The sequence below is a fragment of the Sciurus carolinensis genome, chromosome 4 (genome assembly GCF_902686445.1).
Source record: "Sciurus carolinensis chromosome 4, mSciCar1.2, whole genome shotgun sequence".
NCBI classification, from domain to species: Eukaryota; Metazoa; Chordata; class Mammalia; order Rodentia; family Sciuridae; genus Sciurus; species Sciurus carolinensis.
In genome coordinates, this window is record NC_062216.1 from 36,476,032 (window position 1) to 36,620,210 (window position 144,179).

The following is a 144,179-nucleotide window of genomic DNA, read 5'->3' on the forward strand; positions in this document are numbered from 1 at the left end:
TCCATTAATTTGGGCCTGAGGTGAGGCAGAACATCATGGTGGAAGGGCATTGTGGAGGAAAGCTTTCCAGCGCCCAGCAGCCATGAAGCAGAGAGAGAGAGAGAGAGAAAGAGGGAGAGAGGAGGAGGCTGCAGACAAGAAATACCCTTCCAGGAATGCCCCCAGCAACCTGCTTCCTTCAACCAGGTCCCTAGTTTCTACCACTTCCCAGGAGTCCATTCAGCTATCAATGGACTAATTCCGTTAGAGCCTTTGTGATCTAATTACTTCCCCAACCCCAACTTCTTTTTTTTTTAAGTTTTTTAAAAAATATATTTTTAGTTGTCGATGGACGTTTATTTTATTTATTTATTTATATATGGTGCTGAAGATCAAACCCAGGGGTTCCCACATGCCAGGCAACCGCTCTACCACTGAGCCACAACCCCAGCCTCAAACCCTACTTCCGAACATGGGTATACTGGGAACCAAGCCTTCAACTCTTAAGACTTGGGGGACATTCCAGATCTAAACCTTAAAAACATACATATTGAACACAATTATCAAGAAAGATACAACATTATTTAGCAAACTTCAGGCAATTTTTCCATTAGGGCCAGGAAAAGGGGCCTTCTTCTTTTTTTTTTTTTGGTGGTGGTGCTGGGGATTTGAACCCGGGGCCTTGTGCTTGCAAGGCAAGCACTCTGCCAGGTGAGGTCTATCTTCAGCCCAAGGGGCCTTCTTAAATCAATTTCATCATCAATGAACTCAACTCTGCCCAGAAGTCCCAACTTACTTCTCTGGTTTGTGTACTTTCTCTCATTATTGAATGACCTCTTTTCCTCAAACCTCAATTCCTTTCCTATCTCTTCTCACCTAAGCTTCTTAGAGTAAATTGAAGCCACTAGCCAAGAACTCTCTCAATGTCCTATAAATCCATCACCTGGCCCCTGCATCCGGCATGTCTGTGCTTTCTGTTATGTCAGGTATTCTTTCCTCCTGACATCCACACCTGCCACTTGTGCAATGATCTCTTCAATCTTCTGTGGCTTCAACCTGACGTTTCATCTGGATTTTTTACATGTCATGCTCTGTCTCTTTCACCTGAAAACAAAGCAAAGCCCCAAAAAAACTATGCCCTGGTTTGCACTACTCTAACAACCAACCGTGTTTTCTCTTCCTACCGTTATAACCAAATCTACTGAGTGATGTCTTTCAGCTGATGATTTCTGCTCCTCACCTCTCGTGGCTCAATTCATTCCCATCACACCTGTGTAACTTATGTCAGTATCACCCACTCCCTCAATATCACTCCATGTTCATTTTACCTGATTTCTAAACAGCATTTAGCACGATCGCAATTTACTTTCCTTCTTAAAATTCTCATCCTTTGGCCATTAACTATCAGGATTCCTTGATTCTGTGTCCTAAGCTCTATTCTCATTCTATACTCTACAAATCTCCGTTCTGCCAATAGGTTCAATCAATATCTATTGACTTCTTTTTTCTTTTTCTTTTTTGGTTCCAGGGATTGAACTCAGGGGCACTTAACCACTGAGTCACATTCCCAGCCCGTTTTTGTATTTTATTTAGAGACAGGGTCTCACTGAGTTTTTGAGGCTGGCTTTGAACTCTTGATCCTCCCTAACTGCTGGAATGACAGGTGAGTGCCACCACACCCAGCTCCATTGATGTCTAAATTAATGTTGCCAGCTCAAGTTTCTGTTCTCAAATCCAGACTTGCCTACTTTACTCTACTTGGATATCTTAAAAGTTTCTCAAGTTTAATGTCCAGGGCTGAATTTATTCTCTTCCTGCTTAGAGCTGATCCTTGTCTACTGCTTGCTATCTCAGAGAATGGAACCACCACGCAGGTGCCCAAGCAGAAACCCAGGTGTTGTCTCCAACAATTTCACGCCTTCTTCACCTTCCAAAATCAGCACAGCATACTTCTGCTGGTTTAGCCTTCTAAGTAGGTCTTGAATTTCCTTCCACTGTCACACAACTTCTAAGGATCTTCAGTGAAACCAGGTAGCACTCAAATTTTTTTCCCTTCCCTTCTACCTTTAGATTTAACTAGTACCAATGGTCATGGATTTCCACAGAATCTCAAAATGAACCATGGGTAATAACAAAGTGAGTTTATATTATGAGCAAAATGAAAACTTACAAAACTTCAGTATTTAAATTCTCAGATTATTTATTGATTACTTTTTGCTTAAATTATATCCTAAATAAAGACTGATACTTAAAAATTTCAGTGTGCAATTGACAACAATTATTTAATGGTAAGTAAGCCTGGAAAGAGATTAAAATGATCTGAAAATAGTACACAGAGCAGACTTTTTAAAAAGGTGTGCAGCAATAAACAAAAATTGATTGCAAAATCCTATTTTATGTAAACTCAATTTAAAGCTTAAGGAAAAATACATACTAAATGAAAACATTTCAGATGAAAACCTAATACAAATGAGATTCAAATGAGGAATTACATGTTTTCAAAGGCTCCTCACCGGGCAATATAATTATAATATGAAAAATGGCGCATACAATTAAATAGTCCTTGCCTATCTCAAAGCACTCTCTTGGAGAGAGGCAACCCATTGTGTAGGAGTAGTTTTAGCACACACACACAGAGAACCCCCTTCTTTTCAGCAGTACAGCCTGGCCAGCCAAAAGCTCTTCACTGTCACAATCGGCAGCCGCCCATGAGTAACCATGACAACAGCCTCTTCAAAAATGATATAGTTCAAGGTCAAGCTCTGTATTTGCAAAAAGGCCCCTCCTCTTCCTCTGCACAAATGTGTCATTGAATGGCAGCCAAATTTTGAGGCTCCCTCAACCTTGAGACTGTTGACCAAATGGCCATACTAGTTTCCCCGCATAGGCCCTTCCAGGACTTCCTGTTTCTGTCCTTTTCTACCATGGGCCCCATGGGTTCCTTTACTTCCTGGAAATCATTCTGCTAGGACCTGAGTTGAACTGGATAGCCAAGGAATCCTTCCACTTAGTAGCTCTGTCTACAGTGCCTATTGGCTCCTTCTGTAGTCCTCAGTCATGAACTCGGCCTTGGATAGAGGCCTTACTCTATCTTCCTTGGAACTTGATGAGTATTTTTTTATGACTCCATTTTATCTCCTTTGTTGGTTTAGTTTTAACTCTCTTTTATTTAACTGATTGGTTTAGAGATTATGGCATATACCATGAATTGGTGAACAATAGTCTTAGATATGGAAAATGAAAAATAAAACAAACAAACAAACAAAAAAACAAACCCAAACAGTAAGACCTGAGAAAAGGGAATGAAAAAGAAAGCCATACATTGCTAGCTTTCTCAGTGCATTCTTTCCCAATGACAGAACAAGCCCTCAAAAGGAAGCCAAAGCATTGATCCTTCCCCAAATAAATCCTTTCCCAGTACAATTGGATCCCAAAGGGAAAGAAGTAAACACTGAATGCTGACCCTAGACCCTCCATTCTTCTCCAAGTAAAAGTATTGTCTAGTAAAAACAAATTTTCAAATTGTCACAAACCTGTTTCCTGAGTGCCTAAACTGATATACTCACTGCCCCCCCCCTCAAAAATAACCTGTACAAACCCAGTCCCTTTCTTTGTTCAGTGGCTCATTTTCCCCCAAGAAAGTGGGTTCACCGACGCCATTTCAGCCCTGCAGCCCCATTTCTGTGTGACACTTCGTTCCTGAATAAACAGTTGAGGTAATTTGTGAGTGTTGCATCCTGCCCCATCTTTTTGTGCTAAAGAATAGCCCATAAGTCAAATGTGGCTTGCCACCTGTTTTTATAAATAAAGTTTTATTGGAATACAGCCATACTCACTAGTAAATTTATTGTCTGTTTGCTTTTTCACTACAAGAGTAGACTTAAGTAACTGTGGTAAAACCATATGGTCTGCAGAACCTAAAATCTTTTCTCACTAACCCTTTACAGAAAAAGTTTGCCAAACCTTGAAAAGCATTTTAACTAATCAAAATCAATCTTTAAGTAATGTATGCTACTTCACATGTACTTGCAACAATACACTCTCAATAGCCTGACTTGAAATGTGTGCTATTGTTACAGGTTGTACTTCAATTTATAAACGCCACAGTCCATCATTGTTATTTTCCTTTACAAAAAATGATCTGTCAAAGAGTTTTTAAAATTAATAAAAGTATTTTATATCATCCCCCACATGATTAACATTTCTGGTGTTCTTTATTCCTTGGAATAAATCTAGATTTCCATATTAAACTTTTGCCTAAGGGAGTTCCTTTAACATTTCTTGTGGCATAAACCTACTGGTGGTAAATTCTTTCAGTTTTTATATATATGAAAAAATTGTAATTTTGCTTTTCCTTTTTTTTTTTTTTTTTTTTTTGGGTATGGGGGATTGAACCCAAGGGTGCTTAACCACAGAGCTGCATCCCCACCCCTTTTTATTTTTTATTTTGAGACAGGGTCTTGCTAAGTTGCTTAGGGCCCTGCTAAGTTGCTGAGGTTTACCTTGAACTTGGAGATCCTCCTGCCTCAGTCTCCCAAGTTGCTAGGATTATAGGCATGTGCCACCATGCCCAGCTACTTGCTTTTGCTTTTGAAGATGTTTCCACTAGATAGAGCATTCTAGGTTGAAATATTTTCTTCTTTTTGTTTGTTTTGGGAGTTATGTTTATTTTTATTTATTTATTTTTTAAGTTTTGCTTTTTAGTACTTTAAGGGTATTGCTGCATTATCTTCTGGTTTTCATTATTTCCAATAAGAAGTTTGCTGTCGTTTTCATTTTGTTCCTCTGTACTTGTATCTTCTTTTTCTTATTGCTTCCCCCCCCCACAACACTGAATTTCATTTTAATGTGCTTTGTGGTAGCATCTTGTAGGCTATGTTGAAGTTTCTTAAACCTGTGGATTTACTTTATACTAAATTTGGGCATTTTCAACTATCTTTTCTTCAAATACTTTTTTTGAGTCCCTGGTTCCCCTTTCACTAGATTCCAGTCACACACATATTAGCCTGACTGAGTTGTTGCAAAGCTTAGTTACATTCTGTTCTTTCTTTTTTTAAGTCTTTTCCTCCCTCTGCATGTTAGTTGGAATAATTCTTATTGCTACATCTTCACATTTACTAGTCTTTTTTTTCTGTACTTTCTAATCTTATATTAATCTTGTTTAGTGTACTTTTTATTTTGGATATTAATTTTTCATCTCTAGAAGTTTCAATTGAATCTTCTCTGTCTCCCATGGCTCTTTTTAGCATGATCATGCTTTTCTTTCCCTTCTTGAACTTATGGACTTTGGTTATATTTACTGTCTAAATATCCTTGTCTGCTAATTCTGCCATCTATCTCATCACTGGGTCTGTTTATATAAATTGATTTCTCTGTTCATTATGGGCTGTGTTTTTCTCCCCCATTGCCATAACTAGTAATTTTTTTATTGGATTCTATGTATTATAGATTTTACTCTGTTGAGTGATATGTATATGTGTAAAAATATATATATGTATGTGTATGTATATACAATATTTATATATATATATATATATATATATACACAATATTTCAAGATATATGTGGTTAAGTTACTTAGAAATGGTTTGATCTTTTCAAGGCTTATTTTTGCACTAACAGGTGGAACTAAGGCAATCTCCAAGTAAGCTAGATTGTCCCAGTTTCTAAGTCCATACCGTATGAGCAGGCTGAGTGCTTTTCTCAGTGCCCTGTGTTTTACAAGGGTTTTCCACTCTGAGTGGGGAATTCTTCCCTGCTTTGTGTCAGCTTTGGGGTTTATTCTTCCTCTTCCCTTATCAGTGGTTCTTTCTCCAGCTATAGTCTTTTCATACACATAAACTGAAGGCTACACAGCTGAAGGTTTGAGTGATTGTCCTTTGCAGATCTTAAGTTCTAATTCTCTCTCTGTACAACCTTTTCCTTTCCATGTAGCTCTCTCATCCATGACATTGCAACCTCCAAATTCTAGCCATCTTGATCTTAAATTCTCAACTGTCTCTTCAACTCAAAAGGATCACTAGGCTCTGTTTGAATCCCACCTCCCCAATTCCCCGATTCTGTAGCTAGGAAACTCTCCAAGTCATAAATTGTGGCAATCCTAGGGTGAAAGTTTATTTTACTATTTAACTTTTTATTATAGAATATTTCAAACATACACAACAGTAAAGAGAATAGTGTAATGAGTTCCCATCTTCTCATCATGCAGTTTCAACAATTGTCAAAATTTCTTACATCATCTCTTTCCAATATAATTACTTATTCTTTAGCATTTTGAGGTGAATCCCAGATGATGTGCCTTATAAACACTTCAGTGTGCATGTCTAATAGATAGTGAGAACTTTTTAAAAAATATAACTACTTTGCCATCTATCCCTTGAGAAAATATTTCTTAATATAATCTAATATCCAGATCATATCTGAATTGCCCTACCTAATCTTCAAAATGCCTTTCTAAAAAACAGGTAATCTGTTTGAATCAAAATCCAAATAAGTTACAAATTGTATATGGTTGCTGCCTCTTAAATTTCTCTTATTCTCTTATTCTCTAATCCCATAATCTATATTAAATTTCTCTTATTCTCTAATCCCGTAATCTATATTTACTGACTATTTCCATGTTTTATCATTTAACTTGTTATTGTCATTTAACTTTTTTACTTTATCTCCTATAAATTGATAGTTAGACATAGAGGTCTAAACGTAGGCTCAACTTTAATTTTATATAAAAGAATTTTTTTCTTGGTGCTGAGGATTGAATTTATGGTCTCATAGATACTAGACAAGTACTCTCACATGGAGCTACCCCCCAGCCATGCAAGAGTCTTTCATGTGAGGTACTGTGTATTTCTTTTGGCATCACATCTTGTGGTATATCATGGTTTATTGTCTCACTTTTATTGAGACCCAAATTGATCAGTCTATACCAGATAAATCAGACCGATCTTCCAATAAGGTGTTTCCCACCAACATTTCATCTAACAGCTTAACCTTCTTCAAAGAAGGACAATTTTATACTCAGATTATGATAGGCAGGGCTACTATTTTTAAGAATGGAGTTGCTTGAAATAATTTAGAGGTGGCCAAGGGAAAATTCTTGGCTCAAACTTAGGTGGCACACCTTCTCCATTGCATCTGTGATCTTTACTCACTGGCATGCCCTTTAGGGTGTATATTTGTCAGAGGGGACCATTGGCCTATTGGAGTATCAATAACATTCCAAAATCAGCTCTCACTGGAGGTTTTGTGGGAACTCAGTTTTAGGAAAGACTATATCTTTTAGCTTGAAATAGTCTTTGACTTTTTTGAAAATTAACCATCCTTTCCTTGGTGAAATCATGTTTATTGTAGTTGGCAAATGGCCAAATGCAAATTTGTCAACCTTGTTTTACTGATCTGCAAAATCAGAATGTCTCAGATAACAGATCAAAATGATTATCAACCTAGGAGTTTATGAGAACCTTGGGGTGGCTTGAGCTTTTAATATTTTCTGGAGATAGCATTGGGTAGGAAAAAGAAAAGAATAAGAAATACTGTTCTCGAAGATAATGGAATTAGCTTTTTTAGATGACAAAGTGGCCACAATTGAGTCTTCTTTTCTTTTTGTTTATAATGGTTTACTAACCTTCAATGTCCCTTAAAAAAATAGCCACAATGAGATATCACTTCATATCCATGAGGATGGGTATAATGAAAAGGAGAAATAATAAGTCTTGGCAATGATGTAAAGAAATTGGAACCCTCATGTACTGCTTGGAGGGACTGTAAAATGGTGCAGCTACTTTGAGAAACAGTCTGGCAGTTCCTTAAATGTAAACAGGGGATTACCATATGGACCAGAAATTCCATCCCTAGGCACATACTCAAGAGAACTGAAACTTGTGCACGCAAAATATGCACATGAGTGTTTATAGAAGCATTTTAATAAGAGCTAAAAAGTTTTAATAACTGAAATGTCCATTAACTGAATAATGGATAAATAAAATACGGTATCTTCATACAATGGTATATTTTTTGCCAATAAGAAAAATCAATGACTTATACATGCTACAACATGGATGAACCTTCAAAATGTGCTCAGTGAAAGAAGCCAGTCACAAAGGAACACATGTGATGTGATTCCACTTATATGAAATGTCCAGAATAAACAAATCCATAGAGACACAAAGTAGATGGTTGGTTATCTAGAGCTTAAGGGGAAGGGTAACCTGGAGGGTCACTGCTCATGTGTGTGGGGTTGTTGGAGAGGATGAGAGTCTAAAATTATTTCATGATTGTTGTGCAACTCTATTCATGTATTAAAAATCACAGAATTTAACAATTTAAATGGTTGAATTATATGTTATGTGAAGTGTGTGTGTGTGTGCGTGTTTGTGTGGGGGGGTGTTGGGATGGAAGCAAGTGATCTATCACTGAGCTCCAGTTCCAGCCCTGAAACATATCTTAATAAGTAACAACCAGCCCTTTGAATAAATATTGCTTTAAAGATATGGTTTGTCTAGTGGTAGAACATTTTCTTAGCATACATGAGGTCCTGGGTTCAATCCCCAACAATGCAAAATTAAATGAATAAATGTTCTACCATGTAGAACCTCAGGGACTAGAAAATTTCAAAGGTAGAATTGACTTTTTGATCATCTGGTCTTTTTATCTCCTTATTCTCATCTTCTTTCTCCATTTTAAGATTATCCATTTACTAACAATGAAAGTGAAATCTACCAATGAAACTGGTATGAATAAATCTACTAAAGACATCAAACTCATTAGTAGATTATTTAATGAATAAAGGTTTAGAACAAATGATGTTGGATCAATCATTTCCTGAATTAAGAGTAGGGAACATAAACTCTCCTAGGGCATATGGAGAATAGTGAGCTACATGTTTAATTTTATGATCAGTTTTTTAAAACAAGTGTAAGAGGAGAATTAGAGTTATGGACAGGAAGATGAGAAAGCAGGGTTGTTTGAATCTTGGGGCTTACAGTGTAAATCAACCTGAAAATACCCCTCAAGATAAAATCAATCAAAGTGGAAGGAACTTGAGTCTGTGAAAAACAGCCTCTTCAGTTTTTTTTCTCCTTTTCTTTCTTTTTGAGGTGCTAGGGATTCAACCCAGGTCCTTTACCATTCTAGGCAAGTGCTGTACAACTGAGTTACATCCCCAGCCCTGCCCTCTTCAATTGCTAATGAGAAATAGAATATACAAAAGTAAACTAAATAGCTCAATCTAGTGATTGATGGCCTGAGAACATCAACATTTTAAGATATGTAAAAGTAGATTTGAAATGCAGAATATCAAATACTGTGTCTGAACTAGAAGGGCTGAGGGACCACATTAACAAATATAGACCACGGATCATTATTTAAAAAACCAGAAGTTTCAGGGGGAAAATGAACTAGGTAAAAGTTTCCATGGAAGCTCTTTCTGACTTAGGCAGAGCTGCTATACATGTGGCTCATGACTGTTACTATGATTTGATATGGTATGTCCCCCAGAGATTCAAATGTTGGAGCTTAGTCCCCAGTGAGGTAGTGTTTGGGGGATGGTGTCTTTAACAGATGATTAGATTAAGAGGGATAATGCTGTTCTCTTGGAGAGAGTGCTTGCTTCTGTGGGACTGGACTGGTACCAAGAGAGCAAGTTGTCATAATGTGAATATGACTACCTAGGTTGACTCTCTCAATTCATCGCTCATCAGGTGCATTTTTCTCTTGCACATGTTCCTGCCATGGGATGCCATCCACATGTTGTGACACAGCCCAGAATTCCTCACCAGACAACAGTGTTATACTCTTGGAACTCCAGAAGCGTGAGCTAAGTAAGCCTCTCTTCTTTATTTTCAAAATATCTTTCTCAGGTATTTTGTTATAGCAACAGAAAACATACTATGATAATATCCAGGAAAGCTGAACAGCATGATGAGATACAAAGACACTGTACAGAAAGAATAAAATCCCCTTGAAAGTGAGTCATGAGGGGAAAAAAGAACAGAAGATGTTGGTTCTTAAATAATCTTGAATGACTCATTGCACAGAAATCTCAGGCCCTACTGACATATGAATTGAAGGCAAAATGTGCTCATAAAATGGAGATTCTGAAAAGACAGTTGGACCCCCAATTATTTCAAGAAGTCATTTCAAACCACTGCAATTTCCAATAAAGACACAAAGAAACAAAAAGAATGATAAAGACAGTCATGAAGCAATATTCTCAATTCATGACCTTTTTAAAATTCTTCTCAAAAGATTTTAAAGCCAGTTTGTGTTCTCATAAGTAAAGTAATATTGTTTCTTTGTATTTGTTTTAAAGGATTAAGTGGAGTTAAATTTAAGGGCAAAAATCCCCTGGCTTTATTGTGGGCTCCATGATAATTAATATTTTAATAATCAGTTAAAATAATTATTTAGTAATTAACTTTTCCAAATCTCTTCCACTGTTCTTCCTGAAGGCATGTTGGAGAACTTCTTTCATCTCTTCTATAAGCTTCTCACGGATCATTTTGGACCATCTTAGAAAGGGTTCTGTTACATCGCAGGAGACTCCGTTTACATTTAACACCACATTTCAATTCATCTCCTCAAAGAATGTCTGACAGTATAAACAGTGCTATTTAAAATTTGGAGTTCAATGTAGTTGTGTATCAATTTACAGTTGTGTTATCATATTTTCACGTGAGCAATAAATCTTACAGTTTCACCAACTTTCAGCTAGATTTGCAAGTTTCTGTTTCTAGGAGCATGTCACACTCCCCAAGTGGCACCTTCCCCCAGTGTTGTAACAGCTTTCTTTAGATCCTCACTTCAGAATTTGACAAGATGACAGGGAAGAACAGTAGTCATGTTACAGAGCAGAGGAGTATAAAAGCCAGACTATTTATAACTTTGCCCTTTTTAATTGCAGTGTTTGGCACTATAGACCTTAACCTAGAGCTATTGACCTAAATGGTTCCATTCTGAACTGAGATACTTCTGATATTTAAATTATAATTTTAGTAAGTCATTACTACTTTAAAACCCTGATATAAAATATTTATAGCCTTATTGAAATATAAATCACATAGCAGACAATCCACCCACTTAAAGTGTACAATTCATTGTTTTCATGTCATATATTCACCAGTTGTGAAACCAGCAATCACTTTCTATCTGTATAGAGTTGCCTATTGGACAATTCATAGAAATGCATCCCACAGTATGTGGTCTGTTGTGATAAGCTTATTTCACTTAGCATAATGTTTTCAATATTCTTCTATGCTGCAGCATGCAATCCTTCATTACTTTTTATTGACAAATAATATTCCAGCACATGTATGTACCACAATTTATTGACCTATTCATCAGCTAAGAGACACCCAAGCTTTTTTTCTAAGAAAAAATAGTGACTCATATATATAATCTTGGCATTTATCTTGGCTGTCTATTACATATGCTCTGCAATAATTTAAAAATTCTAGTAGAAGTATAATTTACCTGGAAGTCTGGGTATGAATTATGACATAGAATATGAATTATAGAGTATGTGTATTTTATTCAGGCTTCTCCGGATTAGTGGAGACTTTCCTCTGACATTTGCCACACATCACACGTTTGACAATGTTATGGTGCTACTTCCGCAGGGGAAGGAGTGTGTCCTCAAAAGTCTATTGGTGATACTTTCAGTCGGTGCAGCATATACCTGGTAATGCTTCCACAGAGGATGTCCTAAATATCCAGGACTTCCAGACTGCCCTAAACTAAATCCACTCCCTAGATTCAAGCCTTTCAAATGGCTGCTTAGCTCTGACTATTGTGGGGAGATATTTACCCCAAGCCTCAGTACACAGAGAGATGGAGGGTCTGAAGGAGACCCATCCAGAAGTGATGATCTGCTGTCTATAAAGGACATCATTTGAAAACATAAGATCAGTGAATTTTTCCTTAGCTGTGTAGCTTGCCTGCTGATAGTCATTTTCATAAATGGTGCTAATTTGTTGCCTAAAGATTAGTACTTATAACGTTGGCTGTAGTAGCCACAGAAGCAGCTGAATAGCCTCCATTATAATCTGTAGATGCACAACATCAATTATTGTATCAAAAAAAATGGCACCCTCAAAGCAATTTCAGGCTGGTTGGACTAATGTGAAAGATTTATGAATAAAACATTGTAGCTCAGGCTGTAGAAGCAATCAGGGGTGGGGGGTAGAGGGAACACAGCCACTCTGACTCAGGCAACGAATGTCCTAGAAATGCCAAGTGCTGGGTTTCCATGCTTGTTCAACAAATGTAACACCAACTATCATGCTTGTTTATGCCACTGTAAATGCACAGAGTATAATAATTGTCAGAATGGTGAACTAAAACGGTGTAAGAAAGAGTGCCTAAAACATGGCAGGCACTCTATACATTGTTACCCAACGCTGAGAAAAGTCAGGTGATTCTGATTTGGCTTATATCAAATACCAGTATAGAAATCTCTGTTTTACAAAGTAATTTCCAAGTTCTAATTATTGCAATAGTTTTCAAACAATTTATTTGTAACAATCATTTAGAGAGGTCTATAGATTTCACTGGAAGTTGATATATACAAAACAAGCAGTTCAGTTGAGTATGGTATTAAGGACTATTGTGTATAAAACAGATACAGTCCCTGCCTTCAAAAAGTGGACAGTATCGGGGGGAGGTCAGAGTTACCCCCACCATGTGCATATGTGAGTTCTGTCTATAAACAATTGGAACAGAAACTTTGGATATGGACGCCTCATATCCAAACTATAACATTCTGCTCCTGGCCCCAAAAGCTCACATCCACCTCACAGTGCTATATGCATTTAGTTCATCTCCAAGAGTTTCCATAGTGTGATGGGCTGACAGATCTGGCTCCATGAGAATGTAATAGGCCAGACTATAAGGGAAATGACTAAACAGACTCCATTTTACTCTGAGACTCCATGTTATGTAGGGAATGAGCTTCTCCCATGGGAACACCCCGCCTCTGTACCCATCAACAATTGCTTAGCTTCTCCCATGGGAATACCCTGCCTCTGCACCCATCATCAGTTACTTAGAGTGACATGTTTAGCAATATAAAATGACAATTCTTATGTAATGAAAAATCGCTCTTTTGATTCCTATTGCTCCTAAACAACGTACCATGTGAATGGTGACTGAGTGGATGTTAGTGACCATTCTTTAGTTTGTACCTAGGTAAGGGTCATTTTGACCCACTTCCCCCTCTGTTGATGATCTCATGATGTTAGTTTGTAATTTCGAATCATAGCAACAGACACTTATGATTGATGTGATTTTTGGTATAAGAACTCCTGCAACCCTATGGTCGGGGCTGTTCTCCCAATAGCCGTTTTTTGGGGCATTGTGTGAAACAGTCAGCTTGCCGGCTTAATAAAGACTCTCAAATTTGGACTTCTCAGTGGTGATCAGTCTGTTCTTTGGTTGTGCCCCATAGCAATAGTCTTAACAGTTCCAGCATTGCCCAAAAGTCCAAGTCCAAAGGCTTGGACAGTCCCACCCTTTTGGCCAGTTGCAGTGCATGTGCTTTTAGCCTGGCTCTTCCTGAAATTTTTTTCAAGTGATAGTCCACATTACTGGCATCACTTAATTTCTTGGGTCTCCTTTACAGCTTTGGCTTCGTCTTCACAGCTTCATGCATCACCGGGGCAACCTGCAGGAATCCTGACCCTGTTATACTCTGCCTGGCTGCCTATGACCAAAATACCTGACAAGAACACCTTGGAGGAGGAAAGCTTTATTTTGGCTCACAGTTTCAGGACATGGTCACTTGACTCCATTGCTGTGGACCTGAAATGGGGCAGAACATCATGCTAGAAAAGTGTTATGGAGAAAATTTCTCAGCTCCTGGCAGCCAGGAAGCAGAGAGAGAGCAAGGAGCCAGGGACAAAATATATGATCCTCAAGCCATCCACCAGTGACCTACTTCTAGCCATGTGCCCACCTGCCTATAGTTAGTTACTACCCAGTAATCTATTCAGATCATTAATCCATAAGTATTAATCCATCAAGCGGATTAATCCACTAAGTGATAGCTCTCATAATCTAATCATTTCATCTTCTGCATTAACACAGGAGCTTCTGGGGTATACCTCATACCCAAACTATAATAATATACATTACAGTTAATTCCAATTTCTTACTAAGTTACATGCTAATGTGTACTTCTTTTATACATCTCTTTCATTGTACATATGTACACATTTTTTAATTAGAAGTGAAATTACTGTGTCAAAAAAGACACATTTTAGGACTAGGAATGCAGTTCAGTAGTAGAGTACTTACCTAGAATGTGTGTACCCAGCACTTGAAAAACAAAAGGAAAAACACCCTTTAGTGAGTACTTCCAGATAGTTCCAGCCCTTCTTACTTCCTAATATCTGTAATTAAGGGTCTAAGTTAAGTTATACACATGACTTTTGCCTGCAATTCCACAAGTTTTGAATTTCTGTATTTTCTTTATGATTCAATTCCCAAATATTTTCTTTATGATTTCTCATGAAAGTTTATTGTTTAATTTTCACACAACTAGAAATTTTCTTTTATTACTGATTTCAGCTTTATTCTAATATTTTTTCAGCATACAAATTTGTTTGATTATTTTTGGTTTTTGGTTTCTAGTTACTACTACACATTGGTGTGAAAAAAATTTTTTTGACCAAAATAATCACAGTATTTTAAACTTTTATGTCTTGATTAATACAATATGTAGATTCCCTATATGTTGAATTCTTGGGCTGGTCTGCTTTTTTCTGTTGGTTTTTGGTTAATGTTTGACTCTTACAGTTGCTTACTTTTTATTAAGAGCCGTACAGTATATGGAAAAGTCTTAATTTGAGGCTTTGGATGATCTTGTCATTCCCCAGAGGGCATTTAGTTTTGTTTCTCGTAGGCAGTTGTGTCAGGGACACATAATTTTAATCCAGTCATGTTAGTACTGACTAAAATCTGGACTTCAGTCTTCTTCTAAGAGCACGTCTGCTTGTAGTTTACCTTTTCTCTTCAAAATCCCAACTGAACTCTTTGAGGAAACTTTTTCAGGGTGCCTTCTGCTTGATTGAGGCTAAACTGCCAATCCCTCCCCTCCTCCTTCTCAGCTCTGTGGGACTGCCAGTAGCTCTCGGTATCTCAGTCCTCCTCAGTCACTGCATTGTCCCAGCTTCCAGTTTATTTCATAGGTAAATACCTCAAAAGGAAGAACAGTACAGCATTTGGATCATGATTCTGAACTTCCATTATCTTTTGGATCTTTAACATAAGTTCTTGCAGTCTTAGTTGTTCTCTAGTGCTTTCAAACAATGTGTATTGTTTAGTTAGTTTAGTTTTTCCTCACAGTTTTTCTAATTGTTCTCAGAGAAAGAGCCTGGAAAAAGTTTATGTATGGACTGGAGGTATAGTTCAATTGTAGAGGGTGTGCTTAGTATGTGCAAGGCCCTGGTTTCATCCCCAGCACCCAAACAAACCAGCAAAATGCAAAAGAAATTATAAATAGTTACTGGAAGTAAAACCTCTTTTCTGTTTGGATTTCTTAATTCATGAAGTCACTTATAGAAGTGATCTATGTCATTCTATAAATGACCTTTATGGTATCAATTCATTAATATTTCTCTGGACATTTCTCAAGAATGTTATTTATTGGTTTGTCAAGTGCTTTGATACTATGTTTCTATACTGTGTCTGTATTTCTGTGATCTGTTAGGCTAAATACCTTATCTTAAAAAAAAGGAACTGAAGACATTTTTGTAAAAACTCGCTCTTAATAAACTCTGCTACTCACTTGAGCTGTGCACTTCTCAAGAAGTTATTACTTATTATTAATACTCTTTGAAATGTTAACAATTTTTTATAGTTTTTATCTTCATAAGACACATTGTAAATGGAATAACCACAATAGGCTATTGTAGTCTGTCCATTTAAATCCCTTGTAAGAAATATGCAAACTGAGGGAGGGAATTAAAAATAAAAACATATTATGGTATCTCATACAAATAACCAGAAATTTCTGTGCCATGTTTCACTTCATCCTAAATATGTTTTTATTTTTTATTTTTTTTGCTACCAGAGATTGAATTCAGGGTTGTGTTACTATTAAGCCCCATCCCCAGCCCTTTTTATTTTCTATTTTGAGACAGGGTCTCAAAAAGATTCTTCTTAGAGAAATTTTTCCTTTTACACCTTTAAGCCTGAAATGGGGTGTCCTCTTGCAAATTCCTGGAATATCCTCAAGGCATCTTTCTTGTCTGTCCAAAGTACTTAGCTTCTCTTTTGTTACCTTAATCTCTTTAAAGACCTCATTTTTTTGGCTCCAGTCTTACACGTACTTTTTTGGTCAAACTTCAAGTTTTTAAAATTCTTCTACTCTGCTCTCTGCTCCCAATTCTCATTGCAAACCTGGCTAAAAGCTGCCAGCAAAATCCAGGCCACTTCCCGAATGCTGCACTGCCTTAATTTATCCTCCACCAGATTAATTAGTCCATCACCTTTAAATTTAGCCTCACACAAAATATCAGGACATGCAAAACTTAGATAAGTTCTTTGCCAGAAAGCAAACTGAATGGCCTCTAGTTCAATTCCCAATAGAATTTTCTTTCCCCTATGAAACCTCTTAAGCACCGCCTGCATTCTGGGTTTTTGAACTCCCACCAAAATTGCTGATTAAGCTCCACTTACAATGTTCTCCACCTTCTCCACTGCACCTCCAAGTGTTTCTGAACTCTTCCTTCAAAACAGCTCCAAAGATTTCTGAACCACATGGTCACATTATTCACAGCCACAACCATACTTGGGATACCAATTTCTGTGTTAGCAAAATTTTCATAACTATGACCAGGAACAACTTAGAAGAGGAAAAGTTTATTTGGGTTCACAGTTCCAGAGGTTTAGTCCATGGTCATCTGAATCCATTGCTGTGAGCCCAGGTTGAGGCAGAACATAGCAGAAGAGTGTGATGCAGGAGTGCTACTCTATTAATGGCAGCGCAGAAACAGAGAGAGCGGAGGGGGAAGGGGCCACGGGGAAGATGAACCCTTCCAGGGCATTCCCCCAGTGACCCACTTTCTCCAGCCATAGCCCACATGTCTATAGTTACCACCCAATCAGTTCATTCAAACTAGGATGGATTGATTGGGTTATAGCTCTCATACTCTAATCATCTCACCTCTGAATATTCCTGCATTAACACAGGAGATTTGGGGGGACACCTCGTATCCAAAGTATAACAGGGATATAGTTCAGTGGTATAGTGCACCCCTGAGTCCAATTCCCAGTACTGAAAAACAAAAGAGGTTTACCTAGCCCACAGTTCCAGCAGTCCAAGAGCATGGTGCCAGCATCTACTTGGTTCTGGGGAGAGCTTCACAGCAGATGGCATCACAATGACAGTAGTATATGCAGGAGAGATCACATGGTGAGATTGGAAGCCAGAGTGGCTCAGGGGTGAGGCTCACTTTTTTTTTTTTTTTTTTTTTTTGGTAACAACCTATTCTCATGGAAACTCACTCCATGGGACCAGCATTAATCTGTTTTGAGGGCAATACACCCAATGACCTCATTACTTTGCACTAAGCTCCATGTCTCAAAGGTTCCACCATCTCCCAACCCAACCAGACTGGGGACCAAACTTCCAGCACAAAGAACTTTGGAGGACAAACCCCATCCAAACGATAGCTACAAGTACAAGTTTTACCCAGAATATGAAGGAATATGTGAACCATGATTTGTTTTCTTGTCAGCTTGACGTTTTTGTTTGAAGTATTACAGCTTACCCACAGGAACAACATATCATCCAAACATGTCTTCTCTTGCACTCTTTAGACTGTAATCCCTACGTTGTTAGAGTATGATCTCTTTGATGTTGTCTGCACCACTGCCTTTCAGCAATTGCTACCAGCAGAATGGACAGATAAGGGTCCTGAGTAGGGGAAGAAAGGTGATTTCATTCATGTAAGGATGTCAGTTTTTTATCTGGGAATAAAGGCAGTGTACTACAGGAAGTCAGAGGATATTAATTGAAAGAGTCCCTTGGATTGGAAGTGACCATTGGTATTGAGGAGCAATGGTCTAAAAAACCCATGGAAGACATGGTCATGATCTCCTTTGGAGGACATGTAGAGGAGTCTATAGGGAGGTGGGGGTGACTGCCCTGTGAGAGCAATGAGGGTTCACAATGTAAAAGAAGCCCGTTACCATCTCCTATGCCCCTCAGGTAGGTAGCACCACCGGTGGGAAATGGGCAAGTGAAAGCCAGGACTGGTTTCATGAATAAGTGACTTGGTCTCACATAAGTGGAATCATATATATGGTGTTTGTGACTGGCTTCCTTCACTTAGCATAGTAATAGGTTTGACTTCATCTTCAAATTCTTTAATAATTTTATCTTTGAATTTGTTTTGTAAGTGAAATCTGATGGGACAATGGAATGTGCATATGAGCAGTAGAGATATGCCAGGGACCCAGGACCTGAGTATGGTCAAGCACCCAGGTGCACTGTGGAGTCCCAAAGTGGCCAGATCAGGACAGGGTGTGACAGTGTTGGCCAGAGCTGAAGTGGATCCATGCGGGGCAGCACCAGGACCTGGTAGGGGCAGCTTGCCCCTCTGTTACAGCAGCCCATCTCTGCAGGCTGCACAAATGTTAACTCTCTGGCTTGAATGCAGACAGGAATTGCAGATGATCTGGCAGTAAATGTTGTCAGAAAGTTATTACATAAGGAAACCTCACACATGGGCATTGCTATGAAGCATATCAGGAAGTTATTAGAATTTCCAAAGAGTGTGAAATCTCTGTCTCTTCTCTCTCTCAACTACTGGAACATTGCAAAGTAAATATTCACAGGCTTAGAAATTAAATTTAAAGGTCATTACATCCAATGGAAAAGGACATTATTTTCATAAGAAGTGTTCAGTAAACTAATTAGTAATAAGAAAGACAATTTAAAACTAAATGTCCTTTGTAATTGAAGATACAATTACTGGATGCACAAACAAGCATTTTAAATTATATAAATATCATGAAACCAATGTCAAATGACCTCTACGAGTTAGAGGAAATGTCACAGAAATCTTGAAAGGTCAATGTGGAAATTTACACTTAAAATCAAATTCAGTTTTACATAAAACTGATTTGTATGAAGAGTTAAATCTTTTTTAGAAAAATCATTCTGTGAGAATCTTTATTTCTATGTTGCCAAAATTTATATTTCAAAATAGTTTCAGATATTTATCCCAGTGTTGTCATAGCCTATAAATGCTCTTGCCTGGCCAAAAATATCTAGTCCAATTAATCTTACTTAACACTGTTCTGAAGGTTCTAGTCAGTGTAACCAAGAAAGAAAAAGAAATAAAACATACAAACTGGACAAGAAAAAATAAAACAATCTTAATCATAGAATAATTGTCTACACATATAATACTTTAAAATCTACAAAACATATATTAGAACTAATAAATAAATTTAGCAAGCCTACTAAATATAATATCAATATAGCAAATGAATCATACTTCAGAATGTAGCATGAACAAATAGAACTTGAAATTTTAAAAATATTTGATACACAATGCTTAAGAACAAATTTAAGATTTTTACTAAGAGAAATGATTAGATATGCTCACAAGAAGACCTGTATGTAAATGTTTATAACGGCTTTGTGTATAATACCTCCAAACTGAAAAAAACATAAATGACCACTAACTGGGATGGTAGACACAGTGTATGTCCAAACAATGGAATACAACTTGGTAATCAAAAGGAACAAATTACTACTACATGCAACCAGTGTACTAAGTGAAAGGAGCCAGACATGAAGCTTTACATATTGCATGAGTTCATTCCTAAGACCATTCTGGAAAAGCCAAAACAATAGGGCAGCAATCAGAATAGTAGTTACCAGGGCCTGGGGGCTGGGAGAAGGGGGTTAACTATAAAGGAATTTTGGAAGGTGATTTAAATGTCTTATATTTTGATGATAATGATGGTTACATAGCTGCATAATGTTTATCAAAACTGTTATTTTCACAAAGTTGTGAATTTTGGCTCAAAAAATATTACTTTTTGAAAAGTCTATAATTCTAGAAACATAACAAGAGCAAATAGTCTTAAGGAAAAAAGGAACAATCATAGCACAAACACTTCATATTTCACATCAGGAAAGTAGGAGAAGTACAAAGCATCATGGAGAAAATGACACTCAAGGAAGAATTTTATGTTTGGCATTTTTAAAATGTGATCTGATGTATTATACTCTTTTTGGATTTGAAATTTTGTTCCCCAAAGGGCATCCTAAAACTGTCAAATGTTTTAAAGTAAGTAAATTGTACTTATTGTAATCTAAAATATAGACTATTTTAGGAGAAACAAGAATTTCTGCATGTTTGGATGGTCTCCAAAATCTCATGGATAAAACACAGGGTTGTAGAAGGAACCACAGGGTTGTATATAAATAACATTACCTTATCAGTAATTACATTAAATGTAAATGGTGAAGTCTAATGACTTTGTCATTTTATTTATTTTCATTTTCAACTCCATGTTTCTATTTCATTCTTTTTAAAAAAGCCATTGCCATCTCTTTATTGATATTCTCTACTTGGTGAGATATCACACTTCTTTTTTTACAGTGCTAGGGATTGAACCCAGGGCCTTGGGCATGACAGGCAAGCACTCTTTGAACTGAGTTATATCCCCAGTCCCAAGACATCACACTTAAAGGATGCTTTTAGTCCTTTTGAAATGATTTCCTTTAGGCTTTGAACATATTTTGAAAGGCCAGCTTAAAGTCTTTCATTTTTGTAAGTTCAACATCTGGGCCTCATAAAAGACCGTTTCTATTGATTGCTTCTTTCCTGCATTTTGATTCATATGTTCTTGTTTCTTGGCATGTCTCATAATTCTTTGTTGAGGAACTGAAGCTGTAGCTCAGTGGCAGAGCTCTTGCCGAGCATATGCAAGGTCCTGGGTTCAAGCTCCAGCATTGCCAAAACCAAAACAAACAAACAAAAAGCCCCATGACTTTTTTGTTGTAAACAATATATTTATAATCATACGCAACTCTGGAAATGAAATTATTCTCCTCACTCCTTGGAGTTTGTTGTTAGTCCTGTTGTGTTTATTTTTATTATTGTCTGTTTAGTGATTTTTATGAACTAATTCTGTAGTTTGTATTCTTTCTTATGTGTGGACACTGAAATTTCTGCTTAATTATCTTAGTGGTTAGTTAATGATTAGAGAGAGACTTCCTTAAACTCCTGGAACCAAAACCCTACTAGTCTTTGGCAGTGAAAAATCTGTATGTGTTGGACACACTTTGAAAACTCTGTGAGACGGTTGAAAACTCAACTTAGCCAATGCTTCCTTCTTGTGCAAAGCCTCAAGTTTGCCAGAGGCAAGAATTTAGGGCCTCCTCCGGTCTTTCTGGATTATGCACATGCAGGCAGGTACACAGCCTTACTTGTGTATGTGGACTCGAAACATCCCAAGACTAGCTGCTTCTCAAAGTCTATGGACAATTAAGCATGGGGTGCATGCCTGTAATCCCTGGAAGGCTGAGACAGGAGGATTGCAAGTTCAAGGTCAGTCTCAGCAATGTAGCAAAACTCCATCTTAAAATAAAAAAATAAAAAGGACTGGGGTAGAGTTTGTTGGTAAAGCAACCCTGGGTTCAATTTCTGGTAACAAAAAAAACAAAGTCTATAGACATTTGTTTTCCATTTTTTTCTTTAAATTTTTTTAGTTAGCCTATTATTTGTCCCAACAGTTACCTACTGCACTGGGCAGTTGTGAAGGTAAGCTATTGCTTTTGAATGTTTTTGACAAATATCTCTGCAGAAGGTGTGGGGACCACGTAAGCTCAGATTCAGGTCAAATAAAGACAGTCTTGAAGCCGGGGGTCTCCCAGAATCAACTAATAGGGGAAATAATGACTATTTTCTAGGAAAGAGACTTTAAAGAACTTCAGCCCATTTTACCCCCTCTGCTGGTCACTAGGCTGCTGGTTTTCACTGTGATTAGAAGATGCTTGGTTTTCAAGATTTTCTCCATAGAACTGGAGAGAGAGGGATAGGACTAGGACAAATTAAAGATGATTTTTCTTCCCAAGATTCAGCCATCTTTCTCCAATAAGCACTCTCTGAATTACTGTAAATCTTTAGTTCATTTCCAGAGTCTTGAAAATGTTGATTCTGACCATTTTTGTCATTTTCTCATTGATTTTAGTGAAAAAGAATTTTCGGAGGTACATCCGGTTTTTGCTTAGATCAGTTCATACTAAGAAAATACTGGCCTACACTGACCTTCCTATCCACCTCTGTAATTCATGTTCATGTCAATCCTTTTAACATTTTGTAGGAGGATCGTTCTGTTTTTCTGAAGGTCCTGATGAGACTTTAAGCCGTGTGCCACTGGCAATGTACCCAGACACATTTACCATACATATTTGTAAGCATGCTTTCCAGATATCCTTCTGAATGATAATCCAGTGTTGTAAAGCATCTTGGGACAGACTATCCTTAATGGACCAAGACAAATAAATGTAAAACAAAATTATTGCTCAGTAGCTATAATTAATTTTACTTCATTAATTTTGCACTTCTCACACTCCTGTCATAATTATGTATAAATTATATTTACAACTGTTTCTTAATTTGTAGTTATTTCATCACTCTGAGGATAATTGTTAATTATTTTTCCCTATGATTATCATGGAAGAAAAGCAAGCCTTTTAAAAACTGTGAAATGAGATTGGAAGGGAATTTCAAGCAGTACCATTCGCCTTTACCCTGACATCCCAGATGGTGCCAATGGTTTGTGTTCATAGCTATGCAAAAATGACAGATGTCGGGAAGCAAATATTTTCAGCATATTAATAAGAGCAAATGCACTGCCACTTTCTGTATTAGTGGCTGTGACACTGATAAAGAATGTTGATGAGTACTCTCTCCACTGGAGCAGGAAAAAAAGGCTCATGTATTCTCTTCAGTTGGTTTAGTGTCTGGATCAGTACAGGAACAATCAGAAACCTGAGGTTCTCCCACCTGCTCCACTGGGCACTCGCTGCTGCGTGACTTTGGCTGGTTTCCTCTTGGAATATGTCAACATATGAGCTAATAAGTAGACTAATAAGCAGACAGAAACAATTTATTTGTTCAGCACCATAATCAGGGACTGAGGGATGCACACAGTTTTCCAACTATCTGAAGCTTATTTTAAGCTCTGAAATATTAAGATTTCAATTTTGAGGGAAATGCCTCTAAAATTTATCACATTGTTAACTTCTTTCTTAATGTGAATGACATAGAACACAATCTCAACCTCATCTTTATACTTTAGTTTTATCAGCAGGAAAGCTGAGTAGCTGATTTTATTGTGTGACATAGCATAGCAGCCACAGGCTCTGCAGTAAAGTCACCTGAGGTTGATGGTCAGTGCTGGGAATTTTGCAAACTAATGAAGACCTCAATTCCTGGACTTATGATGATCAATATATCTATAGTAAGATAACAGAAAAAAAAAGAAAAGATAAAAAAGGAATTTATCCCAGACATTTTTATAGTCCAGATGAAAAAAATCAAGAATGTATGGGAAGAATTCAGAGAAAATAAAACATATCTCTTTAAGAGGAGACGTTTAATTACTGGCATGGTTTGAATATGAGGTGTCCCCCTCAAAGCTCCAGTGTCAATGTAGGAATGTGCAAAAGTGAAATGATTGACTTATGAGAAATATCACTTAAGCAGTCCATCCTTGTTTGAGCAGGCGGACTGGGTAGTAACTGTGGGCATGTAGGGTGTGGCTGGAGGAGGTGGGTCACTGGAGGCATTGTCCTGGATGGGTTCATCTTCCCTGTGGTCCCTTCCCGCCTCCCTCTCTCGGCTTCCTAGATGCCACGAGGTGAGAAGCTTCCTTCCATCATGCCCTTTCACCATGATGTCCCGCCTCGCCTTGGGCCCAGAACAATGGAGCCAGCCAACCATGGACTAAATCTCTGTAACTGTGAGCCAAAATAAACTTTCCTTCCCCTACGTTGTTCTTGTCAGGTATTTTGGTCACAACAATGAAAAACTGACTAACAATTACTCAGCATCAACACCATAAGGTAGTGCAATGATATCTTCAATCTGATGAAAGAAAATAGCAATCAACGTAGAATTCTATATCTGGTGAAGGCATTTTTAAATAATGAGAGCAAATCAAATCATCCTTAGAAAATGAAACCAGCGCATCCACACTAAAGGAAAGGATTTAAAAGGATATATTTTCAGGAGAAGTGAAATTAAAGCAGATGGAAGGGCTGGGATGTAAGATGGAATGAAAAGCAAAGAAAATGGTAAAACTCAGTCATCTTAGGCTGTAACATAAGAAAGCAGCATAAAAAAGGACCCCAATATTCAGTGCCTTGAAAGAACGAAGTTTTACTTCACTTCCACCACAGATGCCTCTGTATGTTGGCTGGAGGCTCTGCTGCACATGGACTCCTTCCGGGGTTACAGGCTGATGGAGCCGCTTCCTGCTGGGATGTTGCCTCCAGCTTTTGGAATTGTGCTGGTTGCCAGAGCAGAGAGGAAAGGAAACATGGCAAAATGCAGAGTGACCTAATGGCTTCCACTCAGAAGTGACATAGTGTACCAAGTCGCCCGTTTCCTTCATCAAAGCAAGTCGCACAAGGCACATCTAGCTTCGGGAGGAGTGAGGAAGGGCGATTTTATCGTGTGCTGGGAAGAAGGCACATTAGAACTTCCACCCCTATCGGAAAGCCTAAAGGAACATTGGCTACTTGGAAGAGGAATAACAACTTGAGAAGTTGAAACAACAATAACAGTATAGCATTTTTTTTTTTTTTTTTTTTTGGTGGTGCTGGGGATCGAACCCAGGGCTTTGTGCTTGCAAGGCAAGCACCCTACCAACTGAGCTATCTCCCCAGCCCCAGTATAGTGTTTTTTAAAAGCACAACAATACTACTATCATGTATAACTAATTAAAACAAATTTTAAAAAAATTTTAAAATCACAACAGTAACAATACAAGTAGACAAGGGACAAATATGATTTTAACCATTAAAATGTATCACCTGGGAAAGGATAAAGGTGATAAGCTTTAGCCTTTGATACATATGAATTTTGTCATTTCTGGGATAATTACTAAAATAACAGAAACTATTTCTAGACAGAGGGAGAAAAGGAGGGAGTGGAAATGATAAACAATGAAATATGTATTAGGGTTCCAGATAAAGAGAATCAATAGGATGCACATGGCTTATAGAAAGAGACTTATTATGAGAAATTGGTTCTGCAACTATGGAGACTGGGAATTCTGGCTCAAGACCCAGGAGAGCTGATGGTGCGTTCTATTCTAAAGGTGGGTGGTCTGGACACTCAGAAAGCTGATGGTGCAGATGAAGTCTGACAACAGTCTGCTGGAGAATTCTCTCTTCCTTGGGGAAGTGTTGGTCTTTCGTTCCATTCAGACTTTCAACTGATTGGACAAGTACTGCCCACATTATGGAGAGCAAATTTCTTCACCCAACTGATTAAAATGTTGACCCTATATAAAAACGCTGTCACAGAGAGAGCCTGAATGAGGACATATCTAATTTTATGTCCATCTTAAGTGTCAGTTGAACTATGAACTCTCTCCAGCTTAACAATTTCCAAGGAGAACTGTAATGTTGGCGGTGACACATTGCTCCATAGAGGACCCTGGGTCTAACTTCTCTCCCAGAGGAGTGATACTTGGGTTTGTATTTGTCCACATTATTAGATTGGCACTTGGGACTGACTTGACCTCTGAGTGGTAGACTGTGGCAGCCTTCTGAAGTGTGTTCTTGGATAAGTTAGACTTTCTTAACATGTGATTGCCATGTTTTAGTTCTATCACCCGATTTTAATCACTGACTCGATCACATTTCCCAGTGCAATCCCTGTTCAAACCCTGTTTCTAGTGAAGTGCAAAACAGACATGACTGGTTTTCAAATATTTGTTCTTTGGAAGCATTGATGATGGTGGCCACAACCTCAGTTTATTAATTTTAGCTCCCTCTGCTGTTTCAGAAACACAGATTATCTTTTAAAAAATGAAGACATCAAGAAAACAGCACATGCCTGTAATTCCAGTGACTCAGACTGAGGCAGGAGGATGGCAAATTTGAGGCCAGCCTGGGCAACTTAGTCGGACTCAAGTCTCAAAATAGATAAAAAGGACTGGGGGTGTGGTACAGTAGTAGAGTGAGCGCCCCTGGGTTCAATCGCCAGTGCCAAGAACAAACCAAAACAAAAACAAACAAAAATTTTAAAATCCCAAGAACTCTGAAGGAGAGGAAAGAATAGAAACGGATTTTAGGCAATATAACTTAGATTTAGTTTTTGGAAAGAAGCAATCTTCATATGAAAAAAGAATCAAGAATATATGGAATATTTTCTTTCTCTTTGGTACCAGGGATTGAAATCAGGGTACTTAACCACCAAGTCACATCCCCAACCCTTTTTAAAATATATTTTATTTTGATTTGTATCTCTGCGCCTTCTTCAATCCCAATAATTCTTAAATTTGGTCTTTTCATGATGTCCCATAGTTCTTGGAGATTCTGTTCATGATTTCTTACCATCTTCTCTGCTTGGGCAACTTTATTTTCAAGATTAAATATTTTGTCTTCATTGTCTGAGGTTCTGTCTTCCAAGTGGTCTAGTCTGTTGGTGATGCTTTCCTTTGAGTTTTTTATTTGGTTTATTGTCTCCTTCATTTCAAGGATTTCCATTTGTTTTTGTTTTTTTTTTTGAGAATCTCTATCTCTTTGTTGAAATGATATTTTGCTTCCTGCAGGTGCTCTTTCAGCTTATTGGTATTATCATTCATTGCCTGCATTTGCTCTCTTATCTCATCCTTTGCTTTGCGAATCATCTTAATCATGTATAATCTGAAGTCCTTTTCTAACATTTCTTCTAACATACTGTCATTGGATTCTATTACTATAGAATCTAGATTTGTTTGGATCATTTTCTTCCCTTGTTTTTTCATGTTGTTCATGTATCTTCCCCTCTAGCAGTGCAGATCTGGGGTATTGCAGATTTCCCCCTATAGGCTTATAGTGGCCCTTTAGGTTTCCAAAACCTTTTCTTTAAGGGGAGATCAATATTAGCAGTGCCCAATTCAGACACTGTGCAATCCTAGACCAAATAGCCCCGAGGCCTAAATAAGTGCTTGTACAAAGCCCTAGGTTCAATTCACAATATCATAAGAGAGGGAAGTATAGATCGGTCACTCTTGATTCCAAGAGCGGAGGCAAGGAAGCTGGTGAGGAAGCGGTTGCAGTAACTCAGGCAGGAGAGGAGGGTCACCTTGTGTTGCCAGTACTTGGCTCAGTCTTGAAGTTTCTTCTGTCCCAGAACTTCTTTCCCCCACCACTAGACTCTATATTTTATTTTGAGACAAGGTCTTGCTAAGTTGCTTAGGGTCTTCCTAAGTTGCCAAGGCTGGTTTTGAACTTGAGGGATTATAGGCATGTGCCACCACACCCAACTAGAATATACTACTACTCTTTTCTTTCCCTACATCTTCTTTTTTTATCATTGTTATTGTTAAACATCAATAAATATTACCGATCTGATCATAATTATTTATGGACTAACAAGTGTTTGTGGAACAAATACTTATGGAATCCCATTATGTGCAGTGCATTATGCTGGGTACTGAGTAGACAGAGGTGGGGAAGAGTTGTTTTAACAATGTTCTTGTACCTTGCACACCTGCATGGCTTCCTTTCTCACTTCTTTCATGGTCATTCCCATTCCCTGGATATTAGATAAAATCATTAATGAAGATTGATTGAGTTACCATTCATTTAAAAAAAAATAAGACCTTCTAAAAGTCTTGGTTCAGGTCTTCAAATCTATTGATATTGAAGACTTGGTCCTTGTCCCCAGTCTGATCCAATAATGTGGACAAGGATTTGAGAAAAAGAAAAAAGAAGTTTTATTGCTTTGCTAGGAAAGGAAAAGGGCAACAGACTCACATTGTAGAGGCTGCTGTTCTAACTGCCAGGGCGAACAGAGGGCTTTGAGTAGGGGAACACAAGGGCTGTTTTCCAGATATTATCAGTAGATGTAATTAATCTTCAACTTCATCCTTAAGAGAGCTGTTTTCCCATTTCCAGGTTCAGAGTCTGTTAGTACAGGTGTGCAGTAAACAGAGAGACAGATAACTTGGCTTAGGACAGGAAGAATGTTCATCTTGCTTTCCCATCCCCCACAGTGATGGAGGGCAAGAGGGAGAGAGGAAAGAAAACTAAAACCCATCAGTTTTATAGTAAGCCTCCAGTGGTCTAGCAGCAAGGTTTACATTCAAAACATAAAGTGGACCCCTGTTACATAAAGGGACCCCTCAATATACTATCATTACAGGTAGTAGGAGCTTAAGAGCCCAGACTTGGGCAAGTGACTTAAACTTTCTATGCCTCAGTTTCCTGGTATGTTTAAATGGAATGATGTTAATATTGACACTACTTCAAGTAGGACTGTTGGAAAAAATGAGTTAAAAGATGGAAGTGCTTAAAGTACCTGCCACATAGAAAGGACAAAATAAATGTTAGCTATTATTTTTGTTCATTTGTGAATTTACTGAGCACCTACTATGCTTTTCCTATTCTTAAAAGCAAACACACACAGGTTGAGGTTGTGGCTTAGCAGTAGAGCACTTGCCAAGCACATGTGAGGCACTGGATTCAATCCTCAGCACCACTTGAAAATAAATAAATAAAATAAAGGCATTGTGTCCATCTACAACTAAAAAATTAAAAAATAAATATACATGTATATAAAGAAAACACACACACAGACACCCATATATATGTTTTTCTCCCATATGCCTCTCTCAGCCCTCTCAACAGTGAAATTTCTGAAAAACAAATCTTTCCATAATTGCATCTATGCCCCCTCACTAGTTGTTCATACTTAAATCCTCTGCCCTGTAGATCCTCACTCTGGTTCCCTTCCGGACCTACACCCCTAAAAGTCACAAACAATCCCCAAAGTCCAGTGAGACATTTCTGTGAAACTTCTTCTCAAAGTCTGGAAAGTATTTGCTCCCTGATGTGTATTGTCCTTGGGGTTTCTCCTATCTCTGACCCTGTTTTGTTTCCTTTGCCCCTTCTTCTGTCCCAAAATAAGGTTTCTCCCAATATTCTGTATTCAGTATCTTATTCCTTTCCTAGTCACTTTCTTGGAGAATATCACCCATTTTCACAAGGTCAACCATCACAGTTGGGAGAGGGACATGGTGCAGAAACCAAGAGTATAGGCCCCAACTCTAAAAAGTCATTCTCCAGTTCTCTGGACACCAACCGAGTATCCTGTAACTCAGCTCAACTCTGACAGTAACTGTCAGGTTGCACAGGGTTCAGTTCTATAAAACTGTCCCCAGTTCAGCTACCAGTTGAAAATCCTGGCCACTTCTACTTCTAACCAACTAGCTGTATCTCAGGGGTTCCCATAAACCCCTTGTCAGTTTCAATAATTTGACAAAACAGCTCACAGGACCCAGGGAAACTGTGCTTTACTTCCAGGTTTATTATACAACCCAGAAATAGCCAATGGAAGAGAGCACAGGGCAAGGTAGTGGGTAGTGGTGGAGGGATGCATGGAGCTTCCATGCCCTCTCTTGTTCCACCCCCGCCATGTTCACCAACCTGGAAGCTCATCAACACTCATGGTTCAAGAATTTTATAGAGCTCAACCTTCAGGGCTTCCCATTCCAGAAGGTCAGTAGGTGGGTTGAAGGGTTTGACTTTCTAATCCCTCAGCACTTCTGGTCCCATCCCCATCCCGAAACTATTTAGGGGCCCCACCATAAGCTACCTCATTAGTATAAATTTAGGTGCTATAGGCCCACTAAGAATAACAAAGACACCCTTACCATTCAGGAAACTCCAACGGTTTTAGGAGCTCAGTCCAGGGACTAGAGATAAAGACTAAATTTTCGAATCCAGGCACCATGACTTTTTGAACTGAGAGGTGGAGAGCTACTATGCTTGGCTCTGTTGCTACCATTTAGAAAGCAGCAGTTGGCCATGAGCAGCTCCATTCTGAGTACAAATGCCAAGAATGAATACCTTGGCACTGTGGGCAAGAAGATAGCCGTCAGATGTTGGACATATAGAACTTATCAAAAAGAAAAAGCCTATGGAGAGCAGGCCATGCTCTGCTCTGAATTACTCCATGATGAACCACAGTTTTCAGGCTGTTACTCCATTTTGTGGAGCCATAGTTTGCCATGGGCTACTCCATTTTGGATACAAGTACCAAGGCAGAATGACTCCCCACCCTGCTTGTGGGGAGTTGTTAAAGTAAACAACAACCATTGACCAGGTGCCATCATAAGGCCCATGGTGCTTTAAACATGCCAACTTATTGAATTAAACTGGGGAGTATCTGGACACATGAACATCCCAAAATCACATCAGGAACTTACCCAATAAATCAGAAGCACATGGAAGTATCAAACTCATATCAGAAAAACCAGACCCATGAGCTTATTGATCATACCAGACCACGAGATGCAACCTCCTCACTCAAGACCCACAAAAGGAGGGGCACCCAGGCCTGGACACTGTGGCACCTTGACCTCATCATCTGGTCACTCATCATAAGCCTTGCCCAGGAAAATTGCCACAGCAACGAACCTTTGAATCTCTGTCCTTGGGCTTTAGCAGAGTGTGGTTTCCCCCTTGCATGACAATCATTCTAGTCCCACTCTAAGCTGACACTCCATGCTAACCCTGGGAAACTGCTGCCATCTGGACCTTGGCCTAGAATTAGTTCTGTGCTGTGACAGCTCTGTGCCCTGAAGATGTTCTCTGGCTGGTGCAGCAATCTTATCTGACCACCTACAGAGAATCTTTGCATTTGTATCTGCTCTCTGCCTTTGCTCAGCCTTCCGAACTTCTGTGTCTGCCTTAACCCTTTCTGAGCTTTTCTGTAATACACACACAAACACACACACACACACACACATTTGTGTAAAGTGTGATGTGTGACTGGAGTGCTAGATATTAGAAATCAAGATTGGAATAAAAGAACCTGTCATTGCCTGGCTTATGACTACCAGGTGACCCACAAGTACTCCCACTGAAGAAAGTGGTGTAGCCTGTGAATGTATTATTTTTTTTATTTTTTTAATGTATTTTTTAGTTGTTGATGGACCTTTATTTTATTTATTTCTTTATATGTGGTGCTGAGAATCAAATCCAGTGCCTCACACATGCTAGGCAAGCGCTCTACCACTGAGCCACAACTCCAGCCCTGAATGTATTCAGTAAATTCTGATGTTGGGGAAAGACCAAACATATTTCATCTGTGTTAATGACAGCAAGCTCACAACAACCCCCAACTACACCCCGCAATAAGATAAAATTTTAACTCACCCGTTGCCTACTGTTAGAATTCCAAAGGGCTCTCTAGTTTGCAAAAGCTTAATTCTAAGCTAGTCACAACACGTAGTTTAATGTGTTAAATAGAGGTGAGATTGATCAGAGGTGCCCTTTATTCTATGTGGAGACCCTGGGAAGCAGTGTGTGTGTGTGTGTGTGTGTGTGTGTGTGTTTCTGAGAGACCAGGAGTAAAGTTTAGAGAACTCTACCTACAGATACAAATATTTAGAAGAAATAGACTTTCAGGGTGCTCATCAGCATAGTGAGATGTGCAGATAAGTTCCTGTCAGTTCACTTAAGCTGCTATAGCAAGATACCACAGACTGGGTAATTTATAATAAAGAGAAATATATTTGGCTCTTGGTTCAAGATCAAGGGGCCATGTTTGATGAATGCCTTCCTGCCATGTCATAACCTAACATGGCAGGAGACATCACATGGGTGAGAGGGAATAAGAGAGAGCCAAATTCGATTTTGTAATGAGCCTGTTCCCCAAATAAGGAACCCACTCCAGCAATAACCCCATTAACCCATCTATGAGTGCTCTGTCTCCATGAACTAAACACCTTCCCTTTGGCCCCAGCTCCCAACACTGTTGAGCTGGGGATTAAATTTCCAATACCTGGTCTTTGTGGTGTACATTCAAATCAAAGCAGTTCCAAACCTTTGCTTTCAATAAGAATGAAGAAGAAGAAAAAAAAAAAAAAGATCTTTACAAATAAGCCAGAAACCAATGAGTGATTTTTGGCCAAGATATTGAAATAAATTGTGTTCCTGGTTGCTGGCAGAATTTCAGTATTCCCATTATAAAACATTGATTCAAATCCAGATGCTAGAGGGCACAGTTCATTGTGTTCCATTAATGTCTTTAAATTAAAGAGTGTGTTTGCCCTGATTACTCACTCTCAGGTTGTCACATGGTTCTCTTTGAAACAAGGATAAAATCCACTGATTCATTAATCTGACCATGACATGGTAGGAAGCAATAGATTCAAAGACAAACCCATACAAGAAAATCAGGTTGCAAAAAATGAATCATCCTTACACACCTACTTATCTTTTCTTTGTAGCTATTTTTGGATGCATATTACTGTTTAATTTAGGAGGACTCATAGAATCTTTCTAAGGATCTGCTTGGAATTTGTTCCAGCAAAGTCCTCTGCTTCCTCCAAGGCCCAGTTTGAGCCACACCTATCATGACTCTTCTCCAGCAGCCTTATTTAGTTCCTTGCTATGGATCAATTGTGGTGTTTCCCCAAATCCATATGTTGAAATATTAACCCCTATTGTGATGGTATTAAGCATTGGGACCTCTGGGAATTAGAGTTAGGTCATCAGGGCAGAGTCCTCATGAATGGGAACTTTGTAGAAGAGACTTCAGAAAGCTCCCTAGCTCTTTCTCTGCCATGAGAAGATACGTACATTGAGAAGTTAGCAGTCTGAAACCAGGAAGAGGGCTCTAACCTGCATTTAGCCATGCCGGTTGGTACCTCCTCTTGGACTTTCAGCCTCCATAATGATGAAAAATACATTTCTGTTGCTTTTCAGCTGCTCAGCCTCTAGTACTTTGCTAAGACATCCCTGGTTTACTATTCCTGCTGTTTCATCACCATAATCACCTAAGAGTTCTGGAAACAAAACGAAACACATAAACAAACCAGGGAAGATTTCTAGAGATTATCACCTTTAAGTAAGTCTTGGGTGGGCCCAGTAATCTACAGTTGTAAGAGTTTTCTTCGCAATTGCAATGACCACATGGAGTAAGAAGTCACGGATCTATCGTACTTATCTAGTACCTAATAGAAGTACAGTAGATAAGTTTTAGAAATATATAACCCCCCAAGACTTGCTTTTCTGAGAACTGTTTTCCTATCCACAGGGGTGGGTCCTGATAAGTGTGGTTTTAGTATACAACTTTCCCTTAGGCCCTGATGAATTCACCGAGGGAAGACATCTGGCATAAACTAGGTCAATTTTTTTTTTTTCTTGAGTTTTGTTGGAATTGAGAGCAATTGAGACAGAAGAAGATGGGAATTGCATCACGCAGGAGGGTATCAGATCCAAGGCCTACAATGTCGGCTGCTAGGTCCCTCAGGTTTTCTGGTTCCTATTTTCCTGATGTACACTGCACTCAGATTTTTCTTTAATTATGTAAAATGCTCTGTATTAGTTTCCTCAGGCTGCTGTAATAACAACCCAACCCCCACCCCTGCTTAAACCAATGGCATTTACTTATATTCTATCATTATTCAGGGGGCTGGAGGTTTGAATCAGACTGTTGGTTCAGAGCCGCGGAGATAGCTAAGTCAGTAGAGTGCTTGCCTTGCAAGCACAAGACCCTGGGTTCGATCCCCAGCACCAAAAAAGGACTGTTGGTTCCTCCCAAAGGCTCTGAGAGAGAAAGCATCCCATGCATCTCTCCCAGCTTCTGGTAGTTGCCAGCAATCCTTTGGGTTCCTTGATTTGCAGACATTATTCTAACTTCTGCCTCCACCATCGCAGGGTCTTCTTTTATGTACCTCTGCTGAATGATGCTAGTCATTGGATTTAGGGGTACCCAAAGAATGTCAAGATCCTTAACTAATTATATCTGAAAAAGGCTCTGTTTCTAAATAAGGTCACAGTTTAAAGTTCTGGGTGGATGGAAATGAATTCCAGGACCTGCTACACACTCATATTGCCAAAGACAATACATTTGAAATTCCAAAGAGAGAGAACTTTTCTTCCTTAGCACTGATAACCATAAAGATTTGACAGTGATGGGGTTGGGGTCAGTTTAAGTCATATGATCACCCCTGGACCAATCACTGTGTCAATGGAGGTGGACATTCTGATAGGCCAGCCTGAGTCACATGCTGAGAAAGAGGGTCCACATGATTGACAATCTCACCAATCACAAGGGACAGAGGAGAAAAAAGTTCCAGAAGGGAAAAAATGCTGAGGAGATCATGTATCTGCTGTGGAAGTTCAGCCTCTTAACATCATTACAATTCATTCTGGTCCAAGATTCAAAGGAAAAATAAAAATTCCAATCAACTTTTACATATACTCTGTCCTAATCAGTTACCCCTTAAATAGGGTGTAGCACATTTTAGTTGAAGGGTTCCTAAGGCTAAAAAAGATGAAATCATAAATTAAAAGACCCAAATCTTAGTCTCCCTGTCTCAAAATTGTTTTATCCCTAAAAGCAACTCTCTGTTCAAAGACATGATAGTTACTCACACTGACAAAGCACTTTGCACTTCTGTAGCTGTTCTCAGAATGGATAAGCACAATAACTCTGGGAAGGAGGTCTGTGCTATTATTGTCCTAAAGATTTAGGAAACTCAGGATCAGAGTAAGTAAGTAATGTCAGAATCCAGACCCATCATGCTAAGTGAGATAAGCCAATCTCAAAGAACTAAAGGACGAATGATCTCGCTGATAAGTGGATGATAACACAAAATGGGGGGTGGGAGGGGAGCAAGAATGGAGGAAGGAGGGACTGTATAGAGGGAAAAGAGGGGTGGGAGAGGTGGGGGGGGAAATAACAGAATGAATCAAAAACTATTACCCTAGGTAAATGTATGATTACACAAATGATATGCCTTTACTTCATGTACAGAGAAACAAGATGTATCCCATTTGTTTACAATAAAATTGAATTAAAAAAAAAAAGAATCCAGGCCCACCTGATTCCAGATCCTAGCTAGAAGAGGACAGTTATCCCTCTCAGTATTCAATGGGTTCAGTTTCAGGACTCTCTACAGATATCAAAATCTATGGATGCTCAAGTCTCTTATATAAAATGTCCTAATATTTTCATACCACCTATGTACATCCTTCTGTATACTTGGTCTCCCATATATTACTTATAATACCTAATAAAATGTAAATGCAAAGTAAATAGTAGTTATACTATATTTTTAAGGGCTGATAACAAGAAAAAATGTGTATGTCAATATGGATGCAATCATTGTAGACCTAACCACATTTTTTATCCACAGTTGGTTGAATCCACACATACTGAGTCCATGAATGTGGGGGGTCACCTTTACTCTGGCAAACAGCTCCTTCTCTCAGCCCACCTCTCCATGACAGAAATCACTCTCTGCTGGGACACTCTATTACCACTTTCAATCTCACAAACATATTTTTTCTTCCCTGTAGACACATATTTTTGTCCAGAAGAAATGTGAAACTCAGAGGTTCCGGAAATCAATCTTTGTTCTTTTCTGGAAAAGGGGGGAGCGGGGAAAGGAGAACTTTATTAGTTTCTTCTTTCATTATATAAACAGAAAACAAACAAAAACACCCCAAAGTATGACTCCTTTCTCTTTTTGCACTTTGAGGACCAAGGCTTGGGATGGTGGGTTTCAATTGTGACCAGAGGGATATGTATGGACTCAGGGAGACACCTGTGTTCGGACTTACTGGACAGATTCAGGCTGCATGGTGTGAGGCAGTAATGTTAATTTTTCTACAACATGACTAGTTCTGGGCAATAGCAAGAGAAAACAAATGGCATTTTATCATTGGCTGTGAACTTGTAGAAAATTCAGCTCTTCTTGTCATCCCAGACCTCCTGAGCACTTAAGGAAGAACCAGGAAGAAGGGTGAGCCTAATATCTAACTTTGTATGTTAATTTGGCTAGGTTTCCATCAGTATCCAGACATTGGGTTACACATCAGTCCAGATGTTGCTATAAAGATATTTTTCAGGAGAGATCCAAGATGGTGGACTAGAGGGAGGCTGCATTCCTTGTCGCACCGTAACTCTGGTTTCAAGCAGAGGATATCTGTTTCTTGGTGAGGCAGTTTTTGCTGCTTACTGATCCCCTGCTGTTTACCCCATTTGTCTGCTGTGATGACCTGCAGTCAGCCAGCATATCGTCGCCTTTTTTGAGTGCAGATTGCTCACTGTCAGGCACCTATCATCCACCATTTGTCTGCCTCTCGCCTGTCCATTGCCTGCCTTACACCTATCCATCACCCAACACTCGAGGTTCACCTCCCGATCGTCCTACAACAGTCAGCAAACTGATCACCTACCGCCAGTGGAGCACCAGCTGCCTGCTGTTGCCTGGAAGTTCATTGCTACAGTACCTGCAGGTTTGATTACACGTGGCTGCCGCCATTTTGAGACAACAGCCAGGCCCCGTAGGACCCCTGGCCGGACTGACTGAGCCCCATCTCCAGGATCCCTCAGCCTGACCGATCACTCCCTGCCTCTGGGGTCCTCACATCGACTGCTCCCTGCTGCCAGGACCCCCAGACCAGCTGACTGTGCCCTATCACCGGGACCCCAGACCAACTGATTGCACCCAGCCTCCAGGATCCCACAACCACACCAAACACACCCGACCTCCAGGACCCCTGCCTGATCAACTGCATCCTGCCTCCAGGACCTCCAGCTGACCACGTCCACACCCCGAGCTGCAGCTCCCCATTTGCCAACACATTTGGAAGCCAGAGCGGCCATATTGGATAATCCTGGAAGTGTAGCTCCAATCTTTAGGTGGGGCAAATCCCATCCTGAGACGCCTGCTGGAGACTTGAAGCTCATGCATCAGGCTACTGAACACTGGGAGGCTTCATTAGTATATGACTGTTATACTATAGATTTTCTTTTTATTCCTTATTGAAAAAAATTTAAGTTTTTATTTCTTTACTTTTCTTGCTCTCTTTTCCTTTTGTTTACCTGTTCCCTCAGAGTCTCTTTCTCCCTTTTTTTGCATGCTAACATCCAATTTCTTTTGATTACACTCTCACCCTTTCTATTATCTAGAACTTCTGTATATTCTTTTCTTATCCCATTAACAGCCACATTCTACATCCCTCTGCATCCTCTTTGTCCTCCATTAGAAACTGCATACCTTATTGCAAATCTGTTTGTTTTACTGAAGATAATATTTGAACTCATTCTGTTTATTATGACAATTTTGTTATTGTCCTCATAGGGGCTATTTGGTCTAGGATTGCATAGTGTCTGAATTGGGCACTGCTAATATTGATCTCCCCTTAAAGAAAAGGTTTTGGAAACCTATAGGGCCACTATAAGCCTATAGGGGGAAATCTGCAATACCCCAGATCTGCACTGCTAGAGGGGAAGATACATGAACGAAGATATTTTTCAGATGAGGTTAGTATTTAAATCAGTTAGACTTTGAGTAAAGCAGATCATCCTCTATCACATGGATGGGCCTCATTTAATTGGTTAAAGAGTTTAAGAGAAACCAGATGGAGGACCTGGGAGGTAGGAGTCCTGCCAGCAGAGGGTCTCTGACTTGAACTGTCCTTCCTTGGGTCTCCAGCCACTGCCTCATTCTGCAGATTTTTGAGGTTGTAATTAGAATATAAAAAATTTTAACTTTCATGATTGTGCAAACCATGGCATAATTGTCTCTTGAAATACATTTTTATACACTATCCAATTTGTTCTGTTTCTCTGGAGAACCTGACTAATCCAGCAAGAATTGCCTAGTCTCTCTTTCCTACAGCACATGCTTACACACATTCTTTAGCTGCAACGTGCCTTCCCCTGCCCTGCCCATGTGGCTACTGATGTTTCTGTGTTTCCATGGTTACCTATGCTTCCCTGCCAGCACCCTCCACAACCCACCCCCCAGATGCCTATAGTCTGCTGTATCGTCTCCCTTCCAATGTAGGTGGTTTTACTGGACATATGGGTCATTCTCACACATGCCATTGTTCTTCCATATCTCTCTGTCCCCTACTTTAAGTATGTTCTCTGTGCCTCAGTCAACATCTTGCACCAAAGACCAAAAAGTGGCATTGACTTGTGCTCAGTCTCTTAGGGACTTCAGCATCACAGGTATTTCAGGTTACTATCTCCTCTTTCCAGACTTTGGAACACATTTCTAGGGTAAACTATTGTTTCTAATAACTTCTAAGATGTCATCAAGATCTCTTTTCCAAGAAAAATTAGTATACTTATATTTTCCAAGGAGTATCCTTCTGAAGCACAGATATAAAGACCTTACAGCAAATCCTCTCCTGATTTCTCATAGGTTTTATGTGACTTAGGTTTGATATTTGATATTCTAATTCTGATGTTCAATTCACCATCATTTGGAAACTTACAGAATCCCAGTGATGCTCACATTAGAAATAAATGAGAAGACATTTCTTTAATAATTGATTAGTCTTAGAATCATGTAAACATAGAGTAGTTCTAACCTTTAGAAATAGTTGACTTTTCCTATACATTTACTATACATTATACATTTTTAATATACATTTATACTTTTACCATACTTTTCCATTAGGTATTTGTGCTACTTTCATATTGAGAGTGACAATCCATTTCTTTACTATATTACTTGATATTCTGACCTTGAAAATGACCCAGGAGAAAAATGCAGAGTGGTCTTCCTCTGAGAGGATGAAACAATCAGTGTCTGTACCTTCCTTCCTTAGCTACCCAAATCTGATGAGAGTGACACACAGTATAGATGGTTCTTCCCACCTTTTCCCCTCATGGGGCTGAGGATTGAATCCAGGGCTGCATGTATGCTAATCAGGTACTCTACCACTGAGCTACCCCTCCAGTCCCACAACACAGTTCTTAAAAGAATAAATCCATAATAGAGCTGTAAAAGAAGAAAGGGCATATTCAGTAAATGTGATATTGGCAAATGTGTGTGTGTGTGCATGGAGGGGATTTCTGGAATATAGAAAGTTATCCCACTCCTTGGTATATATCCAAAGGAGTTAAAATCAGCATACTACAGTGACTCAGCCACATCAATATTTATAGCAGCTCAATTCACAATAGCTAAGCTATGGAACCAACCTAGGTGCCCTTTGACAGATGAATGGATAACAAAATGTGGTATATATACACAATGGAATATTACTCAGTCATAAAGAAGAATGTGTTTATGACATTTGCCAGAAAATGGTTGAATCTGGAGACTATCATGCTAAGTGAAGTAAGCTAGTCCCATAAAACCAAAGGTTGAATGTTTTCTCTGATAGGTGGAAGCTAACCCACAATAAGGGGGGAAATGAGGGGGTTTAAGTGCAGTAGATTAGACAATAGGAAATGGAGGGAAGGGAGTGGGAATAAGCAAAGACAATGGAATGAATCTGACATAGTTTTCCCATGTACATTTATGAAAACAACACAGTGAATCCCACCACCATGTACATCTATAAGAATGGGACTCTAACTAGAGTAAGATAGATTCCATGCTGGTACAATTATATCAAAATGGATTCTGCTGTCATATACAATTAAAAAGAACTGATTAAAAAAAAAAAACAAATGGCATCAGATTGATTTGGAAACCAAGGCAGAGAGAGTTATGCCAGCTAGAGACCAGTAACAGAGCAAAGTCATTTTCCCTAAATGGGGCCCCAAAGACCCTCCAAGTTTGGGATAATAGTAACAAACATGAATATTAGTTCAAAACCTACTTGCAGGATAGAAAGATTGCAGCTTGTCATGCTTCCCAGTCATGTTGGGTATAAAAACCTGCTTATCTATTTCCTGTTGGAAAACAACAAAGTGGAAATGTGTATTAAGTATACTAATAGTCAAAAAGAAATATAAATGACTTTTAAATGCTTGAAAATATGCTCAAATTCTCTAGTAGGTAAAAGCAAAAGAATGACAACACACCATATTTTATTCATTTAAAAGCTGATAGTATTCTGTTTAAGCATATGAGTGAACAATCTCAGACTCTGTGGTAGGAGTTTAAAGGTCCAGTCTTCCAGGATAGCAATTTATCAGCATCTAACAAAATTTCACATGCATATAGATTTTCATTCTGCAATTCTAGGAATTTAATTGGATAGAAATATAAGGATATAATGTGCATCATTGTTTGCAATGAATAAAAAAATTAGAAACTATAAGGAAATGGGTAAGTAAAAGATGTTTTGTTCATACTATAGAATATTATTGGATACAAGATTTAAAATGACCAACACAGAACGATTCTCAAGATCTACTCTTAAAATAAACAGCAGGGCTGGGTAGAGAACTTGGCTAGAATGCAAAGACCCTGGGTTTGATTCTCAATGCCACACACACAAAAAAAATTAAATAATAATACTGAGCTAAAATAAATAAAAAATTTTGAAAAGCCATGTGCTCCCTGCATTGTCTGAATGAACTCAACGCAATCATAAGTGTCCTTAGGGAGACAGTAAAGTTATGATCAGAGAGAAATGATTTAAGGATGAGAGAGAAGGACAGGAGCAGAGCTCAGAGAAGTCAGCAGATGCTGGGCTGCTGTTTTGAAGACTGAGGGGGAGGGCCACCCCTACCAGCAAAGAAATGCAGTCTGGAAAAGGCAAACAGTCTTACCTGGAGCTGGTACTTTTTCTGTGTGTGTGTGTGTGTGTGTGTGTGTGTGTGTGTGTGTCCAATGGTTTTATTTTCATATTAACTGTGTATATGGTAAACCATGCTAACATTTGCTGAGGGTTTTCTTCTTTTATTTGTTCTAATTAGTTATACATGACAGTAGAATGTACTTTGACATATTATACATAAATGGAGTATAACTTCTCATTTTTCTGGTTGTACCTGATATAGAATCACATTGGTCATGTAGGTGGTAGGAAGACTTCATTGTTTATTTCCTGATTTGATGTAATTTTGCTAATGTAAAACAATGTGCTTACTGGTAGGAATTACAAACCAAACAATTCAGGGGTGATAGGGTATTGTATCATCAATTTACTCTCAAATGGCTCAGAAAAGAATAACTTATACTATTCTTGAAAATGGTCAGTATGTCCAAAATTATTTTAAAAGCAATAACAGCAAAAGAAATCATATAGGATATCAAATTAGGAAATCAACAATGAAGTCTTCCTACCACCTAATCCAAAGATCTCATTCAAGTTTCTCCAGTGACCCCAATAATGTCCTTTATACAATGCAAAATGTCCAGTATAGTTTCTCCCACAATGTACATGTTGTATTAATGCATACTTTCAAGTACATGCTTTGATTTGTCTATCACTGCAGAGATTAATTATGATTACTCAAGGGGATAGCTATCAGATTTCTTCACTGTGGAACACCAACCTTTTTCAATCAGAAAGGAAAAGTAAGGCTATTTAAATATCCCATTTCTTTTTGAACAATGATCCACTGATCTTTTAGCATCCATTGATACTTCTTGAGTAAATTGTTACTATATTAATTACTAAAAGTGATTTTCCGATTGTGTCATTTTTTTTCTATATTTACTTATTGGCATTTGCATTAGTTTCTATTGTGCATCATAGTATATTAAGTATAATAAGCTACCACAAACTTGGTGTCTATAACAACATGCTTATTATTTTATCATTCTGGAGGGCAGATGAAATTAGTTCCATGAAGTTAAAAGCAAGGTGTCACAGGCCTGTGTTCCTTCTGAAGACCAGAGAAGCTGTCTTAGACCTCCTCTAGCTTCTGGAGGCCTCCTGCATTCCTTGGCTTACGGCCCCTTCCTCCATCTTCAATCAGCAGCACAGCATCATCTTTGCTTTCTGACTTCTACTTCTATCTTTCCATGTTCTCTCTGACTCTGATCCTTGTGCCTTGCAGTAGCCATAGGATGGCGGCTGACATTGAGCCAAGAGGTGTGGTGCATAATTAGTGTTAACACGGCGTGATCTACTTTTGCCTAATTAGTTAATGTCTCCTCTGCGCTAGTGGTCAACAGATGTTTCTCATTCTTAATTGGTACTATAGGCGCATGCTCCAACTGTGCTACTTAGTCCTAGGCTGATTGGCTGCCTTAGGTATATAAGACACACACCTATAGGAAGCAAAGACAGATAAGCAGCACCTCTGGATGATGGCAAATTGCAGAATGCAGGTTGCAGCTCACAGAATGAAGATCGCAGGATGCAGGACGCACCTCTAGGAAGAAGCAGCAGACCTTTAAGAAATAGTTCCTCTGATAATAGTAGCCTCTCTAAAAGTGTAGCAAGTCACTTTTCCTGATAAGCAAAGTCTCTCTTCCTCTCAAAGCTCTTCCTCTAAAACTAAAAGTAAGCAAAGCCTCTCTTCCTCTAAAAGCAAGTAAGCCTCTCTTCCTCTATAAACTAGGGAGTAAACAAGCAAGAAAGCAGCACACTAAAGAGAAAGATAATAGAAGTGGCTCAGTTTCCAGTCCACCTCTGATAAATACCCCCGCAATTGTTGCTGCAGGCGGTAGCAAATATCCGCGGAACTGTTGCCGCAGGTGGCGACAGTGCCTTCCTTCTTCTCAGAACCCTGTGACTACATTCTGTCCATGTGGATAATCTAGTATAATTTTTTTTTATCTCAACCTCCTAAGTTAATCATGCATGCGAAATACTTTTTACATGGAAAGATAACATATTTACTGGTTCTGAGGATTAGGACATGGACTCCTTCTCCTCCTCCCCCTCCTTCTAAGGATTGAAACCCAAAGGCACTGTACCACTGAGCTACATTCCTAGCCCACCACTCCCTTTTATTCTTTGAGATAAGGTCTTGATAAATTGCAGGGGCTGGTCTAGAACTTGCAAGCCTTCTACTGCAATCTCCCAAGTCACTGGAACGATAAATGTGTGCCACCATGTATAGCATGACCAGCTCTCTCTCTCTCTCTCTCTCTCTCTCTCTCTCTCTCTCTCTCTCTCTCTCTCTCTCTCTCTCTCTCATAGATTCCCATTTGATTCAATGGACTATGACCTGTTACTGGTTCATTAAAAGCCTCTTTAGGCTGATTGTGTCCTTTTATCATATTTCCGTTGTTCTTTGAGGGCTTCCTTATTTTCTGCCACAAGACATTCGAACTCGTCCCATACTTTCCCTGCCCCAGCCTTCGAATCAGTCATTTTTAAAAGAAATTTTGATTTCTTTTACTGGAGAATGATGTTTACAAATCACAAATGGGCACCTGCTGTGTTCATTGTTATTAGGGTGTTGCTGCTCCAAGAACCTCTCAGGTAATAGACAATGAATACACATATATGTATATATTCATACACATACATGTGTACATACCTACATACATATACACACTCAAACACATACATGTAATATGTATTACACATAATGTATTATATATAATGTTACATATATCATATAGATATAATTAATCCATATCTATCTATTTAAAGCCATGATTTCACCCCAATATTTTTTTTTTTTTTTGGTTGTAGGTGGACACAATACCTTTACTTTTTATTTGTATGTGGTGCTGAGGATCAAGCTCAGGGCCCGACGTGTGCTAGGCAAGCGCTGTACTTTGAGCCACAACCCCAGTTCCGGTATTTTTAATTCTCATCTAACCAGTTAGTTTTTTTGTTTTTTTGTTTTTTTTTTTTTTAATCTTTCACAGTTGTAGCTCTTTTCCAAAATAGGCAAATCTGACCCTCACCATTCTCAAGGTATTGAACTGTTGCACCAGTCAGTTCCTCTTGTATTATATTCCTCTTCCATCCTTGCCATAGATCTTCACGCAGACTCCGCCCTCAGCCCAGTTGGCCTCCAGTGGCCCATGACAGGCTGCATGGACACCTTCCTCACTCTGGGTGGCCTCTGTGGCCTTGCTCCAGGTCTCCCTGCCATCCCTCCACATGGATGCCCTTTTGCTCTGTCAGGTTCTAACAGTCCAAGCTGTGTCCTGTGGATGTCCTCCTCCGCTGCTAGGGGCTGATGTCCTGTGGGGGTGGCTGCCACTGCTTCTCCCTCCTCTCCCCAATCTTCCTACTCAGTCCATTGGGCTCCAGTAACCCATGTTGGGCCTCAACTACTTCCACAAATGCTTGGATACCCTCCTTGGCCTGCTTGTCTCTGAATCGAGGAGCTGGGTCACTGCTGTTGCTGTCCCCACAAAGTCCCCTTCCTTCCCTTGCTTGGCCCTCAACACCCGACATGGCACAGCTACCCAGGGAGGGGTATGCTGGAACTGGCCCATAATGGCTCATTACCTTCCCAACTCTGTATTCAGGTCACATTGGTAGCTGGAAATTGGCCACCATGGGAGTATTTATACCACAGCAATTGACAAACATTACCAATCAGGCCCTCCCCAGCCCCAGCTGGCTTTTAAACATTTACCCACACAGCAATAGCCTAACCCCATTCCAATGTCTAACTTACACAGCCTCTTCTAATCACTTTTGAATTTATAAAGGGAAGAATGAAGGAAGGGAAGAATGGAGGAAGGGAAGAAGGAGGGAGAGAAGACATGAAGGAAGGCTTTACTGTTTAGGTTTTAAATTAATTAATTAAATTAGCTTAATTTTTTTGCCATGTTGGGGAGGGAATCCAGGTACTCACACATGCTAGGCAAGAGTTCTACCACTGAGCTACATCCCCAGTCCCTAGGTTTGTTTTTTGATTTTTTTTTTTTTTAAACGAGGAACATCAGTTACTTTTATATTTGAAAAAAAAAAAAAAAAAAAAAACATAGTGACTGCTACCAAGTTCTGTTTTTCTTAAATAATACTACTTATTTAGAACTAAGTAAAAAAAACCATTCAAATTTTCCATCATTCCAAATTAGATTAAGATAGTTACTGTTGAAAAGAAAAGAAATGATTAAGTATGACTTAATTCTTTTATTTTAGAGTCCACAGAGACTGAGACTTTAATCTTCACATTGAATAGACAAGAGAATGTGTTTAGAGGACAACAAAAGAAGGCCGATCGGACTTCCAGACAATATTACAGTCAATATATTTTGACATTGAAATGAGTAACCACATACAGTAAAGAAAGTTCCTTGACTCAAGACTTAAAAAGATTAAATAAAGCAAAGCTGAACTGTTAAACATTCCTTACTCAAATCATTTTCTGCAAGATCCTTAACTTCATAATACAGCTGTGTTAGAGTTCTACAAAAAAACAGAAGCAATAGGAGATATGGATTCATATATATTCATGTGTGTGTGTATATATGTGGTGTGTGTGTGTGTGTACAGAGAGAGAGAGAGTGTTTTTTTTTACAATTAATCATGTGATTACTGAGCTTGGCAAGTCTGAAGTCTGTGGACCCAAAGCCTAGAAATTCAGGGAAGAGTTGATGTTGCAGTCTTGAGTCTTAAATTTGCAGGGCCGTTCAGCCAGACTAGACACTCGGGTTGGTTTCTAGGTTTTAGTGTTAGGGTTGAATCCCTCCTTCTTCAGGAGACCTGAGACTCTGCTCTTCAGCCCTCCATTGACTAGAGGACATGCACCCACATTATGGAGGGTAAATTCACTTTATGTAAAGTCAATCGATTGTAAAGGTTAACCACATCTACTGAAGACCTTCACAGCAACATCCAGGTTCAAATTTGAAAAGAATAACAGCATGATCACTTAGCTGAGTTGACACATAAAACGAACCATCCTAATAATTATCTGCTTTTAAAGGAATATTGATTTTCTTTGGTAGTCAATTCCAAAAATTTGACTTCACTTTTTTTTTTTTAGCACTAATTATTTAGGGTTAAATAGCAACTAATTAACTGCTAGCTGATTTTGAAAAACTTGCATACAAATCTTATGAGAAAATTGACTTGCGTGTGTTAGAAAACATTTACTGTGTTATTTGGGATCAATTTTAATTTTTGCATTCTTTTCTCTGTGATCATATATTGAATTTTCACTGGAGATTTTCCTTGATGTCAACTATATTTGGGGAAAATAATAGATTATTTTTACTGAACATGTGTCATTGGTTTGGGCAAACAAGAGTGAGTCTTGTGATGTGGACTGGACCACATGAGCAGGGGTGTGACAGATGCAGGGTCTATCTCAGCACTCTCTGGCGGGACCTGGGTCCAGCAAGTTGGACTAATGTGGGTCAGGCCTCCAAGGGAAGGGCTCAAGTCCCCCACCCCCACTCAGTGGCTTTCCCTTTTTATAGAGCAAGCATGAGAATATCTTGCCAGCTGGGACAAAGTGTCTGTTTGGGCATCCGGCAGGCTGAGGAGAGGCGACAGCTGCTGAGAGCGCGAGCTGTCTGGAGTGCCTGCTGCCAGCACCTGTTGACCTTCAGCAGATCACACTTGGGCACAGTCCCTCCTGCTGAGAACAAGGAGGAGGCGCTGGCCTTGTGGAGATTTGTGCCAAGCGACCTAAGTTTTCAGGGTCAGACAGTCCCGTTTATCTTTCCACAAAGTATATAGAGAATTTGTAAATGAAACAAATTTTAAGTAAAATTTGGGTTGTTGAGGGAACAATGTTTTTCTTTTCTTTAGCCTCCCTCTTTCACATTATTGCCTATAGCTGCTACCAATTTGAAACAACGTTGAGATAATCTGCATGCACAATCCCTGCAAGAAACAACATAAAGAGAGCTATCATATAAACTGATATTGGGATGGTATTGCTACAGATTAAAAGTAACCTCAGTGGAGCATGGTGATTTTATAATCTACTGTTTAAATAAGACAATAAATAAAAAATATATATATGGGTTTAACAACTTCAATTGTTTAAGCACTGAGGGCTAAATTGTATTATTTCATCTCTAGTATGTTTTAATGCACCCTCTGTCAATTCCATAGAAACCTTCCTCGTAGACCCATTTGTTCAATAAGGTAGCACTAGCCACATGTGATTATATTCATTAAAATTAACTAGCTTAAATTAACTATTAGTTTTCTCAGTCACACTAGCCACATTTTAAGCATTCAGGAGCCACATGTGGCTAGTGGCAACCTTATTGGACAACACAGTTATAGAATATTTCCATCATGGCAAAAAGCTATATTGGATAGTGCTTTGGCAGGAAATAAAATCTTGGCTGGTCTGATGTTCAAGTCTCATCAGAAACCTGTTTAAGAGAAGTAATATTTATAGAAGTTTGGTGGAAAGTGCCCATTCCTATGATTTCTTTGAGATTCAACCTGAGTCAAGCAAGATTCCTCATCATCAGCATTTCTAGAATGCAGTCTTGGCTTTAGAACTACTTTCATTGAGTCATATTTTAGGATTTTGTCTAAGAACACACTAAGAAATAACCTCATGAATATTGCTGTGCCTGCAAGTAAAGAATTACTCAGCTCTAATGGGGACCTGCCATTGTGATTGGGCATTCATGGTCACTTCTGGGAGAAATTGGGCAAGAAAAAAAATAATGATAAGGGAGCTGACTGGATTAATCCAGGATGGACCTGAGTCCATATTAATACTAATAAATGTATAGAACGAGAATGGAAAGTTCTTCCTAACCCTCAAATGCCAACAAATGAATGCAGAAGGTTGATAGAATATCTCCATTTGGCTACCACCATTATCATAAATGTTTCAAGCAAGAATTAGCAATAGAGACTGGGGAATGAAAATTGGATAAAAATAAGATATTACATGATATCAAAGTATTTCCTTATAGAATATTTTCAGTGATAAAGGTAGATAAATAGTAACTTCAAAGTGGAGAAGCTTGGAAGATGCTATCTTAACCAAGGGTTAGGTTAACAGTACCAGTAAAGGGAAGAGACAAGATCAGGTGCCTCCTGATGGGATACACTGAAGACAGAGTATCACTTCTAAGATTCCTACCAAAATAGTAGGGGCTCATCAAATCATGAGGAAACATTTGAACAAGACAAAATCAAGGGGCCTCCTACAAAATATCTGGCTTGTTCTGTTCCAAAATGTCAAGGTCTTACCAGACAAAGAAACACTGAAGCAGTGTTCCAGATTAAAAGATCAAAGAGATGCGATAATAAAGTGCAAGTCTGATGCTAGGATAAGATACTAGAGCAGAAGTTTTTCCATCTGTCATAAAAGGCATTTGAGAAAAATGGTAGAATCTGAAAGGTTGATTTATTAGGAAATGGTACTTTATCAATGCTAAGTTCCTGATTTTGATTATTATACTGTGGTTATGCAAGAGAATACCCTTGCTTTTAGGAAATACACACTGAAATATTTAGGAATAAAGGAACATTGATGTCCCCAATTATGGTTCAGAAATATGTATACATGCATGTAGAGAGAATAGAGATTGGGAGAGAGGGGCCAGGGACAGAGACAGAGGAGGATGAAAAAGTAAATATATGGTAACAACAGAACAGACATTACATTTGGGGAATCTAAGTGAAGAACCTGGGGGACTTCCTTGTTCCATTCTTTGCAATTTTTCTATAGGTCTGAAATTATTTTCAAGTAAAAGTTCATAACAGAAGTAACCTCATGAAACTCATTACTGTTGTGAGAGGTTTAAACTTCTTGTATCTGCATTATGAAATTTAACATGCGCAAATTCTCACAGAGTTAAAAGCTATAAAAACTTTGATTCCCCGACCACCACACCCCCCACCCATAGACCGTGCAGTTTCTCTTTTGGTCTGTTAAAGGTATATAACTGTTTCCTTTTTCAATGTGATCTCCAGGAAGCTCAGAGCTAACTTTTCAGCTATTATAACTAGATAGAGCTCTATAGAAAATTCTGTTTTCTATGTGCCCATTGGTTCTATGAGTCCTGTATTTCCCTAGTATAGGTACTTCTGTTGTTTATCTTCGTCTGCTACAAATCTTCCATGGGCATATGCAGCAGCATCTCTATATTCAGCACCTCTCTAGTCCAGGCCCTGTTCTCTGTATCTTTCACCTTCTAACTTGTTTGGTGGAAAACCCTACCAGGGGGATAGCCAGGCTACTACTCCCATTTTGCAGTTGGGGAAACTGGAGCACAGATGTGCTCAGGGCACTTATGTCTGCCAGTTTGCAAAGAGGCAGAGTGGAGAGTGGAACCTAGGCAGTGTCTCCACAGCCAGAGTGTCAACAGTAGCCCCTGGGAAGGGGAAAATCAGAGAGGGCAGGAGCTCATTTCAGTTCTGCACAGAGATCTCCTCAGTAAAGAGCTAACAACTCTCAAGGTGAAAGTTAAATAGTCTTGAAAAGAAATACAAGTCCATGTTATATTGCTATCATCCCGAATTGGCTTGTGGAAATAGATAATTAAAAAGGAAGATTTTAGCAAAGAGTGTTTTTCTTGAAATTAATATTTTTGAACTCATTACATTTTTATCATGTATGATATCAGAAAAGAACCAGATCAGGTAAGGGAAGAGGTTTCTAGTTTAGGGAAAAAAAATTATTAGGAAGTCACTTCAACAAATATTAAAGTAGTAGGACAATTGATTAACTTCCCCCACAACCTTATTGTTGCTTAGAGAAAAAAATAATCATCTATCTATCTAGATATACATATATAATATGTATATATATATATATATCAATATATGTGTGTATCTACTGTACAAAATTCTGAAAGTTGTTAAAAATGGAGTTGTTTGTGTCAAACCTAACCAAAGGAAGTGAATAAGGATGGAAGTTATGAAGGAAGAGTTCTTATGCATGTTATGCATGCCTAGTAGTAACTACAATAAAAGATATATGTGATACAAGCCTGCATGGAGGCCACCACAATACTTATCTGTGGACGTCTGTCCAGCAAGCTGTCTGGTACCAATCTGGCTAGTAATTATTGTGGCCAATGATTATTGTTTCACAATATGTGATATAATCTTTTCCATTTTTGTGTTTAAAAATGTCCCTTGCCTTAACTTCTTTGAATATGCTCATAGTTTAGAATGTATTTCTATTGCAATGCACTGCTACTCTAAAATAAATACTATTATTTTTTGAAGACTCTCTTTATGATTTTTTTTAGATCAAATACACACAACACCCACGCGTGCACACACACACACACACACACACACACACACACAAACACACACACGCAGGGCAAATTCAAAACTGTAAGACAAGAAACTCAAGTAGGTAAGAGGTCTTGGGCAAATCACTAGTACCTACTAATGACAATCAAAACAACAGGTGTATTTACTAGCTCTGGGTGACTCCCCTCTTACCCCTTTGTAGCCCAGGGACCTAAAAAGGGGACTTCCTAAAGCGGGGATGGGTGATCCAGAGTGTGGCTAAAGGCACAAGTTTCCCTCTTCTTGGAATGTACTTTACCCTTCATTGACTACTGCCCAACAAGAGTGGTTTCTTCCTGTCAATCTATCTCATTGAACCCTGTTTATTCCTTCATAAATGTTACTGTAAGTTGTAATTATAAGCAAATGTACTTTTACTTGGTTTTCACCATAAAAGCTTGCATAGATACAAAGTTATGCTCAGAATCAAAGAAATTAATATGTTGACATTTAGGGTGAATTTTATTTATCATGGACTTTGTCTTTTCTGCAGGACAGTTGCTGGAACACATGGGCACTTTTGGGTCAATCAGGAAAAGGGAACCCTCCTTTTGATGAACTAACTTGGAAAAAGTTTCCTTCTTCCAGTTTCAGGCCTGGGCACACAGCTTGGATATGCATTGTGCCATGGATTTTAGCCCTCACCTGAGGCCTCTGTACAAGATGCAAGCACACATTGTGGCCTTGCTTTGCTGGGTCATGGTGTGCCACACACTCACAAATCTAGCCCATGACCATATTTTGTTTGATCCATTTAAAAAAATGAGTATCAATGTGTAAAATTTAGGTCAGTCTACATAAAAACATAAACTTTTGACTTCTCTTCAGAAGATCCAGTAATCCTGCTCCTTACTTCTTCCATAGCAACAACAGAGTAGAGTCAAATAACAGCTGCTGACTTTGAACCGTGCAGTTCGCGTGTTTCCCATCATTCCCCATCATCTCTGACTCAGAGGCTGAGTAGGAGGTTGTCATTGCTCAGTGTTTTGTGGTGGTGTTTTTGCTAGTTCCGACCTATTTTATTCACTTTTGTGACTGCCTTGGCCCCTGTAGGCTTTTAGCCATTCTGCCCCTGCTACAATCTGATTCTCTAACACAAGGTGACAGTTACAAATTCAAATTTTACAGCCGCTAAGCTCTGAGTTAAAAAGTCAGAGCATCTGTTTCAGAGTCTTGTCAAATTGCCTTCCATACCATTGGTTCTAAGGAGAGCCAGACCAAACCTTACAACTGCGTATGAATGTTGCACTACTACATTTCCATTTATTTGCAAGCTCACCTTTTTATGTCTTTTGAGTTATAGTGGCTTGGAGGAATAGGATAATGCATTTATCATGTTTTTGTTTAGATTCGGGGGGAATGAGGTTTATAGGATGGTATTATTGCTCTTGAGCCATTTTGGGCTGGGAGCAGGTGCTAGGGATTGAACCCAGGGCCTCTGGCCAGCTAGGGAAGTACTCTACTACTGAGCCACACCCCAGTCCTTGAGCCCTATTTTGAGGAAGATGAGGAACACAGGAACTGGATAAATATGTCTAGTTGAGGGTGGGACAAAGGACAAACTGTGCCCAGGATCAGGAAGGAGAATAATCTGCTCTGATACTCCTTAAGACTTTTCTGACTGTCTTTCTCCCCATTTCTATGTAGTCTGAGACTGTCTGTGAGGCTCACCTCCTATAAACTGTCAGCCAGAAACCTTTGCTGAAATAAAGGCCAACTATTCTGATTCCTGATGCAAAGCTGGACTGGGAAACTCACTTTTACCCTTGGTGGTTTTACCTGGGAAGTCTATGATAGCGCTCCACATTTCCAGCTAATGACTGCTCACCAGAATATTGACATAAGTTCTCACAGATTTTCTATTCCTGATCTAAACAGTAAATTCTGGAAGAAACCAAACTCTGTTCAGTCAATCAATGAAGATCAGAACATTATAGTTCCCAGCAGGGAGAGGAGCTAAGAAAATTGCTAGGGAAATTGCCTTGGCCCAATGGCCTGAGAAAGAGGAACAGGAGTTTGTGGAGTCAGACTTGGGTACAAGTTCAAGTATTTATTTCATAGTCAGATCTGGCCTGCTAAGTGGAGACACCTGACAGGTCTTTCCTACTGAGTGTCACTCAGCATTTTTTTTTAATAAAAAGAAAATCCACTGAATACAAAAAAGGAAATGAGTTGGTGCAATTTAGAAAGATGAGAAAAATTTTAACTGATTATCAATTGTTTCTGAATGATGTTTCTCCTTTTGCTTAAATTAAAGAATCTCAATGTGGATGCAGAAATTGAGTATATTTTTGTTTTTAATCAGTGACTCAACACAGTAGTAAAGGAGGTTTCCTGCCTAAAGCATGATGCGGCTAGAATGACAGAGGTACAACTCAAGTGGGAAACAGGGTACAATAAGTTCTGCAGCTTTGGAAAGAAATGGAAGTCCTCAACAAAATGCATGACTTTGCTTCATATTAAAAAATAAAATTTGGAAGAATCCATTTGTAGGTATTTTGTTTGTTTGAATCTCAGATTAAACTCTACAGGACTCCAACACTGATAGATGGATTGGTGCAGGGATAAAACTCTCTGGAGACACTCTGGCTGGCTGATTTGTGAGAGTCACTCCCACTGACTTTCTGGCTCCTTTGGTTCAATCTAAGTAGTGTTCTGGTTACATGCAAGATCATCTGATCTGATTCTACTGAAATGCACACACATATTCAAGTCAAGCAGCAACTTAGGATGTAGAAAAGTTTTGCTTTTAATAGAACTCACAGTAGATTTTATATCACAACCCAGTACTTCAAACAATCACACACTCAAAAACAAGTTGAAAACGTTTCACTAACAGTAGCTACTCTTAGAATGTGTATTGCAATCTGATTTGTTGTATTCTGTTCTGTTCATATAAAAAGATGCTGCTGTAAACCTACAAAATTGAATTTATTTCCACTAATGGTTGTGAACCAGTTTTTTTTAAAAAACCCCACAGATTTAGAAAGTGTATTTTTTTCTATTTTAGATGTCTATGTGAAATGATAGCCAAGAATCTATAAGCTGGGAAACAACTGGTACTGATATTCAATAACATCTGAGTTAAAGAATAAAGGTGACAAAGGCATTTATTTTAAAAATAGAATCTATAAGCTGGGAAACAACTGATACTGATATTCAATAACATCTGAGTTAAAGAATAAAGGTGACAAAGGCAAATATTTTAAAAATAGTAGACTGGTGTCTACTCTGAAATCATTACAGTGTTAGGTTCTTTACAAACATTTTCTCTAATCTTCATAATGACCTGTAATTTAGGGTACTATTATTCCTGTCACGGGAAGAATCCAGGTTAACAGAGGATAGCAAGAATTAACAAGACTCCAATGGAGATGGCAGGTCACACAGACTGACCTGCCACATTGTCATAGCTGCTCAAGGGTTGAGACTAAGTGGATAGAGTGAAGCAGTTTATTACTCTGGGGACAGCAAACCATAGCAGTTTAGTACGATAGAGCCAGTCCCCTGAGTCCCAAGCCCTATGGGATGGTGCAGATGACAGTTTTGCCCACCCCGCCCCCAACACTGGGGATTGAACCCAGAGAAACTCCACCACTGAGCTACCTCCCCAGCCCTTTCTATTTTTTATTTTGTGACAAACTCTTGCTAAGTTGCCCAGGCAGGCCTTGAATTTCTGATCCTCCTGCCTCAGCCTACTACATTGCTGGGATTACAGGCCTGTGTCAGCATGCCTGGTGAGGTTTATAGCAAGCAGTAACAGGACAGTTCCTCTCCCTATGGGTGAGCAGAGGCTGAGTGATATTATTTTCTTAAATTCGTATAAGTAATGTGGCAATGCATACATGATAATATGTTCTGGTTTACTCTGATGCAAATGCTCTTTTCACTCGACCACACAGCCTTACTTTAATTCCATAGCTAATCTGGGCCCTTTCACCTGGAATATACCTAAAACTTCTGATAATTATGGGCAAGTTGTGAGACAAAACACTAACTTGGTGCATGGATCATTTTACACACAGACAACCATAGAAGTGGGAACAATTCAGAGGTGGGATTTCTAAACCAAAAGTCTTTGTGATTTTCACAAATATGACTAAATTGCCCTTCATAAAAGTTGTATCAATTTACACTCTGAACAGCTTTGTAAGGGAGCACCTGTTTGCTAATGTCTCCAAAAATGACACCACCGAACTATTGAGTCTTTGCCATTCTCAGGGAAGCGAAGTGGAATTTTGATGCAATTTTAATTTATCATATGAGTTGCATATCTTTTCATTTAAGTCATTTGTATTTCTTCTTATGCAATTGACACTTTGCTTAGTTTTCTTAATGTCTATGAGCTTTGCATATGTGTGTACACTAAAAGTACTTTTTCTTAGTTTGCCATTCATGCAAATTTTCCCATGCACAATTTTTTTATTTTTTATGTTTTAAATGTCATCAGACGTAGTTGGCATTTTCTATAAGGCTTCCCAGTTTTGTGTAGTTCTGAAACCTACATTTAAGAAATTTCCAACATTTGCTATTCAGTTGTTTTCATCTGTCTGGAAATTACTATGACATCAAGTTTGAGATAGGAGTAAATCTCCTTTTTTCTGATGGCTATCCAGTTAGCCTATAGCACTTCTTTAAGAAGTATTGTCTACAGAGATATCTATTAAATTCCCACACATATTTGGGTCTATTTCTGGGTTCTATTCTATTTCATTAATCTGAGCAGGTGTCAGTACCATATCACTTCAGTTCTTGTTGCTAGAAATATGCTTTATTAACAGGCAGAAATATTCACCTCATAACCCTTCTTTTGCAGTACATTTCTTGGCTATTACAGTATACTTCCTTTTGCTTAAGAACTCTGGAATCAGTTCTTCCTTCTCTTCAAAATCCAGTTGCAATTTTACTGAGATTATCTTAAACTTATGGGACAATTTAAGGAGAATTAGTCTTTATCAGGTGTCTTTTTCAGTTGCTCTGGCCCAAAACACTGGAGTCACCTTTGAGACCTTCCGTCTGATCCATTAGCAAATCCTGCCAGCAGTTCCTTCAGTATATTTCCAGAATATGACCACTTATCTCCCACTCCACCTCCCACTCTAATCAAGCTGCCATCATTTTTCACCCACTTCCTCCCTAACTGGCCTCTGCCTTTCCTCTTGCTTCAGCCTGTTCTCAACGTGATCGCAGAATAAACCATTCAAAAGTCAGATGGTCTCACCACTCTGCTCAAAACTTTCTGCAAGGTTTTCCACCTCATAGTGAAAAACAAAGACCAAGATCTGGAGGTGTTAACCATGTGGTTATGAGGGGCAGTATTGCATGAACAGAAAATAGCCAGAATAATGGCTATCAGGAGGAAGGAACACTGGCAGATGAGGCCAAACCCAGCAGTAGGCTACCTTCCAGGGTCTGATAGGTGAGTCTAAGCAAAAACTGGTTGAAAGTAGTTACCTACCTGGGGTGCAAATTGGGGTAAGAGGGGTGTGGCAGGGAAGGGAATATTTTTACACTAAACTTGTGGAACTACTTGACTTCTAAAACTTGCAAATGACTTTAATAAAAACTTAAAGCATTTTTAAAACTTATGATAGAAAGACATTGAAACTCACAGACAAATTGAACAGATGGCACTTGTCAGCATGTTGTGGGAATAAAGCATTTCTTTCAGCAGATGGACATTCTTATAACCCTAAAACTCCATGGCTTCTCAGTTATCATGGGCATTTTAAACAAAAGAACTAACATCAATCAATTTAAAATTCAACTTTTAAGCTGCCCCTGGAAGGTAAGGAGTATTTGGCTTTTAAGTGAATGGCAAACTGAAAAACTTTAGATTGAGTGATCTTTGAAAAACAGAAAAGGTGTGTGGGGGGGGGTTCAACAGTTTTTAATTTTACATTTATGTTTTTAAAAAATCATACTATTAGGTAGACATTTGACAAAATGTGACTTTTAAGAATACAAAACAGTGAAAAGAATGCAGCCTTGAAAGTGTGTGCTTTCACTGAAGAAGACTCAGATGAAAATCTCTGCGGGTTACAGGGGTCCAAGTTTAACTGTGTTCCTTCACAAATGAGATTGATCACAAAGGACTCAGAATGCTTACTGTCCTCTGTAAAAACAAGTACATGCCATTCGGCGTCACCAAGCAGTGGCAGAATGAAGTGCTAGAGGACTTCAAAGGAAACTTTGGTCTAGGCAGAGTTAAGGCTCACCACATCCACCTCCTTCCTCCTTGCCTCCTGTACCCTACAACTCATATTACAACTTTCAAGGTTCATTTTTTCCATCTGAATTTTTGTTTTTGGGTGCAAGGATTGAACCTGGGGCTTCACTGAGCCACACCCTCAGCCCCAAGGTAAATTTCTCATTACCTAATATGAAGCAAAATGTTATTGTTCTGCATCTTCTTTGCCCCATGGACAGTGTCCTCCTTTTCTAATTGCAATCCCTTGTAGTAATAAAAGAAGGAGTTTAGCCATGGTTTGTTGCTTAAAATATCAAGAAGTTTCCTAATGGGCCCAAGTCTCGAGAAAGGTCCCCAAAAGGACATATAGCCCAAGAAGGCTGCAGAAAAACATGGAAGATAACTTCCAACCTCCAAGATGCCAGCAGGGGGCTGGGGAGATAGCTCAGTCAGTAAAGTGCTTGCCTTGCAAGCACAAGGCCCTGGGTTCGATCCCCAGCACTGCCAAAAAAAAAAAAAAAAAAAAAAAAAAAAGATGCCAGCAGGAATAAAAGGAAAATGGGCAGGGGTGGAAACGTTTCCTATTTTATCACCACCATCAGTCTATTAAGACAATTTCTTTTAGAAGATAGATTTAAGCAAATGATTCCTCTAGAAATGGTGGGAAAATGAAAGCAATTTTCTTATTTTTGGTTCTCATCAGCAAGAAATTATTGCTATTATTTATTTATTCTGGCATTGCCTCTTAAGTTGGTCCCTTCAGCTCTTCATGTAAGTAAAATCCATGTAAACAGTATTTGTCTTCACCTGTAACTTAAATTTCAATTATCCTATTTTTCATTTTGATAAGTCCTGTTTGGTTTTTGTTCTAATATGCTTGATGATTTTTAATAGTTTATTGTTTCTTACTTAAAATGTTTGAGTCTGGATAATATTAATATATCCTTGGGGCTCAGATTCATCTAGAGTTCGTTTTTATGTTGCTTTGTCGGATCTCATGCTGCCTTGCTTGTGAATTATATGACTGAGTGAGTGCCTATGTGGGACTTCTTTAGGTTGAAAGTAGGTTCTTTTTCAAAAGCAGGTATGTGTTCTTTTGTGCCAGTTGATATTATTTTAAAGTAAAATCTTGGCTTGAGGGTTTTTTGTTGTTGTTGTTATTTGTTCGTTTTATTTAGAGCACCCATATGGGGAGGAATTTGGGCTGAAATTCACGTATGAATTAACTCTGAGTACAAATTTTCAGAGGAGTATATATTTATGTGTATACTTATATTTTACCTCTCCATGTAGAACCAGAGTTCAAGACAAGAATTCCTTCTTGGGCCTTCACTGGGAGATGGGACTCAGTCACAAGTACAATCAGTGTTTGTGAGTGTGCATGCACCCTGCCTATGTGGGACCCCTTACCCTGGGCTGATCCTGGACTTCATCTCCAGTCTTTTGGACCCTGATGCTGTGAAAACTAAAACTGTCCTTAACCTCCAGTTTGCAACTCCCTTTAATTTGTTTTGACTATGGGTAAGACTTTCTTCTGAGTTTATCTGAAAACCATTTTGTAGTAATGGGATTAAACCTAGTGCCTGTGCATACTTGGTAGGTGCTCTACCAGTGAGCTGCAACCCCAGCCCTGAAAAACATTTTTTAATTCAACAATTTGCATAATTTACAATAGAGGGTATAGCTCAAACCATAAGGTTATGCAGATTTATAAAATCAATAATTCTCTCTGAAGTGATGTGAAATAAAACATGTAGAAAAGTCATTGTAATTCAGACTTTATTGCTTATTAGTTATGTCATTCCACACATTTTTAAGTAAACAGACTTTGAGAAAATATACTGGGAGTGTTACACAGATGATGGCAATACTGATGAAAATGTTCAAGTGTTTTACATAAAGTAATAAGAGGCACCACTGCCACCATCACCCCCAGAAATTTGTACATGTCATATAAAAAGAGTAAAAAGAGTTCATTGGCATTTAACTAGCATTATTCTTTGTAATCTATGAACCACAATAAGCATGAAAAATTTCAGAATCTTCAAAGCAAAACAAAATATTTTTTCCACTACCAAATTTTTTTAAATGAGCAAACAAATCTACTCAACAACAAAAACTATACATACACAACCCTGAAAACAAACGTTGTCAAATTCTAGTGGTCCTCAATTTTGATGTTAATTCAAGAAACAAATATGATTCCACTTTTGAAATGACATTAAACTCATTATAATTATACTTACTTCATACTTCAAATGATTTAACTGATGCCAAAGTTAACTTTGTAAAAACCATGGAAACATCTCAAGTTGCTCTTATGCTAAGGTAATTTCTTTAGAAGTTAATTATTCTTTACACCCACAGAATAACTTCACATTCTAACAAACCACCCTTTCAGATAAATGGCAGTAGTCTTAAGCGTACTTAAAGCTGGGGAGCATATACGAAATCACTGTAAATCACACATAACACCAATAACTTTTCCTAGTAAAGCTATACCAATAGTTTCCTCTACTAATGATTTAAAAAAAAAAAAAATCAAGCATGTTTAACAGTTCGGCATTTGAAAGACTTCTACGTATATTATTAAAAAGATGCAGAGGTTGAGAAATACGTTTGGATATTTGAAGACACTATAAAAATAAGAAGACCTGAAATGTGGTTTTATGTTGAACCCACTTAAAGACTTCAGTTATCTAACAACTAAAACACCACAATAGCAGATAAATAGAAATTTATTAAAATCATTGTCTCCAACAGTACAAAAATTAAATATTAAGGCATCTTTTATTCCCATCCTAGTATATGCAGCAAAGAGAAATGTTTTAAATAAGAGTCAGCATTTATTCAAATGCTCTCTAATGTATTTGGCAGGTTTGTTTTTATATTCTCCTATTACATATATCATTGAAAGTTCTCATGATCAAACCCCTGACCCAAATCAAGAGAAAAGTATAAATAGATTATCAATTTATTAAAGGGAAACAGTTCATCATTGAAAAATAAAAAGGACTACAAAGTTTCATAAAAAGTTCAAATACTGGTATTTAAATTTCTCTGAAGCAATTTATGCTTCAGTGATTAAGCAAAAGAAGAGATGAAGACTTTAAGATGGGAAGCCAATTAATATGGATCATGCTATGGAACAACTGTACAAGTAAAATTCTGCTCTATTGGGATGACAGTTTGAAAAGGGCTCATATCCACTACAATAAGATCATATAAATTAACACTGATTATTATTTCCCAAGTTTGTCCATTTATAAAGCTCAGTAGGCTTCATAAAGTATACTAAACAGTAACATTTTCACCTTTTATTAAGGCAAGTTTGTGAAAATAATGTAATACAACCAGATCTCTTCATGAACTTCCCACTGACAACATTTTTTAATGTAAGAAACATACAAAACCCCTGTATCTTATAAAAAGTCACCTCAATACCAGAAAATAGTTAATGAAAGATGTTGAACTCAGTTTACTTTTTAAAGGATGTTTTTTCCTTGTCTCAAATTCCAAGTGCTATTCATCATCTTTAGAGCCAGTTTTGCTTAACTATTAAAAAAAAAGATAAAAAAAAGAAATATGCAACAAGTTTAAGCAATCATAGTGTATCAGTCATTATTTACACTCAATTTCCAACAAACAGGCAGCAAGGTTCAAGTAACTTGAATTTTAAAATATTTATGGCTTTTATCATAGGCTTAGCTACTTCAGACAGGTTAAAAACATATCCTCAGGCAGGGGTTGTGGCTCAGGGTCATAGAGCGCTTGCCTAGCACGCCTGACGCACAGGGTCTGATCCTCAGCACCACATTAAAAAAAATATAAAATAAAAAATAAACTGAATAAACAAAACAAAGGTATTATGTCCATCTACAACTAAAAATACTTTAAAAAAATATCCTTAACAAAAGCATATAACCTCAACAGAACAAGTAGAAAAAAATATCCCTTGGAGCTTCCCAAGAAATAAATTAGAACAAAGATTATACAAATAGGAAGGTGTCATTTATAAAACAAATGACATTCTGTTTTTGTTTTCTATACAGACAATAAATTCTTCTTTTTTTGGGTGGGGGGCAGTGCTCAGGACTGAACACGGGGCTTTACCCATGCTCTACCACTGAGCTGCAACCTCAGCCCAACAGACAGAAAATTCTTAAAATAGATAAACAAAATTCCAAAACCACTTAATAAAAGTTAACATTTTTAAAAAAGAATTCTTAAAGTATAATTTCAAAAACATCATTAAAATATCTTAAATTATAATTCTTTCCTATTAATCTCTGGCAGGAGTTGGTAAATTTGGGGGTGAGGCACAGAAAATTCTCTATCAATATAAAGATAATTTTGATTAGAATAACCATCCAGTCAATGAAAAACAGCAAAGCACCCAATGAGTCTTGAGAAGATGGGAAGCTGCGAAAAGGAGAAACTTCTAAGAGTAGTGATCCTCAACACTTTGAAACTCTTCACATAATCACTGAGGCCCCTAAACATCCTTTTCTTCTTTTTTAAAAAATGTGGGTTTTTACTTATTGTATTTGAAATCAAAACTGTGAAGCTTCATTCAAGTAAAAATAAAAATCAACCCACTATATGATAACCCAGTAACATTTTTTAAGGAACTATAACTAGTTTCTAAAACAAGCCAAACTTAATGTTGAAGAATGGGGCTGGGTTTTACATTTTTACAAATCTCTTTATTATCTAGCTCAATAGAAGACAGTTGGAGAGTCTCACAATGCTGCTTCTGCAGTAAAACAGGTATGAAAAACAAGACACAGAAATACCAGGAGCATCCTGTTAGATTCCAAACCTACTACCCTAGAAATTTTTGGAAGACACAAGAATATAAAAAGCACATATTCTGTCAGTGCTTCAATAGAGCATTAGTAAAGGCATCATCACAGTTCGTGCAGATGCTCCAAATGCTACTGCACACTCAGGAGAAAATGAATCCAAACAACATCTTGGAGTTGTGATGCAAATAGCTTTGACTGTATATAACACCTGCTATGGCCTCAGGAACCTCACAGGTCTAAAGACTACACCTGTAAACCACTAAGGATAGCAGATTCTGGGAACAAACTGTGTCTAATAGGTAACTGGCTCAAAAATATCTTTTCCCAGGAAGCGGTACTATGGAATGAAACTGATCACATTAGGTTATGTGCATTTACAAATATATTGCAATGAATCCCATTATATATATATAATCATAATGCATCAATAAAAAATTATTTTCCCACATCCCAGGATTATTGGATTATTTTAATTTTACTTTTTTTTTTTTAAACTTGGAATTTTACTTATATTATCAGGGACTCTTAAAAACAACTTTTGGAGCTAGGGAAGGAGGAACACTATCACTCCCCTTTTAGGTCAATCCGATCATTTTTCTTCTCACTTTCAGCTAAGATCTGCTGCACTAGGAAAGCAGCATCTGACTGAGAAGCCAGATCATTCTGGAGCACATAGCACGTTGAGGAGAGAATGTGTTCAGATGGTGAGGTACATGCAGGTACCTGTAGGATAACATGAAGTATCCCTCAAGCATCAGTGGAAAGGTAATGAGACAATGTCACTGTAGCTTCATCCTAACAGAAATGTCTATGGGGCTGGCCTCTTGCCCAGGAAGGGAGAAAGAAATACTGAGTATCTTTATTCTGTTTGCACCCTCATGGCTCCCTACTCTTAGATAATGTTTTTTTAATACATGTAGACATACAAAGATTATTTTAAATGGTTTCTATAGAAAATACATTTCATGGACCAACTAACTGATTTTAAAATATGAATGTGCTGTTTGTAATTTATTCATGTTTGTAGGTCTTCACTAAAGTCCTAATCTTTGCTCTTAAATACTTATAGCAGTTGTGGCACTAACTGCTATGCAAAACTTATTTCATGAAATCCTACAAAGAGAACTAACTTATTGTGTTAAATATCATTTAACATATTGAAGCTAAATTGTGTGCAAGACAAATGTGAGAGAGGTTAGCATAAAACTTAAAAGAAGAAGGTAAACAATTTTAAACAACAAATCCAAAAAATCCTTTTTGCTAATGATGGGCAACTACATGTACAGTCTGTCCTTAAAAATAAATAAACAAACTAAAGTGATTTCTACTAAAAAACGGAAGCATTCCTTTCCATGACAGGTTTTCTTCAGTTTTCATATTATCCATAATTTAGAGTCATTTTTAAGCATGTCTATTCTTGAGATAAACATATGTGAACAGTCATGCTTTTTGTAGGGATAACTTATTTCTATAGATTCTGTACTACTTAAGAAAAGAAAATCTAGCCTGGTGCAGTGGTGCATGCCAGTAATCCCAGCGGCTCGGGAGGCTAAGGCAGGACGATCGTGAGTTCAAAGTCAGCCTTGGCAACAGTGAGGGGCTAAGCAACTCACTGAGACCCTGTTTCTAAATAGAATACAAAATAGGGTTGGGGATGTAGCTCAGTGGTTAAGTGCACCTGAGTTCAATCCTCAGTACCACCCCCCCCCATGCTGTCCCACAAAAAAGAAAAGAAAATCTAAAACTCTGGATATTAGAAGCCAAGAATGTGAATGATATTTCAAAAATACTCACATGCTGAATGTAAGGTAAACAGACAGCCCAGGAAATTCCAAAGGTTGCAGGGGTGGGAGGATGGAAAATATAAATTTCATTAATTGATGGCAATAATTAAAACAATTTTGAAGATGAGAATATAAACATTATATACCTTCACAACATCAACCCAGTTCCAGCCTCGAGGCAGTTCCCCTTTGTGATCTGGAGGATAAAATAGAGTAATTTTATTTCTAAGACAGGTCACCTAGTTTCAAACTTTCTAACAAATATGATTTTGTACTTTATATATAGCAAATAGATTAAAAGTTTAAATCACACATTACTAAGTAAAAAAAAAAGTTTATCATCTTTGTGAGTTGAAAGCACCATTTTCCTGTGAATACTTGCAAAGTATTTGATGTATATCCCTTTTTTCCATTTATTTCTATTCAAGACAAAACCTATTATCAAGGAAAAAATACACAGGTGGGTTGGGATCAGTTTATTAGTTTCATGGGTTGCACATTCTTCTTTATATAATATAAAGTCTGCTTATTAAGTAAGAAGTTGTGCTAGTTCACTGTGTCATGAGTGAGTGTTTCACACCAGGAAGTTAGGACAATATAGGAAGCCTCATAAGAAAATGTGTGGCTTCAAGACAAAGAAGAGGCCTACTTAACTTATATAAAATTGGTTATGCTCTGATAAAGTATTATTTAAATAATTCTTCAGAAAGGGTTTTACTTTATTGAGAATGCTTGAAAACCAGTTCATGAGAACTTACAGAAGAATTCATTCTTTTAATATAATAGTCACATTTTAAAAAATCTATACTATTTAAAAATTCTTTCATTCGAATGGTTTGATTTCTTTTATGCTTCAAGCATGCTCTATGTATGTCTTATGAAGTCATCAAATCTATACTAAAAAACAATACTGATTGAGAATACGTAACCAAAAATCTGAAATTCAAAATGTTTCAACATTAGAAACTGAATAGTTTTAGATTTTGGAGATTTCAGATTGTGGATTTCTAGAATAGAGTTGCAACTGGTAACTATGCAAATATTCTAAAATTAGAATGTTTCTGGTCCCAAGAATTTTGGATGAGGGATATTCAACCTGTATTAATTTTTTTTTTTTTTTTTTTTTTTTTTTGCGGTGCTGGGGATCGAACCCAGGGCCTTGTGCTTACAAGGCAAGCACTCTACCAACTGAGCTATCTCCCCAGCCCCCAACCTGTATTAATTTTAAAGTAAGGGAAAAAGAAACTAATCCCAGGATTCTTTTGGTTTTCAATATCTTTTTTTAGTTGAAGATGGACACGATATTTTTATGTGGTGCTGAGGATCGAACCTAGCGCTTCACAAATGTTAGGCAAGTGCTCTAGCACTGAGCTATAACCACACCCCCTAGCCCAGAATTCTTATAGGAAATAAGCAATACTACTGGAGCTCAATTTTAGATGCCAATGGTTCCTTCCTCTTTCATGCCAATAAGAATCTCATCCTACTGGTTGTTGTTTATGAGGTACACAGTGGAAGATCACTAATTTTGGTTAACTAAACCTTACCCACAGTGCTGGGTCCTATTAAAATTTTATTAGGAATTAAAGCTTCAAGTCACTAACTCCTACAATGCCATTATAAGAAGAAAACAACTAATTTAGATGAGTATCATCAAAGAGATGAAGGTTGGGAGATATTAATGAAAAAAATGATCAGAGGTCATTCCGTATGAAAGCAACATGTAACTGACACAGTTGCTAAAACACTGCAAAAAGATAGTGACCAAATTTCTAGAAAACAGACCATAACAGTTAACAATTCCTTATTTCCACTGTTTATATCTTAATGCTGCTTTGACATGAGGTGTAACAGATTTTTAGATTTTTATTTCACAAATGATTATAATTTCTAAATGTCGTATGGGGGACCAACACAGGGTTCCTTTCTTTTTATTCTGCCATTGGAAGACATTAAATAAAACATAAACCACCAATCCTACCACAAGAGAAAGAGAATTTTAAACCCCCTCACCAAAATAAGAGCACTGGTTTTTAGTAACAGGAATTTTGTAACCTCACACCAGTAGCACACAGGTGTTTAAGTATAAATGTATATACATGATAATGTCCATATTTTCCCTAACTAGGAAAAATTCACAGACTGATATCAATTTGCAAATTTCTAGGTTAAATAAAGATAACAAGAATATTGTTGAAGTTTGTAATCCTTTCCTAAAGGACTGGTTTAGGACACATGAGAATTCTATTCTTAAATCTTTTTTTTTAAATTTTTTTTTTGTAGTTGTAGATGGACAATAGGCCTTCATTTTATGTTTATTTTTATGTGGTGCTGAGGATTGAACCCAGTGCCTCACACATGCCAGACAAGCGCTTTGCCACTGAGCTATAGCCCCAACCCTATTCTTAAATCTTATTGTGGTTTACAAATAAGCTAACTATACACACAATTATTAAATAATGCTAAGATAATACCATTATCAGACTTCATTTCAAGAGAGAGGTCTATTCCACACAATTTTTAATATTATGTACACCTGCCACAAAGGAAAATTAGAAAACTCCAAAAAACATGCTAGAGTATATAAGTAGGACACTATTCCAATGTTGCTCATCTCCAGACTCATTTATACTTTGCCATTCAGTGTGGGGAGCCAACCTTATCTAGCAGAATCAGATGAGTTCAGGCCATGGGACACAGAGGCCTGGCTTCCAGCAACTAGCAGCCACGGAGGTATGTCTCAGATTGCCAGGAAGTATGAGGCGCTTGTGGGAGTGGTTCCCTGTCTAGTTTCCCTGAGAAAATGGCTCCCCTAATTCCAACTCATCCTGTTCATCATAGAAGAAGCTCCTCCTGTTCTAGTCCCTTTTACCAGTGTGACTATAAATTAAAGGAGAGTTAGGCTACTCCATGTTGGTAGAGGCCAGAGGTGGTATGGCCAGACCCATCACATCCCCTCTCATTTAAAAAGAGTATTGGCTCTTTTTAATTATCTAATTATTAATTATCTAATTATTGATTAGATAATTTTATGGGTAACTGATTGATTTATAGCCAACATCATCCTCCGGCAGTTAACCCTTTTCTCATCCACGTGGGATGTGGCTGAGACCCCCACAACTCAATTACCTTATTTTCAAATGATTATCTCTTGTGATAAAGTAGTATTAAATACCTACAATATTCCTGTACTGTGACCAAGAGGTCTCTGATCTAAATGTTCCAAGAATAAAGAATAGAGAATTAATCTTCTAAACCTAAGTATATTAAGCATCCATATCACACTAAAAAGCAATCCATTTATCTGTGTTATAAAAAGACAAAAAAATAACACAAACCTGTTTTGTCAGCCAGTTTACGTTTCTGGGCTTTAGAAAGTTGTTCTTTTTTGTCTTTTTTCTTATTTGATGGAGCTGTATTAGGAGTTTCAACAGAGATGATATTGCTTATGGATGTCTAAGAAAAAAATAAAAAAGAAGAAACAGTTCTTAGACTTCTACCTTAAAAATTACTCAGTTACACAAAATATAGCTATACCTAAAAAGGGTTGAAAATTTCTAGACTTATGAAATGCAAGCATCCTATTATTATTACTCATTTGTTAAATTGGGTACCCTTAACACATAATTAATTTCACTCCATAGTTCACATCAAAGAACATAACAAAGTGCAAGAGTTAAAACCAAACCCTAAGAAGGAAGATTTGATTATCTGCATTATGTTAAAGATCCCAGGTTCAAGATTGGGAGATAAATCAATAGTTTTACAATTTGGTTAACTTTTACTATTTGGAAACTTAAACTTGTACCTACCTAGAACATCCTGATTCCCTGAAGAAAATCTTTAAAACATTTGGGTTTGTATAGTCAGTATTTATGATAGCTAAAATTTACAATGCTTACTAGGTGTTAACCACTGCTGTAAATGTTTTACATATATCACTCATTTGATTCTTCCTATAATCTTATAAGACAGACACTATTACAACCCTCATTTTGCTGATGAGAAACTAAGTATAGATATATTAAAACACTTGCCCGAAGTCATAGAGTTAATAAGTGGTACAGTGAGGATCTGAACTCAGGCAGGCTGGCCCTCAGTCATTGGGCTTAGTTACCACCCTCTCCTCCATTTGTCTCTCAGTTTTCTTCTATGTGTTCTGTTGAGAATGTGGAAGCCATAACCATTCAAGTAGAAAACACCAACTTTGCTGCCAAAAAGCTTATAGTATGGTTCCCAGGACAAAAGTCAATTAATGGTGACAACTGAAAGTCTTTTAGTGCAAGGCTGGATGCAGAAAGGATTTATATTTGATGTTTCAGGTCATAAAGATAACTATTTCTTAAAAATTTCTAGAAGTAAAATAATTATTTTTTCTATTCACCAAGGTCTCCTAAAGCTATAACACCTTCAAACTGAACTATGACAAGGCTATTTATAAAAATAAGCCTCATGGAGAAAGCAATTTCATACATATTTTAGTACTACAAAAGAAATCCTTTAGATAATCTAAGTTCTGTAAAGAGATTAAGTAAATTTTAAAACTACTAGGTTCTTGGACTGGGGATGTGGCTTAGCAATAGAAAACTTGTCTGGCATGCACTAAGGCCCAGGGTTCAATCCCCAGCCCTCCAAAAATCAAAATCGAAAACAAACAAACAACAACAACAAAAAACTAGGTTCTAGTTTTATGAGAATAAGTATTCTACTTTTGATGAACTCTCCTTCCAATTTCAAAAAAAATTAATGAACAAAAATTAATCACTAGCGGACCAAAACCAAAACAACAAAAAGAAACTTGCAAAAAAATCATCATATACTCACGGTAGAATTAACGGGATGGTGATTCTCCATGAACTGCTCTTTATTGTCTTTGGCATATTCAAACAATGTATAGGTCATAGCAGTTCCAAGATTCACTTCCACGGCCTCCTGTAACTTGGCTAATATACTCTGCTTTACAGCTGAAGATCTACAATGCAGAACAAACATGTTAAAAGGAAAGTAAAATAGAGAGTACAATGAAAAAAAAACAATTAAAACAAAACTACTCACATGGTGTTGTTAAAAAAAGCGTTCATAGATATAATTGGAGGTGTTTGGGGATATGTTTCTGTCCAGGAAATCTCTATTAAGAAGGCTTTGGGATCACCATTTTCACCTATCTGAAGAAAAGGGAAATCTTAGGCTTGTGAAAAGTGATAAAAAGACAGAGTGCTAAATCATAATCTTCAAAATAATTAATTCTTTCCAATACTCATGCTTAGATAAGAAACGTAATATTTTGAAAATTTCAGGGGTACAGGCTAAGACTGAGCAGGCCAAGTAGAATATAAAGGGAGTCTAATTTAGTACCAGTCAACCTGAATAGGTTTAGTTTATACCCATGGCCTATCTCTCAATCAGTGTATTAGCTTTTCTAGTACCAAGGCCACATCTTATAAATATTTTTTGTTTTCACCAAGTTTGTGAGGGTGAAGATAAGACATCATCTGGGGGAATAAGAAGAAAATGGGGAGCCACAGTGGCACATGCCTGTAATCCCAGGGGCTTGGGAAGCTGAGACAGAAGGATTGCGAGTTCAAAGTCAGACCCAGCAAAGCAAGTTAGTGAGGCACAAAGCAACTTTGTGGGATCCTGTCCCAAAATAAAAAAAATTCAAAAAAAAAAAAAAAAGGGCTGGGGATGTGGCTCAGTGATTAAGCACTCCTGAGTTCAATTCCTGGTATCAAAAAAAAAATAAAGGACAAAAATAATAATCCATAAACTTGAAATTCATCTTTGTCTTAAATTCTCTGACTACAACATCACAACAGGCATAAAGAACAAGTAAATCAATATACATTAACACAATTCCAAGAAACGAGAAAATGAGGTATAAAATTGAGAGAAAAAAGAAAAAGATAAAGAATAAGGAAAAGTAATGCCTTAGCCCTGAGAGCAATTCCTGAATAATTTAAGCATGTCTTTTGTTTCTTTTGCTCGCCATTTTTTCTCTTTAAATTTTAATCTTAAAACTGAAATAGTACAATGAATGCTCACTGAAATTTATTTACCAAGTAATTTTTGCCCCATTTATTTTATTTCTCCTTTGTTATCACAGAATTAACTTCTACTCTCCCAATATGTGTAATATTTTTCTTTTGGTTTTGTTGGAACAGTTTGAAAGTAATAAAATGTCTTCAAATATACATGGGTAAAGTATCCTAAGAACATTCTCTTTTATAACCACAGGACCATTATCACACCCAAGAAATGTAACATTGATACAAAAATATTACCTAATTTATAATTCATGTTAAAATATCCCCAATCGTATCTAAGGTATCCTTTAACAGACATCACCCCTAACCCACAAATGTATAATTCATTGCAGGATTATGGATTGCATTTGATGTCATGTCTCTATTCTACTTTAATTTAGAAGAGTCCCCAGTACTCTTCCCTGTTTTTCAAATGTCTTTTATGATAATAAGAATCTAGGCTAGTTTTTTTGTATAAAGTCCCAGATATGGACTGATTGTTGCCTTTATAAAGATTTAAATTCAACATTTTTGGTAAGGATACTATATAGGTGATGTGGTATACTCTCTTGGCATCTTCTAGGGAGGCACATAAAATCTGGAATCATCGTTGCTGATCCTAAATTTGATCACTTGGTTAAGGTATTCTCCAGATCTCTTCAATGATAAGGTACCTTTTCATTTTGTAATCAAGCAATCTTGTGGGGGTAATACTATAAAACTGTGTGAATATCTTGTTTCTCAACAACCTTTTACCCCAAGGTTTTAGCATCCATTAATAACCCTTACCTGAATCAATTATTGCAAAATGGTAGTTTTCTAATAACACCATGGGACAGTTTGTGAATCAACATCTCCTCCACAGCTTTTTTTAAAAAAATGTTCTATTTGTTTTTAAAAATATTTATTTTTAAATAGCAGTAAGATTAAAATTTTTCACCCCAAATTATTACTTGATTCACCTATACTTTCTGTCCAGTAGTTTTTCATCCTCATCCCCTTAGTCTCAATCATATTCCATACCAATTTAAGGTGAGGCTCAGAAATCACACCAAATAAATGTAGGCATCTATTTATATACCTGTATAAGTTGATTATGGGCACAATAATGCCATCGGTTTATGCTTGTTTTGAATACAGAGATAATAAAAATGTGATAAAAGTTATTTTTTCTCCATTCCCTAAGTCCTTACAAAAGATATTCTTAGGAATAAATTGCCACATGTCTCACATTATGCTAGTCTTTAAAGGAGATAAGTCATTTAGATAACTCACTACATTGCTGAATAATAGTTTAAAAGAGATAGAACAAGGTAGGAAGAAAAAAAGAGAATGGTTAATTAATTGTTTCAAAGTCAGAGCAGAAATAGGAAACATAGGTCAAATATATCATAGAGGAGGCTTGAGTTAGGTCTTAAAGGAGAAGCCAGATGAATAATGGATGAGAGGTAAGAGAAAGAACAAAGAATATATCAAACAACATAATATTTAAAAAATTCAGGGAAATCTTTAACCATTCATTATGTTTAATACATGTTAATGGCAGGAAGGTTTAGAAAGGCATTTCAAATCAGACTTTTGAGTGTTGAGCTAAGGAATTTAGCTCTCATTCTTTATATAGGCAAAGGATTCCATGGAGAAATCTTTTTAAACAAGGGAATGAGATGACTCCTTAAGTGTTTCAGAGAGCTAGTCAGTAATCTACTGGAGAGTCACTGAAAGAAGAACTGAAAGCAGGGAAGCCTACTAAATTATTCTGTATAAGAACTGAGGGGCCTGCTTAGGGCACTGGCAGAACTCTAACAACTCATCTCCTTTGACTTTCAATACTCTATCTCCAATTTCCTGTTTTGTTCCTCTTAAATCCACCCTATAGTACACATGTACTATCGTACATCCTATAGTACATAGGATGGATTTAAGAGTAATGAAGCATGAGATTGGAGACAGTAGATTGAGATTTCAAAGCATTCTGCATATGATGCTCAGTGCTCAATAAATAAGTGATGCTGATGGAGACAATTAGGAAAGTATAGGGAAAATTTCAAACTCCCATTCACTAAGAGGAGGATGACAGTACTTGATGAAGTTTGGGGAGGCAGCTAGACTCAACAGAAGTGCCCAGGATATAGCTCCATCTTTAATCTTGGCTATTAAAAAAATCCCTTGGTTGAAGTCAGCTATATATTTTTTATTTAGAAGTGTTATACTTTTCCAAGTTTTCTTTATAGTGTTATGTTTATTTTCAAAATTTCCCCATGATTCTTTGTGGTATATAGAACTGTAGTGTCTTCATCATTAATTAAAGAAAACTGTCTAATTAAAATAAAAAGTCTCCTGGCTGCCATGTACATGGAAATGGTATAAAAATGTGAACTTAAAAAAGAAATGAGAACTATTGAGCAGGTAGGACAGCATCCAAAGGGAGTAACCACGGAGAAATTACTTCCTGTGATAAGTCTACAATAAAATCATATATACAGATCATTTCTTAAATAATTTATTTTAAATGGTGGCAATGTGCATAATAGCCATAAATCTTTTACAAAAACATTTCTCATTAAACTAGTACTTATAATCACCTGGATAAATTGTTTATATTTATTTACGACATAAAACACTGATACTCTTTTATGTTGATAAGTTTACAAGCAACTCCCATTTGGAGGAAAAATGTCTCATATGTGTCAAAAATATTCACATATATTGTAGAACACAGAATTAAGAAAGTATCACCTTTTCTTGACTGTATCGTAGGGTAGTAAAAAGAATACCAGACATGGAATATAGACCTGGATTTTAATCCTAATAATTATCAATATCAGTTATGGGAGCTTTAGAAGCTGTAATGGAGAAAAGTCATTTTTAAGAAGGCAAGACCATATAAATTCTAAGACTTCTCCACTTCTTACATTTTGATTCTGGCACAGGAAAAAACAAGTTACCTTGGTTTTAAGATAGGTTCTGAATTAAATTTTAAATGTTAAGAATGATTAATGTCACTGTGGTGAATTTTTTATTTAACTACTTCAGAAAACACAAAGACGTAATGAATTTAAAATACTAAATTTAAAAAAATCAGCATTTTTAGCAATCTTTGGGTTTTTTCTAGCAAAGCAGTTAAGTATACCTATTCATGCCATGTCTTACCCTATATTGAAATGAAACTGGACTTAATTCCCGGAAACTTTCATCTCCTTCATAAATAGAACGTAATGCTTCTAGTTCCATCTGAAAGAGAAGAATCAATGAGTTTGGTTTAGTGGTATAAATGGATTAAATGCAGGATATTTAGCTTCTCATTCAAGTCCCCTCAACTACATAAAACTTGGTTAACTTGTAAGGACTAGATGCTTATGATTAACATGTACACACCTACAAATCACAGTTACATTGAAAATACTTTGAAACCAAGTATCAGACACTGTTAAGCATTTTACATTGTATCATCTCACTTAATTCTCAAATCATTCCTCTGAAGAAGACCTTATCAGAGATTTCCTCCTTCCTACTACAGAGGAATGTAAGATTTAGTTTAAAGCAACTGCACAGCATGTGCCCTCTATCATTCTATTTAAAAGCAGGCTGGGATAGAGAAAGTATTACACCTGAAGATGAGAAATAAAAAGCATGAACAATTTCTCATTTTTTACACATATTATTTATATTTGTAATTCTTTGCATAGAATTATATAAAGCTAAAAAAAGAGAGAGAAAACAGTTAAGGCAATAAGAACTTTTAAGAAAAACACTGACATGATCTACTCAAGAGAAAAAGTAACTAGTAATCCTTGCCTGAAAATATTTCTTAGAACACCATGGTTTTACAAATAAGAAATCTTAATCACTATCAGAGATCACAGGGTGAATTCCTGAGAAGAGAACCAAGACAGACTGCATTTGGGTATATGTTTTTGTTTTCTGAAGGATTTGTGACATGAATTCTATAAACTAAAGATGGTGACCTTGATCTACACGGACAAAATTTTAGAATAGACTACTAAAGAGATAGTATATGACAACCCAGAAGAGTAAGGAGAAATGCTTAAGACCTAGTAAGTACATGCAAAACAAGACCTATCTAATCCTTCTTAGGGTAACTCAATTGGTTCTTTAGAGAAAGCACCACAATCACAGTCTATCTAGATTTCAACAAAGCTCACAAGTTTCTCTTGCTTCTATTCAGAAAACAACACAGGAATTCAAACTGGATTCAAGAATTAACTAAGATTAGAATGGAGCAAATAACTTCACCCAAAATATAGTGCTACTCCTTTGTAGCACTCCCATATTTTAATTAATGATTGGATATGAACAAAAATAAAAGGTAGGTTTATTAATTTTGTGGATAATTGGATTAGACAGGGAATCATGCTAGTGGCAAAATAAGAATCCAAAAGACCTCCAAAACAAACAAACAAACAAACAAACAAATGATGATGAAATGCAATGGAGTAAATAGAACTTGTACTTAGATACTTAACTATATAATTAGGGGATGAAAGACAACTTGCTTTGGATAAATAAAGCAAGGGTGTTACCTGACAGTAAATCAGAAAACAGAGGGACAGAAATAAACTTAGAATCTGTCCATGAACACTGTATTCTGGGATAGTAAAGAAACTGAAAAGAATGGCTGTATGAAAAGCTAAAAGGAACCATCTCATGGTTTTAAAAACTGGACAGGAAAATATCTTCAAAGATCTGGACATTCATTATGAAGAAGAAATAATTTTCTTGTTAAAACAGATTCCTTGTAAATTAGTACAGTCACTACTGGAAACAATATGGAGGTTCCTCAAAAAACTAAAAATAGAATTATCATATGGCCTTGTTATACCACTCCTGGATATATATTTGAAGGAAATAAAGTCAACATATAAAAGAAATATATGCATACCCATGTTTATTGTAGCACTACTCACAATGCTAAGACAGAGTCAGCTTAGATGCACATCAATGAATGGATAAAGAAAATACATCACACACACACACAATGGAGTATTATTCAGCCATAAAGAATGAAATTGTGACCTCTGAAAAAAAATGGAACTGGAGGACATCATGTTAAGCAAAATAAGACAGTCACAGAAAGACAAATTTTGAATCAATTGGTCTGAAGTAGAATACAGGCATTTGATTTTAACAATCACAACCAAAGTTTGCATCAGTCAAACTCTGAGAAATATCACCCTATGTTCTGGGTTGTGCAGGAAGAAGACTTCTTTTAAACTGATGCAAGATAATTATACATGTTTATGGGGTAAATGTAGTACTTTGACACATGTATGTATTATGCAATGATCAGATTAGGGTAATTAACATATACATCACTTCAATTCACCTTTCTCCATAGTTGAAATCACTCGAAATCCCTTCTTCTAGCTATTTTGAAATACCCTATTGTTAACTTTGGCCACTCTGCTGTGTAACTGAACATAACTTATTCTTCCTATCTAATTGTAATTCTGTATCCATTGACTAACTCTCTCCTCCTCCACATCTTCCTAGGAACATATACCCCCACAGGATTATTAATACCTTAGAAACTCACCTGGTAAAAATATTTTGAAGGGTATCCATATATCTTGTAAAATGCTAGCTTTCAAGTAATACACTTCATTCCAAATAGATAGGGAACTATTACTAATCTACTACCCAAGGAAACTTGAGTCCTAATCCTAATTCTACCATATATTCAATGTGTAGCCTTTATCACTACAGACACCTTTCCTCATCTATACACATTACAGTTAGAAGATGCCCCTACAGATGACCTGTAGCATCCCTCTGTTATATGATTCACCGTCAAAAATTTCACAAGAAAATAAGCATAAACCCTACAATTCTGGTGGTACCTGTGTGCTCAAAACAAATTTTGTAGCCACTTGTCAACTAACAGATGGATAAATGATTGCACTAGAAAATATTAAGAGAAACGGGAGACAATGGTGTCATTAGTTCCCTCCACCACAAATTTAACTAACTCAATTAACCCTCTCTCTACTAGCCAACACATTTTAAAACTTAAAGGTGATTGGATTCCAAGTCAGCATAACTCAGTACCCAAGCGCTAAGCAACTTGGGATATAAAGACAGAGGAGCAACCCAGGGTCGGGTACCAAGGGCATTCATCGTTGGTAATAACGAAACTTAGGTAGATCTTCAGGTTTGCAAAAATGAATGATGCGGGGAGGGTGAGATCAAGGCAGACCCTTCCCCAGCCACACATGCTAGACCTCTCCTGGCAGGGCATCCCGGCTGGGCTCCAAGGCGAAGGACACACGTGCGGGCCTCGGGCTCCTAGGATGCCCTACCTACGGACTTGCGCAGAGAAAGTGGTGTCCAGCCGAGGGCTCACCTCCTGGTCCTCGTTGGCACTCATCGCGCCGGGAGCCTCCCGGGCGGACAGCGTTCGCGACAACTAAGGAAAAGCAAGGGTAGCGGCCCCGGGGCCAGGGCGTTCCCCTTCGGTGCCGCGCACGCAGGGTGGGGAGTAAGCTCTCCGCAGCTGTAAACGCGAGTTCACATGCACCCTCAGCCCTCCGCAGCAGCAAGCAGGCGGAGGTGGGCAGTGGGGAGAGGCCGAGGCCGTGGCAGGTGGGGCGCCCAGGAGTCTGGAAGGAGGCTGCAGGGCGGCAACGGCGGAGGCTCCGCCCCATCCCTCTCACCGCTTCTCTTATTGGCTCCTTCTGTCTCCGCCCCCAGATCTTTCCGCTCTAGGAAATGGAGCGCCTTCCTGACGTTTTGAGGAGCAACGTAAAGTTCCAGCACTGCGATTGGCGTAGAGTGCTGTCACACAAGCCCAGAAAGTGCTTCCTGTGCCAGTGGTGGGGAAGGGAAGTCTCGCCTACTGGAACCGGCTCTCTGGCTGCGACCCTAGGGTCGGTCGTGGGCGTTTTGTGACACCCTTGCCTGTCTCCCCTCGTACGCTCTCTGCAGGCGGCGACCGGCCACAGCTACAGCGGGCCCAGGGCGTGCGTCCCGGGTGAGTCCGGGCCCGGAGATGTGCGGGGCCAGGCGAGACCTCTGAGAAAGAGAGCTAGCTCTTACCAGTGCTGCTTTGGGGGCCTGCGTTTTCCCAAGGCGTGAACCGGTGCCAATCCTGGCACTTATCTTTCAGCCCCGAAATAAAACGTGCTTATTTCGAGGAACTTTCAGGTGTGGTGGGTAGTCATAGAGGAGAAAGATTTCGTCTGCCTGTGGAGTTACAAGGTTATTTCTCCTCCACCCCCATTTCGGCTCCAAACTGTCATTTTTCTTTTGATCATTTCGTAGTTGGACATCTCTGAATTCCATTTCTAATAACCCATGTCCAGCATCTTGAACCTGCAGTGAATTAAAAAATAACCACCACATTCTTTTTTATTTACCACCTTGATTGGATCACCTTCCGTACATATTTCATGCTAGCTGCCATTACTTCCCTTGCATTGCAGGACCTCCATCCAGAGTGCTCACTTACTGCTTCTGCATGCCCTTCCGTGTCAGTTTGGTTACTTGCCCCATTGGCTACTTTCAGGATATCTGGAAGTTTCTCTTCCCCTGGCTGTCATTAACATCTATTCTGTCTGCACTTGTCTTTTACCCGGGTTGTTCCCATTCCTCCTTCCCTTTTCTGCAGAATAAGCATGACTATTTCAAGTGTCAAACTTTTAAGGTAAACTATGGGAGGAATTTGTGGTACAGTTTTCATACAGTAATTTTGGAACATTGATCATAATATAGAGCTGCAGTATCCAGTATGGTAACCAGTAGCTGCACGTGGCTATTGAGCGCTCGATAAAAAATTGTGCTGTGCATATAAAATTTAGATTTTCAAGACTTAGTAAAGAAGAAAACCAAAATATCATTAATAACATTAATGTTTGCATAATGTATTGGACTTACCAGGTTAAACAGAATATTATTAAAAAGAGTTCCTTTTTAATATGACTACTAGAAATTTTTAAATTATGTGACTGATATTATATTTCTTTTGGGCCAGCACTGATTTAAAGTTTTATAAGTCATTTGTATTCCCTTTATTTCTACTCTATATTAAAAAATGGCAACTATTCTTTTGATTTTTTGGAATTATTAAGAGAAATGAAACTTTAGAGCTCTAGTCTAGTGTCTTTGGTATTAAACAAAGGTACCCATGTTGTATTTGAACTATCTCTTATTAATATTCATTCCCAAATTCCCTAGGAATAGCATATTTATTTCTTTGCCCTCCTAGCTTAATCCTATCTTAAAAATATCTGTCTAAAGAATTCTGCAATTTATATTGTAGACAATTAACAGTTCTGGCAAACTTTCCAAATATTTATTCAATTTTCATTGTTCTTAGTACATGAACATGAGATGCCTATAAGTCTTTCCTAAATTAACTTTTCAGTTAGAAATATTCTATGTTTTAGGGGTCAAGTAGTGGCATAAGTGCACGTCATTTTTCACACTATTATTCTGAGTTCTGTATAGTATATTGGTGAACATCACCTTTTAAAGGAGCTCATGATACATCTTTTTTTGAAAATGAGGTTATTTTAAAAATATGACACTTTTGTTTGGAATAAACACATTTTCATGTAAGTGTTTTTCCAAATTAGCACATACTTGAATTTATTATCAACTCAGCTAAATGGTACAATAGAGACATATCTTTCTAGCAATTTCCATTTATTATTAGTTTTTCTTACAGATTTTCCTTTAAATAGTATATTTTATATTAACTGGGGAAAAAGAAAACAACTTTATTTAGATAAGCATATTATATTAATAGTGTCCTAGGCTTTGAGAAATTAGATGTTATTAATTACAGAGAAATTAGAAGTTGTACTTTATGAGTCAATAATTATTTTTCTTCTATTACTTATGTATAAAATAGTTCATGTCGACCTTTTATTTTGATTTCCTTCTTTCTTGATCTGCTGACTCTAAAATTTAGTGTACATTTTGAGAGATTACTGAAAATATTGATGTATCTGAAAGTTAACTACAATTTTTTTAATGTGAAAGGGTTTTTAAAAAAATCTAACAAAAATAATTTTAATAGGTCCAACTCCTTTTTTCTGTCTTCTATTGTATGGACTTGATGGTTTTCAGACATTTAAAGCATTTTGGTTTTTTGTAATTTTTTAAAATGATGCATATTCACACATTTGTTTTTAAAATTAGTTATGAATGTATTAACATTTGTATTTCAGGTTTTTTGTGACACCTTAAATATGAGCCCCACGCAGTGGGACTTCCCTGTGGAATTATGTTGTCGGCCTATGGCTTTTGTTACACTTACAGGCCTCGATGTGGTTTATAATGCTGTACATCGAGCTGTCTGGGATGCTTTCTGTGCCAATCGAAGAGCTGATCGGGTACCAATTTCTTTCAAGGTGCTCCCAGGTGACCATGAATATCCCAAATGTAGACCCAAGGTAATGATATTAAGATTGCATGCATTCTTTCCCTCTCTGTTTTCTTATTCTCCTTGTGTGCATGGGAACATCCCTGAGTTTATCATGTTTGTGGTTACAGTGATATGTAAGGAAAACCTTAGGGGCTGCAAATATAGCTCAGTTGGTAGAGTGCTTGCCTTACACAAGGCCCTGGGTTCAGTCCCCAGCACTGCAAGAAAGAAAGAAAGAAAGAGAGAGAGAGAAAACCTTAGGCATTTTCATGTACTATGTAATATACGACATATGTGTTTAATAATGGTTAATTTTTTAAACCTAGAGGAATAATTACTTTAAAAAGCTTTGTGAGGGGGCTTGTTGGTGCATACCTATAATCCTAGTGGCTTGGGAGGCTGAGGCAGGAGGATTGTGAGTTCAAAATTGTTCTCAGCAATGGTGAGACACTAAACAACTCAGTGAGACCCTGTCTCTATAAATAAAGTACAGAAAAAAGGGCTGGGTATGTGGCTCAGTGGTTGAGTGCCCCTGAGTTCAATCCCTGGTAACCAAAAAAAGAAAAGTTTTGTAACCTGTAAGCTTGCATTTGCTTTTTTTATTTGTAGAAAAAGAACCCCATGTCTCTACAAATTTAACAAAGTTTTAAAGGGAAAGTCTCACCTTTCCCATTCATCATTACCAATAGCATTATAGAATCCATGGTCTTTGTGGTTTGGTTCAATTTCAAATATACTTTTTGGGTGCTTGCTTTGTGTTTGGTAACTGGAACCATGCAACAGCTGGTGATATAAAGCAAACTTGTGAATGATACTTCATCCACAAGTAAAGTAAATTGCTGTCATGGCAGTATATCTTTGAAATAAGTGAAACCATATTGAATTTCAGCCAATGTTTTATTTGAGCAATTTCTAGAACAGAAACTGGAATGTTGAAAAATAGAAGTAGAATTTACCTAGAAAAGGTCTGGATACTTCTTCACAGGGTACTTGAGATCCTAGACATCATTAGGAACTCTGACTGTGATCATTCTTCCTTAAATGGGAAGTGTAGTGTTTCTAGGGTTGAGATTCTACTTCTAACACTTGCTAACTCTTCTTTAATTTCTGTAAACCTGAATTTTCTCATCTTCAGATTGGGTAGTGTGCACATTGAATGAAATAAGTGTGCATACAGTGCCTGGCACTCAATAGGAGGTTTCTGTTGCTATTGTTATAAAAAACTAAAAAAAAAAAAAAAAGAAAAAGAAAAAGAAAACACCCCCTTAACTTTTGCCACTCTCTGTAGAGAACTTCCTATGAATGGTACATTCCTAAAGGGATCTTAAAGACTGGCTGGATGAATAAGCATCTGAATCTGGTGCCTGCCCTGGTGGTTGTGTTCTATGAACTGGACTGGGATGAGCCTCAGTGGAAAGAAAAACAGTCTGAATGCGCTACCAGAGTGGAAATTGTCAGGTATGATCTCCATTTATCAGGCTGCCTGTGGTAGTTTGAGGTGTCTGTTTTACTAACATTTATTGAAGGCAACAGAGTGTTGTTTGGACTGCAGTGGTCACTTTGAAGATTGTTGACCTCCAGTGAAATTTGGTTCCTAAAGTATTAACTGCACATTATGCTAAGTCTACAATGAAATTTAGAAGACAAATTGACAGACATTTCCAAATGTTTTTCTTGCATTCTTGTTTTGGAGACATTGTAATTTACTATTTAGTCCCATAAGACACTTTCATTTTATCTCTATTCAGTTTTAAGATAATTAATTATTTTATATGACTACGGTAATGCATTGCTGTAAAGAAGTAAGCTTTGGTAAATTATAGCATAATTTTTACCAAAAAACTTATATTAAACTTTTAAAGGGAACAGCTATCACTCTAAAGAAATAAGTTGTATTATAATTTTTACATAAAAACATATTAATCTTTTGCTTTTAAAGGGAATGACTAATACATCACTGTAAAGAAGTTTCTACATAAATAAAATATCCACATAAGTATATATTAAACTTTTGCAAAAGCAGGTTTTTGTAAGGATTAAAAGCTTGATGTAAGATTATACTTTTAAAATCGAAATGATTATGGCATATATTTTATGTGCAGGAAAAGATTCACTATGATCTTTATTTTTAGTCAAAATTTATCTTAAGTTGAATTATCAAACTTGTATTTTATATAAAACTTGAATACATTTAGTTAAAATGATTTAGTTACTTAATTAATTTTACTCTTTTTCTGAAACAGGCAAAGTTTACAAGGAAGAAACACAAAAGTCGCAGTGGTTCTGATTCAGAAGAAAACCCCCTTGCCCCCAGGTAACAAAAGTTAATTAATTAATTAATTGCCTTATACCTCTAATTCTCATTATCAGGAGGTAGATTCTTTAATGTTTAAACCTTTCATGCATTCATATTTTGGGCTGATGAAGTGTTTATTTTTTAAAAAGTACCAATAATGCATGAATGAATGTTTGTTTTAAAAAAATAAAGAATCATAAAGATTATAAATCTTATTCCTCCAGTTCCACTTCTTCTTGCAGTCATATGTCCGTTGACAAAACAATTAATTCATTTGCTTTGTAAACATGTCATTTACTTATTCGAGGTTTATTTATAATTTTATTCCTTACACATATAAAAATGCTAATAAGATTTGTAATTTCCTCTAAGATGTTATTATTTTATGCAACCTTTTTTTTTTTGTGGGTGTATGTATGTGCTACTGGATTTGAACCTGGGGTTTTGCCCATGCCAGGCAAGCACTCTACCACTGAGCTATACCCCAGCCCTATCATTTTAATGCTGTTTCTTCTACCTTCCCAGATTTTCTTAGATCTGTAAGATTTTTTGTTTTTATATTGAGACTTGTAGCATCCTAAGTGGTTTTGGAAACTTCTCTCATGAACTGTTGCTTCCATTTTGACTTATGTTTTTAAAAATAACTCTACGTTGTGTCTGTTGGCATTACTTGGCCTTTCTATCCTGACTTAGAAAATTCTACGATTTTTTCCTAAAAGTTTTGTGCTATGTAACTGCAGGCTCTCAAGGAACCCAGAAGTTGTACTGACATGGTGAAAAGTGCTTTGGGTTTTTATTCCTGATTCCAGATTTGGGGAAATATTCATATAAAAAATACACTACTTTTGTTTTTCTCTTTCTGGGGTTTATAAACAGGAGAAGATGTCATTGCTTCAGAAAGGGCTGCAGCTTTATGCAATGCATGTGAACTCTCAGGAAAGTCTTTGTTTGTGCTGCCCCACACTGACCACCTTGTGGGTTATATTATAAGGTAAATAAAGTCTCTTAAAGTTGTATTTTTTAGCTTACTCCTTAGGAATTAAGAAATTGCTATCTTAAACCCATTTGTTTTTAAGAAAAAAAAAAAAAAAACGTTCAGTAGAAAAAAATATAAATTATAGAGGATATGGGGTAAAATAAAAATCTCCTGTCAACTTTTTAACTTTATCAACAATTCCTTAAGTACCCTTTCAAAAAATGTCTTCTATGTAGGAAGAAATATATGCATATCTTTATGACACTATGTATACTCACAAAAACAAATGTAATATAATACATATTGATTTTCCACTTAGCATTACTATACTGATACCTTTTCACATGTACATCTCAGTCAACCTCATTTTTTAAAAAAGTGTTGAGTTGGACACTCTGGTGAGTGGTGATAGTTGCAGCTACTCCTAAGACTGAGGCAGAAGGATTGCTTGAGTTCACCAGTTCTGGGCCAGCCTGGGCAAAACAGTGAGAACCCATCTCAAAAAGAGAGAGAGAAGAGAAAAGAAAAAAAGTTTAAATGATCCCTTGCACTTTTCAGTAATTACCATGTGTGATATGTGTGATCTTTTATATGATAGTGTCTCCATTTTTTCATAAATATTTCTTCATTCTTGATATTTCGATCTATTTAAAAATGTTTTAAGAAGGCTCTGAGTCCCATTAAATGTTGAATCTTTATAAAGAGCAAATTACCTGTAGATACAACATCTAATTGTTTTCTAATATTTAGTGTTGCAAAGAAATTTTATAGTTTCACATTTTTTGTGAGGATACATTTAGGTGGGACTATTTTCATTGATTTTGGCTATAAAATGATTTTTTTTCATTGTGCAAAGTATTATAAACACAAGAATAGCTTAATTTATATTTGATTATTATTTATCTTGCATTTGATTCTCCTTCTCAGTAGCAGACATCTGAAACTTATCTTCCAGAGTATTCTCATTAGTATTGAATTACATGGGTTTCTAAGAAAGTGAAGCATAAATTTAGAAGGAGAGAGCATGCAAAGGCAACAGGATCAAATAAAAAGATGAATTGTAAGAAAATATAAATGTAGTTAAGAAAATCTTCATATTGGAAATAACAAACAGTAGGATGGACATGGCAGAAAGTCAGAGTAGTGATGCTAAATGTAGCATTGAGATGTAACTCAGAATGCAGAGAAAAAGAATAATGAGTTTTGTATTTTAATGCAAATGTATTACCAATGGGAAACACAAAGAAGGGCAATGTATAGGTGACTGGTAGCACATACTAAGGGCTTTCTTTCCACTGGGGCTCTTCCCAGCCTCACAGCTGGCCCTTGACTACCTCTCAAGGCTTTGACAGCTCATCCTTGCACTTTGCATTTCAGAACTTCCCTGTTCACAATGCTGTTTCTTGTCAGTGTGCTCTCACACTCGCTCTATCTTCCAGTTTCCTTTTTCTCTCTAAAGAACTCAGCTTTCAAATACACATATATCCTTGCTTAGAAAGCCATAGTTCTCTGTCCTTTACCTTAATCCAGTGATTCTTAAAGCAGAGTAATTTTACCCTCTAGGGAACCTTTGGATATTTATGATTGCCACAACTGAAGGGGTTGTTATATCGGCCTCTAGTGGCTAGAGATCCGGATGCTTCTACACATTCTGTAGTGCACAGGACAACCCTGCACAACAAATAATATCCTGGTCCACAACATCAGTGGTGCTGAAGTTGAGAAACGATACCTTAACCACTAGGGAACCTGTCTTCCTCTGCTTTCAAATGTAGCGCTGTCATGGATGTGAAAGAAGGAGAGGGTGTGGTTTCTGCGTTTATTCTTATAGTCTTATTAGGGGATAAAGAAACATTTAAATAAGGAGTATAGTATCCCAATGACTAATGTCAAAAGCAAGTCTCTTGAGTCCATGACCTCCAACATGTGCATCTGAACACAAGGATTGCTTAAGACAGTCCATTAAAGATGAGGAAAGACATTAAACCCTTTTTTTCATATTTATAGTTTATCTTGAGAGATAGAATAAAGCTGACTACTCAGAAACCTTCACATTCATTAATCTTGGAGGATGGTGGCAGAGTTACTCAATCATGTATTTTCGGAGCAGTGTGATGTGTTAAGGACAAATACTATAGAAAGTCAGTGATTTGATTTATTTTCTTTAAATGTGTCAAAGAGTTATAATGCTTATAAGGTTAATTTGTTGGAGGATGACTGAAAATCCTTTGTATTGCGTAGCTTCACTGATCATATCAAGGCAAAGTTCTTTGAAGAGTTGTGAAACTTGATGATGAGTTAAGTATTTTTCTTTTATAAGTGTATTCCAGATTTTCAGATCTTTCATCTTAGCATAATATAGGCTCTCATTGTCATGCTAACTAGCAAATGTTTAAAACACACACGCACACGCACACAGACATACACTCACCCACATAATTACCCTGCTTTTGAAAACAAGACATTTTAATAATGAGTAAAAAAGCAGATGCTTATCAGAGGAAAGTTGTGTTACAGAGATACAGAGAGTACATGACAAAAATGGCCATTTGGAAATCTTTTTCATTGATTGTGATTTTTTTTTTCTGAGATCAATATAAAAGTGTGCTCCATATAAGTATTTGCTGTCCTCATAATTATCATCTTCGTTATTATCGTCTACATTCTTAAAAATACTTGAAACAAATTTTTGACTAGTTTAAGACATTTTTTTGTCTATGCGCAGAATTTTATTTAATTCTCTCTGTTTTAATAACACATCCTTACTATCAGCTTGTCTGCTGATCCACGTCTTGTGTTCTGCTCTTCATTCTCTCCAGAATACACCTTCATCCTTTCCATGGTCAGGGAGGGTAACTACTCTTCCTTATGTAGCCTTTTCAGGTGTTCTCAGTTTTTTTTTTTTTTTTTTTTTAATTTTTACATACTGAATTTTGATTCACTGTACACAAATGGGGTACAACTTTTCATTTCTATGCTTGTACATGATGTAGATTCACACCATACATGTAATCATACCTGTACGTAGGGTAATGATGTCTGTGACATTTTAAAATAGTTTTGAGGGTCTGGAACTCACTAAAAATCTAAAACATACAGAGATAATATACATCCAGGAAATTAGATTTGGGATCTGGTCTTTACCTTTCCATACTTTAAGAATTGGGATTGCTGTAAGCATTTTCATGGCTGGACCAGTAAAAGCAATATTCAACTCTCCCTTCTGTCCCCCTCTTTTGAAAAGGTGGTGGAGAAAAGAAGGATGTAAGTAGTGCCAGGCACTTGTTATTCTTGCTTCTTCTCTTCTTACTCCCTCTGTTTTCAAGCTTTAACCCAGGATCTACTTTCAATAATAATTTCCTTTTAAATATAGAGTAGTTCCTCCTTTTATCCCCTGAACTTATGAGATGATTTTGCATAGTTTACAAAATTTAGGAAGGCCTTTTCTTTTAGATTTAAATCTACATGTATAGTTGGGAAGCTTGAATGTTCTTCATGTGCAAACTGATAGCTCTGTTTGCTGGAGTGAGTGAGAGCTTTTCCAAGTACAGCTGTAATGGTTAAGATAATGTTTGTGTACTCTAAAAATTATGCTTAATTGATAGGCTCATGCAGCAATAGTAAAAAATGGACTCAGGTGATCTTCATGTGAAATTTGCTGAGTGTATACCACTTATTTTCTGATAAATGGCTAGAGTAAGGAACTGCTTAAAATCAACATTTTAAATTATTTGGTAGAATACACTTAGTTTTAAGATAAAAGCTAGATCGTGTGTGTGTTTTATGTCTATGCATATGTGTGTATTTAGTTCAAAACAAATCATTGGGTTCCCTTTAGGAAGGAGCTAATTTAATTATTGAGACCAAAAGCATTTATGTTAAATATCATAGAGCATTGCAAGTATAAATTCTGCATAGTTTGTAATCCTACAGGATTTCAAAGTACAAATGGATCGATGTGTCCAGGGAAGGCTTTAGGAAAGGGAGGAAGACTTGTAACTTTATTTGAAAGTTTAGATGAGAGGGAAGGAAGTAATGATTATCTGGGGGATAAAGGAACATCATAGAAAAGCATGCATAGTTAGAATTCAGCCAGTTTAAATCACTAAATGAAAAGACAATTGGTTGACTTTTCTATTTTAGAGCAAAGAAATTCAGTGTCTGTTTTCCCCCCAAAACATGCCTAATCGTTTGATATTACCCTAAAAGCATAAGTTTTAAATACTTACTTAAAGAATTGGTCTTTTCAATAGTTCCTCTCTTGTTGATTTGATCTATCATTTATTTATTTATGGTTTTGAAACTGGTTATGTATTTTTCCCCAAAAAAGAAAATCCTCAAATAATATAGAAGTGTGCAACTTAGAAAGTGAAAGCTTTACAATATTTACCCATTCCAGACATAGCTCTGTAACTGTTTAATTGGTTATATTTAAAGGGAAGGAGGATTTGATTCTGCAAAACAAAATTTAAAGGAAATCATAGGTTCTGTCAGGCCTACATGCTCTCAGTTCTCTTTATTAACATTTAATAGATGTTTATTTCTGAGAACACAGCCAACTTAAAAACTAAAATAAGCTAGATATTTATGAGATACTCTAATAATACTAATTGGTTTTGTTTTGTTAATCATTGAGAATGACCTATATACATATTTCTGGCTGCTATAAAATTAGATGACCTAAATGTCAATGCCTTATCATTCTTATTTATAAAACTTCCATAGGTTAAATTAATATATTCCTTCAAACATTTGGTTCAAGGTAGAATCTAATTTTAATTATTTTCATATTTTAAAACTTTAATCTATATTTTTAAAAATAGAAAATCTTAACCTAGAAAATTTAATTAAAATATAATATCTGATTTTTAAAATTTGAACTCGTGTTTTCTGTTTTTTTCATCCATTTTTCTCATGTATATTTAAACCCCTTGAATATAGGTTCAAAATTCTGTTTATTCTGATGAGGAAAACTTGAAGTTCATCTTTTATCTGACTGTGAATTATAGCTTTCTTCCATGCCGTGGGCAGATACTCCTGATGTGCATTTATTCTCTCAAAAAAAGTTTAACCGATTAACTGGTTTATAGTTCTCTGGTTAGAATTTCTTATTGTTGTCATTCTTATGTAATCTCAAAATTATACAATGAATGAAGATTTAAATCACACTAATGTTATTTTCTTTTCATTTGCCTGATATCATTTTTAGTTTTCCCCCCCATTAGTTTTCTTATCCCCTTTTCTTTCCAGGGATTGGACTCAGGGGCGCTCGACCACTGAGTCACATCCCCAGCCCTTTTTTGTATTTTTATTCAGCTCTAAATAAAAATAAAAAGCCAGCTTTTGCTGAGGCTGGCTTTGAACTCTTGATTCTCTTGCCTCAGCCTTTCAAGCCAGGGATTACAGGTGTGCACTATGGTGCCCAACTAGTTTTATTATCCTTTTAAGCCCTGAAATTAAAATCACAAAAAAAATTGAAATCTATTTGGGTATAGGATATTTTTTTCAAGCTACTATAAAATTATAAAATAGTAGTGAAAATAATCTTAGAGATTACCTAATTTTTATAAATTAGGGGAGGTTATTTTTTATCAGTTATATCTTATATTATAAATAATTGTAAAATGACTTTTGGGAAGTTCTTAATTTTAACTTTTTCATCTAGGAATTCAGGTTATACTTTGCTTCACTTTATTTCTTATCTCAGTCATTATGAAGTAAAATAGACTTTATCTCTGTTGGGATTTTACTTTCAGGTCTTACAAATGCAATTCTTGAAAAGAGTTTGGTTTAAAATAACTTTAATATTTGTATTTTTTTATAACAGATTAGAAAATGCCTTTTATGAGCATGCACAGACTTATTACTACACTGAGATTAGAAGAGTGAAATCTCATAAAGAATTCTTGAATAAAACAACACACCAGGTACATATTTTTTTTAATAACAGAGGCATTCTAAAGCACATTTTTCATTATTGATTTTTTTAAGGTGCTTATTACTTATCTTTAATACTTTTATATCTTAAATGGCTTTAGTACTTCTCAAGTTTTTTTTTAACCTTTTAAAATCTAACTTGTTTTAAAATGAAAGTCTTTGCCCTTAAAATTTGTTTTTAAACTCCTTGCCCTTAAAAAGTTTTTTTTTTTTGGGGGTGCTGGGGATCAAACCCAGGACCTTGTGTTTACAAGGCAAGCACTCTACCGTCTGAGCTATCTCCCCAGCCCCCTTAAAAAGTTCTTAAAGATAGAATTTTATAGACTTTTTAACTATATTCTTGTTTGTTGGAATAATTGTTTAATGTTAGTTTTGAATTTTCCTTTATACTTTAATGTTTCCTAGTAATAAACATTATTAGAATCTTCAAATTTTAAAATATGTATTTAATAGTGCTTCTTTCATCCTTTTCTTTCCAGCTTTTATTTGTTAGACATCAGTTTAAAATAGCTTTCTTCAGTGAGTTGAAACAAGATACACAAAATGCTCTGAAGTAAGTTTCTAGGTTTTCAAACTAAATTTTTCTTGTCTTCATGTTAATTATAACATATTAATGGTAATTTGAGTCTAAGCCAAACTTGAATTAATTTTAAAATGTTTATATTGATTATATTCAAGTATTTAATATTTAGTTTGTCCAGAAATTCATGTAATATAATATGAGATTTAAAAATTTTTTTTTCCTGTTTCATTATTGGAAGTAAATTTCAGAGTGTTATAAAGCTTTCTAGTCTAATTTTATTAAATTTCCTGATCTAAAGAAATAGTGTTAAAATTTTCCCTGTCTTCCTGTTTTCTCATTTGCTTGTTCAGTGGAATTTTAGTGTTAAAAGACTGACTTCCAAAGTAAAATAAATACTAAATATTATTTAAGTCAGGTTATGGATTTTTTTGTGGTTTATAGTACTTTTTTCTAGTCATCTGTGATATTATTTTAATTTAAATTTTTTTTTTTTTTTTTTTTTTAGTTTATAATACCTATCAGTAACATCATTTTCCATGTAGAAGGATATGCCTAAATTCTTGGAGATTAGTTGTCAATGTGTTGATAGAGGCCAAGCATTTTATCCTTTATTTTTACCAGTCACAACTTAATGAAAAAGCCTCTTTTTGTAACTTTGACTCAGTTTTTTAATTGACAGTGAAAGTGTAAGAGGGGCAAAAAAAACCAATTATTCTGTAATTAAGGAGATGGAGAAAAATAGAAGTAAATTTTAAAACTCTGTTAGTCATAAGAATATTGTATATGTATCTTATTTTTATTTACTATTGAGGTGCTGAGCACCTGTTTTTTCTGAATCTTAATGACTTCATATAGTTATAACTGGCTTTCATGTAGCTTATTTTTATAGGTGACATTAAAAACCATTGAATTTTAACATCAATGAAGAATGATGTTAAAAACCTTCAATTTCAGGTCTATTAAAAAATAATTCTCAAGGGTTGGGGCTGTAGCTCAGTGGTAGAACGCTTGCCTTGCATGTATGCAGCACTGGGTTCAATCCTCAGCACCTCATTATCAAAAAATAAATGAATAGATAAAGATATTGTGTCCATCTACAATTTAAAAAATATTTTCAAAAAATAATCCCCAGAAGAAAAAAATTTACCTGGACGAATTAAGAGTACACTTTTTGCTGTGGAGCAGCCTGTTTTGCATTTTTCTCATTGCTTTCCATCTTAGGGTAGCCCCTTTCCAACAGGGCTCTCCTTTCTCACCTCCACTATCCTTCTGCATCAGCCACCCTAATAGGGACATTTCCCCTCCTCTCCAGCCTCCGTCTGAGATCAGTGCTATCCTTAACCTGTGCAGGTACTTGGAGTTAAAAAGTTGTTGACCGTGTTTTGTCTTGATGTCACCTTTGCTAATGCAATTTTGTTTGAAAAGCTTGTAATGATATTTTTTTAAACATGTATTGTTTGGACAGAATGCTCATTTTTCAGTGTAACTAAGTAACTTTCATTTGTCAACTTGTTTTACATTGGTTAATGATGGATGTTAACGACAGAACAATATACAGGAAATAGTTCTGCTCTTTGTGAAAAGTCATTGATTCCTCTCAAATATATTATTAATCAATAGATCATTTTTCAGAACATTGGAGATCAATATGTATATGCTGTTATTGGGCTGTTAAGAGTTAAATATTGGATAAATATTATCTCTTCTTTATAATAATTTTGTTTTTAGGAATCTTTATAATTTATATCATAATTAACCTCCTTCCTCATGTTTATATCAGGAATTATAGGACTGCCTATAATCTTGTACATGAATTGAGAGCTCATGAAACTAATATTCTGGAAATCAAGACCATGGCAGGATTTATAAATTATAAGGTAATGCTTCTACTTCCAAGTACAGGAAATTTATCTTAAATATTATTGTCTTTTTTAAATTGGAAAATCAAAATTAGTTTCTTACTCTGAGAAGTTGTTGTTTGATTAATGATGCTCTCCTTTTTTATATCCTTTTATTCAAGAAGGATCTTGATTCTTAGCAGCCTAATAGTAATGGTTGTGCTTTTTTAAGTACTGGTTGGGAGTTTTTTGGTGTTTGGTTTTGAGTGGGAACAGGGGTTAGTAAAAAGAAAATTACTTATATTACTAAATTTTAAAAGATGTAACATATTAGAACTATATAAGCCTTTCTTGATTTAATGGCACAGCTGTGCAAAACTTTTATAACTGTTGTTTGAGCATTTTAAGATTGTACATGATAGTGATAGCTCTCCCTCTACCTCAGCAGACAAATAAGGGGTGGTGTTTGCTTTTAATTTTCCAAATTCATCTTTGAAAAGGAGTCTGGCATTAAGTTGGTAATGTGTGAGCAAATGCTTTAATTCATTATTAGTCTAAGTGTAATTTGTACGGCTTCTGTAGAGAATATTTTTGCAGTGATTGTGTAGACTTAAAGTGAACATTTCCTTTGACATAGCAATTACATTTCCAGAAGTTTATTTGATATATATGCTAATACTTGCAGATCACATCTATGAATGCTTGTTACATCTTCTAATAGGAGATAATTGGGAACAAACTAGCAGTAAGTGATTAGTTATATAAATAAAAATTATAACTCTAGTAGAACTTTATACATCTATTAAGAAGGAGATGGCTCTAATATGTTGATATAAAATGATACCTAAGGGCTGGGGATGTAATTCAGTTGGTAGAGTGCTTGCCTTACATGCGCAAGGCCCTGGGTTCAATCCCCAGCACCACAAAAAAAAAAAAAAAAAAGATACCTAAGATACCTAAGATATTGGGTGAGAAAACTGAAACAACTCAGTGGGTCTTATGCAGTGCTGATAGTATATTAGTTCATGTATATAAACACACACATGCTTGTCTGTGTGTAGAATATACCAGGAAGCATATGCCAGAAACGCTTTGCCTCTGGAAAGGGAAACTAGATGTCTAAAGGACAGAAATGGATAAGAGACTTAACTTTTCATATATTCCTTTATTTCTAAAATATAAAATTGAAATTTGTAATAAGCATTTGGAAATTACTTGAGGCTTTAATTATTCTTTTTTTTTCTCTTACCCCAAATACATATAGATTGTATCATTTTGAAATAACATCCCAGGCAAAAAGGTTTTGAAAATTTCTATAATCCTTGTTTCTTATGGAGGTAACTGTACTTTGTGCTACAGAAAATCTTTAGCATCCTGACAATTCTAAAACTGAATGTCAATCTATTCTTTCTCAATTGCCTGTTGAAAATATTTTACTTGAGCCCATCTTTATGTTCTTCATTGGGTATAATTGGGTATAATTATTTGTTATTATTTCTATATTTTTGAAAAGCTTTTCTAAGGTATGGAATAAGTTCAATATAAGTACTATAATATTGTACTTGATTCCTTGAAGGGACTTATCCTCTCCTTTTAGCATAACCTTTTTTGTGAAGAAAATAATTTATATTGCAAAGAACTTTAGAGAAGGAAATTCTGTAGTCTTTTTAAAGTTATTCTCAAAACGTTACATGTTTCTAAGTGAATTTGTCTTTTGATTTCCCCCCTTATTTTGGGGTTGATTTTTACATTTTGCAGATCTGTAGGCTGTGTTTTCAACACAATACCCCATTGGATGCAATTGCTCAGTTCCGAAAGCACATTGACTTGTGTAAGAAAAAAATTGGAAGTGCGGAATTGTCTTTTGAGCATGCTGCATGGATGTCTAAACAGTATGTTTTAAATTGTACTTTTAGAATGTTGTAAAAAATAATACATGGGGTTTGGAGAAATGGAATTAGTGTGAACTTTGGTTCTAAACTGAACTAGGTTTTTTTTTTTCCAGTAAGTAGTTTTTTAATGATATGATATAAGTGTGTTTCTGGTAATAATATATATATTATTGGTTCTTAAGGGAAGTCATTTAATTCATGGTACTGTCTTTTCCATTCAACATACATTCATTTGGTTTCTGCTGGGTGTCTATATCTGTAGAATACAGCAGTGAGCAAAACAAAACTCCTGCTGTCATAGAGCTTGCTGTTTGAGCTTATGTTTAAAAATTGCTAGAAGGAAATTGTTCTTAGAAACTTGGTTGTATTTTGAGTGGTGAAAACTATGTTGAGATCTAGTTTGATGGTATATCTGTAGACTTTTTAGTGAAGAAGAGATGACTTAAATGCAGAATTTGTCTGTAACCTTAAAATTGGTGTGTATTAGTCTCACACACTAGAAATTATTACAAATTTTAACTGTTAATCAATAGCATTTTAGTACAAGGTACTGAGATTATAGTTCCCAGCAAGAATTAATTACTGGAAGTAAACTGCTTTTGCATTCTTTTTTATTTCTTGATTTCTTTTTTTTTTTTTTTAAGATTCCAGGCCTTTGGAGATTTATTTGATGAAGCTATTAAGTTAGGGTTAACAGCTATTCAAACTCAGAATCCTGGTTTCTATTATCAGCAGGCAGCCTATTATGCTCAGGAGCGGAAACAGCATGCAAAAACCCTTTGCAACCATGAAGTAAGTTACCAACTCCTGTGTTATCTATCATTTAGGAAATTTATTAATCTTCCCTTGAAAGAAGCTAGAACTGATTGGTATCATAATTTGTTTCCAAATCTTTGAATATAATATTTTAATCTTTCATTGTTTTAGGAATTATGACTTTTTAGTTTAGGCCAAAGTACTTTGTTTTTATCTGTGAATTGAGTGGAAGTTTTCCTGTTTACATATGATTCATAACTGTATTACATATATTTTTAAACTTTGGCATGTTATAGTTTGAACACAGTATTTTAAAAGGTGTTTAAAATTAGGAGTATTAAGAAAAGAAGGACCGGACATTAGCAGATATTCACTGGAATGTTAAAAGTGACATTTACATCAAAAAATTTGAGAAACTTTAAAACTATACATATCCTTTGACCCAGAACTTTATTTTCAGAAATCCATAGCAGATAATAGATTCTCAGAGATAAGTAGCAAGATTTAATTTCTCATAGATGTATTAATTATAATGTAAAATTGAAATAAGATGAAGAACTATAGGGAATTTGTTTAAGTATGTTATTCTAACTAAAATATGTTTATTCTCAACAATATCTGTTGTTTAGAAGAATAGTGATATGTTGAAATGCACAGATTGTATTTCATTGAAAAATTATTTCAATCAGTAACAAATTTTTGTACAAAAATCTATAAGAATAATGTATACTTCTAAACAAGTGATAATAGGTTTAGATATAATTTAAATTTTTATCCTTTGCTTTTGGGTGTTTTCATTCATAAGAATGCACTTATATTGCATTTTGGTTTCCAAGAGAAAAGTTATAAAGGAAAAAAGCAGTGTAAATCTGCCGATTCTGCTATCAAAAATACCACTCTCCCTAATACCAGCACTAATACAGAAGTGATAAGAAAATTGTGTCTTTAAAACTCCTCAAAATAATGTTTTTGTTCACAGAGAATATTTATACATATGGAATAAATATCAAACAATTTGCAGGGTTTTTTTACTGGTTTATTATAGCAAAGATAAAAAGAAAATGTAAAGACTTTAGTTGCTATGAAATCATTTGTTAAAATTAGATTGATTTGTTCAGTTTTTATAAGATTTTCTAAATGTTAGATGAAACTTATTTTTAATTTAAATTTTGTTAAAATTAAATTCATGTTAAGATATTCACAACTGTGATATTTGAATGTGTGTTTGATGTATTTGTGAAAACTTATTCAGTCAGATTGTGCTAGAGTCCATTTGTGATGGAATAATACATAACTCTTATTTAAGTTTGGTTTTTAATTTACAGGCTTCTGTAATGTATCCCAATCCTGATCCCTTAGAAACACAAACAGGCGTTCTTGACTTTTATGGACAAAGACCATGGCGACAAGGAATACTAAGTAAATATTTTTCCTTCCATCACTTTATTCTCAATCTCAAAAGGCAAAGGTAGCTATTATGATTTCTTATGCTTAATATAGCCAGTGGAAAAATTTTGTTGAAATTAAAATACATGCTTTTGAAACATTTTTTTTCAGGTTTTTTTTTTAGATTTTAGATTTGTTTGTATCACTATATCATAGGTCATTTTTAATTAAATATATTGATGTGATTAAAAGATTTGGACATCTGTTGTGTTAAATGACACAATAAGCCATTGTTGACTATTGAAACATTTTAATTCCAGTTAACTTTAATAATTAATTTGACCTTTTAAGACAACATTAACTTGTATCACCTTTAAAACAATTTATAAGTTGGGTGCCATAGTGTATCCCTATAATCCCAGTGGCTTGGGAGATTGAAGTAGGATGATCACAAGTTCAAAGCCACTCTTAGCAACTTAGCAAGGCCCTAAGCAGCTTAATAGAACCCTGTCTCTAAAAAAATAAAACAGGCTGAGGATGTGGCTCAGTGGGTAAGCCCCTTTGAATCCAATCCCTGGTACCAAAAAACAAAACAAAACAAAAATTATCTACATTGGTGACTATCTTAAGTGTTAAGAAATTATATACTTTGATCTTTATACAGAATGTGTAGAGGATGATATGAATAGTACTCTTAAGATAGTTGATTCCACTAAGTAAAAGAACACTGAGCTCAGTAATGTTCTCTGCAGAACAGATCACAAAGAAGTTTTTATGTTAATAAAGCTGCTTTAGAATCTCTAAGAGTCTAGAATAGTTGAGAATCTTAAGTACATTATATTACAGTAAAGGACTCAAGGAGTGTACACATACAATGTTTATGTGAAGATTTAAGTTAAATGAGCTGTCTAAAATGGGTTGTGTCTCATCTTACACAGGTTTTGATCTTTCTGATCCTGAAAAAGAGAAGGTGGGAATTCTTGCCATTCAGCTTAAAGAGAGAAATGTTGTTCACTCTGTGAGTTGTTGTTTTTTCCCCTAAATATAAACTATTTTTTACATCATTCAAGGAAAATGAGATTATTTAAATGTTTCACATGTTCTGTCTTTTCAAACAGGAAATCATAATAACTCTCCTGAGCAATGCTGTTGCACAGTTCAAAAAGTACAAATGTCCAAGAATGAAAAGTCATCTAAGTATGTATCCATAACATGCCATAATTCATGTAATTTTGAGTAATTTTAAATTACATACATAAATCTTTTTTTCCTTCATAGTGGTTCAAATGGGAGAAGAATATTACTATGCAAAAGATTATACCAAAGCTTTGAAGTGAGTCTTATTTACTATTTATTTTTAACAAGTATTTTGATTACCTTACAGTAAATAGAAATAGAAATTTATATTGAAGGATTTATTATTTCTGTATTCCTATTATATTCCATTTCTGTGGTATTTTTTCAAGTGCCTTCTCCTAGCGCTATCTTTTTCAGAGTTTTAGGAAACCTCAGGTTTAAATAAATGTGAAAAATACTTGTATCTCAGTAGGATTTTCTTACATTTATATAAAATGAGAAAAGCACTTTTTATTATCTCTAAGAACTCTTCAAACCCTTCTTGTGAAACTCTTCATTGTGCCTTCTTGTCATCCCTTAGATTGCTGGATTATGTGATGTGTGATTATCGGAGTGAAGGATGGTGGACTCTGCTCACATCTATATTGACTACAGCTTTGAAATGTTCCTACCTTATGGCCCAATTAAAGGATTACATTACTTATTCCCTAGAACTCCTTGGAAGAGGTAGTGTGATGTTCTTTCAGTAAAATTCCGATCTACAGAATTATTTCACATCATTAAGCTTTTTAATTGGAAGAACAATTCAGTCTCAAATATTTAGTAGTACTTATATTATGTGTAAGTCATTGTGCTTAGTCATCTTAGAAGAAGTATTTTCTCTAAATTATTATAGAAACATTAAGCAAGGTAGTGAACTTACTTGCCTATCTATAGTTTTAATTTTATTGCTTCATTTTAGCTTCAACTCTGAAAGACGATCAGAAATCTCGTATAGAAAAAAACCTCATAAACGTTTTAATGGTAGGTTGGAATTCTTTGTGTAAGATGTGTTAACCTAGTTCTATATTTTAATATAGTTATATGTTTTTTCAACTAGTTGAACAAATGTTTAACTCTGTATTGGTGCAGAATGAAATTCCAGATCCTGAACCTGACTGTGATGTCTTAGCTGTAAAAACTGCTCAGAAGCTGTGGGCAGACCGAGTTTCTCTGGCCGGCAGCAATGTCTTCACAATAGGAGTACAGGACTTTGTGCCCTTTGGTAGGTCACCAGCATCTGAAATATTATTTTAGGGAAATCATCCTTTTTTCTACAAAATAAATAGATATAGAATAATAAATATAAAAGTCAAAAAAGAATTTTCAAAGTACAATCATTTTATAGATAAATTGTGATTTTTTTAAAAAATTTCTCCTAAATGTCTTATGGAGATAATCAAGATATTAAATGTTTGACTTATGTCTTAAAACATACTTTGTTCATTTTTGTACTTCAGGCATTATCTGAAAAGGCAGTTATTTAAAAGGTTTATGCTTTAATGTCTAGTCAGGTCTTCTGACTTGAGTTAATCATAAAATGTTCTTTTCACTTTAAAATCTTGACATTTTAGAGGCAATACTGATTTTAAAATTAAAGAAGGCTTTGAAACTTATTTAACTTTTGTTCATTTTTAAAAAGCGAACTACATTTATGGCTGTTACATAAGCTGTCTTAAGTGCAACAGTCTGTAAAATACCTTAAGTAAGAAATCAGTAAGAATGTAGACATGTCTTTTCTGAGGAGTGAATGTGATTCATAGAATAATGTGTGTGGGTCTTGAGTGTCTGATAGTGAGTAACTCAGCTCTTTTTGTTTGACTTCTAGTACAATGCAAAGCCAAGTTTCATGCCCCAAGTTTTCATGTTGATGTTCCTGTTCAGTTTGATATTTATCTGAAGGCTGATTGTCCACATCCCATTAGGTTTTCCAAACTCTGTGTCAGCTTTAATAATCAGGTAATAGTACTTTTCAATGTGTTTTTATTGTGTGTTTGTTATTATAGCTTGCATTTTCTAATTACATAAAAATGAACTTAGTGAATTTTAGGTCTTAATGGTTTCACAGCAACAAGTAACTTTAGTAAGCTCTGTAATATAAATGTATTTATATTTCTGAACTCTAGCAAGTCAAGTGTTATACTTTTCCTACTCTTTATTTTCACATCTTGTTTATGAAATATTAAAAATTCTTTGTGTATATTTTTATTATGTATAATTTGAATTTTAAATAAGATTCAGAATGAATATAATCAATTTTCTCAAAATCATTTGCTTCCACTTTTATTTAAATGTTGTTAACTTAGAGTTATAGAACAAATACCTGTTTAATATTCAAAAAGTTAAAATGAAATAGATGGCTATAAAGTAAAAAGTACATGTATAAATGTATAATCTTCCAATTCCATCCTCTTGGAGATTCTCTCTGTTAACTTCTTGAATATTCTAGACATTTTTCATACATGCATGTTTAAATAACTTTTTTTCCTTGAAGAAATGGGATCATACATTTCTTGCATTTGAACATATTTGAATGTGATATAATGAAGTCAAGTACTTGATTACATTCCAGCTATCTCATTTACAAGCTCACTTAATGGATAATTTTCTTTTGTGCTCCCCAAAAGTATATTGAGCCTTTAACCAATAAGCATTTATTGAGAGTCATAATAGTATTCTGAACCTGAAAGAGTGTAGAATATCATCCCCATTACAATGTAAGCATTTGCGGGCAGGGACCAGGACTGACTAACAGATTGTCCAAGCACATAGAGAAGATTGAATTGTATAGTATAAACTAGAATTATAGTTATATTAGTTAGGCATGTCAAGAAAAGGGAGGAATTTCCAAGAATGAAGATGATATTAAGATAGGTATAAGAGGATGAAAAGAGAACATGTTTGGTAATGAGAACACAGTGCCAGGGAGCACAAGTGCACATTCTCTATTTATGCGTAAGTCAAGACAGTGACCTCAGTAGACCAGAGAGTTTTTAAGGGTAGGTGGTGGGAAATAAGGCCTGGTGGTGTACAGGAGTCTTGAAGAGTTAAGCAGAGATAGACTGATGAATAAATAGAAGTCATTTAAGATTTATGTATTTAATTGTTCTTTTATCTGTGTTCTGTTTATTGGATGGTAATAAAGGACATTATCTGTTTTAATATGATTTGATTCATATAAACTGAGAAATGTCTTTAATACAAATGGTTAGATAGACCTAGGTTGCCTGAAAATCAGCTTATTTTATTCAACTTCAGACTCTTACCCAGGGATTTCTTCTAATTGGTTTGAGAATATTGAAGCAAGGGCATGGAATTTATGTCTAAAATACTCCATTGAGTAGCAAAATAGAGGGAAAGATATGATGTTATGGAAACTGATTAGAGGCTGTTTATATTAACCCATGTATGAAGTGTGAGGATTTGGATCAGGATTCTAGTGGTGGGAATGGAGATATAAGGTACAAGAGGCATTTAAAAATAGATAAATCTGAATTCTTGAGTGAAAAGAGAGAATAAGGAATGCGGATAGAATGAATAAAGGTCAGGAGATAGACCTAGCAAGTCTCTCACAGCCCTCTACAGTAATAGTGACAGCCATGGTTTCGCCTTGTATGTGTAGTCATTTGGCAATTACTTGTTTTTCTTATTGGAATCATTGGAATCATAGTTCCACAAGGATAGGTCTTTTTTATTTTTCTTTCTTTTTTTCCCATCATGAAATACTCTGAAGTCTGAAATTAGAGGGTCACTTTAGGGACTCTTATTTTACTTTTTCCTTAATATCCTATTATTCCATTTCTTGTTTCTTTCTTTCTTTCTTTTTTTTAGCAAGAAACACAAACTACTTCCATAATTATAAGTTAATAAAAATGCTACAATAGAATGTCAAGTTTTAAAAGTTAGAGTATATTCTGAATATACTTTATTTGAAATTCAAGATGGAAATCATAAGAAAAAAGAGTAGAATGCTTAAGTTTTATAAGCATAGACTAGAAATGAAAGTCTTAGGGAAATGTATAAAAATTAAACTATGTGTAAGTAAGTCTTATGAAGGTAATTCATGTAGGATAGAGGGTGGTTCTTGGGAAGCTCTTGATGTTTATTGAATAGATGAGAATGGCAATTCTGCAGATCCATGCATGAAAGATGTCTGTTTGCCGGGCACAGTGATGCATGCCTATAATCCCAGTGGCTCTGGAGGCCAAGGAGGAGCATCTCAAGTTCAAAGCCAGCCTCAGCAAAAAAGGAGGTGCTAAGCAACTCAGTGAGATTCTGTCTCTAAATAAAATACATAATAGGGTTTGGGATGTGGCTTAGTGGTCTAGTGCCCCTAGGAAGATAGACTTTCAGTCATTAGGTTTGGGATGTGCTGACTTAGGTGGGATGGGATTTTATTCTCTAGACAATCATGACTGTAAGTTTATAGTTAAGGAAATAGGACAGGCTATCATAATTTTTATGTGGGAGATTTTAGCACAAAGGTACAGAATATGTGAAAATGAACCAACTTACCAATGAAATAAACATAAAGAGAAAACAACAGAACTGAAAGAAAGCCAAGGACCCAAACTTGTTTGAGACCCCTGCATTCAAGGGACCAGGTAAAGAATAAAGGCCTTTGAGTGAAAACCAGAAAGTAACCAAAGAGGATGAGATCATGAGACAGTGTAGTGTCTCAGAAGCCATGTGGAAAGTAAGCTCTTCAGGAATCTCTTCTTCATTGCCTGGCATTGGTGCAACAAAGACCACGTTTGTCTCTCTCTCTACAAAAGGGGTATCTAAACATTTTCAGAAACCAGGTTGTATGTAATGAACTGTTTTTCCTTGTGGTATCAGTGAGTAAGTGCCTAAATTTAGCATTAAAATACTTCCTTTTATTAATAACCCATTATAATGCTTCTAGCTCCAAATCACTTGGTATTTAGTGCTAGCAAAACAGCTGGCATTTGACCTTTGTAAAATGGTGACATTTGCTAACCTGTTTTTCAGGAATACAACCAGTTCTGTGTAATAGAAGAAGCATCTAAAGCAAGTGAAGTTTTGGAAAATTTGACCCAAGGGAAGATGTGTTTAGTTCCTGGTAAAACAAGAAAATTGTTATTTAAATTTGTTGCAAAAACTGAAGATGTGGGAAAGAAAATTGAGGTTAGTTATGAGACTTTTAATCAAAAATATTTTAAATTACAAGTAGTGTGTTTATGTCAAACAATTAAATAGTACATAATTTTCTAAATAAAAAATAAAAATTTTCCACCCGAATTTCCCAAGGAAAATCATTCAGGAGAGTTTGGTAGGTTTCCTTATAGACATTTTTCTGTGAATCTATTTATAGTTAAAATTTTTTTCCAATTAAAAAATCAGTAGTTAGAATAAGATATACTCCATGTTTGTATAAATGTGTTGTATAAATTGACTAAATATGTTGTCAAAATTGACTCATCATGTATAACTGAAAAGGACTAATAAAAAATTGGGTAATATGTACATAATACTATAGTTACTTTTTTCACTTAATAATGTATATTAGATATCATTTCATGTTAGTACATAAGACCAGTCTCATTTCTTAATGACTACATAATCACTTTAGAAATTTCAAACAATATATAGTGTATAATATAGCAAGTATATTTTGTATAATATAATTCAGACTAAATTTCTTTTTAGTATTTAAACATTGCTGATTGCATATAGTTAAATAAAAAGTAGTGATTAATATTTTAAAAGATTGATTAAATATAGATAATTAAAAAAACCTTCAGAAATACTTGATGAAAGTAATGTTTTATTTGAACATACACTCTGGAGTCAAACTGTATGGCCTTAAATTCTGACTCTCCAGCTTGCTAGCTTCTGACGCTGGGCAGTTAGTTACTTAACCTCTTTGTTTCTGTATTTATCTGTAAAGTGGGGATGATAGTGTTACCTACACCTTCAGGTTTCATGAGGTTTAGATCAGATTTGTAAATTGCTTAGGATAGTGATTAGCACAAAGTAAGTATGTACTCATGACTTGAATGAGAATGATTAGCTATTTTAAACTTGGGGCCATTGTAAAATAGATAGTACATAGGTTGTTCTACCAACGTTTCTATAACAATTTCTATGAAGCTGTTGGTTTTATCATTAACCAGAGAGCGTTTTGTTTATTTGTTTTATGGTGCTGGGGATTGAACCCAGAGCCTCATACATGCTGGGTAGGTGCTGTACCACTGAGCTATAACCCCAGTCCCAGAGGCTTTTGCTCATTTATTTTGTAAAAGTCCTTCCTGATTTAACTAAATTTGATGTATTTCGTTTTTTACATGATAACTGAGGAAATCTACCACATATAAATCATAATCAGTATTTTGAGTCATTTTGTTAATGAATTTAGTTGAAAAGAACATTTATTCAAATTATAAAACATTTCACTGCTAGTACTACAAATATTTTCAGGAAAAATATTTGTGAAATTAGAAACTAGGTTGTAGTCATATCAGTGGTTACTGAAATATTTATTTCTTCAGCATCCACTAATTGAGCATCCATAATGTCAAGTACTAGGTATTAACATAATAACTGCATTGTGCAGTCTCCTGGCTTGAAATTCAGGTTATGATCTAAATTTCAAAGATGAAGAAGTTGAAACCCAGAGTACAGTAAGTCTGTGTTCCAGCCAGAATAAGACTCTAATAACCATAAGTGTTCTGCCTACTGTTACACTGTGGGTCTCTGGTGAATTTTGTACCATTCTCAGGATGATTTTGTTGAGGGGGATGGTGACAAACATAAGATGGCATTTCTTACACACTTTCCTCTTTCAGATTACTTCTGTCGACCTGGTTCTGGGCAATGAGACGGGCAGGTGTGTGGTTTTGAGTTGGCAGGGAGGAGGAGGAGATGCTGCTTCCTCCCAGGAAGCCCTGCAGGCTGCACGTTCTTTCAAAAGACGACCTAAACTCCCTGACAATGAGGTTCACTGGGACAGCATAATCATCCAGGCAAGCACAATGTAAGTCTGGTTTGCCAGACAAATTATTAAAGATCGTTCTCTTTTTTTATTTGTACTGGAGATTGAACCCAGGGGTGCTTTACTGCTAAGCTACATCCCCAGTCCTTTTCAGTTTTTATTTTAAGCAGAGTCTTGCTAAGTTGCTAAGGCTGGCCTTGAACCTCTAATCCTCCTGCCTCAGCCTCCCGAGTCACTGGGATTATAGGCATGCACCACCATGCCCAGCTCTTATTTCTTTTAAATATATTTGAATACTTAAAAAAAAAAAAAGGTTGCTTAGCTAAGGTTTCTTTTTAAAGGATCATTTCCAGAGTTCCAAACATTTCTGTGCATTTGCAACATGAGCCTCCTGCCCTGACAAATGAAATGTATTGTTTGGTTGTGACTGTTCAATCTCATGAGAAGACCCAGATCAGAGATGTGAAACTCACTGCTGGTTTAAAACCAGGTAAGCATTCATTTCTTAAGTTTGATCATTATTAAATCCATCATTAAAAAAGTGCCATGGTGTCAATGGTAGGATATTTGTTTAAAAGAGAGTATGGTACAGGGCTCTTCACACAGCATTGGTTATTATGATAACATTTAGATTCTCATTGTCTTAAAATCCCAATTTATTAACTCTCTTAGGACAGGATGCGAACTTAACTCAGAAAACTCATGTGACTCTTCATGGAACAGAACTGTGTGATGAGTCCTACCCTGCTTTACTTACTGACATTCCTGTTGGAGACTTACATCCAGGAGAACAGGTAAACTTGACCAATGGGGATTGGAGAGAGGAAATCAACTGTTCTATAATTTTAAATATACAGCAAGTTTTAGATAGTTTCAGAGTATTTTAACAGCAGATACTAGAATTTAAAAAGTGATTTAATTAATGAACATTTTACACACATTTTACATATTTAAATATGTAGAATATGTGTGGCAGTTTTTATACAAGGAATTTTAGAACAGGTGATCCTAATATGGAGAGTTAGTTGTTATATAAATAACTGCTATCTGTAACTTAGTGCATTAACCTCTCAATCTACTTCTGTTTCCAAACCAAATACAAAAAGTTATTGGGAAGTTGAAGGCAATAAATAAGAGAGAGAGAGAGAGAGAGAGAGAGAGAGAGAGAGAGAGAGAGAGAGAGAGCAGTATACCCTGGCAGTATGTGCAGGGTTCTTCATAGAAGGAACTTGAATTAATTAGATTAGTTATACTGTAACAACCTATAAAAGAGAAAGAATTTGGCCACTTGGTATAGTAAACTCTGAAAGTTAGAACTATTATGCTAGAATATATCAGGTGGAAGTCTTTGTAATATTAAATTATAACACTCTGTTACAGCTGGAAAAAACATTGTATGTTCGCTGTGGAACAGTGGGCTCCAGGATGTTTCTTGTGTATGTTTCTTACCTGATCAATACAACTGTTGAAGAAAAGGAAATTGTTTGCAAGTGCCACAAGGTATTTCTTTTTCATAACAGTATGAAATACTGTACATGGAGCAATCCTCTCTTTTGTGTTGTTTTAGTTAATATCTTCTTGGTCTTGGCAGCAATGTTGTCTCAGCTTTTTCTTAGGAGTTGGTCCTCAGTCCAGCAAAGAAAAAGCCCTAGCAGTTTGGGAATTTGTAGTTTGGTTATTGTACAGTTTCTAAACCCTAGGCTTTTTCAGTCATTGGGAGAGAAAAACATGGAAAAAGGATGTGCACTATTTCCTAATTGAGAGAGAGAAAGACACATGTCATACTGTCAGAAATTTCACATAGCCTGGTGTAATACAGAGCCTCCATAGCATGTTAGAGATAAGACTGCCAATCTCAGCACTTTATATCATTATCTCATTTAATTCTTATAATAATCCTATGAGGTTTATGAAACTAAGACGTAAACATTTAACTTGCCCAGTGTCACATTGCTTTGTCTGAGGTTGCACAGCTAGTAATCATGAACCCAGCTGGGATTAGAATCCAGCTGTATTCAGCATTACATCCTGAGCTTTTAACCAACATGACTTTCTTTTTTTTTTTTTTTTTTTTTTTTAAGATTTCTCACCAATGGTGTGAGTTGTTTTGAAAGATATAATAGTCTCATTGTTTTTTTTTTTTTTTTTTTTCCAAACTGTTTTAGAGAGGGGTATAGCTTATTGGGTGAGGATCAGATTCAGTTTAGTTTCTACCTTTGTCACTTATTTTCTAGCTGTGACAAATCTTAAAGTGGCAATCCTCCTCCTAAAGTGGCAATCCTAATAGCACCTTTTTCCTTGAATGATTGCATAAACTTGGATAGATTATAAGTGTCCAATGCGTTGCTTTCTGTTGTTATTGTTATTATTATTGTTTTAGTCATTTTGAGCCAAGGTGAGGTAAAGAATTTGCACAAGAGAAAGACCCAGATTCTAAACTTGGCACCACTAGTCTTGTGGCCTTAGACAAGTCACTGTATCTTTCTTAACATCTGGTTTTTCTTCTGTAAAGTGGTGATGATGCCTGCTCTGCCCTCTTCACCGTGTCCTGAGATAAAATCATGTAGAAGAAAGCACTTTGCAGGGTGAATTGTCATAAAACCATAGACAGGTTTCTTTATTTAGATTTTTAAAAATATGACCTAAGAAAAAGAACGTTTCTTCTTAATGTATATCTCGGGATTATTTATTGATCATTACTGATTGTGTTTTTTATGCCTTCTATTTTTAAATTTTTATTTATATAAAAAAATGTTAGAAATGACATTGAATGTTCCCTTTGCATTTTCTTGCAGGATGAAACCGTAACAATAGAAACTGTCTTTCCATTTGATGTTGCGGTTAAGTTTGTTTCCACAAAGGTATGTTCCTGTGGTGAATACTGGAAATCATTTAGGTTATAGATATTGGTGGGAAGAGATAGAATGGCCTAGTGTAATTACTTACAGACCTTTTATCTTCATTTGTGGCAGTTTGAGAACCTGGAAAGGGTCTATGCTGACATCCCTTTTCTGCTGATGACGGACCTTTTAAGCGCCTCACCATGGGCCCTCACTATTGTATCCAGCGAACTACAGCTTGCTCCCTCTATGACTGCAGTGGATCAGTTAGAGTCCCAGCTGGACAAAGGTGAAACTTGATATCAACCCCATTTAAATGGCAGAGTTGTGTGTGCATGGGTCTTCGTGTGTGTGTGTGTATGTATGTGTGTGTGTGTGTTGTGAAAGAGAGAGAGACTGAGCAAGCTAGCAATGTAAGAGTTGGATTTTTGCTAAATGAGGGAACTTGAAACAACACTCACAAAAGCAAATACACTTAGAATTAAGGTAGAATCAGTATCATTTACCATTTACTTGAATATACCTTATTTTAAGAGACAGATTTTTTACTCTGAGGAAGTTAAACTCTGAAAAAGATACTAAAAAGTAAAATAAGAATTCTTTTCTTTTCAAATTAGAATTTTTAAAAAGTTATTTTTTCTTTTAATTTTGAATTGTTTATTGCTGATATAATTTGAAATGAGACATGATGTTTAGAAGAGTAGAAGATAAATTTCCAAAATCACCCAACTAAAACTTTATAGAACAGATTCAAACCCAGGATAGCATCTCTGGTTCACGTTACCTTAGGCTTGTCTGCACCTTGAGTGTTAGAGATAATAAAATTAATTTGAATATTAACCTAAGCAAAATTATACTCAGCTATTTTACAAGGATAAATATTATGAGAAAAAATTCATGATATATTCATAAAGTCAAATACAGAGTTGTCTATTTGGTAATCTAGTCACTGAGCCTGGAGTCTTATAGTGAGGCACTCAATAAACATATGTTGATTATTTAAGACACTGAAATGTTATTTTCAGGTCAAATGCAAATATGTGTGTTGGTGAGTGTGTGTGTGTGTATGAGAGAATGAGAGAGAGAAAGGAGAGAGAAATATGGATTTCACTATGGATTGTTATCTATCTAGGGTCAGATCTCCATTAATCTATCACAGCCTCCTTCACTAATTGTTTACAGGGTTCAGTCATTTGCCATACAGATTAAATTAGATGAGCAGTATCAGATTTATAATATATTTCTCTCTCCTTTCTCTCTCTCACTCTCTCATACACACACACACACACACACACACACATATATTTGCATTTGACCTGAAAATACATTTCAGTGTCTTAAGTAATCAACATATGTTTATTGAGTGCCTCACTATAAGACTCCAGGCCAGGTTCTTAAGAAGACATCAGAAAGATTAGGTAGTCTTCATATTTACCATTACTGTGTTTAGAAAACTCATCAGAAAGGAGGTACTGATTTCCCTTGGAATGATAAAATAATTAGGTTTTTGTCAAGATCTTGGCCTCAAATCTTTATGTGATAACAATAGATAGAAGTCAAACATGTCTCTAAACCTTTCTATGTAAATACTAAAAATAATTTCCATGTTCTCTAAAGTAATTATCATTAAAAACATTTTGTTTTCACAGTGCCGTCAGCATCATTTAATGTGTATTTTTAAATTAAGGAATAGTCTCTAGTTTGAATTTCTTATGTATGAGGATCCTATTGCTGCTATAACAAATGATCACAAAATTAATGGCTTGAAACAGCACAAAATTATTACCTTTAAAGTTCTGGAAATTATAAATCCTAAAAACAAGGGGTTGGTTTCAGTGAATTCTTTCTTCAGGCTCTTGAGGAAAATCTGTTTTGGTCTTTTTCAACTTGCCTAGGCCACTTGCATTCCTTGGCTCATGGCTCCTTCCTTCATCTTCAAAACCAAAAGTTAGCACTTCTGTGTCACAAATTGACCATAATGTTCATTGTTAATAAATGTTGTGATCATTTTGGTTAACTTAGAATTTATAATTTATGGAGGACTTTGGTAGAGTTTAATATGAATGGCTTGAGTTTTTTTAAAAAACTATTTCCAGAGGTTTGAATTGATGCATTTTTAAATGTACTAGACTACAATATTATTTATTAGTCCTAAAATTACTTCAGAGAGCTTACTTGAAGTAAAAGTTGACCCAGCTTTTTTCCTTTTCACTATGGATTGTTATCTATCTAGGGTCAGATCTCCATTAATCTATCACAGCCTCCTTCATTAAAAAATTACAGAAATGTTGGGTATGGTGGTACATGTCTATAATCCCAGAGGCTTGGGAGGATGAGGCAGAAGGATGATGATAAGTTCAAGGCCAGCCTCAGCAACTTAGCAAGGCCCTAAGCAACTTAATAAGACTGTCTCAAAATAAAAAAATAAAATGGACTGGGGATGTGGCTCAGTGGTTAAGCGCCCCTGGGTTCAATCCCTGGTACCAAAAAAGAATCTAAGAAATCACAAAAATAACAACCTCTTGTTTGGGGTGTTGTTATTCTTTCCAGGTTTCACTCAAATATTCTAAAATTGGCATCAGAAAGGCACCATTGCCTGGTTGCATTTAAAGGAATGATATTGCAGGCTGTGAAGTGCTGACAGTTGAGAAGACTTGATTTAGATGAACACCCATCTTGTCATGAAGGAATTTATTATAAAATTAACAAAATGAAAACTTCCTTTTACAAACAGACGATTGGTCACAACTAGACTATCACGAAGTAATACGTGATAGATTTCCATTTGAGTGGTATCAATAATGAATATTCACTCAGAGAAAAAAATAGAATTTTTAAAATATACATTATGTGTACATTAAAGGGAGACTTATGTTTTCTCTTTTTCTCTAAAATGTTTTCTTCAGACATGAAATAATTTGGAAAAAGAATAATAATAACTCTGGGGATTATTCTACCTCTAAGCTCTTCCTGTTCATTAGTTTTAGAATGACATACAGATTTCTCACTGATTTTTATCATAATTAAATATTGGTACATTAGCACAAACACTGGACCTCGAAAAAGGTATTTAATGTCTGTGAACATTACTTTCTATGTCTCTATAAATATTTAATTCATAACATATTCCTTATTATTTATATTACTTAAATGTGAAATTCTCATAGATGAAACCACTACATAAGATTATAAAGATTCTTTCTTATAGTTGTCTTACAGACTGGAGAGAGTGCTAGTGAATGCTTTTGTCTTCGATGCCCATCTGTTGGAAATGAAGGTGGAGTAGCAACTGGACATTATATTATCTCCTGGAAGAGGTAAAAATAGTATCTACTCTATCTCTTCTTCATGTCTTTGTTATTCTGATACCTTGTTTGTCTTATCATTCTGAGGAGCAGAATAGAAGTCACATGAATATGATCAGTCATGTGCTAAAAATACAAGGACTAAAAAGGAAAATAAAACTTTGTGTTTGTCACAGTTTGTGCTATATAAAATTTCATTATATACTAATGAAATCTCAGCCATACTAAATCTGAAGATAGGATTGTGAGAACACATCAGGTGGAAACTGTCTTCTTTGATAGTCAACATAATTGTCTACATAGAACCCAAGAGAATTAAGAGTTTTGGCATTGTTGCTGGATATAATTTCAATATGTAAACATGAATTGCATTTCTGTATATCAAAAGTAAGCTGCTAGGCAATGTACTTTAAAAATAGAGGGATTGAGGATATATCTCAGGGAGGGTACCTGCCTAGCCTACATGAGGCCCTGGGTTCAATTCCCAATGCCTCCCTGCTGACAAAAAAATAAAATAAAAGAGTAAAAATAAAAATAGATATCATTTTCATGATAACCACAATTCTAATATACCTAATAGATGATTTGCCTTGCCTTTTTGGAGAAAATATAAAACTCTTAAAACATTAGAGGAAAACCTAAGTAGAGGGAAGAGATACATATGATCTTGTGTAAGATTTAATCTTTTAAGTTTTTCTATAGATTCAATGCAGGTCCTTTAATATTTCAACAGATATTTTTTGTTCAATTTTTGTGTAACTGGACACTTGGTTCTAAATTTCATGTGGTCTTGGTGTGGTGGCATATGCCTATAATCCCAGGGACTTGGGGATCTAGGGCAAGAGGCTTGTAATTTGAGGTCAGCCTCAGCAACTTAATGAGACCTTATCTCAATATTAAAAATAAAAAGGACTGGGCCTGTAGCTGAGTGGTAAAGTGACCTTGGGTTTAATCCTCAGTACTGAAAATAAAATAAAAATTATATGGAAAAGCAAAAAGTCAGAAATAGTTAAAATGCTTCCAAAAAAGAACTAGGCAGTGGTTCTTGTACTTCTAGACTCTAAGACTTATTATAAAACTCTAGTAGTCACCACTGTTGGCTCAGGAATATGTACATAAGCCAATAGAATGGAAGAGTCTAGATCCATACCTATATGGAAATGATATTTTACAGAGAGAGCACTGCAAATCAGTGGAGAAAGGAAGAACTGTTTTATGACTGGTGGTGAATAATTGGCTGTTCATTTGGGAAAAATTTGGAATTCAACTATATACTAGATAGAAAAATTCATTCTGGCTATATTAAATATCTTATTGTAAAAGGCAAAACTTTATTACTTTGAACAGAAAGTATAAGAGAATTACCTTATGACATGGGATAGATCTTTAAATAAGATTTTAAAATTGATTAATTTGGTTGATTAAAATTAAATTTCATTTCACTGAAAATACCATAAAGAAAGTGAAAAGACAAAGTACAAACTGGGAAAAAATATTTGCAACATGTTTAAATGATAAGGATTAATGTTCATATCAAGAACTTCTATAAATCATATTTAAAAAGACAAGTCACCTGTCAGAAAGATGAGCAAAATACTTGAGTAGACAGTTTAAATGAAGTAGAGGAAACTACATGACTAGTAAACAAACATATGGAGAGAAGCTCAACCTTCCTAGTAATTAGGGAATGACAGATTCAAAGCATGCTTGATATTCATATCCCACTAACTTGGAAAAAGGAAAAGGGTTAATAATACCAAGTTTACCAAAGATGTGGACTATATATTGGAACAACTGATGGAAATCTAATTGGCACTGCTAGATCAAGTTGAAAGTATCTATAATGCTGCAGATCTAGGAAAGGTCTCAGACATGCACCCGAAGAACATATATAGAAAGAATGTTCATAGCCACACTGATTATAATAATTCAAAAAATTAGAAAAACTAAATGCTCATCAATAGGAAAGTGGACAAATTGGGGCACATTCATGCAGTGGAATACTACTTAAAAGTGCGAATGAATGAACCAGAGGTGCACCTGTCGATATCATAATATAAAGTGAACATAGCAAGCCACAGATGAGAATATGAATAAATTGTATTTATTTAACACTGAAAAGCACAAAACATGCTATATATTTCTTAGGACTATGTACATAATTTGAAAGAGTGTAAAGAAATACATGGGAATGATGTATACCAAAATACCAAATATAGGATAGTGTTTTTTTGCTCTTGTTTTTTTTTTTTTTTTTTTTTTTTGGTACTGGGTACTGAACCCAGGGCCTCACAAATGCTGAGCTACATCCCAGCTCTGAATTCAGGGTAGTGATTATCTCTGGAGGGAAGGGTGGGGGATGCAAGTAGGAAGGGCTATGTAGGAAAATTCAACTGTATTATTTTATTTTCTTTCTTAGACTGGGAGACAGATAAGTGATATTTCGTGTGTTATTCTCTTGGTATGCTTAATTATTTTCATAAATTTTAAAATGGAATACAATTTATTACTTAAAAGTGAGAAAAATCATTATAAAGGGAGTGTTTTAGACAATTCAGAGTAATGAGTAGGAAGATATGAATGTTATGGCCGTCACGAAAAGGTTATAAATTATCAAAATAAACCAAAGAAGAAATTCTTAGGCCTAAAAACTTAGTATAACTGTAAAGAAAACTCAGAAAATGAAACTTGAAGTCTTCAAAAAATAAATTTATTAGATGTGATTCCATGACTTTATTATTTATTATCCTCATGTTACAAATTGTATGCAAAGCAGAGAACAAGAACATTCTCCAGTGGTTCTTCTCATAAAGAGCTGATATCAAAGCCTGACACAGGCAGAAGATAAAAATAAAACTGTAGGCCAGTAGTTCTCAACCTTTGTGGTCCCAGGACACTTTTACACTTTGAAAAATCTTTGAGAATCCTAAAGAGCTTTTGTTTATGTGAGTTATATGTGTCAATATTTAACATATTGGAACTTAAAGTTGAACTTTTTAAAAAATGAGAATGGGAAAATATGTGGTCCAATTTGTCTTTTCTTTCTCCTACTTCTGAATTATATTAATGTTTAGTTTAATTTACATGTTTATAGGAATTAAGACATTATTTCAGAAGTACTTTTTAAGAGCAAGGCATGATGGCACATGACTGTAATCCCAGCAACTCAGGAGGCCAAAGCAGGAGGACTCCAAATTCAAGGCCAGACTCAGCAATTTAGTGAGGCCCTAATTAACTTAGTGAAGGCCTTGAGTAACTTAATGAGACCCTGTCTCAAAATAAAAAGGGTTGGGGGTGTGTCTCAGTGGTGAAGCACCCCTGGGTTCAGTCCCTGGTACCAAACAACAACAACAACAACAACAACAACAACAACAACAAAAATGAAGTACTGCTTAACTATCCTGTCATGCTACCATAATACCAATATATATTTATTATTGATGAAGGCTTAGATCCTTTACCTTCGCTTTTGCTGTGTAGTAGTTTGTACCTAGTGTGAACTGTTCCATCTCCAAATGACTCCTCATAAGGGATTTATTTCCCTGGCAGTCAAACTGCCAGCCACCCCTATAGTTATCACCCTAAACATAACATGGGGGAAACACCAAACAGTTTCATAATGTTACTTTATACATTTATGTCCCTTAATACATCTATACTTTATGCATATGTACTCATATGTAAATGTTGGAACACCAGTTTTTTGATTGATAGTAAAAAAATGTTTTAATTCTTCATTTCTACTATGTGCTTTTAGCAAGTTATAACAGTGGTCTGGGGCTTATCTGTGAACCATTCATCCTTAATGAGACAAAGAGTTGGTGTCAGAATGTAAATCAGCACACTACTTCCCACACTCAGAAAGTTCTACTACCAAAAACACCGAATTGAATGGTGTGCTTCATGACTGCCAACTGCTGTAGCTCCTGGCTTTTCCTCTACTAGCAGCAGCAGCCAGGAATTGTATCCTTTATTCCTCAGAAATATTCAAAACTAAAGTGGGATTCCAAAAGCTCTTACTTTACAAAAGTACTTCTATTAGTAAAGTTTTGGGAATGGATAAATATATTTCCTTTGAAACTAGTTGGTAAATATGCATGTTTCCTGTATTTGATTTATTAGTATCCTACATAAATTGTGAGTTTAAAAATGGCCTTTTCTGCCCTAGGACTTCAGCCATGGAAAACATCCCTGTCATCAGTACAGTCATCACGCTGCCACATGTGATTGTAGAAAATATCCCTCTCCATGTGAATGCAGGTAGCAGGAATTCAAATTTTACTTGATAAAAAGAGTTCAGTAATAATATGTATTTTGTATTATGAAAAGTTTCTAATATTTGTAAGTAGATTATGGCTAGTCTTGTTTCATCTCTGCCCTCCATACTCCTCCCACCCCTATTATTTTGAAGAAAATAATCTGATGTCATTTGACATGCAAATATTTTAGTTTGCCTCTTTAAAAATAATGGCTAGTTTCCTCAACATAATAATAACATTATTAGGACTTCAAAAAATCAATAAATTCTGACTATCATCAAATTACACCGTTAAAATTTTCTTAATTGACCTTGAATGTTTTCCAGTGTAAGGTCTATATACTACAATTCATGAATAAGTTTCATTCTATCCATCTGAATCTGTAGGTAGGACAGCTCCCTCTTTCCTGTACTTCTCCTCCCTTCCACTGTTAACCCCTTCATACCCTCTCTTCCACTGTGCTTTCCCCGTTACCACCATGCTCTTCCACTTTCTCTCCCTCTTCCTTGCTACTTATTTGTCAAAGAAACCACATCATTTATCCTCTTCCCCATAGCCTGAATTTTACTACTTGCATGGTACCATTTTTAATATTTCTCTGTTCCTATAAATTGACAGTCTATAGGCTTGGTCAGATTCAGGTTCAAGTTTTGGCAAGAATATATTGTAGTTAATGTTATGTGCTGTCAGGAGGCATGTGATATCTGTCTATCATGCCTTCTTTCTTTACTGGAATACTTTTGTCAAGAGAAACTTTCCTTTATTAACTACCAGGTTACCCTGATGTCTATAACAACTTTGAAAAAATAGCCTATAGTGTTGACTTCAACAGCACATACACTAAAATGGGAATGATACAGAGAAAATTGGCATGGCCCCTATGTACAGATAACATACATTTTCAGAAAGCATTCCATATATTTGCCTCCCAGGAAAAATAAAATGGCAGAACTATAAAACACATACAACTCTATGTGTGTGTGTGTGTGTGTGTGTGTGTGTGTGTGTGTGTAGATGAATGAATGAATTAATAGTTTCACTAAAACAGAACTTTTGCTTATTCTAGTTTAGGAACCATGATTGATACTTTGAGAAATAATTTGTCTAAGTCAATCATTTTTAGAAGACTTATCTTCTTCTTTTATCATAGTCCTATAGCTATTATCCAATCAAGAAATTATCTGGCAAGAACACGTAATGTCATTCATTTAAATACTACTGTGTCTATAGGATGAGATTCATTTACAAAACGAACTCACTAATGTTGAGCCCTCTTTTTTTTTTTAACCAAGAGAAACGTGTCTTCTTTCTCTTTAGATTTGCCATCGTTTGGGCGTGTCAGAGAATCTTTACCTGTCAAGTATCACCTACAGAACAAGACTAACTTAGTTCAGGATGTGGAAATTTCTGTGGAGCCCAGTGATGCCTTCATGTTCTCAGGTCTCAAACAGGTACAGATCATCTTTCATGGTATTGCTTGTATAGACTCAAAAGTATGGCAGCAAATGGAGAACTGGACATTTAGTTTTTATAAATGAACCAATTTAGACTGATTGCGAGTCCTATTATTTTGACAGTATTGACTTTTTAGCACTTTTAAAGATTAAGTTCAACTTCCTACAAAGGTTTTTCACCCTTTTTACATCATCAAGATCAAGGTCTTACTTCTTACAAACAAAAATTCACAGATCCTTGGAATATATTATGTTAGAATTCCTGAAAAATAATCTCTTATTTACTGATGAAAGTAGGTGTGTGTAAAAAAGAGAGAGAGAAAGAGAATGAAAGAGAGAGAAACTTAATTTGGGACCTGGAGGCATGACTATATTAATTTTAAAAGCCTTTTTTTCTTTTCTTTTTTTTTTTTTGCAGTGCTGGGGATTGAACCCAGGGCGTTATGCTTGCAAGGCAAGCAAGCTACCAGCTGAGTTATATCCCCAACCTAGCCTTTTTTTCTTTTTAACTATCAATGAATTGTAGAAATTTTGATCTTGCATAGAATCTACTTACCTTTTGTATGTTTAGATACAATTTTGTATCTATACTTAGAAATAAATTATTCAAGTTTTTTTATTTGTTTAGGCAAATAAGTAAATAAAGTTTATTAGGTTTTAAAATGACACTCAGGCAAAATTATACTCCAGTGAGAATACTGTCCCTCACTGAGGGAAAACATAAATACTCCTCAGTTGTCAGTTAATACTTTTTATTAATAAGGGTGTAATTGGAAGGACAAACATGTCTTAACACCTAGAAGCGTCTGCCCTGACTAATCAGCTTTGCTCAGCTTATTCTGGGTGCAATGTTTGTTGTTCAGTGCAAAATAGAATTATATATGAAATATACTATATATCCATGTACTATTTTAAATTTATGACATACAATACTAAATATACCAGCTATACTATTTCAGTATACCTATGTGTATATTATCCCTGACATATATATGTACTCATATGTGCTCATTTCTCATTTCCAAATGAATAAACTTTTCTTGATTGTCCTGATCTTTCCAGACATTTGCTTATAAGTAGTTAGGAAATATAAAGATAACAAACTCTTACAAGTTTATATTATTTTCTAAAGTATTATTAAAGTTTTTCAAACACCATATTTTCCCCTGAAGTTATTTACTTTAATGCGATGGTAAAATCCCTTAAAGAGAATCCCAGAAACAGCTGTGTTGTGTTAACATAATATTTACAAATAGACACTTTCTAACAAATTATTCTAAAACATTGTGAACATGAAATCTACGAAATCTATGTTGTCTAAGACATAAAATAGTTACCTGAGTACTGTTCTCATTCTTAAGCAGGTGTAGGTTGCCTTTAAATCTTGGTAGGAACTGAGAAATCCTGCACATATCTTGTTATACATTTCCTGTCCACCTTGTCCTAATCTCATATTAATTCATCCTACATTTTGGAATCTGTCTGGAAGGTGGGATAGTAGAGAGAGTAAACGTTTTACTGGAAGGATTTGGATGTACATCTTTTGTAAATAATCAAGGAGTAACAATGTAAATATATTGCAATATATATATTTGATTATTTTTCTGTAACTTTTTGTGATTAGATTCGATTACGCATTCTACCTGGCACCGAACAGGAAATGTTATATAATTTCTACCCTCTAATGGCCGGATACCAGCAACTGCCATCTCTCAACATCAACTTGCTTAGATTTCCAAATTTCACAAATCAGCTGCTCAGGCGTTTTATACCTACCAGTATTTTTGTAAAGGTAAGGCTTAGAAATTTCCTACCTTTTAAATTCACGTTCTTAAAAGCAGGCAAAAAGACATTTTTCATGTAAACTTTACTGAACAATCTTTTGAGACTAACAGTGATGATTTTGACTTTTTATTACATGAATTTGGCAACATTGCGCTTCATTTCTGTGAAGTTACTAATATTTTTGAGACTCTAATTTCAAAGGTTTTTGTATTATTAGATGATTTATACTTATTCTATCCTTGAACATACTTTTAAATTTGTAATTGATGACTAGTTTTTAATCAAATGCATTAACTTTCTAAGTCTTCCTAAACCTTTCTAACTCTTTAATATTGAGTTGGAGTCTCTTCTGAAAATGATCATCTGTCAGAAACTACACTCTGGTTTAATGTTTTGATTTAAAAGAATTAACATCATTTCCAGACTCTTGCAATGAAAGAATATGTAGGATGGTCATAGCATGGGAGAGTGAAATGGGCAAGACAGGTGTTCATTTAGCTCAGCATCCCATCTCTGATTAAGTCATTTCCAGATGCCTAAATTAGAGTCCCTAGAAGCATCTGAGGGAATCTGTGTATCTCCATTTATGTGAATACATATGACCCATGTGTACATTCTTTTAAGTTTATAACACTATTGGACTGATGAGTTATATTGCTCACTGCTTCCTTTCTTTGTCTCTCTCTCTTTCAAGTTTTGTCTATTCAAGTTCTACTAATGTATCCTCCATGTTCTCCCTAGCTTCTGTCTTTCCATACTTACTTACATAGCATTTTTCTATCTATAGAAAAATAAATTTTATTAATCCTTCCAACCTCCTGTTCATGCTATACTTTTCAATTATAAAAGAAAAAAAAAATCTCACTTTCAGATCTCCTTGTGTTTAAACAGTAGTGGTTCAAACATTCTTTCCTGATCACATTCTGCAGACACTTCCATGGCCATTGCTCACTCTCACATCTGATGTCTTTCTGAAGGAGAAAAGTCTCAGATGGTGAAGTGGTATGGGAATGAATTGTCTCTGAAAGTCCTTTTAGCTGTTTGACTTTTTGAAGTTTGCTGTTTCTGAACTCGGAAGTAGTAGTGTAATCACTGTGGAAATATGTATCAGTGCACAGACTTGATCATATTCTAACTGTACAGAAATAATTTGAGATGCTTGGGTTATTCATACTGAGAAGTAGAGATTTTGGTTCCACCAATTAATCTCTTGTGTTTTTTTCTCTATAGTTCTCAATGCACCCACACCTAATTCAAATTAATGCTAGTTCAGCCTTTTGATTTTCTTTCACGATGAACCTCTTCTGGCTAGTATTTAAGTTCATTTGAAAAAAAGTTTCCAGAAAATAAACATTCATACATTTTAATATAATAAACATGCCCTTTCTTTCCTCTCTTCTTTCTTCCTTGTGCTGGAGATTGAATCCAGGGTTTTATGCATGCTAGGCAAGCACTCTACAACTGACTACTTCCCCAGTCCCTTTTGTTATTGTTTTGTTTTTTACTTTATTTTGAGATGTGGTCTAGATAATTTGCCTAGTCTGTCCTTGAACTTGGGATCCTCCTGTCTCAGCCTCCCAAGTAGCTGGGATTATAGGAGTGTACCACCACACCCATCAAACATCCCCTTTTCTAATTGCCAGGATCTCTTCTCTAAATACAAATACCATATTCTAGTAACTTTACTGCTGTCATAAGCATGGACTTGAATCCTCAGATCGAACTCCTTTATTGTTTGGGGAACCTTAACATTATTTGCCATTCCACAATGTGTATATATTTCAAAACATGTTGCACACCTTGCATATGAATCATTTTTGTAAATTAAAAAATATTTTTACCTGTCACATTAGTCAGTGACTAAGGATTACCCTTTCTCACTTACCAACTAAAATTTTACATCTCACACTTTTATGTAACTTTAGAACTGTCTGTGCAATGTAGTAGCCTCTAGCCACTGTTGAAATTTAAATTAAAATTAGTTAAAATTAAGTTAAATTTAAAAATTATTTGGTTGCACTAGCCACACTTCAGTGTTCAATAGCTAAATGTGATTAGTGGCTACCCTATTGGCTAGCAGTCTTTAGAACAAGATTGAATTGTTTCCTTTCTTCCTTTGAAAAATTCAGTTTCTAATTGCAACATATACTCGTCTTTTGTCCCATAGTTACATTTCTCTCTAAAACTGAGCAGCCTCCATCAATACTAAAAAATAAGTGAAGAGTAAGAGTAAGGACCTATTATTTTACTCATTCCATTCCTGCCTTCAATGTTGGAGACCTGTACTTACATGTACACGTGTACATACACACCCTTACACGTGTACATACGTGTACACACACATACATATAATCACTGCCTCAGGGAATCCCTCAGTAATCGTTCTGCTTAAAGCAGAGTAAATGAGTTTTGTTTGTGAAGGTGCGATACTATTGTCTTTCATTTCTTGATCACTATTTCTCAAGGTTTCCCTTATAAAAGTCTGCTACATATATATGATAATATTACTTGCAAGAATTATTTTAGCTACTAGATAACTCTGAGGGATATTGCTCACCTATCAAAAAAATCAGCATTAGAGAAAAGGAAATGTTTGTTTTTATCTGCACCTTCTATCCTCATAGTATCTGTTAGATTACTCTAGAGTTCATTGCAAATTGCCTTTTTTCCCTCAAAGAGGAGATTGGAAGATCTTGCATCCCCAAAAGGACTTTGTCTGTCAGCTTAGATTCTTGGCCTGCCTTTAAAGCTTGAGATCTAGGAGGGCCCTGAGCAGGAGAAAAAAATAAAATTTTATCAATTAGACCAGAAATGGTAACTAGGTTCCATTTCATGGAGCTGCTATATCACAAGGCTGAGAGAGGATTAACTGAAGTAGACCCAGCAGTACTTGGTCAGCTGGTGATCCTGCCATTGGTGTCAGAGGGACAGCACCAGGCTCTGCAGTTGCTACCCTAGGCTCAAGTGAAGAAAGAAGGTGGGATAAAGGAAGAGTGACAATATTTACTTAGATACTTATGCACATTTATTCTGTTTTTGTAAAACGGTTCCTAGAATTTCAAAATCCTTTCAATCAATGGAGTTTCTGTTGTCATTATTACTTTGTAATTCTGTTTTGTGTATCCCACTTTAAAGCCACAGGGTCGACTCATGGATGATACTTCTATTGCTGCTGCATGATGCTCAAGGCCAGCCCTCGGCTGTTCTCACACAGAGGAGTCAGACAGAGTGTTTCATTGTAACCTGTAGCTTTGATCATGGTAAAAAGTTAATCTGTTCTATTTTTTAATGGATGTTATACCAACTGTTCAGAGGAACTCATGCTTAAAATATTAAGAAAATCATCCTCTTATAGTTTCACTAATAAATATTTGAAATCTGTCAGTGTGATGTGAATGGACTTCAGACCCTTGATACCAAATGATACAAAAGTCATTTTATGAATGGTAAGTTCTTCCAAAAGTAAGTGATTTTCCTGAGGAATTTTCAGAGGAAAATAAAGCATCTCAAACATGATCAGACCAAGAGAGGAAAATGCACCAGTGTCTGCACCCATGCAGTTCTCAATCTCTTATGAGTCTCTCAGAGTTGGCCAAACTGGAGATTATCCATCTTCATAACTCCAGTGTGTGCTCACAATATATATACAACAGCACACTTGTTACAGAAAAGCTCCAGAAAGTTTTAAGCTAAACAATTTAAAGATATCAAAATATTTTTGCCTGCCATGAAAAATTGTCAGATAGGTTCAGCCTGCAACCAAATGTGGATCACTTACGAAGCAGGTTCATATTTCTGAAGGACCTGAGCTGCAAGGATATGATTATAAACATAATGTCCTAAACTAAAAGTTTTTGAGAATGATGTAAAGTTTGAATAAAAGGTCTCAATTATGTCATGCAGTTCCAGAACTCTTGAAAATTCATGTAAATAAAAATTGTCTTTGTTAAAATATCTCAATAATTTAGAACTACCTGATTTCTTGCAAACTGTTACTATTTAAAAAGTGGAAGCATTGTAAAAAGAAAATATGATGTAAATAATTATCTTCTCTTTCAAATATGCTTATATATATATATATATATATATCTTTATTTTGAACTTGGTTTCACTTCAGCTTCATGAAACAGCTTTTAGTAAGAGCACTGTTCATGCGGTATAGTGGAGAGCATAGGACTGGGAAGTGGGTATCTGTGGTCTAGAACTGGCTCTGCTAACCATCACTGAGACTTGGACAGTGGGCTAGGCTGTGTTGGGAGGGTGGAGACATGACAGGAATCCACTGGAATCAAATTCACCTCTACTCTTGCTGGCAGGTGACTCTGTTCAAGTTACTCAGCCTCTATCTCAGTTTTCTCACATATAAGATGTAAATGATAAGACCTGTCGCAGACTCGGTCTGAGAATGCTGTAGATTAATATACATCGGAAGAGTTGGAACAGTGCCTGACCCAAAGTACATGCTCAGCCACTGTCATTTATATCATTACTTTTGATGGAAGTTGAAGAGGATATTCCTGCATCACCTGGAAAGGTCCACATTATCAGAATTTGTTAAATGTTTTACATAATGCAGCACATACATAGTATACACAGGTATGCATAAAGATGTGTGTGTATGTAAATATATAAAACTGTAAACAAAAGTTTCATGAAACAATAGTTCCATTCTTTATCTTTTTATATTTTGTATATTACTGTGTTTTGTTTAAAAAAAAAAAAGCCTTCATTAGAGCTTGGTAAATTGATTTCATAATTGACCAATGGGATATAACCTGCAGTTTGAAAAATATCAGACAAAGATTTTTAAGGTCCCTTTGAATGCTAATGTGGTTTGATGCAGCATGTATACAATGTCTCATGTTAACATTGACATTGTCAGACATGAAGTATGTGTTTGTACATTTGAGTCATTGATGTGTATTTTTAAATTAACACTGATGTCAGTATGACTTGTTTAACTATGTCTGCTACTATAAATACTCCAAATAAACAAGTCCATGTTTTTTCTTGATTTGAGAGTTGGTGATAAGAGTAATAATTCTACTGTGAATATATTTTATTTACCTGTTTTGAAGCTGAAAATTTTTAATTCAGAAATATATAATATCATGGTCTGCCTTGAATTTAAAAAATTAGACTGATGGGCTCCCAGCGATGTGGCTCAGTGGTAGAGCGCTTACCTGCTATGCTTGAGGCTTTTCAGTTTGATCACCAGCACTGCAAAAGATAAATAAAATAAGAATAAAAAATAAATTTAAGGGGGCTGGAACTGTGGCTCAGTGGCAGAGCACTTGCCTAGGACATGTTAGGCACCGGGTTTGATCCTTAGCACCACATACAAAAATAAGCAAATAAAGCCATGATGTCTATCTACAACTCCAAAGTATTTTTTTTTAATAAATAAATTTTAAAAAGAACTTACCATTTTAAAAAACATCAAAACCGTCATAGCAGTGCAGGGGTTGTTGTTCACTACGGCACGTGTCAAGAAGGATCTCACTTTCCCTGCCCCTGTCCCGTCAACCAGTCGTCTGTCCCTTGTGAGAATATCTAAGTGCTCGCATCCTACCATTTGGTTCTCAGCATTGCTCTCTACCAACATATATACCATTCATGGATGCATGTGTGTTTGTTTGGGTTTTTGAATTTTTCTTTTTTTCTTTCTTTTTTAAAATTTATTTATTTTATTTTTTTGGTTTTTGGTACTGGGGATTGAACCCAGAGGTGCTTTACCACTGAGTCACATACCCAGCCCTTTTTTATTTTGAGACAGATTCTCATTAAGTTGCTTAGGGCTTTGCTAAGTTCCTGAGGCTGGCCTGGAACTTCTGGAGTTGCTGAGATTTCAGACATGTGCCATTGGGCCTTGGTAGATGTACAGATTTCTAAATAAAGTGTGATTGGGGGAGGAGAGTATGTATAAAAGTTTGACTCCTGTATAGAAGGAGGCCTCAGCCTCCCAAGTCACTGAGTTTATTATTATAGGTGTGTCCCAGCAGAATGACTGTTACATTGAGTTCTTAAAAATGTCTTTAACATTACTTGAAGGAAAAATTATTTTTATTTTAATTCAGTTATTTCTTTCATGGCCCATGTTTTCTCCACCCAGATTCTAAAGTCTTCCAGTTGATACTCTAACAATAGTGTTAAGAATTCTGAACTGTACAGGGCTGGGGCTGTAGCTCAGTGGTAAATGCTTGCCTAGCATGGGTAAGGCACTGGGTTCAATCCTCAGCACCACATAAAAATAAAGAAAGGCATTGTGTCCGTATCCAACTAAAAAAAAATATTAAAAAGAAAGAATTCTGAACCATAATTTTCACATTGACATTGCCACGGGAGAGGGAGTGCTTTTAAGGCAAAAGCAGCAAATGGAAAAGCTAAGCTCACACTTTTAAAGGGGAAGATCCACTGGGTCTCAGCAAATACTCTTTTGGAGCTCCTCCTGGGCCTCAATCCAGAAAAGGCACCCAAAGTGTTCCAACTCCTGGTTTATGAATTACTTAGCAATTGGTTATATTTTTAATGGTAGAGTGAAAGTGAATAAATAGTAGCCATTGTAATTTTCAAGAATGACAGTTACAAGCACCATTAGTGACTAGAGATTATCTAATGACTATATAATACCAAATAGAAATGTACATTTTGTCTTGTCCCCACATTTACACCATGTGGATTCAATCTGCAGAGCTAAATCTTCTCCAACTGAAGCATTATAAATGATGGCTAAGTAAAAAACATCGACCCTGTGCATGAAATAGAAAACAAATTCATACTTTATTTTTCAAATATTGTTAAATAACTTTTTTTACTTATACATAAGTAGATTCAAGTATTCACCCGAAACATTTCTGAAGAGAGATACTCATTTACCATTTGGTAAGCTCCATAACCATCTGTTCCCTGCTATTAGCAAACTGCCATTATCAGGTACATCTACTAAAGAGCTCCATGACATTCACTAAACAGTACAAAATCCCCATATTTTCATGAAAAAGAAAAGAAACTCATAGTTTCCTTATATGCATTTTCCTCCCAAAGAATTTTGTGAGAAACTTTCCCTTCCACTCAATTTACTTGTGCCTGCAAACAAAAGCAAGTGATCATAAGGCCTTATTGTTTCTGCTTTCTGAAGCATGTTTCACCAGAGGGGAAAGTAGAACCAAAGTCAAAACTGTCAAGAAAGCATGCATTTCAGGGCATATGTGCCTTGCAAATTATACCCCAAGCAATTTTTTAAATTCTCTCTTCTCCCCAATCATGGAGAGAATGTAAAACTCAAAACAGCTTTGAAGTTGATCTTTCATTTAGAGAACACACCCTTAACCATAACGTATCAGCATGCATGGCAAATGGAAACTTTTGTTAGGTTGATCAGGATTTCTAAACCATATATATTTCCCAAATGTTAACTGCTAACATTTGTTGATTAGTACAATGTGCCAGACAGGTATGTTTTTATCTTGCTTGGAAAAGTCCAACATGGTGGAGGTACTCTATTATGCCAATTTTAAAGAAATGGAAACTCAGGCACAAAGAGGTGAGGTAACTTGCCTGGTGTTCTTGTTATTGCTACAAAACAAATCATCCCAATGCTTAATGGCTTAAAAAAAATTTTTTTTTTAATGGTTTCCGTGGGCCAGGCATTAGGGAAGGGCTGTTCAGGCTTGGAGTCGCTCACAATTGTAGTCAGACAATAGCTAGAGTTAGAATAGTTGGGATAGTGAGAACCATGGGGAGGTGGAGCAGCTCAGGGCTAGCCAGCCACCTCTTAATACTGAGTCTTAGGATCTTTCCACGTGGTGCTTGGGCTTCCTCACAGGATGGCAACCTCAGGGTAGTAGGACTACCTACATGGCAGTACGAATGGAACCAGCAAGAAAGAATCTACATTGCCTTTTTGACCTTGCCTCCACTGTTGCATAATATCACTTCCTCTGTGGTCGTAAGTCCACCAAAAGTGACATAAACTTTGAACTCTCTCATCCTAGGAGGTATGGGACAGGAGATATTATTGTACCCATCTTTGGAAGACACAACCTACCATACCCAATACATAGCAAGGGATTCAAGAACTGGGCTTCTAATGGAGGCATGCTGCCTGCAGAGGTGGTGTTCCTAGCCTCTATTCTACACACCGCCTGTCTAATGTTGCCAGTGCTTAATAAATAAATGAGCCTTTGACCAAATATGCATTTGATGCCTACATATACATGTGTACATATGCATATGGTTTGGTTTTGTTCTTACATCTATGGAGTAAGTCTTTTGCTCTTATTTATTCCTTGATTCCAAGTGTTCATCATGGTCTTACTGTTGGCCAGTTTCTGTGCTGGTTGCTCAAGCCATAAAGGAATCCCTATTCCGAAGACCAGAGTACAGTAGAAAACCCCCACAATGTGATAAATGTACTTAGAAGTAGATACAAGACTGGTGAACTAATGGAATATCTGGGATTTGATTTAAAATACCCCAGAAGGCAAAACCAAAAACTAGGTGAGGGGAAAAATGGATGAAATAAGACTTGGGAAATGTTGATAATTGTTAAATACAGGTGAAGCATACCTGGGGGCCCATTTCCCTGTTCACTCTCCTTTTAGATACGTTTGAAAAATTCTGTCACAAAAAGAACAAAAAATAAGAGGTAGAAAGGAAGAAAGGTGAGCCCCTTCATAGAGTATGAGTGAAGAAGGAGCAGAGAGGTAGCACTTCTTCAAGGAGTGATGGGAGCTTTTTTGTTTCCATGTTCATAATAAAATTCTGTCTTTGATGTATGTGAATGCATTTCCATTATCCATGAACAGATAATAGTATGTGAGCTGAGTTGTGGAGGACATATAAAAGTTTGTAAAATAAACAAAGTAAGAGGAACTTTCCAGGTGGTGATGGAAGGGAATGCTGGCATCCACCCCTGCCGGCAGCACGGCATGCCAACTGCCTGCAACATAGACAGACTTGTCCACCCGTGACAAAGCGAGTGCTGTTTTCCTCCCCCAGAGATGCACAATCCCTGGTAAGAGAATGGGAGTGGGTGGGACAAAGCTCACTTAAGGCCAGGAGTCCTCGCTCCTGTCACCACTGCAGGACTGAACAGCAGGACTTGTTCTCCTAAAATTCCAGGATATGGGGTTGAAGTTCATCTTCTTTGGTAATGCTCATTAGATTGAAGAATTGTACTTTGAAGAATATCTATCTTGGGTGTAATTCAACAACCATTATCTCAACAAAGGACAGAATCCACATGCCAGATCTAACAGGAAAAAAATAAGAAGCCCTTTGTTCAAGATGATATCTTGAATTAATAAGAGCAGGCTGAGAGGAGCCCCATGAAGGCTTTCTGTGACTGACAATGATTTATCAGAGGCGTCCGAGACTACCAGTTGGCCAAGACTACATTTATAATAGCTTCTCTTCTTCTGACTGCCATCTCTCATTTCATTTTCTGTTTTTAATGTGAATATTTCTAAACACACAGGAAAGTAGAACACTAACAAACTGCCAACTTGTACCCAGTTTCAAACATCAATACTTTGCCATTTATCATCCATCTCTCCTGTATCATCTTACCCACAAAAAGACTGAAAAACCACAACGCATTATTATATCTAATAAATTCCTTGAAATTGTCTACAATATACACTATATATATACATACATATACACACACACACACACATACATACATAAAGACACACACACATACACACACACACACACACACAGTTTGCCCTGGTTGACTAGGCAATCTCTCTAGATCATTTGAATTCAAATCCAAATAAGTTCTATCATTATATTTGGTTATGTGTCAAGTCTTAAGTTTTATATATAGAACAGTCCCTTCCCCCTTTATATCCCTTGTCATTGACTTTTTTTTCTTTTTTCAATTACTGGGAATTGAACCCAAGGGTACTTTATCACTGAGCAGCATCCCCAGGCTTTTTTTTATTTTTGGTTTTGAAACAGAGTCTCTCTAAGTTGCTGAGGATCTCACAAGTTGCTGAGGCTAGCCTCAAACTTGCAATCCTCCTGCCTCAGCCTCTTGAGTTGCTGGGATTATAGTCACACTCCACTGTGCCAGGCATCATTGACTTGTTGAAGTAATGGGGTCAGTTGTCTTGTAAAATATCCCACATTTTGCATTTGGCTAATTATTTCTCTACCGCATTTGTGGAACTTGTCTCTACCTCCTATATTTTCAATGGACTGGAAATTAGAGTCAAAAACATTCTTAAGTTCAAGTTCTCCCTGCCCTCCTCCCTCTACCCTCTCTGCCTTCCCTCTGGTAATCTCACTTACAGTGTGCTAAGATTGATCCCTGGGTTCAACAGGATGACAACCTAATCTCTTTATTATGAGGTTTAGCTAAACATCCATCAATGGCAAATACCTGAATGGGTCATTTAAACAGAAGTTGCAAAATGTAATTTTAGAGTGCTACCGTCCATTTAGTGACTGGAATTCCGTATGGAAACTTCTTTCCACATCCTTTAGGTGTATTTAATTACATTAAAATAGGAAAGAGAATTTTCATAACTTAATTCTTTATAATTTCAGAGTAAAAAGTTGGTGCCCTTGTGATTTCTAACGTTGTTCAGGAGATTTAGTTTTCGTTTTGCAAGTCCTCTTCTTCTTCTCCCCACTCTTAAAAAATAATAGCGTCAACGAAAGACTAGGTGGACAGGACTCGGGTTGGTGTAATGGCTTTCTGGTGCTCTTGGTGGTGGCCATTGTCTCTTAAAAAGGAGAAGGAAGCCTCTCCCCTTGGAAACAAAGTTTACAAGGAGCTGTAAGGATAAAATCAACAAGACAACGTCTACAAACACAAACCTTTTTAACCACACATAAAGTCAATATTAATTCAAGGCTGTTCCCAGTGATCACCTTGAGGAATCAGTGCAAGAACCTGATGTAGAAGAAAAGTTATATGTAACACACGTATTTTATGTTAATTTTTTGGAAATGGAAAATCACAGAACGATGTCTCTTTTACCACACCCGGCACTGGCAATACTCACAACAACCACCTGCCATATTTTATTTTGGGGTTAGTTGTTCCTCGCCATTGGGTAGTGAAGTGTTTACTGTTGTTCCAGTCCACTCTGCCCAAGCAGAACCTTTTCAAGTGTCCCTCCCTTTCACTCACAGAAAATTAAACTAACGTGGCCTCTTTGGAGAGGTTGTCATGTCAAGCTCCCCTCCACGAATAATAAGTCTCACGACCCAGGACTATGTGGGGTGACTGGTTCCAAGTTCTGCAGAGCATAATGAAATTTCCAAAGCAGTCAGACAGGCTGGGTGACTTCAGGACAATGAGCTTTTATGTTTTAAAATAGGAACCCAGCTGTAACGAAAGGAAGAGGTTTTCTTGTACTTGGTTGAAAAAAAAAAAAAAAAAAAAAAAAAAACCTGCAGAAACTCATGCAGATTAAGTGAGAGGGTCCCCTGCTATGCGCCTCCCCTGGGGATCGCTTTGTCTCCTCCTGCAGGGATTATGGGCCCCGGATGCCAGCCTGGGTGTCTCGGCTTGGTGCTTGCAGGGGCAGCCAGGAGGTAGCGAGGGGATCTCACACCCCTCTGACTTGCTGGGCTGCCAGGGAAGGACAGGTCCCAATGCAGATGACAGGGACATTTCTGACAACACCTTCCTGGAAGCGGGTACACAAGTCACCTTTCCCATTTGCAAGCAGAGTGTCTTGTAAGCCTTTGCAGAGCTGCTGTGGGAGGTTGTTATAGTTTGGATCTGGAAGGTCCCCCACAGGTCAGTATGGTGAAGGATTAGTCTCTAGCCTGATTGGGGGAAGCAGGCCTATCGGGAGGAAGTTAAGTCATAGGAGAATGTTCTGGAAAGGGATAGTAGGACTCTGACACTTTCCTGTGTCTCTCTTGGTTTCCTGGTTGCCAGGAAGTGATGGTGAACAGCTTTTCCGCCATGTCATACGCTTTCACCCTGATGCACTGCGCCGCCACGAGCCCAAGAGTAACAGGGCCAAGTGACCACAGACTGGAACCATGAGCCAAAATAAACCTTGCTTCTTTATAAGTTGAAGCTGTCTCAGTGATGAAAAGTCGACAAACAGAAGTGGTATTACATTTACCGTAAGGTAAACATAAGGAAACATGGTCCAGAAAGAGAAGGGACTTGCTCAGAATCTCCCTGACATTCCAAAGTGTCTGGGGTCTCTGCTGGGGTTATGGCTCAGTGGCAGAGCACTGACCGAGTATGTGTGAGACACTGGGTTCCATTCTCAGCACCAAAGGTAAATAAAGAAAGAAAATAAAGGTCCATCAACAACTAATAATAATTTTTAAAAAAGTGTCTGGGGTCCCAACCCACTTTCTTCTTTAACACCTCTCCTCCCTGCATCCCACCTACTTCCTCCTACCCTGGTGCTTAATTGAAGTGGAGTTCAATTAGGCAAAGCAGAATTTCCCACCCAAGTGTCAACTAAAACCACCAGTCAGTCCCGTAAAACACCCAGAAGCTTCCAAGTACCATTATGATGAAGTTTTGAGGCTTTTGAGAGAAGAAACCAAGGCACAAATGATCCTGTGATCCTAAGGGTGCCCTTTATTCTCACTGCCAGCTCCATACGAATTTGACATTTACTCTGAGGTATGAGTCACGTGGCTTAAAGATACCAATGATTTCTGTCAAGACGTGAACATGAACAGTCTTATCAGGCACCTCAGCTGATGAACCGGTGTTACTGTGTCATTCAGACCCCACAGGCCAACTAATCCTATTTCCCTTACTACAGTCCTTTTGTCTCTCCCCTAGTTGTCTGTGCAGCACAGCAGGGAAAACTCCAGCTGCCATCTTTTCTTCTGAAAACAGAAGAAAACAGCAACTTGGAGGGTTCTTCAAATAAAGTATGATGCAGATAACATTTTGCTTTTTGGAAAGCTCTTCAAAAATCCCTAAGACATTTTCACTGATCACACAAAAAAAGAGGGGGGTGGATGTAATTGAATCACGTGCCCAAGGTCTAAAGCACCAGGACAGTTGTAGAAACTGGGCAATGACCCTGACAGATGAGATTTACTCTGCTGCCTCTTCTGTCATCCTTTTGTTTGGGTCTCTAGAGCTCCAGTTTGTGAGGAAATGGTATTTCCTGCACTTGGAGTCCTGATACCCCTATTGATAGGAGGAACTCTCAAAAGTGTGGATAGGAGGGTGTGGTGTGTACACTGTTCACACCAATTCTCTGAGTTGGTGGTCACACTGAGGAAAACCTGGATGGACAGAGGCAGGCACCAGTGAATCTGAGCCCCGCCCATGTGCACCACATCGTTGCTGACTGGATGTCATTTCTGTCTCTCAGTGAAAGCTACCTACAAGGTTTTTCTCTTATTTTCTCTGCAACAAACAGCAGAATGAACTCTACTTTCTCATTGAATACAAGACCCAGGATGTGATGGAGTATCAGCCAGTCAGCAGTACACGGAGCCTGGATGTCTACACCCCCTCGTTCACTCCTGTGAATCCCCTGAGGCTCCCTCAGTGGCAGAACCTGGTGAGGGCCCATTGCAGGAGCCCTGTGTGAGGATGTGCTCCGCCATGACTCCTAATAAACCCACATGTTCAGAGAGGACGTTTCCATCTTTGCTGGAGGGAGCCATGTTGAGCTATGTCAAGAGGGGTTCCACCTGCTCACACAGCCACTGGGCTGTGGTGGTGTCTGGGTCTTCCTGATGTTTCCGGGCATCATCAGATAGCACCTGGCCCGGTTGCCTGCCTCTCACCTCATTCTTGACACTTCTCTGTTGCAGCAGAGGCAGGGGACTCCTGGGAACTTCTTGGTGCCCATGCTTGCTCACTGCCAGGCCCTTGGTGGTGGGGAGGTGGGGAGAGCTGCCAGTACTCTCCTGGGATCTAGTTTCCCAGTGGCTGGCTGGAGACACCCCACCCAGGAAGGAGATGAGGAGCTGACATTTACCAGGCAAGTTTTCGTCAATAGCAGATAGAAGTCAAAGGACAAATTCGTTCTTTCCCCTCATGTGGATTCTTGCAAGATGTATGGCTTATTCAGCCTCTCTGAAGACATCCTGCAAGACTGAGAAGTCAGTGGTGCTTGTGACCAGCATCATAATGCTCTTAAGATATGCTCCTTTGGTTTTTTGGGATTGGCTTATTTCACTTAGCATGGTGTTCTCCAATTCCATCCATTTATCTGCAAATGCTATAATATTATTCTTCTTTATGGCTGAATAATATTCCATTGTGTACATATACCAGAGTTTCTTTATCCATTCATCTGTTGAAGGGCATCTAGATTGGTTCCACAATCTAGCTATGTGAATTGAGCTGCTATAAACATTGATGTGGCTGCTTTACTGTAGTGGGGGGGGCAGGGTATGAAAATGGTGGAATGAGACAGACATTATCACCCTATGTACATGTATGATTAGATTACATGAATGGTATGAATCTACATCATGCACAACCATAGAAATGAAATGATGTATCCCATTTGTGTACAATGAATCAACATGCAGTCTATAAAAAAAAATTAAAAAAAAAAACATTTGCTCCCCTTCTTCACCTCTTCCCTCATTGCTGCTTCCTGGAATTGCTCTCCCCAGTAAAGTATTGACACAAATGCTTTGTCTTTGGTTCTGCTTTCTACAGAACCTGGGATGAGATCTGTTTATTCCAGAATATCTAGACTTCTCTTTTCAATGTAAAAATTGGCTTTTAACATTTTTGACCTAGATCATTTATTTCCTTATTTTTACTTTCTTATTGATGAAAGCAATATATTTACCCATAATAGAAATTTTTTTAAATGCAGAAAATTATAAAGAGTAAGATGAAAATAATTCATAATGTCACTACTAAGTGCAAAGATCTTAAATAATTTAGAGAATTTCCTTCCAGCTTTTATCCTTTTCACCAAGAATTTGAGTGTGTGTGTGTGTGTGTGTGTGTGTGTGTGTGTTTGTGTGTGTGTGTGTAGGTAGGTATATATACACACGTGTGTGTTGCTGGGGGTTGAACCCAGGGCCTTCTGCAGGCAAGGCAAATATCCTACCACTGAGCTACATCCCCAGCCCACAAGTGTTTATTTTCTAAGTATTCTTTTTACAAAATAGCCAGGTTTGTTATTTTCAAACCATCTCTCATGCCCGATAGTAGACCCATTTGCAGATTTTTTTGCAGCCAACTTAAATTGGAATAATGCAAACCCATAAGGTAAGATCCCTAAGTGTATTTTCAGAATATAATGGAAATTTCCAACATGCCTCACATGCTTTACAAATGTTTGGTCTTGGTTAGCTTTTCTGAATGCACACGGAACTACTTTTTCTCTTTTTCCCTTCAAAGATCCTGCAACCATACACATGGGGAAAGAAGAAAGAATTTACCCTCTAACTCCCATTTAGCACTAATAATCATCTCTCACAATGATGTTCTGAGAACAATAAGGCATGGGAGGAGAGCCGATGATGCATTACTATAAATAAGAACTGAAGTAGGAACTGTCATGGGATTCGTTGAGAGGTGCTAGGCAGCTAAAGTGAATATAGCTAAAATAAGGAATATTCATGGTGGTTGGGGAAACTGTGACGCAGTTATTAATACTACTGACTTTGTGACTAACCGATCCTGACTTTCTCCCTAAAAATTGTTTGATCCTCAGGTAGTACTTAAACTTCATGAATTGTGTTTCTCTCATCTGAAACATGAGAATAATTATGGCATCTTGCAGAGTTGTTCAATGACTTATTCAATGCATATCTTCTCAATATCAACTATCCCACAAATATTTGCTTAGCAGATGGTAATGCCTTTGGATACAGTAGTGAATAATACAAAGTCTCTGCTCTCCTGGAGTCCAGAGCAAGGTCTCCATAAAGATAACTTAGCATCATTATCACCATTGTCTTTGTCATCAATGGTGACATTTCTCCTGTGTTGAATATTGATTTAAGAACATCAGTTATCCCAGAGCAGTGCATTTTTAAAAATCACATTTTACGATAATTAGAGATTCACATGCATTTGTACATTAGTTAGGATTCATACAGAGAGATCTTTTATACATTATAACTAGTTCTCCCCAATGGTAACATCTAACAAAGTTGGAGTACAAGACTACAACAGGATATTGACATTGGTACAATCCACTAATCTTATTCAGATTTCCTGATGTGCGTGTGTGCGTGTGTGTGTATGTGTGGTTTTAGGTAATTTTATCACATGTGTAGGTTCAAGAGTTCATCACAATCAAGATTCAAAATTGAGGGCTGGAATTGTGGCTTAGTGGTAGAGCATTTGCCTGGCATGTGTGTGGCCTTGGGTTTGATCCTCAGCACCACATATAAATAAATAAATAAAGTAAAAGATCCATTGACAACTAAAAAAATATTTTAAAAAATACAAAATAGATTCATTTCTATCCGAATTCTTCATGTTGCCCTTTTATAACTATATCTACCTCCTGACCAATGCCCCCACGGTACCTAAGGTCTGCAACAGCTAATCTGTTCTCCATTTCTGTAGATTGGTCATTTCAAGGACTTTATATAAAAGGATTAAGACAATATGCAACTTTTGGGGATTGGCACTTTCTATGCTGTATAATTCCCCAAAGATTCATCCAAGCTGTGTATCAGTAGTCTGTCCCTTTGTATTGCAGGGCCTGTCACAGGAAGGATGTGCCACACAACATTCACCTGCTCAAGGTGTACCTGATAGATGTCCCACCATTTGTTAAGCCACACACTCATCCTGGTTGTTTCCAGTTTATGAATATTACAAATAGAACACACTCTACAAATTTTTGTGTGGACATGGTTTTCATTTCTCTGAAATAAATCCCCAAGAGTACAATTACCAGATCAACTGGTAATTACATGTTTAATTTTACTTTTTTTAAAAAAACACCTGCCAAGTTATATTTTATACGTCCACCAGCCATATTTGTGATTTAGTTTCTCTGTATCCTTGCCAGCCTTTGGTATTGCCATAATTTTTTATTTTAGCCATTGTGATAGATGTGTGCTGGCACCAGTAGGTTTGAATTTGTATTATCCTAATGGTCAACGGTGCCAAACATCTTTTAGGTCTTTATTTGCCATCTATATGTCCTTTTCAGTGAAAATAATGTTCATGACTTTGGCCCATTTTCTGATTAGATAGTTTTAACTGTTGAGTTCTGAAAGTTCATTTTATTTATTTATTTATTTATTTTTTGTAGTTGTAGATGGACAGAATGCCTTTATTTTATTTGTTTATTTTTAATGTGGTGCTAAGGATGGAACCCAGTGCCTCACACAAGCTAGGCAGGCACTCTCCACTGAGCTACAACCCCTGTCTCCTGAAAGTTCTTTATATATTTTGGATACCAGTTCTTTATTGGACAGGTGGACATTGAGACACCTTCAGCGGGTGCATGGGTAAACAAAAGGTAGTATGTCCATCATGAAAGAGAACCCCGCAATATAAAGGAATTGACACTTAATACACACATGACTTGAATCAATCTCTGGGAAGTTACACTCATGGCAAGTGATATTGGATAATCTGTAACCTGTCTTTTCATCCTCTTAACAGTCATAGCAAAGCAAAAAATTTTAGTTTTGATGAGACCAAATTTATTAATTTGTCCTTTTATGGATCATGTTTTAATTGTCAAGCCCAAGAATTCATTTTCTAGACATAGAGTCTAGAGATTTCTTCTGTTTTTTCCTAAAAGTTTTATGAGTCCTTGTTTTACTTTATGTCCATGATATAATTTTATGTGAAATTCCAAAGTAATCTGCAGAAATACTTTTTACATATGTTTTATTTATTTATTTTTATTATTATTGTATACAAATGGGATACATGTTGTTTCTCTATTTGTTCATGGAGTCAAGGCATACCATTTGTGTAATCATACGTTTACATAGGGCAATGATGTTTGATTCATTATTTTTTTCCCTTCCCCCCCACCCCTCCCACCCCTCTTTTCCCTCTATACAGTCCTTCTTTCCTTCATTCTTACCACACTCCTTATCCCTAACCCTAAACCTAACCCTAACCCTAATGCTAACCCCTCCCATCCCCCATTATATGTCCTCATCTGCTTATCAGGGAGATCATTCGTCCTTTAGTTTTTTGAGATTGGCTTATCTCACTTAGCATGATATTCTCCAATTTCATCCATTTGCCTGCAAATGCCATAATTTTATCATTCTTCATTGCGGAGTAATATTCCATTGTATATATATGCCACAGTTTCTTTATCCATTCATCAACTGAAGGGCATCTAGGTTGGTTCCACAATCTGGCTATGGTGAATTGAGCAGCAATGAACATTGATGTGGCTGTATCTCTGTAGTATGCTGATTTTAAGTCCTTTGGGTATAGGCCAAGGAGTGGGATAACTGGGTCAAATGGTGTTTCCATTCCAAGCTTTCTGAGGAATCTCTATACTGCTTTCCAGAGTGGCTGCACTAATTTGCAACCCCACCAGCAATGTATGAGTGCTCCTTTTTCCCCACATCCTCGCCAACACCTATTGTTGCTTGTGTTCTTGATAATCGCCATTCTAATTGGGGTGAGATGAAATCTTAGGGTAGTTTTGATTTGCATTTCCCTTATTACCAAAGACAGTGAACATTTTTTCATATATCTGTTGATTGCTTGTACATCTTCTGTGAAGTGTCTGTTCATTTCCTTAGCCCATTTGTTGATTGGATTATTTGTATTCTTGGTGTAGAGTTTTTTGAGTTCTTTATAGATTCTGGAAATTAGCACTCTATCTGAAGTATGAGTGGCAAAGATATTCTCCCACTCTGTAGGCTCTCTCTTCACATTGCTGATAGTTTCCTTTGCTGAGAGAAAGCTTTTTAGTTTGAATCTATCCCAGTTGTTGATTCTTGCTTTTATTTCTTGTGCTATGGGAGTCCTGTTAAGGAAGTCTGATCCTAAGCCAACAAGTTGAAGATTTGGACCTACTTTTTCTTCTATAAGATGCAGGGTCTCTGGTCTGATTCCGAGGTCCTTGATCCATTTTGAGTTGAGTTTTGTGTAGGGTGAGTGATAGGGGTTTAATTTCATTCTGTTGCATATGGTTTTCCAGTTTTCCCAGCACCATTTGTTGAAGAGGCTATCTTTTCTCCATTGCATATTTTTGGCCCCTTTGTCTAGTATGAGAAAATTGTATTTATTTGGGTTTGTGTCCATGAACTCTACTCTGTACCATTGATCTACCTGTCTATTTTGGTACCAATACCATGCCGTTTTTGTTACTATTGCTTTGTAGTAGAGTTGAAGATCTGGTATTGCGATACCCCCTGCTTTGCTCTTGCTACTGAGGATTACTTTAGCTATTCTAGGTTTTTTATTCTTCCAGATGAATTTCATAATTGCTTGCTCTATTTCTGCAAGGTATATCATTGGGATTTTAATTGGAATTGCATTGAATCTGTATAGCACTTTAGGTAGTATGGCCATTTTGACAATATTAATTCTGCCTATCCAGGAACATGGGAGATCTTTCCATCTTCTAAGGTTTTATTTAATTTCTTTCTTTAGTGTTCTGTAGTTCTCATTGTAGAGGTCTTTCACCTCTTTTGTGAGATTGATTCCCAAGTATTTTATTTTCTTCGATGCTCTTGTGAATGGGGTAGTTTTCCTAATTTCTCTTTCTGAAGATTCATCACTTATGTATAAAAATGCATTGGATTTATGAGCATTGATCTTGTAACCTGCTACTTTACTGAATTCACTTATGAGTTCTAAAAGTTTTCTGGTGGAATTTCCAGGTTCCTCTAAATATATAATCATGTCATCAGCAAACAGGGATAGTTTGAGTTCTTCTTTTCCAATTCGTATCCCTTTAATTTCTTTGGTTTGTCTAATTGCTCTGGCTAGAGTCTCAAGGACGATGTTGAATAGAAGTGGTGAAAGAGGGCATCCCTGCCTTGTTCCAGTTTTTAGGGGGAATGCTTTCAGTTTTTCACCATTTAGAATGATATTGGTCATGGGATTAGCGTAGATGGCCTTTATAATGTTAAGGAATGTTCCCACTACCCCAATTTTTTCTAGTGTTTTGAGCATGAAGGGATGCTGTATTTTATCGAATGCTTTTTCTGCATCTATTGAAATAATCATGTGATTCTTAACTTTAAGTCTGTTGATATGGTGAATGACATTTATTGATCTCCGAATGTTGAACCAACCTTGCATCCCTGGGATAAAACCCACTTGATCGTGGTGCACTATCTTTTAAATATATATTTGTATGCGATTTGCTAAAATTTTGTTGAGAATTTTTGCGTCGATGTTCATTAAGGATATTGGTCTGAAATTTTCTTTCCTTGATGTGTCTCTGTCTGGTTTAGGTATCAGGGTGATATTGGCTTCATAGAACGAGTTTGGGAGGGTTCCCTTCTCTTCTATTTCATGGAATACTTTGAGGAGTATTGGAATGAGTTCTTCTTTAAAGGTTTTGTAGAACTCGGCTGAGAACCCATGTGGTCCCGGACTTTTCTTTGTTGGTAGGCTTTTGATGACCTCTTCTATTTCATTACTTGAAATTGATTTATTTAAGTTGTGTATGTCCTCCTCATTCGGTTTAGGTAATTCATATGTCTCTAGAAATTTGTTGATGTCTTCGAGGTTTTCTGTTTTGTTGGAGTATAGATTTTCAAAATAGCTTCTAATTATGTTTTGTATTTCACTCATGTCTGTTGCGATGTTTCCTTGTTCATTCCGAATTTTAGTAATTTGAGTTTTCTCCCTCTTTCTCTTTGTTAGTGTGGCTAAGGGTTTATCAATTTTGTTTATTTTTTCAAAGAACCAACTATTTATTTTATTAATTTTTCCAATTGTTTCTTTTGTTTCAATTTCGTTGATTTCGGCTCTTATTTTAACTATTTCCTGTCTTCTTCTACTTTTGGTATTGGTCTGCTCTTCTTTTTCTAGGGCTTTGAGCTATAGTGTTAAGTCATTTATTTGCTGATTTCTACTTCTTTTTTTGAATGCGCCCCATGAAATAAATCTTCCTCTAAGTACTGCTTTCATAGTGTCCCAGGGATTTTGATATGATGTGTCTTTGTTCTCGTTTACTTCTAAGAATTTTTTTATTTCCCTCCTGATGTCTTCTGTTATCCATTCATCATATAATAGTGTATTATTTAATCTCCAGGTATTGGAGAAGTTTCTGTTTTTTATTCTGTCATTTATTTCTAATTTCAATCCATTATGATCTAATAGAGTACAAGGTAGTATCTCTATCTTCTTGTATTTGCTAACAGTAGCTTTGTGGCATAAAATATGGTCTATTTTAGAGAAGGCTCTATGTGCTGCTGAGAAGAAAGTGTATTCGTTCTTTGTTGGATGGTATATTCTATATATGTCCGTTAAGTCTAAATTGTTGATTGTGTTATTGAGATCTATGGTTTCTTTATTCAATTTTTGTTTCGAAGATCTATCCAGTGGTGAGAGAGGTGTGTTAAAATCACCTAGTATTATTGTGTTGTGGTCTATTTGATTTCTGGAATTGAGAAGGATTTGTTTGACGTACATGGATGAGCCACTGTTTGGGGCATAGATATTTATGATTGTTATGTCTTGCTGATTTATGCTTCCCTTAAGCAGCATGTAATGTCCTTCTTTATCCCTTCTGACTAGTTTTGGCTTGAAGTCCACATTATCTGAAATGAGGATGGATACTCCAGCTTTTTTGCTGTGTTCGTGTGCATGGTATGTTTTTTCCCATCTTTCACCTTTAGTCTATGGGTGTCTCTTTCTATGAGATGAGTCTCTTGCAGGCAGCATATTGTTGGATCTTTCTTTTTAATCCAATCTGCCAGTCTATGTCTTTTGATTGATGAGTTCAGGCCATTAACATTCAGGGTTATTATTGTGATATGATTTGTATTCCCAGTCATTTGACTCATATTTGTTTTTTGACATGATTTGGTTTCTCCTTTATTTGGCTATTCCTTTAGGCTAGCGCCTCCTGTTGCTGATTTGCATCGTTGTTTTTCATCTCTTCCTCATGGAATATTTTGCTGAGAATGTTCTGTAATGCTGCCTTTCTTTTTGTAAATTCCTTTAGCTTTTGTTTATCATGGAAGGATCTTATTTCATCGTCAAATTTGAAGGTAAGTTTTGCTGGGTATAAGATTCTTGGTTGACATCCATTTTCTTTCAGGACTTGGTAAATGTTGTTCAGGCCCTTCTAGCTTTTAGGGTCTGGATTGAAAAATCTGCTGATATTCTTATTGGTTTCCTCTGAGGGTAATTTGATTCTTTTCTCTCACGGCCTTTAAAATTCTGTCTTTATTTTGTATGTTAGGTATTTTCATAATAATGTGCCTTGGTGTGGGTCTGTTGTAATTTTGTATATTTGGAGTCCTATAAGCCTCTTGTACTTGGTTTTCTATTTCATTCTTCAGATTTGGGAAATTTTCTGATATTATTTCATTGAATAGATTGTTCATTCCTTTGATTTGTTTCTCTAAGTCTTCCTCAATCCCAATAATTCTGAAATTTGGCCTTTTCATGATATCCCATAATTCTTGTAGATTCTGTTCATGATTTCTTACCATCTTCTCTGTTTGGCCAACTTTGTTTTCAAGATTAAATATTTTGTCTTCAGTGTCTGAGGTTCTGTCTTCCAGGTGTTCTATCCTATGGGTTATGCTTTCTATGGAGTTTTTAACTTGGTTTATTGTTTCCTTCATTTCAAGGATTTCAGTTTGTTTTTTTTTTTCAATATCTCTAACTCTTTATTGAAATGATCTCTTGCTTCCCTTATTTGGTCTTTTAACTGTTGATTGGTGTGATCATTTAATGCCTGCATTTGCTCTTTCATCTCTTCCTTCAATGCCTGCATTTACTCTTTCATTTCCTCATTTGCTTCCCTGATTGTTTTAATTATGTCCATTCTGAACTCCCTTTCTGACATTTCTTCTGCTGTGCTGTCATTGGGTTTTATTGATGTAGTATCTAGGTTTGTTTGGGACATTTTCTTCCCTTGTTTTCTCATATTGGTCAGCTGTCAGTGGGACCCTGAGATATTGCAGATTTCCTCTATTGGCTTATAGTGTCCCGGTAGATTTCCAGTGTATCACCTCCCAGCCTTCAGTAGCCTGAAGTCTTGGAGGAACTTGATAATGCAGTGCTTCTGAAGAAAGTTGCCCCTAGTCCCCTACTGGTTCCAGGGCTTGGAGCTGGCTCTGTGCAGAAAGGCTCTCACTGGGGGCCTGCACATTGCAGCTGGCCATGTGGGAGGAGCCCACCGCCGGAGTGTGGAAGGCTACCTGGGGAAGACTCTAGCTGCCCTGCCCTGCTCTGATAAGCCACCCTTATCTGTGCCTGCCGCCCAGGCCAAGTTTCGCACTGTGGGGGAGACTCACCCATGACTCTATTTTTGTCCAAGTCTCTCAGTGCCTCCCCTTCTTGAGTCCTGGGTTCTGGAGCGACTGGAGATGCAGTCACCCTCTAGGCCGCCATCTTGGAAAGCCCCGTGGAAAGAGCCTGTGGCTGGAGGGGGCTGGCTGACTGGAGAAGTCTCTGGCTGCCCTGCCCTGATCTCAGAGGCTGCTTGCGGATCGAAGCTCTCTGTTGGCTCAGGGACTTGTGGCTGGCTCTGTGTAGAAAGGCTCTCACTGGGCGGTCTGCTCCGAGAAGCTAGCCCTGAAAGGCGCCTTCCAGCGCAGGGGGCCGGGCTGCTTGGGGAAGTCTCTGGCTGCCCTGTCCTGGTCCCTGAAGCTGCTTGCAGGCCGGAGCATGCTGCGCTGACTCCGGGACTTGGAGCTTGTTCTGGTCAGAAAGGTTCTCACTAGGGGGCCTGCTCCGAGAACCTGGAGACGCTGGCTGTGTGGGCGGGGCCCACCGCCGGAGTGCGCAGGGCTGCCTGTGGAAGACTCTAGCTGCCCTGTCCGGCTCCGATAAGCCACCTCTGTCTGAGCCTGCCACCCGGGCCGAGCTTTACCCAGTGGGCAGACTCACCCATGGCTCTATTTTAGTCTGAGTCTCTCAATGCCTCCCCTTCTTGACTCCTGGGTTCTGGAGCGACTGGGGATGCAGTCACCCTCTAGTCTGCCATCTTGGATCACCCCCTTTACATATGTTTTAAAATCATGGTTTGTGGGCTGGGGAGATAACTCAGCTGTAGAGTGCTTGCCTCATAAGCATAAGGCCCTGAGTTTGATCCCCAGTACTGCCAAAAGAAAAAATAAAAATAAAATAAAATAAAATCATTGTTTGTGCTACATTTCAGATTCAACTGAAAGATTACAAAGTTTTTACTATTAGAATTTAAATTTATCTTTTTTGGTTTTGATGGTAAAAATGTTCATTCCTAATGACATCAACACAATTATTTGCTTATCCTACAAAATACCCAGAATCATTTCAAAATCACTGAAACAGAGACTGTTAACTGCATTTTCAGATTTCTTTGAGATTTTTTGCATTTTGAGATCATATATCTCTCAATAAAAAATTCTGTTTCAGTTTATAATTTGAATTAATTCCTTTATTAACTCAATTAATTTACCTTATTCATTAACTTAATAGTTTCACTTACATAATTCCTTTCTCTGTATGCCACCAGTTTACTATGTAGCTATATTCAGTTAGATTCCATTTTTAGTTTTGCTTTTTTTGAATTTAATTAGTGTGGTGCTGGGGCCTCATGGGAGACACATACTCTGCCACCGAGCTACATGCCTGGCCCTTTGTTTATTTTTAATTTTATTTTTTTAAACTATATAAACCATTGAATGTTTCTAAAGTCTAAATTATACTACATGGAAAATTCTACTGAAATCTTGCTTCCATTTCAGTTGCAGATGGTGTTTGAACTTCACCCTCATAATAACTGTTTTTATTAGCTTTTCATTATTGCTTCCTTTGTTTTTGTTTTGCAAATTTAAACAACTAATTTTATTTATTTCTCCTTTCTTACACAAAAGGTCTCAACTCTATCATACTGATATATGATGTCATTTTTTTTACAATGAATATTTTTTATACTTGGTATGTCTTAATATTTAATGTTTAATATTGTGGAATGTTAGTAATTTTGTGCTAACTGTTATCCTTGTATAATATCTTTGTATAAAACCTTTAGACCCCTCTTTTCCTGTACTATATGCTTGTTCGCAAGTATAGATAATGATACAACTGACCAATAACCACTTCTTTTCTCCCTTCTTGCTCTTATCCAGCATCCAAATCAAAGTAGCAGTCTTTTACTCAGAGTTAATAATATCTACGGGTTATTAAAATTATTCTATTTTCCATGCTTTGTTCATTCAACTCCATTTTTATGAGTGGCATTTTATCTATATTGTCAGACCATATAATAATGATATCTTCTTTTGCTTTTATTCCCATTACTACAGATAAAATACTTGAGGCTCATCAAAGATCTTGTGCTGAAGTGTCTTATGATTATATTGAAGGGTTTTCTGGAGCTCATTTATATAGATTCTTTGGAAAGTCATGTAGGCATAATGTTATCTGAGATTTTGCATGTTTATAACTATTTGTAACCTTTATTCTGGGTGGTTAGTTTGACTGGATATAATATCCTTGACTCACATAGTCTGTCCTTGAGTATTATAAACACGTTTTGTTATGAAATGATGTGTTGCTGTTAACAAGTCTCATACTAATCTGTTCTTTTCTCCATTTCACTTGAAAATTTGGTGGTGGGGGACATCTGGACACCCATATGATTTTCTTTCTCTTTACAGCTCAGTGGTTTATATAGAATATGTTTCTATGGGGGCCACTGTGATTGATTTCCCCAGGTAAGTTCAGTGTACTTTTATTTTAAGAAAGATTTTTTGAATATCTCAGTTGTATTTTATAACTTCCCAGTTGCTCAAATGAGAGGAAACGAGCTGACCTCCTCATGAAATAACTAGACAAAGCTTAACAACTATTAAAGGTGCTAAAGATTAATTCCACCAGCCTGTCTCTCTCCTACCCTATTAAGTACACAAGTGTGCACTATGAAAGGGTGAGAAGTAAAACACTTCTACTGTAAGTGAAGAGTCATAAGAGGCCCAGGGCAGAGAGAAGTCCAGAAGGCATCTGTCCACCAGAATTCACTCGAGATAGATCAGACCATCTCCCTGGGTTCAGGAGTTGACCTGAGCCTTCAAGTCATTTTTACTTCATTGAGTTCTATTTTGTTAATATTTGTTTATTTTACTATGAGAGCAAAGTGAGAGGTTCATCTAGTCTATGAATACTTAGAATACTTTGTGCACCCCATAAACTACCTGAATCAAACATTTTTAGTTTTTCTTCTGCAATTACAACTGATTTTTCACCTAAACTTTTTTTTTTTTAAACAGGGGATTGAATCCAGGGCTGCTTTGCCACTCAGCTATTGTGAGACAGTGTTGAAGTTGCTAAGGGTTTCACTAAGATGAAGAAGCTGGCCTCAAACTTGTGGTCCTCCTGCCTCAGCCTCCGAGTTGCCAAGATTATAGGTGCGCCACGATGCCCAGCTTTACCTTCTATTATTTTAAAAATAAGGAAGAGTCAATCAGCTGAAGAGAAGGTGGGACCTGGAGCTGGGGAACATCATTACTCTTAGTCATCCTTGCACTCAAACAGATTCTTCCTCCAGTTTCTCCATTTCTAAAAATGTTTCCCCATTTTCCTGGGCACTGGAGTCTGAACCAGGAAGCAGGGCAAAGAGGCATTCCCTCCTCATTGTAATTCAGGAATGCCAGAGTTTTGTCTTCCTTTTTCCTCTGCCCTCCATACACATTCCTCCTGGTTCACTGAGGTTTGAAATTCCATAATTTATTGCTTTGGCTTAAAGCCAAGGGAAGGGAAGTAAGCACGTTTCTGCTTTTCTTGAGCTGAGAGGGCCAGGCACTCTCTTGCTTTTAGTCCACATCCATCTTATACAAAATACCTTTAATAAAGGAGGGAACTGAAACTCAGAGAAGCTAAGTAAATTTTTCAGGGTCACAAGACAGGTAGACAGAAGGGATTAGAACGAAACCCAAATTGGATCCACTCCAAAATCCATGATTTATCTGATACTCGAGGCTAATATTTACGTGGGCCTCCTGCTGTCTTCAGTTTGTCCTAATAGATACTCACTCTCAAAGTAAATCAGTGTAGCATCTGAGAGAGCCACCTCACCCCCATGTCCCTGTGCCTGGCCAGTGTACTGTGTCGGGCAGGAATTCTGAGTGCCTGAGGTCTTTCAGAATGCTCGTGTGGTAGACTAAAAGCGTGGGAGGATTTGCTCCCTCATTCCAACCCTAGCGGCCTTCAACCAACGACTGGTAGAAACAGTGTCCAAAAGCCACAGCTCCTTTGTTGCCCCTTGAGTGAGATGACCCTATACTGACGGCCAGAATTCCCCACTGGGATGAAGCTCCAGTTGTGCCTGTAGGGATGCTGTTGACCACACATCCTTTATTGACGTCCTTCTTTCCTTGTCTCGGTTCCTAACCACTGACCTTGAATCTTGGTCTTTGGGTTCTTGGGGGTCTGCTTCATTGGAACCCAAGCTAAGGCAATCGGCAACATCCTAAATACAGATTTTCGTGAGAGAAGGATCAGCAGACTTTGAGGTCATCAGACACCAGAGTGAACTGAAGAAGAACTACGCAGCCTTCGTTGGTTCCCAAACCTTTCTTAGGCTGTTTGTTCCTCATCCCATCAGTCACAGCCATGAAAATGGAGTCATACGTTTGTCCATGAACAAACATTATGGCAATTCCAAGGAAGAAGGATAATGCAGGGCATAAAATGCTCTGCCCTCCTGGAGGTTGAGAGATTTTCTTTTAAAGAACGAAATGGATCGCCTAGACTTCAGTAATATATATCTGAAATTTTAAAAAAATTAATGTATCGGATAGGCTTCACTGCAGAAAAAAGGGAACAGTGAATCTGAAAATGAAGGGATAGATATTGTTCAAGTTGAAGCAAATAAGAGTAAACAGAAATTTTGTTTTTAATGAAGAGAGATTCAAGGCTGTGGGATAATATTTGGCATATAATTAGAAGAGGAGAGAGAAAATGTGAGAGACCATTTATTCCAAGAAAATGATGACTCCAAACTTCTAAATTTGGGGAAAAAAATCTCTTCAACTTATGGATTCCAAAGGTTCCTCAGTGAATCTTAACCATGATGAATCAAAGATAACTACCACTAGGCAAATCAGTGGTAAAGTGCTAAAAATCACCAGGAAAAGTGGGAGCTGATACATAAGGAGGTGGGGCGGGGAAGAATGGAGGAAGGGACTGGACGCTTGGATTGTGTAGAGGGAAATAAGGGATCTGGGAATGGGGAAGGAAAGATGGTGGAATGGGACAAACATCATTACCCTGTGTACATGTATGATTACACGAATGGTGTGACTCTACATGATGTACAACCAGAGAAATGAGAAGTTGTACTCCATTTGTGTACAATGAATCAAAATGCATTCTGCTCTCATGTATAACTAAATTGAACAAATAATTTTTTAAAAATTTAAAAAATCAGAGAAAAAATAGTCGAAGAAAAAAGGCACATTAGATACAGGAGAACTATTATCGGGAATCATGGAGGCAGAAGACAAAGGAAAAAACATTTTTTAAATGCTTATGTGGAAAAAAAATACCCTGTCAACCTTGAATTTTATAACCAATAAAAAT

General features: G+C 36.6%; 2 protein-coding genes and 1 non-coding gene across 8 annotated transcripts; 2 read left to right on the forward strand and 1 right to left on the reverse strand.

Annotated features, from left to right (window-relative positions):
• Positions 1-35,112: 35,112 nt before the first annotated feature.
• Positions 35,113-75,505, reverse strand: Rwdd4 (RWD domain containing 4). Of its 6 annotated transcripts, none has more exons than XM_047551387.1 (9): positions 75,208-75,489; positions 71,997-72,077; positions 67,879-67,988; positions 67,648-67,795; positions 66,162-66,279; positions 62,970-63,019; positions 62,834-62,836; positions 39,812-39,884; positions 35,113-35,604 (listed from the first exon to the last, which is right to left on the reverse strand). In XM_047551387.1, exons 1-9 carry the CDS (start codon positions 75,229-75,231, stop codon positions 35,588-35,590), a joined length of 624 nt encoding a protein of 207 aa, XP_047407343.1. In that variant the 5' UTR covers positions 75,232-75,489; the 3' UTR covers positions 35,113-35,587. The 6 variants fall into 6 exon arrangements, with proteins under 6 accessions (XP_047407343.1, XP_047407345.1, XP_047407342.1 ...); XM_047551389.1 differs by lacking the exon at positions 35,113-35,604 and adding an exon at positions 38,670-38,982 and having other exon boundaries at positions 67,879-67,984; XM_047551386.1 differs by lacking the exon at positions 35,113-35,604 and adding an exon at positions 38,671-38,982 and having other exon boundaries at positions 75,382-75,505.
• A 175-nt stretch (positions 75,506-75,680) lies between these two features.
• On the forward strand, positions 75,681-120,307 carry Trappc11 (trafficking protein particle complex subunit 11). The gene is made up of 30 exons (XM_047551253.1): positions 75,681-75,834; positions 78,035-78,259; positions 79,520-79,689; positions 80,475-80,545; positions 81,404-81,518; positions 87,331-87,430; positions 87,920-87,993; positions 89,744-89,840; positions 91,560-91,693; positions 92,338-92,485; positions 93,775-93,868; positions 94,774-94,853; positions 94,954-95,032; positions 95,114-95,168; positions 95,493-95,638; positions 95,874-95,935; positions 96,044-96,176; positions 96,780-96,910; positions 99,944-100,099; positions 101,761-101,948; positions 102,248-102,396; positions 102,579-102,700; positions 103,287-103,406; positions 104,702-104,767; positions 104,879-105,035; positions 107,955-108,063; positions 112,220-112,311; positions 113,628-113,761; positions 115,389-115,556; positions 118,685-120,307. The coding sequence occupies exons 2-30, from the start codon at positions 78,056-78,058 to the stop codon at positions 118,727-118,729; spliced, it is 3,399 nt and encodes a 1,132-aa protein (XP_047407209.1). The 5' UTR covers positions 75,681-75,834; positions 78,035-78,055; the 3' UTR covers positions 118,730-120,307.
• Positions 113,127-113,233, forward strand: LOC124984078 (U6 spliceosomal RNA). Its single transcript, XR_007108547.1, has one exon. It is a non-coding gene; the product is annotated as a U6 spliceosomal RNA (small nuclear RNA).
• Positions 120,308-144,179: the final 23,872 nt, after the last annotated feature.

Coding starts and splice junctions, on each gene's coding strand:
- Trappc11 (XM_047551253.1), top strand. CDS start 78,056: ATGAGCCCCACGCAGTGGGACTTCCCTGTGGAATTATGTTGTCGGCCT. Junction 95,169..95,492: donor GATTATACCAAAGCTTTGAA/GTGAGTCTTATT, acceptor GTCATCCCTTAG/ATTGCTGGATTATGTGATGT. Junction 113,762..115,388: donor TGTTCTCAGGTCTCAAACAG/GTACAGATCATC, acceptor TTTTGTGATTAG/ATTCGATTACGCATTCTACC.
- Rwdd4 (XM_047551384.1), bottom strand. CDS start 75,231: ATGAGTGCCAACGAGGACCAGGAG. Junction 66,280..67,647: donor ACCATCCCGTTAATTCTACC/GTGAGTATATGA, acceptor TTTTTTTCTTAG/ACATCCATAAGCAATATCAT. Junction 63,020..66,161: donor TAAACTGGCTGACAAAACAG/GTTTGTGTTATT, acceptor TTTATCCTCCAG/ATCACAAAGGGGAACTGCCT.